We start from the raw sequence: 144,179 nt of genomic DNA, 5'->3' as shown, positions 1-144,179 counted from the left end.
TGTCACATTTTCACTGTTAAGCTATTACTACCAAAATTAAATCTCATGTAGCCACTAATTGGAGTTCAGAGGAACATGTGTGTTACTGCTCTAAGTGCTGGTGATATTATTTGTCATCTCAGTTCTCATTTCCATGGAAGAGGCCTGTTCTATTCCAGTGAAGGCCGGCACTGTTGCACTCCATGGCATTGCTATCAGACCAAATAGTGGTTTTGGATATCTATGTTTACTGTTCTGGTATTTTAGGACTGATGTATGGGAGAAAACAATCCAGGTACCATCTCACTAACTTGGAAGTTCCACAGAAAACTTCAGAGGGAGGTTACCTTAGGTTTTCTGAGAGAATTATTCGGAAATGGTGAAATGGAATGTGTTCTCATGTAGATAGGAATATCTTCTTAAGAAAGTAGAAATGTGTCGAGGCTTAAAGTGTCCATAAGCTTCCAGCCAAAACATTTCAGAAGAGTTTGTGCATATATTATGACTACATTTTGTGCTGTTTCGGACTTCTGTGAGGGTTTTATCGGCTGTTTGGGCGCACATTTTTTCTGAAGACAAGCCGAAGTTCGGACCCGAAGTCTACGCCCCTTTGTCAGTAATTGGTCAACAGTAGGGATTCTTCAATATTCAATCAAGTCTTTGTGGTCATTCCACAAGAGACGACACATTTTAATGCATGTTTTTTCATTGAGAAACACTGCACCAAACATCTTGGATGTAAAGTTGCGCGACTAAGATCTCGGCAAAAACGTTAAAATTAATGACAGATTTCTTGAGTTAGATTCATTCTGTCTATGGCTTCTCAAAATTGACAAACCGTACCCTATGCTGCATTTTAATCGTTTTTCAAGCAAAGGTATTTAAGGGAGTATGCGAGTGTAATCTTTGGCTCAGCTAGCCGACAGCCGTGACTGAAGCATGCTGACACTTTTTTAGTGATGCGATATTCCCCCCAGAGTATTTCTCCATTGTTCTCTATGCCCTGTCGGATTATCCCGTTTGAATATCTATTATGTCTATTACTAACCACTTTTCTATCCACAGTTATGTGAGTGAAGTCGTACCGTATATACAAAACAAACAAAAAACACCTGTAAGGGAAACAGGACGTTTCGGTACATTTTATAAATGCAAACAGATCATTTGTTTGTTAGACATGGTGGGATCTTTTTATGTCGGTAAAATGAATTAAGCGAGAAAGGGCGGTGGAAACATCTTTATACTGAAATATTGATATAATAACCATCATATTGAAGTAAACTTGGAGTAAAGCGATAATATGGTGTGTGGTCCGCCCACAACAGCTTGGGAAACCAATCACTGGGCACACACTGACTGAATCAACGTTGTTTCCGTGTCATCTAGGTCGGCAGGTAGCATAGAAGTTAAGAGCGTTGGGACAATAACCGAAATCTATCAATGTGCCCTTGAGCAATTGCTCATGCAAGTCGCTCTAGACAAGAGCATCTGCAAAATGACTCAAATATTTATTTTTTTTACATGAAATTACATTAAAGAACCAATGTTGAATTGACACCTGTGCTCAGTAGGATGCAGTTTTAGGCTACAGATTAAATAAATTATTAACTTTACAGGGTGGTAAAAGTGCCGTGTGATGAGCTCGATGCTGCCTTTTCTGATAAACATCGAAGGTCTTATTCTGCTGACATGATGATTGATGCTTGACTGCCATTTGACAAACAAATATTCTTTGTGGTGTGAATTCCGATTTGGGCTCAAGCAAGATTAAATTTAATTGTGAGAAGAAACACTTGAGTCAAGAGAGAAGAACTGTGGTCGAGCAAGCAGAGGATGGGAGCCGTGAGCACAAATGTATCTTTCTCCCTCTCACACCAATTTTCCAGTTTGCTATCCAAAATCCATTTAGCTCTTGCAACTGCTTACTATAATTTTATAATGGGGAAATTCTAGCCATTGAACATAGCCTGTAGCAGTCTACTGAAACACAATTGGTCAGGTTTTTGGACCAATCACGGCTCGACTGCTCTCTAACCAGATTTTTGACCATAGAGATGAAAGGGGACTGTGAAAGGTGGCTGACAAAAATAGAGGTAAGTTGGATATCTTATCGGGAGAAGTTGCGATGGCGGAAGCAGAAGTGTTGTTTGAAGATGAAAGCGAGTCGAGTAGTTTGTGAGAAAGATGAAGTCCAAGAACAGTGAAGTCCAAGAATGGAAAAAAAAGGGCTAACATTTCTTGTTTGGATAAGGATGTTCATTTGGGAGACCCTTTTGAAGTCACAGGGATAGTGAGGAAGGTGTTGGGAAAAGTGGACACAGTCAACGTAACCAGGAGTGGTATGGTGTTGATATTGTGTGTATCCCAAGAGCAAAAGGAGCATGCATTGTGGCTCGCAAAATTATAAATGCAGGAAGTGGACAGCTTTGATTTTTGGAGCAGGGCAGCGGTAAAAGGTGTTCTCTGGCATCCTGTTTGACATTGAAAAAACAATATTTTAGGCAAGAAATCCAGGAGTAGGTAATGCTCGTCACTTGACCAGTATGGGGAAAAGGGATAAAAGTTTGTATTATTGATGTTTGAGGAAGAGTATATACACCACCTAATGTAAAGCTGGGATGTATGGGATACACACTGTAAGAGCGTTTGTGCAAAACCCAATGCAAGAAGTGTAAAAAGTTTGGCCACATGTCAAGTTTTTGCAGACAGAAGGAGTATGTTATTGAAGAGTCTGAATGTAAAATGTTGCAACTGCGGTGGGGATTATATTTCTGAATTCCCAGAGTACCCGGTTAGGGTGAAAGAGACCACAGGCTGTCATTTCAAATGGCAACAAATGAGTTATAGTGGGCAGAACAAGCAAGGAGGGGGACCGAGCCAAGCACAAGTGTTACGTACGCTTCTTGGAGAGGGAACGCAACACCCTGCTACAACAGCTCCCCACGGAGTGAAAGAGGTATGGGAAGTGCATGTAAGGATGACAAAAGGCAGAGAATTTACCATTTACTGGGAATTTATTCCTTCACACGGTAAATTTGGGAAAAGGGCTGAACGGAACCAAAGCAAAGAAAGTAAATGTCCAAGCCCCCTCTCCTACCTTACCTACCCACTACTTACCACCACCTGGTGCGCTAACCAAAATACAGGGGGTGGTTCACCCAGGTCTTACCTAGTGTGTACTACATGTTATGCAATACCGCAGGTCTCCTGCCTACACACTCCCTAGGTCTCTTCCCCCTGGGAATAAATGACAGAATAATCTAAACGTAAGTAAACAATTTCAAGAATCAAAAACACTGTCTTTTTGACCCACACAGGACATACCAATCAGCTCTCTCTCAGCAACAAACACAGAACATAACCATCAGCAACAACCAACACAGGAGAGAACTGATTGATATGTCCTAACAAAGGAACACTTGCTTTTCTAGCTTCAGAAGGAGACTGTAATAGGATACAGCTGTATCCTCTGACGAGAGGATGGGGTCAGCTCCAATCATCGATGGGGCCGACCAATCAGCTGCTTGGGGGAATTTCAGGAAGCCATCCTGAAACACACACATACAAACAAAACCACAACACTGAAACTGGGGAACGTAACAACGAGCTAGTGAGATCCTATTGGTGCGTTTAATCATACATTTGCATATTCCATTAGGGAACGACTACTCTGTGAAGTGCGCATGTGCAATAACTCAATTCGCCTTTACACTCCTAATCAACGGGGTAAAGTCTAGAAAACTTAGTCCACACTGTTTGTAACAGATTATAGTTTTGAGAACAGAAAACTGAATTGAGATCAACGGTTTCATCAATGACAAAATTATCAGAATGTTGGGCCAAAATCCATCTTGTTCCATCTTCTCCCACTGCTGGCCACTGGGTTTCCTCTCACTACCATATTAGTGACTTGTATGTCATGAGTCACTACTTCACAGAAAAGGCATTTGAACGTGAAATTTAAAAAAATAATCTAAATTATTTTTGGGGTGCAGAAATTACTTCTGGAACATGTGAACATTCATGTGCCAAAATAACAAACTTGTATGCCATCTGTAAACATTAATAAATATGTTCACTTACAAGCCTAGTTGGTTTAGCCACTGAATTCAGGAACCTTCCCGCTTACCATGATTGGCTGAGATAATAGATGGGCTGGACATGAGTTTGGATTGGTCTGCCATGTAGCACGCTTCTGTCTATAACATAAACTGGGTCAGTATGTGTCGGTAATTCTTTCTTTTAATGCAGCTTTTTTTAAAGATATCACGTAGTAGAACTGCAAAAGTGATGCTCTCCATTTTCTAGAGGACTGAGTTTTGAAATCAGTGGAATGCCCAGTGGAATTAGAGTATGATAGTTAATTAAGGAGATGGAGAAAATTCTGCCATTTGATTGGAAATATGCACAGGGAGTCGAAAAGAGAACACACAGAAGGTTGTTATATAATACACCTGTCTCCGGATGACATCTTCAAATTAAGGGCAACCATGGAATCCGTGACAGAGAGGAAGAAGCATCCATCTGTCACGCCCTCATCTGTTTCACCTGTCCTTGGTATTGTCTCCACGCCCCTCCAGGTGTCACCCATCTTCCCCTGTGTATTTTTACCTGAGTTTCTGTCTTTCTGTTGCCAGTTCGTATTGTTTGTCAAGTTTACCAGCGTTTGTCCTTTCACCTCCTGCCTTTTCCCAAGCTCTTTCTTTATTGTCCTCCTGGTTTTTGACCCTCGCCTCTGACCCTGTACCCGCCCAACCACTCTGCCCGCCCCTGAGCCTGCCTCCTATCCGGTACCTTTGCTCCACTTCTGGATTACTGAACTCTGCCTGAGCCTGCCTGCCGTCCTGTACCTTTACTCCTACTCTGGATTATCGACCCATGCCTGCCTTGACCTGTCGTTTGCCTGCCCCTGTGGTTACATCAAACATTGTTACTTCACACAGTCTGCACTTGGGTCTTACCTTGATAATTTTTCAGCATATGTGGGTTTGATTACAGGCTGAAAATGACCAGAAACAAAATGAGCCTGTAAACAAACCCACAAATGCAGATGCTCCAGATACTCAACTAGTCTAAAGAAGGACAGTTTTATTGCTTCTTTAACCAGAACAACAATTTTCAGCTGTGCTGACATAATTGCAAACGGGTTTTCTAATGATCAGTTAGCTAATCCAAGTTCATCATTTTAAAAGGCTAACACCACGTGCAATTGGAACACAGGAGTGATGGTTGCTGATAATCGGCCTCTGTACGCCTATGTAGATATTCCATTAAATATCAGCCATTTCCAGCTACAATAGTCATTTACAACATTAACAATATCCACACTGTATTTCTGTTCAAATTGATGTCATTGTAATGGACAAAAAATGTGCTTTTCTAAGTGACCCCAAACTTTTGAACAGTAGTGTATATTTTATATTTGAGATTCTTCAAATAGCCACCCTTTTCCCGGATGACAGCTTTGCACACTCTTGGCATTCTCTCAACCAGCTTCATGAGGAAGTCACCTGGAATGCATTTCAATTGTGGAATTTCTTTCCTTCTTAATACGTTTGAGCTAATCAGTTGTGTTGTGACAAGGTAGTGGTGGTATACAGAAGATAGCCCTATTTGGTAAAGATATGCATTTCTATAGGGTACTATCCAAAGAACCGTTCTACTCGGTATGAGAATGGCAAGTCGAACACTATAAGCAGCATGATTCAGTCAGCCAGTTGTGTATAGCAGTAGCAGAAATGTCAGTGACCTTATTTGACCGTTTCTGCTGCTTTTGAGACACGGTTTGATCCCTCCTTGGGTCACTACTTTTTGAGTAAATAAAAAACGAAATAATCATAATAGAGTAACTATTGGTCACTCAATTATGTATTATTATTATAATATGTATTCATTATATAATTGTGTCAGTTATTAATGATAAACCTTTTAAGTGCACTCCTCGCTCCCTCCCTAGCCCTCCCCATCTCTATTTCTCAGCTCCAGGTGACAAAACACACACTCCAAGGGTTGCAGGTCTGCCGACTTCCTTTTGGCTATACATTGTATTCGGAGAGAGATACAATAAACTAAAGACATTGCATTAACTGTGAATGTACTTTCTTGCATATATTTCCAAAAATAAAATGGAGCATCCATAAAACAAACAAGTTATTACAATTGTATTCCCAAGATGGCATAGCAGTCTGACGTCCTTTGTCCTCGTATTGTCGTGTCCCGTGTATATAATATTTACATCTTTTCTTTGCATATCTTTTTATATTTTTTCTTTCTAAGAAACTTAAACACTCTCCTGCAACCCGCCTCACCAATTTAAAAAAAAAAGTATTATTCACCTCAAATCTGAAATCCACAATAGAAGCTAGAAAGAGGCAAGCCAGAAGCTAGCCAGTTTACTGGCTAACATTAGTATTCAGCTAACCACGGTTGGTGGTCATCAGCTATCCTTTAGCTCGAAAAGCTATCGCCAGTTTTGTACAACGAGACTCAAACCAGAGCATACAGGACCTATTTTATCTCCATATCCCCGGATTTCTACCGCAAGCTCTGGACATTTACACCTTCCGGCGCCGACAGAGATGGCCGCCTCGCTTCGCGTTCCGAGGAAACTATGCAGTTTTTAGTTTTTTTTACGTGTTATTTCTTACATTGGTACCCCAGGTCATCTTAGGTTACATTACATACAGTCGAGAAGAACTACTGAACATAAGAGCAGCCTCAACTCACCATCAGTACGACCAAGAATATGACTTTCGCGAAGCGGATCCTGTGTTCTGCCTTTCACCCAGGACAACGGAATGGATCCCAGCCGGCGACCCCAAAAAACGACTTCGTAAAAGGGGAAAACGAAGCGGTCTTCTGGTCAGACTCCGGAGACGGGCACATCGTGCACCACTCACTAGCATTCTCCTCGCCAATGTCCAGTCTCTTGACAACAAGGTTGATGAAATCCGAGCAATTCCAGAGGGACATCAGAGACTGTAACGTTCTTTGCTTCACGGAAACATGGCTCACTGGAGAGACGATATCGGAGTCGGTGCAGCCAGCTGGTTTCTCCACGCACCGCGCCGACAGAAACAAACATCTTTCTGGTAAGAAGAGGGGCGGGGGCGTATGCTTCATGGTTAACGTGACGTGGTGTTGCCACAACAACATACAGGAACTCAAGTCCTTCTGTTCACCTGATTTAGAATTCCTCACAATCAAATGTCGACCGCATTATCTACCAAGGGAATTCTCTTCGATTATAATCACAGCCGTATATATTCCCCCCCAAGCAGACACATCGATGGCTCTGAACAAACTTTATTTGACTCTTTGCAAACTGGAAACCATATATCCGGAGGCTGGATTCATTGTAGCTGGGGATTTTAACAAGGCTAATCTGAAAACAAGACTCCCTACATTTCATCAGCATATCGATTGCGCAACCAGGGCTGGAAAAACCTTGGATCATTGCGATTCCAACTTCCGCGACGCATATAAGGCACTGCCCGCTCTCCTTTCGGAAAAGCTGACCATGACTCCATTTTGTTGATCCCTGCCTACAGACAGAAACTAAAACAAGAAGCTCCCGCGCTGATGTCTGTTCAACGCTGGTCCGACCAATCTGATTCCACACTTCAAGACTGCTTCCATCACGTGGACTGGGATATGTTCCGTATTGCGTCAGACAACAACATTGACGAATACGCTGATTCGGTGAGCGAGTTCATTAGAACATGCGTTGAAGATGTCGTTCCCATAGCAACGATTAAAACATTCCCAAACCAGAAACCGTGGATTGTTGGCAGCATTCGCGTGAAACTGAAAGCGCGAACCACTGCTTTTAATCAGGCTGGAAACATGACCGAATACAAACAGTGTAACTATTCCCTCCGCAAGGCAATCAAACAAGCTAAGCGTCAGTATAGAGACAAAGTAGAATCTCAATTCAACGGCTCAGACACGAGGTATGTGGCAGGGTCTACAGTCAATCACGGATTACAAAAAGAAAACCAGCCCCGTCACGGACCAGGATGTCTTGCTCCAAGGCAGACTGAACAACTTTTTTGCCCGCTTTGAGGACAATACAGTGCCACTGACACGGCCTGCAACTAAAACATGCGGACTCTCCTTCACTGTAGCCGACGTGAGGAAAACATTTAAACGTGTCAACCCTCGCAAGGCTGCAGGCCCAGACGGCATCCCCAGCCGCGCCCTCATAGCATGCGCAGACCAGCTGGCTGGTGTGTTTACGGACATATTCAATCAATCCCTATCCCAGTCTGTTGTTCCCACATGCTTTAAGAGGGCCACCATTGTTCCTGTTCCCAAGAAAGTTAAGGTAACTGAGCTAAACGACTACCGCCCCGTAGCACTCACTTCCGTCATCATGAAGTGCTTTGAGAGACTAGTCAAGGACCATATCACCTCCACCCTACCTGACACCCTAGACCCACTCCAATTTGCTTACCGCCCAAATAGGTCCACAGACGATGCAATCTCAACCACACTGCACACTGCCCTAACCCATCTGGACAAGAGGAATACCTATGTGAGAATGCTGTTCATCGACTACAGCTCGGCATTTAACACCATAGTACCCTCCAAGCTCGTCATCAAGCTCGAGACCCTGGGTCTCGACCCCGCCCTGTGCAACTGGGTACTGGACTTCCTGACGGGCCGCCCCCAGGTGGTGAGGGTAGGCGACAACATCTCCACCCCGCCGATCCTCAACACTGGGGCCCCACAAGGGTGCGTTCTGAGCCCTCTCCTGTACTCCCTGTTCACCCACGACTGCGTGGCCACGCACGCCTCCAACTCAATCATCAAGTTTGCGGACGACACAACAGTGGTAGGCTTGATTACCAACAACGACGAGACGGCCTACAGGGAGGAGGTGAGGGCCCTCGGAGTGTGGTGTCAGGAAAATAACCTCACACTCAACGTCAACAAAACTAAGGAGATGATTGTGGACTTCAGGAAACAGCAGAGGGAACACCCCCCTATCTACATCGATGGAACAGTAGTGGAGAGGGTAGTAAGTTTTAAGTTCCTCGGCGTACACATCACAGACAAACTGAATTGGTCCACCCACACAGACAGCATCGTGAAGTAGGCGCAGCAGCGCCTCTTCAACCTCAGGAGGCTGAAGAAATTTGGCTTGTCACCAAAAGCACTCACAAACTTCTACAGATGCACAATCGAGAGCATCCTGTATCACCGCCTGGTACGGCAACTGCTCCGTCCACAACCGTAAGGCTCTCCAGCGGGTAGTGAGGTCTGCACAACGCATCACCGGGGGCAAACTACCTGCCCTCCAGGACACCTACACCACCCAATGTCACAGGAAGGCCATAAAGATCATCAAGGACAACAACCACCCGAGCCACTGCCTGTTCACCCCGCTATCATCCAGAAGGCGAGGTCAGTACAGGTGCATCAAAGCTGGGACCGAGAGACTGAAAAACAGCTTCTATCTCAAGGCCATCAGACTGTTAAACAGCCACCACTAACATTGAGTGGCTGCTGCCAACACACTGACTCAACTCCAGCCACTTTAATAATGGGAATTGATGGGAAATGATGTAAAATATATCCCTAGCCACTTTAAACAATGCTACCTAATATAATGTTTACATACGTATACATATGAGATGAATAATGTAGGGTATATACTGTACTCTATATCATCTACTGCATCCTTATGTAATACATGTATCACTAGCACTTTAACTATGCCACTTTGTTTACATACTCATCTCATATGTATATACTGCACTCGATACCATCTACTGTATCTTGCCTATGCCGCTCTGTACCATCACTCATTCATATATCTTTATGTACATATTCTTTATCCCCTTACACTTGTGTCTATAAGGTAGTAGTTTTGGAATTGTTAGCTAGATTACTTGTTGGTTATTACTGCATTGTCGGAACTAGAAGCACAAGCATTTCGCTACACTCGCATTAACATCTGCTATCCATGTGTATGTGACAAATAAAATTTGATTTGATTTGATTTGGATCTTGCAGCTAGCTAACTGCTATCCGAGTGACTACTGGCTTACATTGGTCCTGGATCAAACATAAGTTATTCCGGAGCTAACCAGCTGAAGAGTTCCATCAGCCACTCCTGGGCTACAATCACCTATCCGGACCCGTTTTACTGCCGACGCGGAGCCGCACCGGGCCTTCACGACTGGACTACCGACGTTGTCTGCCCGAGGGAGTTATTCAACTGGCCCCTGAACGCCAATCTGCAGCCCGCTAATCGTTAGCTGTCTTATCGACTGCTATCTGAATAGGTCTATCTGACAATTTTCTTGGGTCACCATAACTGTTTTGCCAATTGCATTGGTCCCCTCTACCACACGGAACCCCACTAATCTACTGACGAAAACCCATGAGGTGGCTAAAAATAGACCTCCATCCTCTGCCAGCTTGCTACTGATGGCCTGGCTAGATGTCTGAATCGCCGTGACCCCAACCAACCTCACTACTCACTGGACCCTTATGATCACTCAACTAAGCATGCCTCTCCTTAATGTCAATATGCCTCGTCCATTGCTGTTCTGGTTGGTGTTTATTGGCTTATTTCACTGTAGAGCCTCTAGCCCTGCTCCTTATACCTTATCCAACCTTTCAGTTCCGCCACCCACACATGTGATGGCATTACCTGGTTTCAATTATGATTCTAGAGACAATATCTCTCTCATCATCACTCAATACCTAGGTTTACCTCCACGGTATTCACATCCTACAATACCTTTGTCTGTACATTATACCTTGAAGCTATTTTATATCCCCCAGAAACCTTTTACTCTCTGTTCCGGACGTCCTGGATGACCAATTCTCATAGCTTTAAGCCGTACCCTTATCCTACTCCTCCTCTGTTCCTCTGGTGATGTAGAGGTGAATCCAGGCCCTGCAGTGCCTAGCTCCACTCCTATTCCCCAGGCACTCTCTTTTGATGACTTCTGTAACCGTAATAGCCTTGGTTTCATGCATGTTAACATTAGAAGGCTCCTCTCTAAGTTTGTTTTATTCACTGCTTTAGCACACTCTGCCAACCCGGATGTCTTAGCCGTGTCTGAATCCTGGCTTAGGAACACCACCAAAAACTCGGAAATCTCCATCCCTAACTACAACATTTTCAGACAAGATAGAACGGCCAAAGGGGGCGGTGTTGCAATCTACTGCAGAGATAGCCTGCAGAGTTCTGTCCTACTATCCAGGACTGTACCCAAACTATTTGAACTTCCACTTTTAAAAATCCAACTCTCGCAAGATTTTCTGCGGGAGACACCATGTGACCACTTGCTATATATGGTCCCTTACGGCTATTCTTCAATGGAAATGCGTAAAAAGACGTCACAATGCTGTAGACACTTTGGGGAATACGTGGAAAACGTAAGCTCATTCGTAGCTCATTCACAGCCATATAAGGAATCATTGGCATGAGGCGGTTTCAAAAAATGCGGCACTTCCTGGTTGGATTTTTATCTGGGTTTCGCCTGTAACATCAGTTCTGTTGCACTCACAGACAATATCTTTGCAGTTTTGGAAACATCAGCGTGTTTTCTATCCAGAGCTGTCAATTATATGCATAGTCGAGCATCTTTTCATGACAAAATATCTTGTTTTAAAATGGGAACGTTTTTCATCCCAAAATTTTAATAGCGCCCCCTAATGCATAACTGGTTTTAAGAATAAACAGGGGTCCAAATCTTTCCATAATTTACCTAAGGATGAAAAACAAGCTTTGCTTGATTTACAATCCGATACGTCAGTCCTTATTCATCCTGCTGATAAGGGTGGGTCGGTTGTACTCATGGATAGGACAGTTTATGTACATGAGTGTTTATGTACATAGACAGCTGCTTTACAACACATTAAAGTCTCTCAGAAGTGACCCTACTTCCCAATTTCAGAATACTATCTTTACTGTCCTAGATGGGTATTTAAGTTCTGGTCAGATAACCAAAAAAGAACATAATTTGTTTTGGCTATTCAACACCCTAAAATTGCCACTATCTATACTTTGCCGAAATTACACAATAATGTTACACAACCTCCAGGGCACCCTATTGTAGCGGGCATTGATGCAGTGACTATCTACTTTTGTTGATTTTTTTAGCTCAACTCCTTTGTAAAGGACACCAGCAGTATGATCTCTATCATTGAATCTCTTGATCCTCTACCTGAGAATACGTTGTTAGTTACTTTTGATGTTGAGTCGTTACACACAAATATTCCACACGAGGCCGGTATTGAAGCTATGGAACATTTTCTTCTGCAACGTGACCCTAATGAACTACCTTCCAGTGCATGCATGATGACATTGGCTGAAATAGTACTCACACATAACTATTTCATGTTTCTAAATTATTTCTTTATTCAGACGAAGGGTACTGCTATGGGATCCCCCATGGCTCCTAACTATGCTAATTTGTATGTGGGTTACATGGAGAAACAGTCTATTTTCATTCCTCTCAAAAATGTTTTCTCGCCTCACATCATTATTTGGATGATATTTTTGTTCTATGGAGGGGTGATGGAAAACAGCTCCGGGCATTCTATGCTTTTCTTAACTCCTGTTCTGAGCATCTGAGATTTACTATGCAATCTGATACACGTCGAATCAGTTTTCTTGATCTTCTGATCTTGTGTGAAGATAATGTTCTATACACTGATCTTTACAGGAAGCCTATCGATCGTAACAGTTTGTTGAGGGCTGATAGTCGTCACCCACTTCCCTTGAAAAATAGTTTGCCCTACAGCCAATTCTGTCGAATCAAAAGAATTCGACAGAAATATGGCTGAGACGCAAAGAAAGTTCAAGGAGAGGGCCTACAAGAATGATCAGACTAATATTGCCATTGAGGAAATTCAAAACAAAACGAGACATGACCTTTTTTAAGGTCAGTCCCGCAAAAAGACGCATTCTTGTGTTCTAACTACCCGCTATTCAAAGTGCTCTGAACAAATTAAGGGAATTGTTCACAAACATTGGCACATCCTAAAATCCGATGATAGTCTCGGTAATGTGTTTTCGGATATTCCCTTGGTCATATTCTCGCGGGGCAGAAATCTCAGAGACCAATTGGTACACTCTGATTTACCACCCCAATATATTCATGAACAACGTCTATTTGCGCCCCTACTGGATGGAAATTACAAATGTAATGGCTGTGCTCAATGCAATGGCACTTATAAATGTAGATCCTTCAAACACCCACAAACAGGGAAATCGATCCCAATCAAAGGTGTTATTACATGCTCCACTAAGACAGTTATTTATCGTATAACTTGTCCTTGTGGTAAAATGTATGTAGGTAAAACAAAGCGCGGATTAAAAGTACGTATCCCAGAGCATTGTTGCACCATTAGGTGTAGAAACTTTACTTACCCAGTTGCGGCCCACTTCTTGGAGGCAGGCCACTCGATTTCGTCTCTGCGTTATATTGGCATGGAACATGTCACTCTCCCTAGGAGAGGGGGTGACCTTGATAATTTATTGTTAAAACGAGAGGCTGCCTGGATCTTTAACTTAAAGACCCTTGCGCCCTTCGGTCTCAACGTAGACTTTGATCTGAAGCCTTGTGTAGTCAAATTAATTTATTAATTTGCTATCCATTTGTTGTTTGTATGCTGTTCTTTGTATGACATTTTAATATTTGATAATTAACCAATGATATTAGGCCACTCTTGGCCATGATTACAGACACCTGTGTCTTTTGACACTATATAAACGAGTCATCCCGCAGTGTTTGTGATTATACCCTGATGAATACAGCTTGGCTGTCGAAACGTTGGTAATTACATTTTTGGATCTGAGCTCCTAGAGTGTGCTGCTCTTTTATTTTCAGGTTTTCTACTCCGCTAGCCAGCACCTCGCCTAAATAGGTGTGCGTTTCTTTTTCTTCTAGATCATTGTGTTGTAGTGAACACCTTATTTTAGTGAACACCTACCTGCTTTATGCCCTTGTCATCATGTGTGGTTGCATCCACCCCATACACCATAATTTTACTATAGCCTCGTTTATACCTTATGTGAGTTTCTTTTGATCTGATCTACGATCTATCTATCCAGTCACTATCTGATCAAGGTTTGATGCATCTACACATTGTATTAAAATGTCTCTTATCTGTCCACTATGTATGCATTATGACAAGATTTGAAGGTGCCTCACTGTATGCAAATCATTTGACAGATGTTCTTTTATTTATTGTAAGACAGTTAATGATGCCATGAGTCACGGGTGCCATCTGTCAATGATTTTAGAGGCCAAGGTATAATCATGTTTAAAATGGTTTGACCATCTAAAACTGTTTACACTTGATTGATATCCGGAAACAATGTGTGCCTGACTATCCCTGGAGGCCAGCTGAGACTCTGGCTTAATCCTATTCTTTAAGTTTTATTTTTGGTTTCGTTGGAACGTGAATCCAACTTATAATTTGTTAACTTGTCGACAAGTTAATAAGCTATTTACTGTATTGCGAAAGATGTATATTTTGTGTCAGTGACTTAGTCGGGTGTTAAATCCAGTTTTTATACAAATTAACAATTGATATGTTGGAATCACATCTCCATCTCAATTAAACGTAAGTTTGATTTGGTTTAGTTCTATTCTTTAACTTACATTTTTGGTTGAGATGGAGATGTGAATCCAGCATATCCATTAATAATTTGTAGACGAACTGGAATTAAAGCCAGACTAAGTCGTTGGCACAAAAGATAAATGGTGGCACAGTTGGAACTATCCAAGCAGAAGTTACATCTCTGTCAAATGTTGATATTTGATTGTGAAGACAACCAAACACAATTCAATATCCAGTTTGTCTACAAATTAGTAATTGATTTGTTGGATTCACTTATCAATCAAAAATGTAAGTTAAAAAATAGGACTACATCTAATCAAAGTTTAAATGCACTTTAAATAGCATTTGATTGTATTTAAGTCCTATTTTTTTTACTTTGAATTTTGGTTGAGATATATTGTATCCCTTGTCTATGAATTATTATTATTACATTTAAAATCAACCAAAGCTTGAAACCCTAAGCCTACCCATAACACATCAATTAATAGCTTGGGTGTGTATTTGCTTCAATCACTAAACATAACCGTAGTTATTAGAGACAGGCTTCTATTTAAGCCAGGCATCTATTTCCTTAATGCACACAGCTTTTTCTCAATAAAATGTTGAGATGACTACCACAGAGTTAATTGTGATCAGAATAAACCAGTATAACAATTATAAAAAACAATTAATTGCAGATCAGACTTACAAAGACTAGGCTGCCTATCATAAACCCCCAATTTTGTGTTTCAGCACCATTCTCTCACTCCTTGCAGCTTGTTGCACCGTAGTTGGAGCAAGATCACACCAGATAGACTTCAGTATTCAACGTTTGTCCAGGTCCCCAGCATGTCGGGAGATGCCTTCAAACCATAATCCTTACCTTAACCAGTCGGAATTAATGCTAAACTTGTTGTAGTGATGAATTTCATAAAATCCTTAACTCTTTACATAGATATCTTTTTCTCAAATGACATAGCGTTCACACTTGTATTCCTAGGCATTACTAATCAAAAAGACATCAATGGAGCATAAAGATGTTCGTATTATCAGATTACATTTACATTACATTTAAGTCATTTAGCAGACGCTCTTATCCAGAGCGACTTACAAATTGGTGCTTTCACCTTATGACATCCAGTGGAACAGCCACTTTACAATAGTGCATCTAGGTCTTTTAAGGGGGGGGGGGGGTGAGAAGGATTACTTTATCCTATCCTAGGTATTCCTTAAAGAGGTGGGGTTTCAGGTGTCTCCGGAAGGTGGTGATTGACTCCGCTGTCCTGGCGTCGTGAGGGAGTTTGTTCCACCATTGGGGGGCCAGAGCAGCGAACAGTTTTGACTGGGCTGAGCGGGAACTGTACTTCCTCAGTGGTAGGGAGGCGAGCAGGCCAGAGGTGGATGAACGCAGTGCCCTTGTTTGGGTGTAGGGCCTGATCAGAATATTACTTACGAGTCCATATTAATATCAATGATGTAGTGGGAAATAAAAGGTGGGAAATGGGTAAACTATAAACTCCAGTGTGCGATCAAGATAAAACGAACAACCACCGATATAAACTAAACTGTATAACATTTTTTGAACTGTATTGTTTGCATTTTAATGCAGGCCTATAGGGAAGATAGGAGATGTTGAAGATTCATATTGAAACATATTTTTATTTAGTTCCTAACTGACAGTTTCTCAAACTTGGTCCTCAGGACCCCAAGGGGTGCACATTTTGGTTTTTGCCCTAGCATTACACTGCTGATTCAAATAATCAACTAATCATCCAGCTTTGATCATTTGAATCAGCTGCGTTAAATTAAATTATACACCAACTCCCTGCATAATTATTTTAGCAGTAAGACTGAAGCTAGTTTATACAAATACACTAAACAAAATATAAACGCAACAAGTAAAGTATTGGTCCCATGTTTCATGAGCTGAAATAAAAGGTCACAGAAAATGACCATACAAAGCTTATTTCTCTCAAATGTTGTGCACAAATTAGTTTACATCTTTGTTAGTGAGCATTTCTCATTTGCCAAGATAATCCATCCATGGCATATCAAGAAGCTGATTAAACAGCATGATCATTACATAGGTGCACCTTGTGCTGGGGCAATAAAAAGCCACTCTAAAATGTGCAGTGTCACGTAACACAATGCTACAGATGTCTCAAGTTTTGAGGGAGCATGCAATTGGCATGTTTAATGTTAATTTCTCTACCATACATAGTTTTAGAGATTTTGGCAGTACATTTAACTGGCCTCACAACTGCAGACCACGCGTAAACACGCTAGCCCAGGACCTCCATATCCAGTTTCTACACCTGCGGGATCATCTGAGACCAGCCCCCAGGACAGTTGATGAAACTGTGGGTTTGCACAACCGAATACTTTTTGCACAAACTGTCAGTAACTGTCTCCAAGAAAATTAATCTGCCAGCTCGTCGTCAGGGTCTTGCCCTGACAGCAGTTCTGCATCGTAACCGACTTCAGTGGGTTTATGCTCACATTCAATGGCCACTGGCACGCTGGAGAAGTGTACTCTTCGTGGATGAATCCCGGATTCAACTGTACAGGGCAGATGGCAGACAGTGTTTATGTCATTGTGTGGGCGAGCGGTATGCTGAGTGCCCCATGTTGGCGGTGGGGTTATGGTATAGGCAGGCATAAACTACGAACAATGAACACAATTGCATTTCATCGATGGCAAACTGAATGCATAGAGATACCATGATGAGATCCTGTCGTGCCATTCATCCGCAGCCATTACATCACGTTTCAGCATGATAATCTATGGCAAAATGTCCCAGTTCTTCCATGGCCTGCATACTCACCAGACATGTGACCCATTGAGTATGTTTGGGATGCCCTCTGAATCGACATGTACAACAGCGTGTTTCAGTTTCAGCCAATATCCAGCAACTTCGCAAAGCCATTGTAGAGGAGTGGGACAACATTCCACAGGCCACAATCAACAGCCTGATCAACTCTATGTGAAGAAGAAGTGTCGAGCTGCATGAGGCAAATGGTAGTCACACCAAATACTGACTGGTTTTCTGATCCACGCCCATATCTTTTTTTTTTAAGGTATCTGTGACCAACAGATGCATATCTGTATTCCCAGTCATGTGAAATCCATAGATTAGGGCCTAATGAATTTATTTCAATTGACTGATTTCCTTATATGAACTGTAAATCAGTAAAATCTTTCAAATTGTTTCTTGTTGCGTTTATATTATTGTTCAGTGTACATTTCATGAATATCATTAAAAAATATATATTTTAGCAAAGACTTATAGATGACCTGGAGCCAGTGGGTTTGGCGACAAATATGTAGCAGGGACCAGCCAACGAGAGCATACAGGTCGCAGTGGTGGGTAGTATATGGGGCTTTGGTGACAAAACAGATGGCACTGTGATAGACTGAATCCAATTTTCCGAGTAGAGTGTTGGAGGCTATTTTGTAAATGACATCGTCGAAGTCAAGGATCGGTAAGATAGTCAGTTTTACGAGAGTATGTTTGGCAGCAAGAGTGAAGGAGGCGTTGTTGCGAAATAGGAAGCCGATTCTAGATTTAATTTTGGATTGGAGATGTTTAATGTGAGTCTGGAAGGAGAGTTTACAGTCTAGCCAGACACCTAAGTATTTATAGTTGTCCACATATTCTAAGTCAGAACCGAGTAGTGATGCTAGTCGGGCGGGCGGGTGCGGGCAGTGATCGGTTGAAGAGCATGCATATCATTTTACTAGTATTTAAGAGCAGTTGGAGGCCACGGAAGGAGTGTTGTATGGCATTGAGGCTCGTTTGGAGGTTTGTTAACACAGTGTCCAAAGAAGGGCCAGTTGTATACAGAATGGTGTCATCTGCGTAGAGGTGAATCTAAGAATCTAAGCAAGAGCGACATCATTGATATATACAGAGAAAAGAGTCGGCACGAGAATTGAACCCTGCGGCACCCCCATAGAGACTGCCAGAGGTCCGGACAACAGGCCCTGCAATTTGACACACTGAACTCTATCTGAGAAGTAGTTAGTGAACCAGGTGAGGCAGTCATTTGAGAAACCAAGGCTGTTGAGTCTGCCGATAAGAATACGGTGATTGACAGAGTCGAAAGCCTTGGCCAAGTCGATGAAGACGGCTGCACAGTACTGTCTTTTCTCGATGCCGGTTATGGTATCGTTTAGGACCTTGAGCGTGGCTGAGGTGCACCCGTGACCAGCTCGGAAACCGGATTATGTAGTGGAGAAGGTACGGTGGGATTCGAAATGGTCAGTGATCTGTTTGTTCACTTGGCTTTTGAAGACTTTAGAAAGGCAGGGCAGGAAGGATATAGGTCTGTAACAGTTTGGGTCTAGAGTGTCTCCCCCTTTGAAGAGGGGAATGACCGCGGCCGCTTTCCAATCTTTAGGAATCTCAGACGATACGAAAGAGAGGTTGAACAGACTAGTAATAGGGGTTGCAACAATGGCGGCAGATAATTTTAGGAAGAGAGGGTCCAGATTGTCTAGCCCAGCTGATTTGTAGGGATCCAGATTTTACAGCTCTATTTAGAACGTCAGCTGTTTGGATTTGGGTGAAGGAGAAGTGGGGTTGGGGTGCTTGGGCCAGTTGCTGCGGGGAAGGCAGAGCTGTTGGTCGGGGTAGCCAGGTAGAAAGCATGGCCAGCCGTAGAGAAATGCTTAATGAAATTCTTGATTATCGTGGATTTATCGGTGGTGACAGTGTTTCCTAGCCTCAGTGCAGTGGGCAGTTTAGGAGGTGCTCTTATTCTCCATGGACTTTACAGTGTCCCAGAACCTTTTGGAATAAGTGCTGTAGGATGCACATTTCTGTTTGAAAAAGCTAGCCTTGGCTTTTCTAACTGACTGTGTATTTTCCTAACTTCCCTGAAAAGTTGTATATCGCGGGGATTATTCGATGCTAGTGCAGTAGGCCACAGGATGTTTTTGTGCTGGTCAAGGGCAGTCAAGTCTGGAGTGAACCTTTGGCTATATCTTAGTTCTACATTTTTTAAAATTGGCATGCTTATTAAGGTGGCGAGGAAGGCACTTTTAAACAACAACCAGGCATCCTCTACTGACGGGTTGAGGTCAATATCCTTTGAAGATACCCGGGCCAGGTCGATTAGAAAGGCCTGCTCTCAGAAGTGTTTTATGGCGAGTTTGACAGTGATGGGGGGGTGGTCGTTTGACCGCGGACCCATGACGGACGCAGGCAATGAGGCAGTGATTGCTGAGATCTTGGTTGAAAACAGCAGAGGTGTATTTAGAGGGAAAGTTGGTCAAGATGATATCTTGGGTGCCCATGTTTACGGATTTGGGGTTGTACCTGGTAGGTTCCTTGATAATTTGCGTAAGATTGAGGGCATCTAACTTAGATTGTAGGACGGCCGGGATGTTAAGCATATCCCAGTTTAGGTCACCTAACAGTACGAACTCTGACGATAGATGGAGGGCAATCAATTCACATATAGTGTCCAGGGCGCAGCTGGGAGCTGAGGGGGGTCTACAACAAGCGGCAACAGTGAGGGACTTATTTCTGGCGTGATGGATTTTTAAAAGTAGAAGCTCAAACTGTTTGGGCATAGACCTGGATAGTATAACAGAACTCTTCAGGCTATCTCTACAGTAGATTGCCCCCTTAATAAATTATATCAATTCATCAATCATAATGAATTGATCAAAAAGTTGAAGTCAACACTGTTGGTTTCTGATGCAGACGGAATAATTTTTTCACTTGTCAGTACACTTGTAAAATATATTATATAAAACACCATTGTATACACCAGCTAACAATATCTATACCACAATGCAGTTGTAAGCATGCTCGGTATTCTATGTCATACTACAACATCAGTCTAACTGAATATGGATGTTGCGTTGGTTGAATGTTCCAAAATGTTCTTCAGCTGGTGAACCTCTTCTTGTAATAACAGCTGGTTTAGGTTAACGGCAGCTTGTGTTGGATTTGGGGACAGTGACTCTGGCTCCTTGTAGACAATCGTCTTGTCCTTTCTGCACTCCACAGCCAGGTAGACAAGCTTCTCGCACACTTTCTTCACCACCCACTGCTTCGACCTCTTGCAGAAGATTTGTCTCCTGGAAAGACATGCAGACTGATCATGAGGATGTCTAACCATACAATAAACCCATGTTCATCTATCTGTAACAAAAAAGCATACAGTAGACTGGTATGTGTTTTGTTACACTTTGAGTCAATAATGGGGCATTGAGACAGGCTGTTAGCAAAGATGTGAAACAGAGGGCTTGACTTGTAGACAGTCATGTATTGTGTATGAGCACCTACAGTTGTGCTATTGAGTAGACAAGCAATGCCAACAATAGAGTGAATAGGCTAGAAGAGTATATTAACAGCCTCTCTCCTTCATGTCAAAGAACTGACTGCAAGTGTGGGAAAAGTTTGAGGCGCACTTGGCTTGTAGACAGTTTAGTCACAAGAGGGTATTGTGCTTTTATAAATAATGTACCTTTGGCTGTCCTGGCTTGTTTCAAAGTCAGATGATGTTGAGCTTGAGTTTATTCCAGGCTGAAAGCTTTCATGGAATAGGTCACAGACTATGTACTAATAAAGCTGGTGTCAAAGTAATCATCATCAGCAGCATGACTAGTCTTAACCAACATTTTACTACTTTGTCCCCACCAATACACACTCAAACAATGTACTATATCCACCCACCTCCCTCATGTCAATAAATCATGCATACTAACGTTCACATACAATACCCACCCCCCAACAGACACACATCAGTCACCCCCACCATCCCCTCCTTACTTATAACTCCATTCCTCCAATTTTCTCCAAGCCTTGCATGAACAATCAACGAAGCCTCCATAATACAGAGAAAACTACAGTAGAAGCTGTAGCCTACTTGTAAACACCAACTATAGCAACAAGACATGGACCATGCTTATTCCTAGCTCCAGTATATTTATTTGCTCATCATGGAGTCATGGAAAGATTGAGTAGATTTTAGAAGGTGACTTACGCTAGTTCCTGGTGCTGAGCTTAATGTTGATGCCTCTGCAGATGTTGATGGGATCAGACTCTAAATAGAATATAGTCATGTTAGCCTCCGGGGTAGTTAGATAGCTAGCTAGCTGTTAGCTAACGTAGCCTGACGAAGCTAACGTTAGCATGCAAAGTTACATAGCAAATCGGCAGATATCAGCTGCCAAATTATATTGATATGCTTTGGAATGTCTAGCCAGCATATTATGAAAGCCAGCTAGCTAGATTTTGGTTTAGATAAACAAATGTAGTTCGCTAGCTAGCTATCCAGGTAGCTACATTACTTCAGGTTGACTTATTTTCTGCTGCGCGGATGTTGGCTGATCAGATAGCTCCCTCTTTGAAGTGAAGGGGAAAATCGATAGAATAGCATCACTTTTCAACATTCGACTACATGGGAACCACATTTGAGACTTCAGTTCCATTTCGAAATCCTCTCGCTGAAAGTGCTGGCTACAAAGGCTACATTTTTATATTTCTCACACCTCCACGGCGCGGTCCTCCACATCCTAAAATCGTTATGAATTCTGGATATTGTGGTGTGCTTATAACCAGGCCATGTAGCTGGTGAGATGCGGAAGCACTCATATTTGCATTTAATGAGGAAATTCTCAATTGTTATGACACATATGATATGTTAATTACATATATATATATATATATATTTAAAAAATATATATAATTTCACCTTTATTTAACCAGGTAGGCTAGTTGAGAACAAGTTCTCATTTGCAACGGCCACCTGGCCAAGATAAAGCATAGCAGTGTGAACAGACAACACAGAGTTACACATGGAGTAAACAATTAACAAGTCAATAACACAGTAGAAAAAAAGGGGAGCCTATATACAATGTGTGCAAAAGGCATGAGGTAGGCGAATAATTACAATATTGCAGATTAACACTGGAGTGATAAATGATCAGATGATCATGTACAGGTAGAGAGATATTGGTGTGCAAAAGAGCAGAAAAGTAAATAAATAAAAACTGTGGGGATGAGGTAGGTGAGAATGGGTGGGCTATTTACCAATAGACTATGTACAGCTGCAGCGATCGGTTAGCTGCTCAGATAGCTGATGTTTGAAGTTGGTGAGGGAGATAAAAGTCTCCAACTTCAGCGATTTTTGCAATTCGTTCCAGTCACAGGCAGCAGAGTACTGGAACGAAAGGCGGCCGAATGAGGTGTTGGCTTTAGGGATGATCAGTGAGATACACCTGCTGGAGCGCGTGCTACGGATGGGTGTTGCCATCGTGACCAGTGAACTGAGATAATGCGGAGCTTTACCTAGCATGGCCTTGTACTATTGTAAAGTGGCTGTTCCACTGGATGTCATAAGGTGAATGCACCAATTTGTAAGTCGCTCTGGATAAGAGCGTCTGCTAAATGACTTAAATGTAAATGTAATGACCTGGAGCCAGTGGGTCTGGCGACGAATATGTAGCGAGGGCCAGCCGATTAGAGCATACAAGTCGCAGTGGTGGGTAGTATAAGGTGCTTTAGTGACAAAACGGATGGCACTGTGATAAACTGCATCCAGTTTGCTGAGTAGAGTGTTGGAAGCAATTTTGTAGATGACATCGCCGAAGTCGAGGATCGGTAGGATAGTCAGTTTTACTAGGGTAAGCTTGGCAGCGTGAGTGAAGGAGGCTTTGTTGCGGAATAGAAAGCCGACTCTTGATTTGATTTTCGATTGGAGTTGTTTGATATGAGTCTGGAAGGAGAGTTTGCAGTCTAGCCAGACACCTAGGTACTTATAGGTGTCCACATATTCAAGGTCGGAGCCATCCAGGGTGGTGATTCTAGTCGGGCATGCGGGTGCAGGCAGCGATCGGTTGAAAAGCATGCATTTGGTTTTACTAGCGTTTAAGAGCAGTTGGAGGCCACGGAAGGAGTGTATTTAAGGACATATACACTCACAGGCCAGTTTATAAGGTAAACACATCTAGTACTGTCTTGGGCACCCCCTTTGCCTCCAGAACAGACTGAACACTTCAGGCCATGGATTCTACAAGGTGTTGGTAACAAGTGTTGCTCATTTGGTATCAATGGACCTAACGTGTGCCAGGAAAACATTCCCCACACCAGTACATCACCACCAACAGCTTGTACCAGGCAGGATGGGTCCATGGACTCAGGCTACTTACGCCAAATCCTGAGTCTGCCATCAGCATGATGCAACAGGAACCGGGATTCGTCGGACCAGGCAAGGTGGCCGTTACTGGATAGATACTGGACCTGGAGCGCCGGGAATCAACGATCATACTATGCTTAAAGTTGCTTAGGTCACTTGTTTTGCCCATTCTAATGTTCAACCAAACAGTAACTGAATGGCTTGATGCCTGTCTGTCTGCTTTATATAGCAAGCCACTGCCACCTGACTCACTGTCTGTAGGAGTGATACATTTTCGTGAACCGGTGGTGTAGCTAATAAACTGTCCGGTGAGTGTATAGTGAAATAGAGCAGCTGTGATATTCTCCTTTAAGTATAGAGATGGGCACAAATTTTGCATGTGTATATAAGTAGATAATGTCCCCTTTATTATGTATTATTAGGATGTTTAGTAGGCCTATAGGGTTTTCTTATAATTTTGGGGGCGGTTTCCTGGTCACTGATTAAGCCTAGTCTAGGACTAAATTGAATGTCAATGAAGAATTTCCATTGAAAGGGCTTTTTGGTCTAGGACTATTCTGTGTCTGGGAAATCGACCCAAAAGCACTGAACCTCTATGGACAGTACAATCAAGGTCTTGTAAGAAAAAGATCAACTCTACATTTGACTAATACTACAGTATTGTGAGAGGAGTGGCGCACACATCAGCAGGACAGCAGCTGATCCACTTGACACAAACAGTGTGTCAGTTTTGTAGGCAAATACTGAATGATGGGGTTCTTAATGAGAGAGTATGACAGTGTTTACAGTTTGGAATGCTTCTTGTTTCCAGAATCCATTATAATAATTGTGTTAAGGCAAGCTCTAAGGCACAAAAGAATAGCATATTTTTGGTTATAGCCTATACAATCCAATGAGGATTACAGTTTGGAGAACTTCTACAAATGGATAATGTGTAAGTCGACAACATCTAACATGAGAGTACTTAACATGATTCTGAAGGAGTTCTTTGTAAAAGGTAACATTGCATGAAATTCCACAAAACTTTCCCAAAAAGCCACAAAAGCAAAACAAGGCTCTCAGTCTCCTATGTCACAATTGAAGAACCTCGGTTGACATTTGATAGATCGACACAGGGAGTACTTGCTATTCCATAATCCAGCTATTGTTTGAGTTTATAAGCCTTTGTCTCAGTGTGGTGAAGAGTAGAATAACAACACGTGCTGGTAGATTATGTTTATGTCAACTATCTTGCTATTCTGTTGCATTGAAAACTTTTGTTTTTGAATCTGTATTTAGAGTTGGGGTATGCTTGTCTATATTCACAAGTTCTTAAGCTTGAACTGGGGTTTCATGATATGTGTGAGAGAAATCAAATAGTTTTAATATAATAGTTTACCCCGACTCTAATACACTTTTCACATTCCCATACCACCCAAACCGTACTGTTCTGGCGCAGATCTTTTCACACAGTTCCAGCAACTATGGTGGAAGCGTAACCTGGCCAGCACGGGTTTCTCACATCAATTCTGAAAAGGGTCGTCTGACCTCTACTGTACTTCTAACCCCTTGCCTTTGAACTATGTTTTGGGGGAAGTTTCCCCTAGTTACAGATCTAAGATCAGCTTCCCCTTCCCTAATCCTAAACTGAACCATTTGTGGGGGAAATGCTAAACTGACCCAAGTGTAGGGACTCTGACCCAACGGGGGCAACTTCACCCTACACTACAGATCCTAGCTCACCTTGTTGGTATTGCAGTCATTGCTTACAGTCCCACCAATGACGTAGAGCTTGCCAGAGCAGCCCACCAGAGCTGCTGAGCTCACAGCCAGCAGTAGAGTGACAACAGTCCGCAATTGGTTGTTGTAGATGCTGTAGCACTACACACTGGGGAGGCGCTCAATCCCGTTGAAGCCTCTCACTGCATACAGCTACAACCACAAACATAGGCACACAGACAAACTTAGTACAATTCTTATTCTACACAGTCTAACATGGTCAAATTGCAAACCAGCCTGCTACAAAGATTTAGCCTGATATGCATTATGGTAGCCTGGTACCAGATCTATTTTTGCCGTATAGACAATAGTACAACCAGATATGGGAACAGGTCAGCATTATGGGAGAAATCCTAAGCGCTCGCAACTCTTGGACTTGGACTCAATCACACGTGGATGTCAATGATTATGGGGCTTTGTATCCTCAATGGTAGGCAACTGGAACAAAGGAAGGCTTACCTTTCCAAGCAGAGCAGCTATCTTGTTTCTTCACCTGGCCTTGGCCAAGGAGGCGACGTGGACCGTGGTCCACCAGGGGCATTTACCTCCACACGTCCGAGCTGTTCAACTGACCTCCTGCAAGACAATACAATCAGGTCAGGGACAACATGTAGGCTATCAAGCGTTTCAGAGTAGGAGTGCTAATCTAACATCAGTTTTGCCATTTAGATCACAAGGAATAAGATTGCATGGACAGCTGATACTAGATCAGCACTCCTACTCTGAGACTCTTGATTCACACCACCCCAGATTTCAGAACTGAGGCATGTGGACATGTTCAATAGCTTTGAAAAATGCCACTGCATTCCTGAGGGGAGAATTTCCTTGCCACTATATCACCTTGGGCTTTCTTATAGGCTTTGGAAATGTCTGTCTGGGTAAATAAATCTAGGGCAGAAATACAGTGAAAAGCAATTAAAAACAAACTGCATTGAACTACATTGAGGAAGAAAATGCAATTGACCTGTGCGTCCATCTAAGTAACATAATAAAAAATCCCCATCAAAATCTGTCAATTTAAGCATCCACCTACTGTACAGTACGTCAGCTTTACACGTCTGCGGTGGAGGTGGCTGAGTTACAGTGGTGTTTGTCAGACCATGAGACATCCCGAAAATCCGTCTATTCACGAAAACGTCTGTAGCGTCCGAACGATCTGAATGGCCTACAAACTAATATGACCACTCATGGAAAGATGACTCTCACGATGCTATTCTCCGTTTTGGTCTACGACCCCCAAAAGCCCCACGGGATTCGTCTGAAGTCGGCAATGCTGATGTACCAACTCGGGGTCTTCCTTTCCTGTGGCGGTCCTCATGAGAGCCAGTTTCATCATAGCACTTGATGGATTTTATGACTGCACTGGAAGAAACTTTAAAAGTTATTGACATTTTTCGGATTGACTGACCTTCATGTCTTAAAGTAATGATGGACTGTCATTTCTCTTTGCTTATTTGAGCTGTTCTTGACATAATATGGACTTGGTCTTTTATCAAATATGGCTTTCTTCTGTATACCACCCCTACCTTGTCACAACACAACTGATTGGCTCAAACGCATTAAGAAGGAAAGAAATTCCACAAATTAACTTTTAACAAGGCACACCTGTTAATTGAAATGCATTCCTCATGAAGCCGGTTGAGAGAATGCCAAGACTGTGCAAAGCTGTCATCCAGTCAAAGGGTGGCTACTTTGAATAATCTCAAATATACAATATATTTGGATTTGTTTAACACTTTTTTGGTTACTACATGATTCCATATGTGTTATTTAATAGTTTTGATGTCTTCACTATTATTCTACAATGTAGAAGATGTAAAAAATAAGAACAACCCTTGAATGAGTAGATGTGTCCAAACTTTTGACTGGTACTGTATATATATATATATTTCTTGAGCTTTCTTATCTCATATCTTATCTCATATCTCCTAGACATGGGACAAACAAAAATAATCTGATACATTCATCACAAAATGGTTCAATGCAGTACTGTAATGAAGCTCTGTAACATAAGCTCCGGGGTGAAGTTTCCCCTATAGGTACAGATTTAACCTTAACCATTAGTGGGGAAAGTGCAAAACTGACCCAAGATCAGCATCTAGGGACAACTTCACCATACTTTGTAATGTAAGAGGAAAAGGAAAAGAGGAGAGACCTCGCCACCAGGGGGGCCCACTGAGATATGGTATAATATAGGGGAGCTCCTAACTGTCGAGGGAGAGCAAATGATGGAGGGTATTGTGTAGTGTGGTTGAATCTATGTGGCTGACTGGCTGTGTTTATTTACCTATTTCTTTCCTAGCCTGTTGTTTGGCTGTTTATTAAAGCCATAATCTGGCATTCATTTTTCTGCTCCACCATTTAAACTTTTTTTTTTAAAGCTAACAGGTACTTTAGAAATGTATGGAGCTATGGATGCAATAACTGATAGCCCATGACATCAGCACGATTTTTAAACATATTTTGAACATATTTTGAAACTAACATTGTTGTGTAGGCCGACCTCATATGACAGGGTCAGAGTTGTAGTAAATTCATGAGGGATTTACAAGTTAAAAACGTCACAAATAAAATTTAAATGACCACTGAGGAGCTTTAACCTTTTCAGATTACACAGGACTAATTTTCAAAGTGAAGAATGGTTTTCAACATTCTATAGTATTTATGTGGAGCGGTCACACATGTGCAATACATTTTCTTTGCCACTAGGGGGACACATATACCTTGATACTTAAAAAACAAAAACCTGAAAAGTTCTGTTTTCCACACAAACAGGTGTGTCTAGAGATGTTCACCCTTTCAACTTTTAGTGGAGTTCAGAGCCAGAGTTAAGTAAATGACAGATAGTGAAGAAACTTCATAACCTGTCAACACTGGGTAAAAATGGATAGACCATTATTATTGATAATGCACTGAAGACATTTCCCAGTGAGCACTGTCCAACGCCAATGTCCATACACATCTAAAAGACGTAATTTTGCTCACTTGGTGAGTACTGTCCCATGGATGTCTGAAATACGTCATTTTGCTTACAAGGTTGGATAAATGAAACCAAAACCGAAAGTGTGTCTATCCTACACTCTCAGAAAAAAGGTGCTATATAGAACCTAAAAGGGTTCTTTGGCTGTCCCCAAAGGAGAACCCTTTGAAGAACCCTTTTTGGTTCTATGTAGAACTCTTTCCACAGAGGGTTCTACATGGAACCCAAAAGGGTTCTACCTGGAACCAAAAATTATTTTTTACCTGGAACCAAAAAGGGCTCTCCTATGGGGACAGCCGAAGAACCCTTTTTGAACCCTCTAAGAGTGTAAACTTGATAATCTAGTTTTATCCCTTAGGGTAGGTAGGCACACCATGTCATGGGATTCCCCATCGGGCTCAATATAACTGGACTGAGGATGCTGCCAAACGCACTGCCACTGACAGACCCTCACTTCAATGACTCATGCATACCTCCGGATGAACTAGGGGAGAGAAGAACATATTTCTGCCATTCAATTCTGGAACGGTACAACATCTCAGAAGACATTGTCTCCTTGGATGGAAATGGTGAGCCAGTGTATGTGTGTGTGTGTGTGTGTATGTGTGTGTGTGCGCACTCACTTGTATGTGCCTGTCTTTTACATCTTCAGTTGAGGCTTAAACAGTATTTGAAAGTTAGCCATATGTCCATGACATGTGACCTAATTGTACGTCTTGTAAATATGTTTGTTTATCATTCTCCGAAGAATAGAATAACAATCTGGTTAGCGTATGATAACTAGGCTGGCCACAGAGACCACATAATAAATAACCTCTCAACCGAGCGCTTTCAGAAGTTTATGTGTTTGCATGCCTAATTGTTTACAGAAAGGTGCAAGGAATTTATAACCTCACTATGTCTACAGCTGTTCCAAAATGAGCAACTGCCAACATGTGGGAATGACAAGCCACAAAGAAGTAGGACCCAGTTGTTCTGATTGATTAACAATAGATGAAGAGAGGGAGGAGAAGAAAGAGAGAAGAGAAAGACAGCGTGAGAGAGAAAGGAAGAGAGAAGTGACTAAATGGAGATAGCGAGAAGGTGTGTGAGAGAGAGAGAGAAAGGAAGAAATAGAGAGAGAAATTAGTATGATATTGGAGGAATTACGCCTGGAATGGACTTCCCAATCCCATATAAGGTATTTCCCTAAAAAAGGGAAGGGGGAAAGCAACAATGATGCCGGATATTCTCACAGGATGTGTTAGCCCTGGACCAGCACTGAAAGGCGCAGGGTAGAGCCGGCTGTGTGTGTGAGAGTGTTTGTGTGGGAGTGTGTGTCAGTGAGGATGTAAGATTACCACAGGAGCAGCAGCATGAGCAGAAGACTGCAGGGGAAAGTAACCATTTCGAAGAGAGGTAAACACCTATGGACAACGATAATATGCTGACGTGTGTGGTTTCTATTACTTGCTGGTTAAGGTGAATGGTAGGAATGCCTTGGAGAAGGGTAGAAGGGTCCTCAGCTGTACAACAGAGGGCAGAGGAGAGGAGACTGAGATACTTAGCAGTGGCGGTTGTGGAGTAGGTAAAGACATGTCCTATGTAAAAGAGTAAGGGAGAGAATTAGAAAATGTGTGGATTTGTGTACAGATGAATATATGAGAGAGAATGTGTGAGTTATGTTCTAATGGGCTATTGTGAAGTCTCTGAGGCGAGCGTTGTTCAATGAGGATTCAAAGGGTATTTCCCTGTTACCTGAGTGATGTGGATAGCATCGTGCTCATGTCAAAGAAAAGTAATGCAATGACAGTCTTGCTTTATGCGGTAGATGTATGACCCGACAATTCTATTAATTTCTGCAACTTTTTCATTCTACCTAAAAACAGTCTGAGACCTTTGAGGCTTTGTACAAAAGACAAATAGGGCACGGAGGGAGAATCACACTTTCATCTCTGGAATTAGTTTTAGCAGTCACATTATACTATTTCTGGTGAGGCAGTACATATTTACGATTTTAAAAAGGTCAGCACTTCAGCTGTAAGAACCAAAACAAGTCATTGTTGTTGGTTAAAGACTACCTTTGTTCCAATAATAATTAATAACCTTTTAGATCTCGGCTTGAGTGGGAGATTCCTTTTGCGTCACTTAAGACTAAAAACAAGCCTGAGAGGAACAAGAACTAAATATAGTGGCATGCTAAAATGTTTTACGTATCCACTACACTTACTCTTATTTAGCAAACCAATCTCTCTTTTACTCTCATTCCTTGAAATATTGTAAAGTATTCCATATTTTCATGTAGGGTCATATTGTGACTGATTAGGTTTAAGTGCTTTAATGTTGGTGGACCCCAGGACCCCAGGAAGAGTAGCTGCCTTGGCAGCAGCTAATGGGGATCCTTAATAAATACAAAAAAAGTTTGCAAATGAAATTGGTGGTCAGCAGACACCAGAGACATTGAGGTAACAAGCGTAATCATTTTCATGATTTAAGAAATAATCACAATTTAACTCTCACAGGATTTAATAGTCCTGCAAAGTATTCAAAGCAAAGCCTTGTATGTGCGGGCTTCCCAAAACGAACCAAGACGTTCTCAGTTAAGATCAGTCATGCATTTTTAGTACCAGCGATTTGACGTCACAAGTGGAATAAATGAACAATGACAAGTCAAACAAAGGCAACCGTGTCCAGAGAAACAACTTCCCTGTTAGGAATTCCTCCTGTGGATGGTCTCAGTTCATGTCATAACCCCATCATTGTGTTTCCTGCACTCATGTCTGCTCTGTCTCTTCTCTCCTCCCCTCTCTCTGTGTGTCACAGCACCATGGCAGCCTACCTCTGGCTGGTCCTGGCTATTGTCAGTGATGTGGCAGAATCCTTGTTACATCCCTCACGCCAGCTCTCCCACTGCCAAGTGGTAAGTGACCCTGAACTGAGTTGCCGCAGTAGCTGACTTGTTGAACGTTTTCATAGCTGTCAACCACAAAGAAGTATGTCAGCTGAAACTACGTAATGTGTAAACTATGTAACTGCCATGTAAAATATGAATACATTTAATTTGTAATGCACTTTTCACAAACTGTTACTGTGTGCAATACAATAAATAGTTATTTGGGTACATATTTTAATGTGGGACCCCTGATTATAGTTACATAGAGGGGAGGAATAGTATTGATAATTGCTGATAACTGATGTTTCTGTTATCGGTTTTGATAGAGTATCCTATGTTTTATTGATAAATCTGGCAATACTGCTTGTGTGTACCTTGATGTTATTATCTGAGAGTTTTGGCAGTTTTCTCTCAAATCTCTCATGTACTGTATATCCAAAATATATTGGTTACTTTCTAATTCTCTGGTGGCAGAGAACGTTTCTATTGAAGTCTTGTGATATGAAACCGATCCTTGTTGTTATTCTAGCCATGCTGTTTCCTCATGCTCTGAACAGCAGATAACAGAACACACAGTTTGACCACATAACCCAAATGTAGTCGCACCTACACTGTTTCATTTTGAGATGGAGAAGAATAGGCATGTGTGTGTGAGAGTGCAAGATACAAGTAAACTATAGCCATAGAGGAGGCACATGTTCCATTACCTCACAGCTCTGCACTGTGCTTGTGATGTCTCAAATCACTTTCAGACAGTGTGTTCAACTCTCATCCTCCAAGCACCTACATTAATGTACGTTTTTAGACATAGCTGGACATAAAGTCGGACTCTTCTTGGCATCTTCCTTGGGTAGACTGGCTGACTAACTTCCTCTGTCTAAATGGTTGCCGTGACAAATGTGTAATCTCGGTCTAGCTCCGTATTTGGATGAAGCGGCTCTACGTCCACAGCTCCTTATATTAAGGAGCTGAAAGCCCCAGGGCTGCTTTCCATAAGGGAATTTTCCCTCTCTCAGGAACTATCAATCTGGACCTGATGTTACACAATTTTCTTTGATAGTCTTTAACTAAAGGAGGCTCTGGCATACACTAGCTTTCTGCCCTGAGTCCATAGAACATTAGAGTCTATTGGTGTTTTCCTTCTCTAATTTTTCCACCCTCTGCGAAGACACAAGAAAACAATATCTGATACGAAATTCATATTGCTGTAGTTCTGGGAATGTATTGCATTCCTGACTACTAACGACTAAACTGTATAAACAGGCAGGATGAATTGGAGCTGGGCAGGAAATTGGCTCTTTAGACTGCAAGAACTGATATCATAGCGTGCCAGTTTGAATGGAACGGACTAGAAGGAGATGTTTTCATTTTTAGAGGCAGTGTTCATTGTTTATGCATTCTCTAAGTTTTATTTCATAGCTTTGGTACTATTTTCACAAGTATGTGATGCATTTTCTAAACTCTTAGAACAAAACTACAAACTGGTGACACTTTTAACACAAAAGCTTTCATTGTACATACATTTTGTTTGTAGACATCTTTCACCGTACAATCAATGTTTACTGTGAATATAATGAGTACATTAGTTTAGTCACCAAAGCACATCATAATGATATCTTCTCAATTTTGTTATTTTAAAAACCAGTTAATCCAATAACAAAACATGTAAGATACATATAGTGCCCTTCATAATTATTGGGACTGATAAGCATTTTTTCTTATTTTGGCTGTATACGTAAAACATTTGGATTTGAAATCAAACAATGACTATGAGGTTAAAGTGCAGAATGTGGGCTTTAATTTGAGGGTATTGTCATCCATGTCGGGTGAAGTCACTTTGCAGTCACTTTTAAGAATAGAATAAGAATAGGTATCGATATAAGAATCAATATGTTTCTATGAATGTGGATGCTACCATGATTACGGATAATCCTGAATGAATAGTGAATACCCACCTTCCCCAAAAGAACGCTAAAAAAAATGCTGTTATTGTCATGGTGAGAGGTTAGCATGTCTTGGGGGTATGATATCTGTAACTTTCTCACTCATCATTATTCACGATTCACTCAGGATTGTCCATAATCATGGTAGCATTCACTTTCATGTAGAAGTGTTTAGAAACCTATTCTATTCTTATTTTCAATAAAAGTGCCTCCAAAATGACAGGTCATTATTTACCATACATTTCTATTGGGTAAAAATATAATCTGAAATGCAACCAAATCAAAGAGGAAACGCGTACAACAAATGTGTAGAGTCACAAGCTTGATGTAGTCATTGCGTGCTATGAATATGGGAACAAATACTTAACTATTGACTACTTTACCACACATACAGTTGAAGTCGGACGTTTACATAAACTGAGGTTGGAGTCATTAAAACTTGTTTTTCAACCACTCCACAAATGTATTGTTAACAAACTATAGGTTTGACAAGTCGCTTAGGACATCTACTTTGTGCACGAGACAAGTCATTTTTCCAACAATTGTGTACAGTCAGATTATTTCACTTATAATTCACTGTGTCACAATTCCAGAAGGTCAGAAGTTTACATACACTAAGTTGACTGTGCCTTTAAACAGCTTGGAAAATCCCAGAAAATGATGTCATGGCTTTAGAAGCTTCTGATAGGGTAGTTGGCATAATTTGAGTCAATTGGAGGTTCACCTGTGGATGTATTTCAAGGCCTACCTTCAAACTCATTGCCTCTTTACTTGACATCATGGGAAAATGAAAACAAATCAGCCAAGACCTCAGAAAGAAAATTGTAGACCTCCACAAGTCTGGTTCATCCTTAGGAGCAATTTCCAAATGCCTGAAGGTACGACGTTCATCTGTACAAACAATAGTACGCAAGTATAAACACCATGGGAACATGCAGCCGTCATACCGCTGAGGAAGGAGACGTGTTCTGACTCCTAGAGATGAATGTACTTTGGTGCAAAAAGTGCAAATCAATCCCAGAACAACAGCAAAGGACCTTGTGGAAATGCTGGAGGAGACAGGTACAGTATCTATATCCACAGTAAAACGAGTCCTATGTTGACATAACCTGAAAGGCCGCTCAGCAAGGAAGAAGCCATTGCTCCAAAACCGCCATTAAAAAGCAAGACTGCGGTTTGCAACTGCACATGGGGACAAAGATCGTACTTTTTGGAGAAATATCCTCTGGTCTGATGAAACAAAAATAGAACTGGTTGACCATAATGACCATCGTTATGTTTGGAGGAAAAAGGGGGAGACTTGCAAGCCGAAGAATACCATCCCAACTGTGAAGCACGGGGGTGGCAATATCATGTTGTGGGGGTGCTTTGCTGCAGGAGGGACTGCAGCAAAGTAGATGGCATCATGAGACAGGAAAATTATGTGGATATATTGAAGCAACATCTCAAGACATCAGTCAGGAAGTTAAAGCTTGGTCACAAATGGACAATGACCCCAAGCATACTTCCAAAGGTGTGGCAAAATGGCTTAAGGACAACAAAGTCAAGGCATTGGAGTGGCCATCACAAAGCCCTGACCTCAATCCTATAGAAAATGTGTGGGCAGAACTGGAAAAGCGTGTGCGAGCAAGGAGGACTACAAACCTGACTCAGTTACACCAACTCTGTCAGGAGGAATGGGCCAAAATTCACCCAATTTATTGTGTGAAGCTTGTGGAAGGCTACTCGGAACATTTGACACAAGTTAAAGAATTTAAAGGCAATGCTACTAAATACTAATTGAGTGAATGTAAACTTCTGACCCACTGAAATTGTGATACAGTGAATTATAAGTGAAATAATCTGTCTGTAAACAATTGTTGGAAAAATTACTTGTGTCATGCACAAAGTAGATGTCCTAACCGACTTGCCAAAACTGTAGTTTGTTAACAAGAAATTTGTGGAGTGGTTGAAAAACAAGTTTTAAAGACTCCAACCTAAGTGTATGTAAACTTCCGACTTCAAATGTATATGACCGTGTATTGCAATGTGAAACATGTACAGTATTTCTAGATGAAACGCTGATTAAGTTTGGTGAATAAGTGACTGTATGATTTTGTGTGTTATACTTAGTCAATTAAGTTTTGAAACAACTGTCTTTTTGATTATCTGTTTGGAGTTTTGTGAAAATGTACCACATACTTGTGAAAATTGCACCAAAGAGATTAAATTAGAATAATAAGTAGATGGAAACATCAAGTTGGGGTTTTACGGATGTGCTGTACCTCACTTTCTTTCTCTTTCTGTTATAACATCTTTAGATCTTATAATGATATATGACCCATGATAGCTTTATTGTATATAAACAATATAATCATATATTGTTATGATTTGCAGGCTATTTCAATTGCATATGAGTTAAGTTATTAATCAGAAATGTATAAGGTAACATTTGTTCATAAAAGCCAGAAGAAGGCATTCAAAAAGCTTAACATTTAACAAAACAAATGAAGGCCTGCTACTGACTTCAAATGTATGACATGAACCTAAATCCACTTTGTTTTATGTGAGTTGTGTGTGTGTGTGTGTGCGCGTGTGCACGTATGTGTGTTTTATGGGCTGTATTTAGAGAGAGGGCTTATGCCATATGGTTTAAATTACCAGCCACACTGATAAGTTAATCGTTGAATGTTTGAAATAATAATGGAAAGAGACTCTTTGTCCACTAGGCGTTCTGAAAATCCCTGGGTGGAAGAGGGGGTGTAACAAGAGCTTGTTTTATGAGGTGAAAACCCCACAACAAGCCTAACAGTCTCCCTTGACTGCCAAAAAACACAGATACAATGGCCCATAAAACAACTCTCTACATGTGCACAAACCATTTGGTTTGTGAGAGTGAAAAGTGTCAAGGTGACTTGCAGTCATTTGGGAGTGTGCAGTGGTGCCGTGAAGTTCAAAGCTCATGTAGTTATCTCTCCTTGTTTTGTCCACAGGTACAGAATGATGTGTACTGCAACGATCTGAACCTGAGGACTGTTCCGGCCAAGCTTCCTCATGGCATCCAAAAGCTGGATCTATCTCGGAACCTTCTACAAAACCTTACCCAAGAGGTTCTATCAATCTACACCACCGTTCATCATCTGAACCTCCACTCCAACAAGATTCAGTTCATCCAGCCGGGTCTGTTCAAAGACATGACCAATCTGCAAGTGCTGGACCTCTCCAGTAATTACTTGGATGTTTTCGCTGTTTTGAAAACCAGCATTGGGCCTCTTGCGGCCGTGAAGAGGCTTGACCTCTCAGGCAATGGCCTGTACACAGGGATGACCGACTTCTTTCTCAGTGAAGCCCCAGAACTCATTAACCTTTCTCTGAATGGCAATAGTATCACCAAAGTGGGCAAGGATACCTTTTGTGGATCTTTGGCCTTGAGAAACATTGACCTTCACAACAATGTCATCTTAGAGATCGATGATGGAGCATTTGATTCGCTGATCCATCTCTCCGAGCTTGATTTGTCCATTAACTCCATCACTTGTATCACTGACTTTAACCTTTCCCAACTGAAGGTGCTGAACCTCAGTAGGAACAGCATGGAGTGCTTCCAAACCACAGACTCAGACCTAGAGTACGAGCTCCTCTACCTCGACCTGAGGGAAAACAAGATCTACTACTTCCCCGTTCTCCCAAGAAAAAACAAGCTCATGTACCTGGATTTGTCCAGTAACCGCCTGATGAGCATCAACACCACGGGGACAGCGGATGAGATGGAGCACTTCAGAGACACGTTTGTGCCTCACACACAGTCAGGTGGAACCAGCCTACACCAGGACCTCTCAAGGCTTATGTACCTCAACATGAGCTACAACCAGATCAATAGCATACCGCAGTCTTTCTTCTGCAGCATGGTGTCCCTTGAGCACCTCAACATCAGTAATAATTGTATCAGGACCTTTTCTGTAGATCAGGAGAGCCCTCTGAACTCTCTGAAGACCCTGGACCTGAGTTACAATGCCCTACAGAAACTCTCGTTTGGGGAGAACACCCTAAGGTCACTGCAGGAACTCTTCTTACAAGGGAATGTTCTCAGAAACATGGACTCTGGACCGTTCCAAAGACTGCCCAGCATCAGAGGCCTTCACCTCCAGCAGAACTACTTGAAAGTCTGCCCCTCACAGCGAAAACCACCACAGACAGACCACAACTCCCAGGATCCATCAGGCTGTGTCTCCTTTGCATCCATACCAAGCTTGCACTTCTTGAACCTCTCTGAAAACAGTCTTGAAGTTCTGCCACCGTATGCCTTCAATGGCACCATGCTCAGGTTGCTGGACCTGTCCCTAAACCCAGGCTTGGATATTCACCAGAATTCTTTCTCTGGTCTGGAGAACTTCCTAACTCACCTGTCATTGAGAGAGAACCACATCACAGAACTGAACACAGACCTTTCCCTGCTAAGCAGTCTCAAATTTGTGGACCTGTCCACCAACAAGCTGAGCGCTCTCCCCTTGTGGAACAAGGAGCCCTCCATAGAGTCCCTGAACCTGCAGAACAACAACCTAGTCACCCTGGAGTACGACACAGTCGTGGTCCTGGAGCGGACGCTCAAAACCCTTTACATGGGCTCGAACCCCCTCAGTTGCTGTAGCAACCCCCGCTTCCTCAACATGCTCCAACGCTCCAATGTGGTCGTCCCGGACATCGCCACAGTAACCTGCCATTACATGGAGAATTCAGAGCTAGTGGAGTTGAACATTAGGAGCGTGACGCAGGAACAGTGTCAGAAGCTGGACAGTAAGAGCGCTAGCATCATCGTCATTGTGGTGATGGCTTTGGTGCTGATCGTGGTGCTGGTGGTGCTCTCCAAGGTGTGCCACCTCAGGAGGCGTAACCTCAACAGTAGCTTCAGGGCCTGAAGAATGTGTCCTGTGATTGGAGAGAAAGAGATGCTGGAAATGTGTCTCCTCAGAGGGACTACTAAGCAGAGAATTTTCAATGTGAAGTGTGCACTATTTCCTAATTTAACTCCGGAACATGGCAGCCAAGTCTTCAAGTTAAAAGAAAAATAAATACACAAAAACCATGACCACAACAACATGACTTCATTACATTTGATCATCCAGGAAGTACTGTGACTCATTTTGGGTCAGATTTGTGGTTTATAGAAGTATCATAAATTGAAGATGTTGTTCTCTTCTTCTAGGGAATAACAGACAGTCATGTGAAAACCCAAGAGTGTGATTGTGGTCACTTTTCATATAATTAGCATCATCATGTGCACATACAGTTTATAGACATTTAGCCATTTCCACTTGGGCAAAATATTTTATGACTGCACGGGGTCAGCTGATATGCATTAGATTTGCTGATCCAGATTTATGGCCAAACACCAAGGCCTCTCTTTATCAATGCTGTAGTTTGCACATTCATTTGATTGTATTTGTCATTTTTTTACATTATTAACCTGCTTTTGAATGTGTGTTTGATGCCACTAAATTACACTAAGTAGGGAGCACATAATGCAAACATCCCCGCCAATGCCATGTAATGGCAGAGTGGAGAGCCAACTAATATCAACATCAGCACATCATTATGAAACCACAGGGTTTGAAGGTTATGGCTGCAGTTCTTTAGATGACTGTGACACTACAATAGTATACACTTTGTGTTTTATAGAATTTACAGTTCCTGTTTATGGGACATAAATAGAAGTGAATTGTTTCACCCTCTGTAGGATAGTTACAGTGAATATTATTTTCATAACAGAATGTTTGTATTTTTCACTGGTAGATGTACAGTAGGTATGGTGCGGTAAGTGGAGACCAAAAACAGGATTGAAGCAATAACTCCAGAGGAAGCAGTACTGTCGGAACACCTGCAGTAAAAAAAAAAATGTAGCTTGTTTTAACAGCTTGTAGGGCACTGCAGATACCTTTCCTGTTTTTGATGAACTCACTCTCGAAAAAGCCTGTACTAAATAATTATGCACAATTTTACAACGCTGGGTTCCAGCAATGTGGTTTTCCCTTGATATAAAATATATTTCCCCCCCGAAATCCTCTCCGGTTGCTACCATACATGGAGAGGCTGTGAAGGCAAATGAGCGGTTTGATAAGTTAAGTGATACAGTGGATCAGTGAGGCTTTAACAGAAACAAGGACCTGTTTTGTTTCACTGGAGAGAAGAAGCCTATTGAATGCATTCTAATCTGGCCCTTAGTTCTTTAGGTTGTCTCCCTACAATATGTCAGTTGAATGACAGAGCGGAGTGAGAGAAGATAACACCAACCCAACACTTTCTTCACAGAGAATTTGGCAAAGCTTAATCAATGCTGTAGCGAACCCCTGCCAGACTGAAATCCTTAATTGCGTAGCATTCAGCTTTTTCCACCACCATCTCCATGATCAACTTCATATCAATGAAAATCATGTAATTGCAAGGATGAGACAATCAATGTTGTTTTTGAAGATAGATTGCTTTGCTATTCATGTGGAAGCTATCCATGTTGCATTTGTTCTCGTAAAGAGATCTTGCCCTTATTATCTGCATAGGCCTAGCCCACAAGACCAATCATGAACACTAGAAATTCCCCAGTCGTGGATTGTCCTTACCCAACACTTGCCCCAGCAGGTCAGTGAGAATGATGAGGAGGAGAGCTTGTGACAAGAACAATGCAGTTACAAAGTGACAACAAGGACTGACCAACCTGTAGAGAGTTCATTGAATTACATTTGTTTTAGCTTTCTGCCTTTTATATGGGACATTGTTACATACATACTGAATTCACACAGTTGTCATTCCTATTAAGTCTGTATTACAGTGCATTTATAAGTTGAATGTCATAGAATGTAGGATATGATTCCTTACTTTATTTTGTAATGTTAGGGACTATTTTAAACAAGAATAACAAGCCACGGGAAATCCCTGGTGAGGAAAGTATGTCCTAAACCATATGAATAGATATTTATTTCAGAGATAACACTAGAAGAAGAGCAGTTCCATCCTGTTTCTCACTGTGACATGCTGAGTCACAGTCACTGCATTTGGGGTAACCCTCTTGTTCTGCTTTTTTCCCGCTCGTATGACTGAACTTCAAGTGAAACCGCCAAAGGTCAAACTAATGTATAGAGATGACAAGATAAGTCACCTGCTGCTTGAAGTGACATCCACCATTGACTACAGTCAATGACCAACATTTGACATAAATTGACACTACAATGATAATAAAATATAAGTCACACGTGTATCAAAATGTTAGGTTGGCTGTTTGGATGCCATGCAGGCAAGTCAAAGCTACGGCTGTGCATGTTACAGCTAATAAAGAAAGAATATTAGCATAAATGGAGAATGGTTTTGATGGTGTTATGTCAATTTCGTGACAGTGTTACGTACAGTCTTATGCAATGTTAAATTGAAGTTGCACTCTTGCTTCTGTGTTTATCTGTTCACTGTGTTTTACATGTACAGCATTTGAAGGATATTACAATGAATATATTATGAACTACTGTAAAATATATATATTTATATTGTTTGTATTTTCTTAAGTAAATGATCTATGTAACAGAATATATTGTCTTAGTTTTTTATATGAGCTTTAAGAGCTATGCAACTAAACAGAATCATTTTCATTGGGCACAAAACAACCGAAAAAAAGAGAGGAGGGACTACCTGGATTTTGTCCAATAAGAAACACTCATTTGTATTTTCTATTTAATGTTGTAAATCATTTCCCACAGAATGCCCTAAATGAACATGAACCAGGTCATTCATTTTCCTGAGCAGATGAGACAGGGGCTTCTAATGCAATTTGACCAAGTCTCTCTTGCAAAAGAGATATTATCTCAATGAGAAAAAACCTGTATAAATACATTTTTAAAAACACTGTCATGGTTATGGGAAGACGCTTAATAATAGAACTGACACCGTTGCCAGTAAAAGGTTCTCTGATTTGTTTCCCTGGGCACAGATAGCACAGTGTACTATATTCTCCACTGAGAACAGTGGCCTATCATCTCTATTTGTATAACCTAAGGGGCTGAGATCTGCTGATCTGGCAGCCATACAGCAGCACAAGTCCCCTCGAACCCCTCAAAACAGGATGCAGGCTCATGGGAAAGACCTCAGGACACATAAATATAAACTGACGTCTTATTGGCTGATTCATTTCCAAATGGACCAACCCCTATCGGTTTGTTGTGTTGTTTTGGGTTGCTTCCTTCTTTTGTTGTGTTCTTATTAACCTCTCACTGTGGTTTAACGCCGCACGGTGAAAAGGTGTGCTGCGAGATTCCATTTCTAATAGTGTGTTTGGATCCTGTCATGGTCAAAAGTGTCCCTGCTTACCCACAGAAAACCAGGGGTGTGTGTGTGTGTGTTAAAATAAACCATTGTTTCTGAGGTATTTGTGAAATAAGGCCTGTGTTATTGGATGTGACACCCACAGGGATCATCTTAGTAAGATTATACTCTTTCGTCCTGAAACCCCAAAGGAGCACACACTTATTTTGTGCATCCTCTCAAAGCCTGAGTTGAATGTTGCACTTTAGGCCCTGCACTTTTTAATTAAAATAAATTCACCCAACTCCTGTGTTAGATTGCTGAGGTAAATTCCAAACTGAGGGCCAGCGAAAGTTACAAAGAACCAAACTTGGTTCTTATTTATTTGGTTACATGTACTGTACCATTACCTCGCCGATAACCGTTTGACGATTTCTTTAATAAACTAGACCTTTCTTTCAACATGAGCACAAGGGCTTGACAGCTCTATGTCTGGTAGTGTGTTTAGGTGATCACAAACTCTGGAAGTCCCGGAGTACCAAAAGAAGTTCTTGGAGCGACCATTACTACTAGAGTAGTAAGCAGGGTGAGTGATCTATGTCATTATTCACGCTGGCCCCAATCCAAAGGGCCCCTATTGATTGCGCAGTAAGGGCCACTTTTATAGACTAGTGACATAGAAACGTATGTGTGTTTGTGTGCATGTGTGTGTTCGTATGTTCATGTGTGCAAACGTGAGTGTGTGCGAGCATATTTGTTTGTTTGTTTGTTTGTGTGGGTGTGAGGCCTGGGGAGGCTCACCATCACAGACTGAGTGCTTCTTTCCCTTGGCCCCTGGGACCTGTGACTCAAAGATCCCCCATAAGCAGGACAGGCAGTTAGGTAATTTACTGTCTGAGCAAGCATTTGGTACATGTACCATGAACCTATCAGAGGGAGCAGTATTTGATGTTGGGTGGGAAATGCCTGTGCATCTGTGTCATGAATGGCGATAGGAGGGACCCCACAGTCGATGAGCAAAACGATTCACATATTAGTAAGGGCGTGTCATCAAAATATTTAAGCCACAGTAAAGCTTTCACTTTCTGCCAAGTCACCCCAAATGTATAAGTAATGGTGAGTGTGTATATAACAGATAAATAGCGCCTTGATTCAGATGTTACTCATAAGTCAGATGTAATGTCTCAAAATAGTTCCAACTCTTTGGCCTTCCTTACAGTAGTGTACTGTGTCAATAACAGAGGTAGGTGGATAATGTTATTCTGCAACGCAGACAACTAATTTCTTAAACACAATAGAACATGTTATGTCTTTGCTGCTATACTAACTGTCATGTCATTATCCGCCCTGCAAATACCAGGATTTTGTGGTTTTCCCCATCTAACCTAAACAATGTGAGGGATGACATTGAAACCTCAACACATGGAGATTTGGTTACATAAAAGGTGGGCTTTAGTGCCACAGGAGCCCCAAACTAAGACTGTTTACATGAGCTAACAGACGTAATCTACATCCTCATCCTCAGAATCCAAAATCTGATTGGCAGGAAGATCCAAACAACTGCTCCAGACTCAATTTGTTTGAAAATTGTGTCTCCCATCCACCCAGTGTCTAGCAGTCCCACGCTGGGGAGTTAACTCCATGTTAAGTAACCGACAATCAACACTCTGTACGTGCATCTCACAATCCAGGCACACAGTATTACACAGAGCCATGACTACATGGAACTCTATTCCACATCAAGTAACTGACGCAAGCAGTGAAATTAGATTAAAAAACAGATTAAAAAAGACCTTATGGAACAGTGGGCACTGTGAAGCAACACAAACATTGGCACACACACACACACGATAACATACACATGGATTTAGTACTGTAGATATGTGGTAGTGGTGGAGTAGGGGCCTGAGGGAACACAGTGTGTTGTGAAATCTGTGAATGTATTGTAATGTTTTTAAAATGGTATAAACTGCCTTAATTTTGCTGGATCCATAATAAATACAAATACAACACTTCATCAGAAAGACCTCGGGTGAATCTTAAAAGTCCTTCCTCAATTCCTTGGATCTATGATTCCTTGATCTCCTTCTCATAACCTCATATCTTCTCCTTCATTGCATTTTGAGGAGGTCGAAGAATCAAGGAATCCAGGACAGACTTTTGAGATGTACCCCTCAAGTGTCTTTGCTTGATGGCAATTTGAGGTTTGTCCTAGGGTTTTTACTGCTCTCTGGAATTGGTGGTGGCACTGGATTGCTATCCTCTGACGTTATCCATGTTCCTGGAGCCAATACAAAGTGCTGTCAATCAGCCACACCACAGGCAGCTGGTTACACCTTATTGGGGAGGATGGGTTCACAGTAATGACTGGAACATAATTAATGGAATGGTATCAAACACATTAAATACATGGTTTCAATGTGTTTGATGCCATTCCATCTACTCCATTCCAGCCATTATTATGAGCAATCCTCCTCTCACCAGCCTCCTGTGAGCCACACACTTCATGCCTTTTTAATCTTTTAATAATATTCCAAACCCTGAAAGGATAACGATTTCTTGTAGAGCACTCAAAAAGCGAGAGACATTTGAAAAGTGCCCTGTGTTACATAAAAAGTCCAGAGCAGGTCAGGGTGTAAGCCGCCTCATTGTTTTCCTAAACTCAAAACTCATAAATTGATATTAGTTGAGATTTAATAAAGCAGAGAGAATGTCTTACGTTTTGCAATTCCATGACTTCAACATTTCTCTCATTTTGTTTTCTGGATTTAAAGGGGGTCCAGTCTGGCCCTCTCTGTGTTTGCCAGTTCAAATACACAGTGAGGCAGAGGCTCAGGAGCAGTGTGAGCACCACCTCCAATGCCTATCTCACAGATAGCAACTCTTTCTCATGCCCCAGACGAGTTGACCCCATTTCACGTTCTGAAATCCTCTCCAGAAAAAAATCACGTGGCCCAAGGATATTGTTTGGGAAACCCTGTTCTAGAGCTTACAGACCATCTCCAATTAATGTTTTGAGTTTTGTGGAAATGCACAATATCCTGACAAATTCTGAATCCATATGTGTCTTTTAGAATTCACCTCCCTTGGCATTTTTCCTATTTTGTTGCCTTTACAACCTGGAATTTTTGGTGGGTTTGTATCATTTGATTTACACAACATGCCTACCACTTTGAATATGCAAAGTATTTTTTGTGAAACTAACAAGAAATAAGACAAAAAAAATAACTTGAGCATGCATAACTATTCAAATACAAAGTCAATACTTAGGAGAGCCACCTTTTGCAGCAATTACAGCTGCAAGTCTCTTGGGGTATGTCTCTATAAGCTTGGCACATCTTGCCATTGGGATTTTTGCTCATTCTTCAAGTCAAAACTGCTCCAGTTCCTTCAAGCTGGATGGGTTCTACTGGTGTACAGCAATCTTTAAGTCATACCACAGATTCTCAATTGGATTGAGGTCTGGGATTTTACTAGGCCATTCCAAGACATTTGAATGTTTCCTATTAAACCACCCGAGTGTTGCTTTACCAGTATGCTTAGGGTCATTGTCCTGCTGCAAGGTGAAACACTGTCCCAGTGTCAAATCTCTTGAAGACGGAAACAGGTTTCCCTCAAGAATTTCCCTGTATTTAACGCCATCCATCATTCCTTCAACTCAGTTTCCCAGTTTCTGCCGATGAAAAACATCCCCACAGCATGATGCTGCCATGGTGTTCTCGGGGTGATGAGAGATGTTGGGTTTGCGTCAGACAGCATTTTCCATGATGATCAAAAAGCTCAATTTAAGTCTCATCTCACCAGAGTACCTTCTTCCATATGTTTGGGGAGTCTCCCACATGCCTTTTGGCGAACACCAAAAGCAATGGCTTTTTTTCTGGCCACTCTTCATAAAGCCCAGCTCTGTGGAGTGTACGGCTTAAAGTGGTCCTATGGACAGATACTCCAATCTCCCCTGTGGAGCTTTGTAGCTCCTTCAGGGTTATCTTTGGTCTCTTTGTTGCCTCCCTGACTAATGCCCTCCTTGCCTGGCTTTTGAGTTTTGGTGGGCGGCCCTCTCTTGGCAGGATTGTTGTGGTGCCATATTCTTTCCATTTTGTAATAATGGATTTAATATGCTCCAAGGGATGTTCAAAGTTGCAGATATTTTGTTATAATCCAATCCTGATCTGTACTTCTCCACAACTTTGTTCCTGACTTGTTTGGAGAGCTCCTTGGTCATAGAGCCGCTTGCTTGGTGGTGCCCCTTGCTTAGTGCTGTTGCAGACTCTGGGGCCTTTCAGAACATGTGTATACGCTGAGATCATGTGAGAGATCATGTGACACTTAGATGGCACACAGGTGGACTTTATTTAATCTTTCTAGGGCAGGCATTCCGCTAGCGTTCCACTGAAAAGGCAAGCGCGCCAAATTATAAAATATATTTTTTAAATATCTAACCTTCATACATTAACCTTTTGGGATAGGGGGCAGCATTTTCACTTTTGGATGAATAGCGTGCCCAGAGTGAATTGCCTCCTACTCTGTCCCAGATGTTAATATATGCATATTATTATTAGTATTGGATAGAAAACACTCTGAAGTTTCTACAACTTATCAACCATCTTTAGATATCATATAAAGGAGGGGCTCATAAGACCTGTTTGAGTCAGTGGTCTGGCAGAGTGTCTCAGGCCCGTGATGCGCGCTCATGACAGAGTTAGCTCTCGTTCCAGTGCTTTTCTTCAGACATAGCAATTCTCCGGTTGGAACCTTATTGATGTTTTATGTTAAAAACGTCCTAAAGATTGATTCCATACATCGTTTGACTTGTGTCTACGACCTGTAACTGAACTCTTCGAGTTTTTGTCTGGACAAAGTGCTCGCGCCTCATGAAGATGGATTACTGGGCTGAACACGCTAACAACAAGTGGCTATTTGGACATAAACTATGGACTTTATGGAACAAATCAGTCATTTATTGTCGAACTGTGATTCCTGGGAGTGCCTTCTGATGAAGATCATCAAAGGTAAGTGAATATTTATAGTGTTATTTCTAACTTCTGTTGACTCCAAAATGCAGGATATTTCTCTGGCTGGATTGGGCTCTGAGCGCCGTACTCAGATTATGCTTTTTCCGTAAAGTTGTTTTGAAATCTGACAATCTGACATCTTACATTTGGTATGGTTACATGAGATAGAAGGTTACTTAACCCTTTAACCTAACTCCTAACCCTTAACATATCATATGAATCGTAATTCGTAACATATCATACTAAATTGAGTGTCTCGAATTTACATACAGAATAATCAATCAATCAAATGAATTTATAAAGCCCTTTTTACATCAGCCGATGTACATCAGCTGTACAGAAACCCAGCCTAAAACCCAAAACAGCAAGCAATGCAGATGTAGAAGCACGGTGGCTAGGAAAAACTCCCTAGAAAGGCCAATACTTAGGAAGCAAGCTAGAGAGGAACCAGGCTCTGAGGGGTGACCAGTCCTTTTCTGGCTGTGCCAGGTGGAGATTATAACAGAACATGGCCAAGATTTTCAAAGGTTCATAGATGACCCGCAGGGTCAAATATTAATAATCACAGTGGTTCTAGAGGGTGCAACAGGTCAGCACCTCAGGATTAAATGTCAGTTGGCTTTTTATATCCGATCATTCAGAGTTAGAGACAGCAGTTGCGGTAGAGAGAGGGTCCAAAACAGCAGGTCCGGGACAAGGTAGCACGTCCAGTGAACAGGTCAGGGTTCCACAGCCGCACACAGAACAGTTGAAACGGAAGCAGCAGCATGACCAGGTGGACTGGGGATAGCAAGGAGTCATCAGGCCAGGTAGTCCTGAGGCATGGTCCTAGGGCTCAGGTCCTCCGAGAGGAGAGAGAAAGAGAGAGAGAAAGAAAGAGAGCGAGAGAGAGAGAGAGAGAGAAAAAGAGAGATAATTAGAGAGAGTATACTTAAATTCACACAGGACACCGGATGAGACAGGAGAAATACTCCAGATTTAACAGACTGACCCTAGCCCCCCGACACATAAACTATTGCAGCAGAAATACCGGAGGCTGAGACAGGAGGGGTCGGGAGACACTATGGCCCTGTCTGACGATACCCCCAGACAGGGCCAAACAGGCAGGGTATAACCCCACCCACTTTGCCAAAGCACAGCCCCCACACCACTAGAGGGATATCTTCAACCACCAACCTACTACCCGGAGACAATGCCGAGTAGAGCCCACAAAAATCTATCCCACGGCACAAACCCGGCCAGGAAGATCACGTCAGTCACTCAACCCACTCCAGTGACGCACCCCTCCTCGGGACAGCATGGAAGAGCACCAGTAAGCCAGTGAATCAACCACCGTAATAGGGTTATAGGCAGAGAATCCAAGTGGAGAGAGGGGAGTCGGCCAGGCAGAGACAGCAAGGGCGGTTTGTCACTCTAGTGCCTTTCCGTTCACCTTCACACCCCTGGGCCAGACTACACTCAATCATAGGACCTACTGAAGAGATGAGTCTTCAATAAAGACCTAAAGGTTGAGACCGAGTCCGCATCTCTCACATGGATAGGCAGACCATTCCATAAAATTGAGCTCTGTAGGAGAAAGCCCTGCCTCCAGCTGTTTGCTTAGAAATTCTAGGGACAGTATGGAGGCTTGCATCTTGTGACTGTAGCGTACGTGTAGGTATGTGCGGTAGGACCAAATTGGAGAGATAGGTAGGAGCAAGCCCATGTAATGCTTTGTAGGTTAGCAGTAAAACCTTGGAATCAGCCTTAGCCTTTAACATGAAGCCAGTGCAGAGAGGCTAGCAGTGGAGTAACATGATCACATTTGTTGGTTCTAGTCAAGATTCTAGCAGCCGTGAAAAGCACTAATTGAAGTTTATTTAGTGCTTTATCCGAGTAGCCAGAAAGTAGAGCATTGCAGTACTGTAATCTGGAAGTGACAAAAGTATGGATACATTTTTCTGCATCATTATTGGACAGAAAGTTTCTGATTTTTGCAATGCTACGAAGATGGAAAAAAACTGTCCTTTAAATATTATTGATATGTTCGTCAAAAGAGAGATCAGGGTCCATAGTAACGATGAGATCCTTCACAGTTTTATTTCAGATGACTGTACAACCATCAAGATTAATTGTCAGATCCAACAGAATATCTCTTTGTTTCTTGGGACCTAGTACTAGCATCTCTGTTTTGTCTGAGTTTAAAAGTAAACAATTGTGGTCCTAAACGGAACCTTGAGGAACACCGAAATTTACAGTTGATTTGTCAGAGGACAAACCATCCACAGAGATAAGGTCATTTACAACCTTCATGAGTGCAGTCTCAGTGCTATGATGGGGTCTAAAACCAGACTGAGGCGTTTCATATACATTGTATGTCATCAGAAAGGCAGTGAAAAAGCTGCGTAACAGTAAGGAACGCTGTATACGGCCCAGGACCCCTGTAAACAGTAGCTATAAAAAGGGACTGTGTAGGCTGCATAGATTTCATGACTAGAAGCTCAAAAGATGAAAACGCAGTCATTTAGTTTTTTGTAAATCGAAATTTGCTAACGTAAATGTTAACAACACCTCCGCCTTTGCGGGATGCGCAGGGATATGGTCACTAGTGTAACCAGGAGGAGAGGCCTCATTTACCACAGTAAATTCATCAGGCTTAAACCATGTTTCAGGAAGGGCCAATCACATCACGATTATGATCAGTGATTAGTTCATTGACTATAATTGCCTTGGAAGTGAGGGATCTAACATTAAGTAGCCCTATTTTGAGATGTGAGATATCACAATCTCTTTCAATAATGACAGGAATTGATGAGGTCTTTATTCCAGTGAGATTGCTAAGGCGAACACTGCCATGTTTAGTTTTTCCCAACCTAGATCGAGGCACAGACACAGTCTCAATGGGGATAGCTGAGCGGACTACACTGACTATGCTAGTAGCAGACTCCACTAAGCTGGCATGGTGGCTAATAGCCTGCTGCCTGGTCTGCACCCGATCTCATTGTGGAGCTGTAGGAGTTAGAGCCCTGTCTATGTTCACAGATAAGATGAGAGCACCCCTCCAGCTAGGATGGAGTACGTCACTCCTCAGCAGGCCAGGCGTGGTCCTGCTTGTGGGTGAGTCCCAAAAAGAGGGCCAATTATCTACAAATTCTATATTTTGGGAGGGGCAGAAAACAGTTTTCAACCAGCAATTGAGTTGTGAGTGCTGTAGAGCTCATCAGTCCCCCTAACTGGAAATGCACTGAGACCATGGTTGCGGATAACTTTCAAAGCACAGCTTAAAAATTCACCTTCAACATAATTACATGTATTATTTTGTATTTTACCTCCAATTTCAATCTTGTCTCATCGCTTCAACTCCCCAACAGGCTAAGGAGGTGAAGGTTGAGTCATGCGTCCTCTGAAACATGACCCGCCAAACCACGTTTCTTAACACCCGACCACTTTAGGCAGAAGCCAGCTGCACCAATGTGTCAGAGGAAACACTGTTCAACTGAAGACCAAGGTCAGCCTGCAGGCGCCCAGTCCTCCACAAGGAGTCGCTGGAGAGCACGATGTGCCAAGTAAAGTCCCCCTGGCCAAGCCCTCCCCATAACCCAAACGATGCTGGGCCAATTGTGTGGCGCCCTATGGGACTCCCGATCATGTCCAGTTGTGATACAGCCTCGGATTGAACCCGGGTCTGTAGTGACGCCTCAAGCACAGCAACGCAGTGCTTAGACCGCTGTACCACTCGGAAGGCCCCCTTCAAATACATTTGAATTTTACCTTTTGAACATTTCCACTACAAAATAATGTAACAGCTTGAAAGATAAAATTGGCTACGTTTGATATGCTTTTACAGAGATCTATTGTTGAATTACTGTCATAAACTAAATGTATCACTTCACAAGAAACCATTGCGTAAATTCTATCAGTAAATAGGCACTGAAACTACCTAGAGGACTTCACCTATTTTTAACAGTTGTATGTGTGTGTGTGTGTGTAAGCAAGTTCAATCTACTTAGTAGATACAGTCAGTCATCACGCAATGAAGATCTATAACCATCAAAATGACACTGATCAAGTCTTTGGCCAGAGACAATAACCCCCCCCCTTTTTATTTAACTAGGCAAGTCAGTTAAGATGGCCTAGGAACAGTGGGTTAACTGCCTTGTTCAGGGGCAGAATGACAGATTTGTACCTTGTCAGCTGGGGGATTTGATCTAGCAACCTTTACGGTTACTGGCCCAACGCTCTAACCACTAGGCTACCTGCTGCCCCACTTCACAAAAACTGGTTGTTTCCACATCATTTCAACCAAAAAAATCAATGCGATGACATTGAATCAATGTGGAAAACTGATTGGATTTGCAAAAAGTCATCAACTTAAAGGAATTTAGTATTTTCTTCACCCAAATTTGAACCTAAATCCAATGACATGGATGTAAACCAGAACTACACGTTGAACTGACATCTGTGCCCAGTGGGGACTTCATTGAACCAAGTTTTCAGTGGACACTTTCTGAAGCTCTGGTATAGTTATGTGTCCTATGTCCTGTAAAAATGGAAAAGATGAACCAGTACTTCTGTGCTCCCATCTCCACTACATTACAGTAAGGCCACATACAACAGAGTGGCGTTAGCCAGTTTACAAATGGCATCAACTGGAGACTACTTGCCAAGGCAGCCGGATTTATCTTTTTTCCATGATATGACGTCCCCAGGGCTGAGCCCAGACAGACAATAGAGGACCCTTTCTCATAGCCTCCTTCAGATTAACACATTCCTCAGGACCTTCTGTTTTGACAGGTGTCCAGTGCTAAAGCCCGTACTAAAACTCCAGAACGAAAAAACAGAATTTTATCTTGTTCTTCTGTTCATAGCTAATATCAACGCGGATGTCACAAACACTTGCAGACTTCCCAGACACTCACCGCTGCCATTCTCAAACCGAGTAGAACGGTTCTTTGGAAAGTACCCTATACGAATGCATATCTAGAAGGCATTTAGGTACACTATACAGTTGAAGTCAGAAGCTTACATACACTTAGGTTGGAGTCATTAAAACTCGTTTTTCAACCACTCCAAAAATGTATTGTTAACAAACTATAGTTTAGGCAAGTCGGTTAGGACATCTACTTTGTGCATGACACAAGTAATATTCCCAACAATTGCTTACAGACAGATTATTTCACTGTATCACAATTCCAGTGGGTCAGAAGTTTACAAACACTAAGTTGACTGTGCCTTTAAACAGCTTGGAAAATTCCAGAAAATGATGTCATGGCTTTAGAAGCTTCTGATAGGCTAATTGACATCATTTGAGTCAATTGGAGGTATACCTGTAGATGTATTTCAAGGCCTACCTTCAAACTCAGTGCCTCTTTGCTTGACATCATGGGAAAATCAAAAGAAATCAGCCAAGACCTCAGAAAAAAAGATTGTTCATCTTTGGGAGCAATTTCCAAATGCCTGAAATGTACCACGTTCATCTGTACAAACAATAGTACGCAAGTATAAACACCATGGGAACCACGCAGCCGTCATACCGCTGAGGAAGGAGGTGTTCTGTCTCCTAGTGATGAATGTACTTTGGTGCAAAAAGTGCAAATCAATCTCAGAACAACATCAAAGGACCTTGTGAAGATGCTGGAGGAAACAGGTACAAAGTATCTATATTCACAGTAAAATGAGTCCTAATATCAACATAACCCGAAAGGCCGCTCAGCAAGGAAGAAGCCACTGCTCCAATTGGAGTGGCCATCACAAAGCCTTGACCTCAATCCTATAGAAATTTTGTGGGCAGAACTGAAAAAGCGTGTGCGAGCAAGGAGGCCTACAAACCTAACTCGTGTTACACCAGCTCTGTCAGGAGTAATGGGTCAAAATTCACCCAACTTATTCTGGGAAGCTTGTGGAAGGCTACCCAAAACATTTGACTCAAGTTAAAGAATTTAAAGGCAATGATACCAAATACTAATTGAGTGTATGTAAACTTCTGACCCACTGGGAATGTGATGAAAGAAATAATAGCTGAAATTGATAATTCTCGCTACTATTATTCTGGACATTTCACATTCTTAAAATAAAGTGTTCATCCTAACTGACCTAAGACAGGATTTTTTTTACTAGGATTAAATGTCAGGAATTGTAAAAAACCAGAGTTTAAATGTGTTTGGCTAAGGTGTATGTAAACTTCCGACTTCAACTGTATATACTTTACTCACCATGAACGGCGATAAGCGTTTACCCATCTATTTTTGTACCACTACATCACTGTCAATATCAATTTGTAAATGACAGGGCATGGCAAATGGTGTTATTTCTATCTGAAAAAATTAAGTAGATGTTGTTCCACTTGGAACCCTGACAGATTACTTAATCTTATTCATTGTTTCATCGCGCACAGAGGTGGTGGAATTATGAGGGAATTAAGTCAAGGTCAGAATATGGCTTATCTGTAAACACACCTCTGCCACACCTTAATTTCTTTGATCTCCACCCCCAATGAGTGAATAGCATGCTATTATCAGGTTTAAGTTCATGGGCAGAATACACGTATAAAAAGGAATTATGCTCCTTTTAAACGCACTTAACTCGGATTCGGAATTCCCCGAGTGCTTACACAAACATACAAATCTAAAGCTGCACAATACTGTATGTCATCTATTTAACTGAAATCTATTTTTGTTAAAGTGAGTTAAATAACCTATGTCTCGCAATTATCCACATAAAAGTAAGTAAGCTCTAAAAGTAAGTACCAAAAACTCTTTAAACGCTCCAAAATGAAACTCACGCATTCTCTCTCACATGTAAGCACACAACCCTCACGCACCTTGTTTTCTTCTGTTCCTTTACCAGACAGATGTATTTGGCAACTCCATGCCACCCCGCCCTAAAGGCATCATTTCCTTTGACGCAGATTTCCTGTCTTGATTTTTTTTTCTCCTACAGTATTTGGACTTGTTTATGACATGGCCCGAGATAAGAGCGGAGTACAGGAGATGCTTGCAGTTTCTTAATTGGAAGCAGACCTCAATCACATTCGTCTTTGGCTGTGACTCAAGTAGTGTTGAGTCACTGAACATCAGTCACCACTGAGTCAGGGGAGAGAGTATTGTTCATGTCAAACTGCACCACCCTTCTATTCAGGGATGGACTGGGCAATTCTAACACACCAGCCCTTTATTTAAATTTTTTTGAGGCCCCTTATTATCCAATTAATCATATTTCTGCACTGAAGATCGACAAGCCCATCGGCCATTTGCCAGAATTGCTCTATGGCCAGTCCATCTCTGCCTCTACAGAATACCTATCTCAAAGGTTGAGCAGCTCGCTGAACATACCATGTCTCATGATACAATTGACTTTCAAATGGTGAGCTTCAAAGCATATACCTCCATCTGGACAGTTTGTTAACACATCATTAACAAACTATCCAGAAGGGGCCTGGTCTCCGTGGGACACAAGGACATTTCAAAAGCACGTCAAAGTTGATATTTTTTATTTACAAAAGGGAAGTACAAATACAAAGATCATACGGACGATAGCAAACCACTCATATATACAAATAATGACTTGAGTTATGAATAAAACGCCACCCAATTGTTTTATTTCACTCTTGAAGATCCAAACGATCCCATGTTAAAGAGAGGTAGACACTCCTTTCCTGCTTTTCCCCCTGAAGCTGAAGTTGTCTAGTGAAGTCAGCCTGGGTTTAAAACTGTAATTATGATCAAACTTAGCATCTGTTTAGATTTAGAGGTGCATTATCCCAAAAAGCCTATTTATCTATAAAACCTGTAAAAGGTGAAACGACCCGAGTTAACTCTTTAAAGAGGTTGTAGGGAAGTTCAGTTACAAATTGTTCACGTCAAATGGATTGAATATTTCCTTAATGGTACTTATAGACATATGATATAACAATAATCAATGAATGAAACCTTAGTTTTAGGTTGTGCCCCTTTCTGTCCAATGAGGTCATTTCTAGACAATATTTCTATCCATTTTAGGGGACACCTTTTGGCTTAGGTGCACCCACCCACAGAGGCAAACGTACTGTGTAGCCTCTAAGAAAGACTGGTGGATTATGGCCATTGTTGATTAGTCATGTTTTTCAAATAGTGACTATTAAATTAAATCCTAGCACATGTGATTTGGCAGGATATTTAGATTCTTTAGCAGGCATTACTTTCCAGACTCCGGTAAAAGACCATAAAATGCCATGCAAAACAATAAACAGACAGATCCAACCTGGTTTTCATAAAGCGCAAGTTCTTGGACACACCTCAAAGAGAACAAACCAAATGTTTGGAATTGTGTTTTTTTGTTTTTCATGCAAACAATTGATTCATCAAGGAAAGCTAAGCGGCATATGGTTTGATTCCATTATCCTGAGTCTTCTTATTTGTGTTCCACCCTGTCACGTTCGTCATAACGATGAGGAGACCAAGGCGCAGCGTGGTAAGCGAACTTAACTCTTTCATTAAAGAGAGAACACTGAACAGAACTAAACAAAACAACAAAACGTTTGGGGTTTTAGGCTGGGTTTCTGTACAGCACTTTGAGATATCAGCTGATGTACGAAGGGCTATATAAATAAATTTGATTTTGATTTGAAGCAATATGGCTAGTGCAGAAAAGGCAACGAAACATAGAATAACAACCTACAAACTATCCAAGGAATATGGCTACCTAAATATGGTCCCCAATCAGAGACCACGATAAACAGCTGCCTCTGATTGAGAACCAATCTAGGCAACCATGGACATATAAACACCTGGACTAGAAACCCCCATAAACATACAAAAAACCATAGACAATACAAAAACGACACAAACCACCCTTGTCACACCCTGACCTAACCAAATAATAAAGAAAACAAAGATAACTAAGGTCAGGGCGTGACACACCCTCCCATCCCGATGTTTGAATATGGATCTGAGACGCACAAGAGCTGTCTGCTAGTAACTAGTCTTAAAGATACTAGGGTAAAACATTTTCAGATGAAGTTTAGAATGAAACACTTCATTGTAGAAGCGTGTTTCAGTGAGTGCGGATAGGGGTTAAACCATACATGAGGTCACCCTTGATCTCTCCCATGCTCCTTGGAGATAAAGAAGGGATGGGGTGAGGAGTGGTGAGATAAGGGATGAGTATGGGAGCTCTATGATATAATGCCATGAGTAAAGGAGCGCAATGTTTGCTCTGCATGAATAATATGAATGTGTATATGTCTCCTCTCAGTCTGCTAACCTTATGAGAGGGAGGTAGTCAGAGCCAGGGGGCCCGGAGAGCAAGGAGCCAGGCACAGCCAAGGCTATGCACACATGCACAAGTACACATGCTTTCCTGACGTGAAACAGATGGGCAGTGGACCGAGTCATCATCAGTCACGGACTCAGAACCTTCTCCCGGTCACGCACTTGTAAGTACACTAATATGCCCACAGTGCACACTCACACTTTCTCTCTCATTGCACTATACAGATGTAGGATCTTAATTTGAGCCAGTTTGCTACAGGAGGTAAATAATCCTACAGTAACAGGAAATGTAAATTATTATTATTATTATCATGGACATTTTTTTTGTAGGGGTTGATACATTTTTCACTAGGGCAAATCAAGTCTGAAATTAAGCTTTAGGTGCCTTTTTAAACCTTGAATACACTACAAGTTTGCATTTCCTGTAATGCAGGAAAATTCTCAGCAACAAAAGAGTGATCAAATTAAGAACCTACATCTGTATAGGGAATAGGGCGCCATTAGAGACGCAGCCATCATCTCCCACTACAGAAACCCATTCACTTTTCTACCAGGTCTTGGGCGGATCCTTGAACTTTCTCATTCAGTACATTTTTCCCTTGTTCTTGAAATGTGGATGCGTCAAAAGTGGTCAGAGGCATTGCACTCTGCATTGGCTGCACGTCGCGCACGGATACTGCAGGTCAAACTGACTTAGTTATGTGGTGTGTTAGTCAGAGACAGGAAAGGAAGTGGGACTCTCCAATCACTGGCTGTGACTGTTACTGACAGAGCTTGTCATTCACTGAAGGCCTCGTTAGAGATGTTATGCTGAAAACAGACCTCCGGACAGAACTCGTACTCTACCTCCTTTACTGTATTATGATGACTTGGAGCTGTAAATGGAAACAGATGCTGTCCTGCTCCTTAAAACAATTTCGCAAGGGCAATTAATACCAAATAGGGCGGACAACTAACCGACTGAAGACAAGCAGGTCCATAGAAAAATGTAACCTAACATGGTTACAAAAACAGGGAGTTTTCCAACAAATGTGCAACAGGGATCTTAGTAGGTGACAGCATGTAAGAAGTGCATAATAGCTTTTCTGAAGGTAACCAACTGTCTGCCGTTGGTGTAAAGGAATCTTGTAATCCATAGTACAGCAACACTAACGATTGCTTTGCGTTTACAGGCGAAAACTACACATTTGACTCGAGGTCATGAACCGCTACAGTACATAGTTGCGCTGGCTGATTACATTTACTAGACCATTTCTTAACAAATAGAGCCCAACATCCTTTTTTGCACAGTCATGCCAGCCAGACAAAACATTATTACAGTCTAAACTCCTTTCTGTAGGCCCGTGGACCAATTTCCCCCCCTAAAATGTACAGTGCTCTCCCTATTTATTGGGACAGTGAATCATTTAATTATGTTGGCTCTATACTTCAAAAGTTTGAAATCAAACAATGACTGAGGTTGAAGTACAGACTGTCAATTTTCATTTTAGGGTATTTTAATCCATATCGGGTGAACTGTTTAGAAATTACAGCAGAGTAGTAAAAAGTTCAGTATTTGGTCCCATATTCATAGCACACAATGACTACATCAAACTTGTTAGATGCATTTGCTGTTAGTTTTGGTTGTGTTTCAGATTATTTTGTGCCCAATAGAAATGAATGGTAAATAATGAATAAGTTAGAAGCACAAATATCATAACCCCCCAAAAATGCGAACCTCCCCTGTTATTGTAATGGGGAGAGGTTAGCATGTCTTGGAGGTATGATATTTGTACGTCTGTTACTTTGTCACTCATCATTAATTACGATTAATTCAGGATGATCCGTAATCATGGTAGCATCAACATTAACGTAGAGGTGTTTAGAAACACATTATATTCTTATTTACAATAAGTGACTCCTAAATGACACAATACATTATTTACCATTCATTTCTATAAAAGGAACAAAATAATCTGAAACACAACCAAATAAAAAGAGCAAATCTATCCAATAAATTGGACCAAATACTTTTCTACTTTAATACACATAAGTGAATTTCTCCCAATACTTTTTCTATGTACAAAAAGTGATGTACACCCAGTATGGATGAAAATACCCTCAAATTAAAGCTGACCGTCTGCACTTTAACCTCATAGTCATTGTTTGAATTCAAATCCAACCTTTTGGAGTGTAGAGCCAAAAGAAGAATCAATGATTCACTGTCCAAATAACCACGGGAGGTACTGTATATATATATATATATATATATATATTTTTTTTTAAAACTTTTTTGGGGGGTCTCAACTTACTGTCGAGTTAGATTGATAGAATACAAAAGGTGCAATTTTGAAATTTGGTTGTGCATCAGTCACTTAATTAGCCCATGTCAGCTTAGATTGGTAAATTAGTCTAGCTGTGTCACGTGTGCTCCCTCTCCGGCCTCTAAGTCACCAGGCTGTTCGTTATGGCGCACACCTGTCACCATCGTTACGCGCATCAGCGCATAGTGACACTCATATGGACTCCATCACCTCCTTGATTACCTGCCCAATATATGTCACTCCCTTTGGTTCCTTCCCCAGGCGTCATTGTTTCTGTTCCTGTGTCATGTCTGTGCGTTGTTCGGGTTGTCCTTGTTTTGTATTATGTTACGTTTATTTATTAAAACACTCACTCTCTGAACTTGCTTCCCGACTCTCAGCGCACATCGTTACAAGTGACCATGGATGTAAGGACACAGAACCACGAGCCACTGTGGCCCCTCATGACGAGTTCCTTTTTTTTGTGGCCCCCACCCCTATCAAAGTTGCTCATCCCTGGTCTATAGAGCTCCGCTCCACGGTTCTCTAGGAGGGCCCCTTGACTGAGATGAGAGTCTAAGGAGGGTAGAATTGTTATGTTTGCATCCCAAATGGCAGCTTATTCGCTATGTAGTGCACTACTTTTGACCTGGGCCCATAGCAAATATTAAACCAATGTACTGCATTACTTTTGACAAGGCCTGTAGGGCTCTGATCAAAAGTAGTGCACTATGTTAGGAATAAGGTGCCTTGTTTCCTCTCCAGGATGATCAATACATTTCCTGTTCTGAAAACTTTTCTGAAAGTTTGCCAGTCCCTTTGACTGGTTTCATTTGCGCTAGTTAAAACATATCTTCTGAGTCAGCCATAGCTGGTTAGTGTGCACCTTTAAGCCACACTGATAAGACAGTCAGTGATCCTATGTGTGTAAATAGGGATTGTCTGTCAAATTTAAATCACATGGAGAGACGCTGTCAATGGCGACAAAATTTGCATGCGAGAGTAGAGAGCGTCAATTCACATACACTGTGTAGAGTATGCCAACCTAATTGTCATGATAAACATTTGTATTTGTTATGTTCGCTATGTAACCTTGGTAAATTATTGTGTGTTTTGACTCACCTTATATGTCCTACGAGAGCCAGCGTACCTGCCTGCGCTAAACAGTTATTTTGTTCGCTTACAAACGTGAGAGTTGCAGCTAGTACAGCTGAGCAGTTTATGAAGAATTTAGCTAGTCTCGTTCGTTTACCTGCCAGTATTCTCTCTTGAAATCAGAGTTCCTCTGGTTTTCCAGGCGTAGCCTGCCTAGGTTATACAGGTAGGTTGCAATGGTTTTAGAATATGTAGCCTATTTGACTGATAAACCGTAGCTTACAGCCTAATACATTTTAAACAACATCTTTAGTCTACTTAATTAACATAGGGAAGATCATACCAATTCCTCTAACTCCGTTTATACTGTAGCGACCCGCACAGACAGCTGTGTGTTATGTGCTAGGCTAGGAGGTGGTTGTGTTGTACTGACCAGTACCCGGTGTTCGCGGGGTCCGACATGTCAATCAACCTGCTATCTGCCAATCACGGGAATGCCTGGAATGTTCTGATGCCGGGCATCCTGGTGGTTGGCGGAGTGGCGTGGAGGGGGGTTGGGCATTGGAAGTTAAGACCAGGTTCAGCCTTTGTTCTCTCTCTCTTACGTCTGGGCTTCACAAGAGAAGGTCACGATTGGCTTGTGGGTTATCTGTCATCTATTTGGCGTGTGCTACGGCCCAAACAGTAGCCTGTGTAAAGTTGGTTCAATAAACCGTCAATTCGCAAACTCAAGCCTCTGTCTGGACAATTGTTCATTTATGATCTAGTCAGGTCATTACATTGGTGTCAGAAGTAAAAACGTTGATACAAGTTAGCCAGCTAGCTAGCTGACTTATGTGGCTAGCTACCGTAGGTGAGAACGGGGATTGAAAATGCTTCGAGGAATCCAAAAGTGAAGGTGGAGGTAGGGGACGATTATGGCCAAGGAGGTGCGTGTGAATGGACGTCGGGGTTCTGTCTGAGGAGATCGCCAGGTCGTCGGAGCGCAGAGGCCGCTTGAGGGAGGACGTTAGAGTGATGGCCGCTGAAGCGGGCATGAGTGCTTCGTCGAGTGTATTTCGCGCGGATTCTGGTGGGCGGACCGAAGTGGCGACGTCGACGCGGCGTGACGAGGAATCTGGGGCTCAGGATGTAAACAAACATGGCGGCGCCCAGTTCCCGGCTGCGTCCGTATCTGTTAAGACCCCGAAGTATTCCGGTAAGGCGGATTGGGAAGCTTTTCATGCTCAGTTTGAACTGTTAGCTCATTTTAGGGGTGGTCGGATGAAGAAAGGGCACTGCAGTTGGCTTTATGCCTCACGGATGAAGCTCTGGCCTGTTTGATATTGATTAGCCCCGAGGACAGGCATGATTATGGTGCTCTAGTGGGAGCACTGAGGAGGCGCTATGGACAGTGTGTACAGCCCGGGCTACTGCGCTCCGAACTGAGGAATAGACGCAGGCAGCCTGGAGAGCCTCTACGGGTGCTAGCTAATGACATTGAGAGCCTCTCTCGGCGGGCATATGCTCACATGCCCCCTCCGTGCAGAGCGAGCTAGCACGGGACCAGTTCATACAGGCGCTCCCCCTACGGAGCTGCGCATACAGACCCAGCTGGCTCATCCTGAGTCATTGCAGACAGCCTTGGAGATGGCTTTGGAGAGGGAGCTGGTGTGGGCTGGGGCTTCAGCTGGGGCTTTGGTGGGGGTGCAGGGAGACACACCCTCTGTGCGAGCTGGGGGCAGAGCAGCCCGGAGCCGGAAAAGCCTGCTTGGGTGGCCGAAATGACAGAACTCATTCGGGCTGTGTCGCTACAGGCGGCACGAAACACAAGCCCTGGTCCCAGGGTCTGCTGGGGTTGTGGCCAGCCAGGCCATCTGCGCCGAGATTGCCCCATGTCCCCCAGAGCTCAGGGAAATGGCTCGGGGTCCGCATAGACCGGGTAGTGCGGACCCCTGGCTTTCTATCCCAACCACCATCATCTTCAGGAGGAGCCCACCGGCACAGACGGGGAAGCAAGGCTCCACTTCCCCCAGAAGCAGACGAGGGCAAGCGGATGGAGCCTGTTGTTGTGGTGGGCCGGACCTGTGTTGGGGACTTTTGTCATGTCCCTGTCACTGTGGAGGGGGTGCCCTGCTCCGCCCTGGTGGACACTGGGTCCACAGTAACCCTGGTGAGGCCAGATATTGTGCCAGGTTGGACTCAGTGTGAGCCTACAACTGTGCAGCTCCGCACAGTCACAGGTGAGCTGGCACCCATGAAAGGGAAGGGAATAATGACTCTGACAGTAGGGGGCAGGACTGTGCGTCATCCTGTGTGGGTGGCGGCTGTGCAGGACCCTTGTATCCTGGGGTTGGACTTTCTTAGGAGCACAGGCTGCCAGTTAGACCTAAATAGGGGCACACTGAGCTTCCAGGGAGGGACGGAAGTCACCATGGCCCCCCCTAATGTCACATTCACTCAACCCAACAAACCCTTTACTCCAACAGTTAAAGCAGCAGAGACTCATGGCTGCGCCCTCCCCACAGCTGTGTGTGACTTTTCCCCAGTCCCCCTGTCACCTACGGCGGTGTGTTACATTCCCCCAGCTACCTCCATGACACAGCCCTCTGTGAGCCCGGGCCGCACCCCCAGCCCAGCTACCCCAGATGGGAGAGGAGAGGACACTGTCTGCAGTGAGGGAGATATGGGGAGGAACTGTGTTGGTCTTGACCCCGAGCAGCAGGGACGGTTGTGGCAGTTGCTGTTTGAATTCAGAGACAGCTTTGCGTTGAGTGAGGAAGAGGTGGGTCAGACCATCTGGTGCAGCATGAGATCGACACAGGTGATGCTCGACCCATCAAGATGCGTCCCCGCCGTATCCCGCTGGCACGCCAGGAGGCGGCAGACAAGGCTGTGTTGGAGATGCAGCGGGCAGACTTCATTGAGCCCTCAGACAGCCCCTGGGCGGCGCCAGTCGTCATGGTTCCGAAGAAGGGGGGCAAGCTGAGGTTCTGTGCGGACTACAGGCGGCTGAATGAGGTAACCAGGAAGGACTCATACCCCATACCACGTATCGATGAGTCGCTGGACCTGGTTAGGGGTCCTCCTGGTTCTCCTCACTAGACCTCCGCAGCGGCTACTGGCAGGTGCCCCTCTCCCCAGAGGCCAGAGCCAAAACTGCGTTCTCCACTAACAGAGGACACTGGCAGTTCAAGGTCCTGTGCTTTGGCCTGTGCAACGCTCCAGCTACTTTTGAGCGTTTGATGGACAGGGTGCTGGATGGCATCCCCGACAGCAGTGTCTGGTATACCTCGATGACATCCTGGCCCATGGCAGCTCCTTCCAGTCAGCCCTGGGGGCGCTACGGCGTGTGCTGGAGAGGGTGGCTGCCGCAGGTCTGAAGCTCCACCCCGAGAAGTGCCACTTCATGAGGAGAGAGGTGTCCTTCTTGGGCCACCGAGTGGGGAAGGAGGGGATCAGCACCATGGAGGACAAGGTAGGGGCTGTCAGAGACTGGCCCACCCCACCGACCAGCGTCAGCTGAAGAGCTTCCTGGGCCTGGCCTCGTACTACAGGAGGTTTGTACGGGGCTTCTCAAGCGTTGCTGCTCCACTGAACCGCCTGCTGCCGAAGGACAAGGCTTTCACTTGGACAGTGGAGTGTGAGGAGGCGTTCAACACCCTCAAACGTGCACTGATCGAGGCCCCGTGCTCGCCCCCTGACCTCACCTTGCCCTTTATCCTGGACACAGACGCGAGCAATGTGGGCATGGGTGGGGTGCTGGCCCAGGTGGGGCCAGAGGGGAGAGAGTGGTGGCGTACTTCAGCAAAACATTTGACAAACATGAGCGCCGCTACTGTGTCACCCGGCGGGAGCTCTTGGCTGTTGTGGCTTCCGTCAAACACTTCAAGTACTACCTGGGTGGTCTGCCCTTTACTGTAAGGACTGACCACTCTGCTCTCCAGTGGCTCATGTCTTTCAGAGAGCCAGAGGGGCAGGTGGCACGCTGGTTGGAGGAGCTTCAGCCGTATGACTTCACGGTGGTGCACAGGGCAGGGGCACGCCACTCCAACGCCGACGCTATGTCCCGTCGGCCCTGTACTGCAGACGGCTGCCGCCACTGTGAACGGAGAGAGGGACGGGAGAGAGAGAGCTGCGGGCAGAGGAGGGTGTCTGTGCCACAGTGTGTCGGGCGAGCGGGCCTGTCTGCTGTGAGCTGCAGACTGTCGACGTGGCTGAATGGCGGCAGCAGCAGGGACGGGACACAGACCTACAGCCAGTGCTACAGTGGGTAGAGGCGCAGGTGAGGCCACCATGGGAAGAGGTGACAGCGCTCTCACTCGCGACCAAAGGGTTGTGGTCGAAGTTTGAGAGACTGCGGCTGGCTGATGGCGTGCTACAGCGGGCATGGAAGGAGTCAGCTACGGGAGAGGAGAGGTGGCAGGTGGTGGTCCCAAAAGCATTGCGGGAGGCTGTGCTCCAGAGTACTCATGGGGGTGGGGACTGGACACTTTGGGGTCACAAAAACACTGCGCCGTCTCCGTCAGGGCTTCTACTGGGGGCAGCACAAGAGGGATGTGGAGGACTTTTGTCGCCGCTGTGACAACTGCACAGCGAGAAAGGGCCCCCAGGCCGCTCTCATGCTCAGCTCCAACAGTTCCCAGTGGGGGCTCCCATGGAGAGGGTGGGAGTGGATGTAGTTGGGCCGTTCCCCACCACAGACAGTGGAAACCGCTGGGTGATCACGGCCATGGACTATTTCACAAAATGGCCCGAGGCCTATGCTCTGCCTGACCAGGAGGCAGAGACCATCGTCGACGCCCTGACAGCGGGGATGTTCAGCAGGTTTGGAGCTGCAGAGTCCATCCACAGCGACCAAGGCAGAAACTTTGAGTCCCGTGTGTTCGCCACCATGTGTGAGAGGCTGGGTATGCACAAGACCCGCACTACTCCTCTCCATCCTCAAAGTGATGGCCTTGTGGAGCGCTTCAACAAAACGCTTGGACAGCAGCTGGCCATCGTCTCTTCCAAACACCAGCGTGACTGGGACAAGCACCTGCCTATGGTCCTCATGGCATGCCGCTCCGCTGTCCAAGACTCCACCTCCTGCACGCCTGCCCTCCTCATGCTGGGGAGAGAGATCCGCACCCCTGCGGAGATGGCGTTTGGTCGGCCCCTGGATAGCCCTCATGTTCCTTCGGGGCCGGAGTATGCCCGGAGACTCCAGGACCGCCTGAGACAGCCCACACCTTCGCCAGAGAGCAGCTGGTGAATGCAGGTGTGAGGCAGAAAAGGAACTATGACGTGCACACCCGGGAAGGCACTTTGTGGCTGGGGAGCTGGTCTGGGTCTACAGCCCCTAAGGAAAAAAGGCAGATGCCCCAAGTTGGACAGTCACTGGGTGGGACCCTGCAGTGTCCTGGAGAGGGTAGGGGAGGTTGTGTACTGGTGCAGCTTCCTCCCAGGGGGAGAAAGGTGGCACTGCACCGGGACAGGTTAGCCCCATACAGAGGGGCCTCTTCTCCCCAAACCCCAGGAACCCCCACAATTCCCCTCTCTGGCAATGACATTCTCCAGGCACCCACCCTCAGGTGCCGCAGACAAGGCTCCAGACAGCCCACTCCCCCTGTCTCCCCCTGTGTCACCGCGTGGTTCCCCAGAACCACGGACTGACTGTATTACCCGTTCCCGCTTCCTTGTCCCCCATATCCCTGCCTTCATCCCCTGGTTCCCAGAGGGGCACTCTGCGACCATCACGGCCACGCAGGCAAAGGAGACCTCCGGGTCGCTTCAGAGACTTTGTTTGTTCCCTCGGGACGAGGGACTTTGTGGTGGGGGGCTGTGTAGCGACCCGCACAGACAGCTGTGTGTTATGTGCTAGGCTAGGAGGTGGTTGTGTTGTACTGACCAGTACCCGGTGTTCGCGGGGTCCGACATGTCAATCAACCTGCTATCTGCCAATCACGGGAATGCCTGGAATGTTCTGATGCCGGGCATCCTGGTGGTTGGCGGAGTGGCGTGGAGGGGGGTTGGGCATTGGAAGTTAAGACCAGGTTCAGCCTTTGTTCTCTCTCTCTTACGTCTGGGCTTCACAAGAGAAGGTCACGATTGGCTTGTGGGTTATCTGTCATCTATTTGGCGTGTGCTACGGCCCAAACAGTAGCCTGTGTAAAGTTGGTTCAATAAACCGTCAATTCGCAAACTCAAGCCTCTGTCTGGACAATTGTTCATTTATGATCTAGTCAGGTCATTACAATACAAACGATCCACGCAATGGATCCGTTTATTTTACCACAGCTCCGCTGTGAAAAACAGACTTGCTTTTTCATTGCATACGCTACGATTGCCATAGCAGACACTCCCAGCGGAGTTGTGCATTCTAAATCCAGCATGCACACACTGGATTTGGATTTAAGGCTAAATGGATGTGGATATGTCATCGAGAGCAACAATACCCAGATTTAGCAATTTAGAGATAGTTTGTAGGCAGAATTGTCACATACTTATGAAACAGTGAGGAAGGGTGCTAATTAGATACACTTACACAACTATGTGAAGTGCAGTGTGCTAGAAAGCTGGATTGTTTTTACAAATTGGCAGTTGACATGTACAGGACCCTGCTGGACATGCTGCAGGACGCTGCTAGCAGTTCATAGATTAGTTAGGCAGCTCAGATAGGTTGAGGAGCAGATAAGAGACCAAACAGTTGGCCCATACTGTATCCTCCCTCTAGCAGGTGTCCATAAGACCTTGGACATAAGGGAGAGGCATGCAATATCAAAACCAAGGACACGTGGTTAACCCCTTATTGTATACATTCAGGGTTTCCACAGGCTTTTTTTGTTGCCTGTTTTGCATGATATTTTGGCAATAATACGTGTCACATATCAGTTTGCAAACAAAATGTAAAACAATGTTCTCTTCTCTTTCTTAGTAAGGCAGCTCCAAAATGCAGGTGTTTCAGCTAACCTCAGTGCTTTCTGTGGTGGTGGTGGGGCTGCCAACTGAAAATACGGAGTTTAGGGGTTGGTAATGTTCTCTAGTTGCGCCGTGATTGGCTCAGTGTTCTGTCACTCTTGGGGACACTAGGTCACCGCAAAATGTACAGGGAGAGCTCAGAAATCCAAGCGCCTTGGGTGCTGTCATGAAGCCACAGATAAAAGGACATAAAATCACGTTAGATCTACCGTAGCTTTGATTAGACTGATCATATCAACATCATACTTTCAAAATCTTAGCTACATTTACATTTACATTTAAGTAATTTAGCAGACGCTCTTATCCAGAGCGACTTACAAATTGGTGCGTTCACCTTAAGACATCCAGTGGAACAGCCACTTTACAATAGTGCATCTAAATCTTTTAAGGGGGTGAGAAGGATTACTTTATCCTATCCTAGGTATTCCTGAAAGAGGTGGGGTTTCAGGTGTCTCCGGAAGGTGGTGATTGACTCCGCTGTCCTGGCGTCGTGAGGGAGTTTGTTCCACCATTGGGGGGCCAGAGCAGCGAACAGTTTTGACTGGGCTGCGCGGGAACTGTACTTCCTCAGTGGTAGGGAGGCGAGCAGGCCAGAGGTGGATGAACGTAGTGCCCTTGTTTGGGTGTAGGGCCTGATCAGAGCCTGGAGGTACTGAGGTGCCGTTCCCCTCACAGCTCCGTAGGCAAGCACCATGGTCTTGTAGCGGATGCGAGCTTCAACTGGAAGCCAGTGGAGAGAGCGGAGGAGCGGGGTGACGTGAGAGAACTTGGGAAGGTTGAACACCAGACGGGCTGCGGCGTTCTGGATGAGTTGTAGGGGTTTAATGGCACAGGCAGGGAGCCCAGCCAACAGCGAGTTGCAGTAATCCAGACGGGAGATGACAAGTGCCTGGATTAGGACCTGCGCTGCTTCCTGTGTGAGGCAGGGTCGTACTCTGCGGATGTTGTAGAGCATGAACCTACAAGAACGGGCCACCGCCTTGATGTTAGTTGAGAACGACAGGGTGTTGTCCAGGATCACGCCAAGGTTCTTAGCGCTCTGGGAGGAGGACACAATGGAGTTGTCAACCGTGATAGCTAGCAAGCTAACAGTCATCATCATGAATCAAGTCGACAATCTACTGGCAAATCCTTTTCAATCCTTGTCATATGAAGAGAAATTATGAAGAGAAATTATAGATAAATCGTATCGGTGCTCATTGGCCATTGGACATAAACATTACACAACAAACGGGAAATTGCAAATTCAACAATGAGTGATTTGGAAGGAATCAGTGGCTAACTGCAAGCGTTGCAACGCAATCTAACGCATGCGATTCAGTGGAGTGGGTGTGTGGTCCAAGTCTGAGTTTAAGGGTCTCTTTTCCAAGCTTAAATGGATAAACATTCAACATTGGCCATGCTGTCAATCCAGCATGATTTATGCCGTGTTTAAACCAACTAGAAACTCAGAGCTGGGAAATCTCAGACTTCAGTGAGTTCAAGACAACTGGGAACTTGGGGAAAAATAAGCTCAGACTGGGAAAATACGCTTTGAACGGTCATCCAACTGGAAAATTAGGCTGAATGAATTGTTTCGCTGCTCGCTGATAGCCAGGTATAGCAGTGGTAAGGATTCGCTCCATGGTGCTGAAAAGAAAGCTCTGCTGTTGAGACAGATTTATGTAGGTGTAACAGGGTTGGTTATGTTTCCACTTGCCTCTAAAGAAATGTGTATTTCATGTTCAAGCATTCTTATTGGTTAGTTCAATTCCGATGGCAATAAGGCGTGTTGTTATTGGCCCCGCTTGCAGATAGGGGGAGATCGCAAACGTCAGGTCTCGCCAGTATGAAAATGTGATGCAAGGGGTAGGTCACAATCTGAATACTGTATTCTATGTGAGGCAAGGGATTTTACCCACGACAGCCATCAACACCATTAAGACCTGCACAACTAATGTGCTGTTTCCTATTCAACTACAGATAATAAATAATGCTCAACTGGGACCTCCGGCTGGGGTGATTTCTTTGAACACAAAGCAAGGAGAGTACAATTAGCATCTGTTACATAGGCCCTGACAGTTTGTGGGCACCGTTCCAGTGCAATTAATGTATTGTTTAATGTTGTGTAGTGGCTTTGCTGGCATGCATCTAAAACATGTTTGGGGAGTTTGCCCCACCAAGATTTACATGCTAAAACGTTGCTAAAACACCAGTCAATTAAGACAAAATTAGCTGACCAATCAGAACACTCAAATAATTACACACGACTGCAATGCTTGAATGGGTGGAAAAGTACTAGGAACTGGATGGTTTGGTAAATGACTGATGAAAGAAACCTACACAAAACAACTTGCTCTTAAAAAAATACTTGAATAAATGTGCAACAAATAAATATTGTACCATGAAGTGGCTCCTTAATGTTTTTGACAGCGGTCTTGAGGCATACAATGACCAACACGGAAATATTTTCAACACTCAATCGATATAGAACACACTTTTTGCTCTGTCATAGTTCACTGAAGCGCTGTGCCATTGACATTTTGCTTTTCTTTCACTCGTACTGTCCCTAACTTTGTTCCACTATGCTATTCACTAGAAGTAAATGTTACACCCACTATCTGTCTATGTAGAATGTACCGACCCTATGTCTGTGGCCTTTATTGAGTGTGTGGGAGAGGGGGAACCTGATGGCATTTCTCACATAGGGAAGGACAGCAAATGCTATGAGGGGACTTCCTTATTGTTAAGTCGATGGCACCCTATTCCCTACATAGTGCACGACTTTTGACCAGGGCCCATAGACAAGGACATACACACAAAACCTTATCAGTGTTTTGTTAATTGTCATGTTTTGTGTTTTTTTTTGTGGACAGTAGAAAGAAAATATGCTGCCTTTGCAAAGGCTAATGGGGATCCAAATAAACAAACCAAATAATAATAATAATAACAATAATGAATACAATAAAACTATATAGGGAATAGGGTGACATTTGGGGTGCAGACAAAGGGTATTCTACCTAAGCTGAATGAACTAACTTGCTAACAATTGCTACCTCTTTGGCAGAGATCTCCCACCTCCTCCTCAAAACAATAATGGGACACTTGAGATAGTTGAGGAAGTTGCTGCAATATAATCCTTGACATAAGAAAGATAGTAAATAGCACAAACACACACTACCAGAGATGTAGGAAATCATTCAAGATCATCTGCAAAATAAAGAAATGACCATACAATGTCGCTGTAAAACAAGAGACAACAGAAATATGATGGCAGAATCTAAACAAAATACATGGAAAATGTCCATTCACATTTATCAAACACTGCTGACTGTCTGACCTCTTACAACCTCAGAATATATGACAGTGAGGAGCCGAGTCTGTCTCTGGGAGGGAACATGAGAAACCTAGAGGTCAAAGGTGACCTTCAGACAGAGTTATTTATGCCCTCTGCTGTTTCCCTTCCCAGGCAGACTCGCTTGGCCCTTTTTTTTGCCGTTCTTCAGCAAATGCTTTCCAGAGGTCATTCCACCCCCCCCCCACTCCATCTTCATTTCCTCCTCCTTCTCCTCCTCATCCTTCCCTTACTTTCCCTCCAACTCCTCCCTGTCCTTGACTTTATCTCCCTTCTTCCTCTCCCCTCCTGCTACTGACCCCTTACCCTCCTCCTCTCCCCATCCTCCTGATTTCCCTGTCCTCCTCCTCTCTCCCTCCCCCTCTCTGTTCACTGTGGGGGTGCAGTATAGCACAGCCTCATTCCGGTAAAACAGCATGCTCTCTCTCTGACCAATCCAGGGCAGTCTGTGTTCAGCGGGGCAAAACTCATTCAGTTAGAAAAATATTATATTGAACAAACATGCTTCTCTGACATGTAGTATAAAGAATCATGTCACCTTATTTATAACATTTCTAACTGTGAAATTCCACAACGTTTGCTTACTGAAAGTAGACCAAAAGAGTTTGCTACAGAGAGCCTCAATGTTGGATCAACGTGGGTTTGAGGCCTTTAAACATTATAGGCATTGACACACTGTCTGATAATGGTTAGCCGTTGATAGATTGTGTTATAAAATGGGCGCTACACTAGCTGTCCACGCTGATGAGGTATAAAACGTTTAACTTTATCTTAAGTGTTGATGGCTTTGGTTGATCTGTCCGGCAACGTGTCTCATTTACTTGGAATCACCATGAATCAGGACGTGTTATAACAATAATATTTCAATTGGAGCAGTAAAGTGATAAAAAAAAAACAGAAAAAGTCTTTTAAAATGCCCTGTGGATATGTTTACCTCACCAGCCCAGTACATGTCGGTCACAGATGTTGGCATACACTTCACATGTTGACAGGAACCTTGGTGGTGTTCCTTTTTTTAATGATATATCGGAGAAGATGGGAGTTGCCACCTAGCAGCATGCTCACAGAAATACACAAATACACACACACACACACACACTAAACCAAATAAATAATATTTACACAACTACTACAAAGCTATGAGTTACAGCTGGAAATTCCTTCAAAGAGGGAACATAAATTAATCTGCTGACCCCAGCGAAATCTTAATCTACATAAAGCAAGGGCCTGCCTGTGTTCTATCACACACACACACCAACACACACAAGGTCTGGGATTCATTTCCATTAAAAATAATTCCTATCCCTGTTATACCATGCAAATAAAGCGAGTGGAGGAGAAAGAAAGAAAGAAAGAGAAAAAGAGAGAGGGCCAGATGAGGGTTTAGTGTGTCTCTTTTGCCCGGGTGAGTCAGCGAAGCGAGGAAAGCCGTGTCACACACTGGGACTTGGCACATTCATCACAGCTTGAGGAGTGACCGCGGGGGGCAAGAGGGGGAACGGTAAGTCAGCTTGCCCCTCAATAGAGCCACACTTCCTAAGGGCCACTTACAACCATGTCTGGGCTGCCAGCTGGATCTCAGCCCCAGGAGGACATGCTCAACCCTCAACCCAGGATATCACTTCCAAAGCAGGGGAGAGGCAGACCAAAAGCGGGCCAGGTCAGTGCAGACAAGGATACCCAAAGAAAGATGCTCCTCTAAGCCTGGACAAACATCGATATGAGGGAACAAAAATGGTGACACTCCCGAATCTACCAGGGAGAGAGCCACAGCAGATGAATACAGGGTGGGATATCATATCCGGGTCTGTATACATCAAGAGTCTCAGAGTAGGAGTGCTGATCTAGGATCAGGTCCACCCTGTCCATGTGGTCTTATTAGTTGTGATTTAAAAAGAAAATCTGACCCTAAATCAGCATTCCAACTCTGAGACACTTGATACATACAGCCCCAGATGCCCAGTCATCTCCCCCCACAGACACCACAGTGAAAGTGTTAAAGCCCTGGGAAAAGGTTAACCAGAAGTCTTACCACAAACCAGATTCTAGATCACCCATATACACTGAAGTTATACAACTGAGGTACAATGCATTTGGCACAATGGTGATGATACAATGGAGTGTTTCTGCACAAAAGCAATGACACAAACATTGTGGAGAGAAAGGTCAATGTTTGTGTAAACTTGTTTGTGCACACAAACTATTGTATCAAATGCATTGTACATCAGATGTACAACCTGAATGTGTATATGATGCCATTGAGGAGCAAACCAGAGCAGGATAAACTGAACTCACTCCCCTAATGAATACCCAGCTGGTGGATTTTGTACTATGTGAATTCTTGTTCTAGAGCTGCCAGTGGATGTCTTAGAGGGACAAGCTTGATGTAATCACTGCATGCTAGGAATATGGGACAAATACTAAACTTTTGACTACTTTAGTACACACAGGTGACATTTCCCAATACTTTTGGTCCCCTAAAATAAAGCGGTTCACCCGATATGGAGTCTGCACTTTAACCTCATAGTCAAGGTATAATTTCAAATCCAAAGTGCTGGAGTACAGAAACAAAAGTAATAATAATAATAATGTGTCACTGTCCAAATACTTTTGGATCTCATTGTATCTTGTAGTGAACCGAAGCTAAATGATCTGAACCTAAAGAAAAATGATCTATGTGCGAGTGAAATAAATGCACACTACTGAGCTAAGCCAAACCGAACAAGCCACACTGTATTGGGCTGGCCTGGTTACGCATCCACCAGAGTTGCTGGAATCATACTGGAAAGGACAAAGTGAAATGAAAATATCTGAGCCAGTACAGTACAGTTTAAGGTCAGCGCGGTTAGGTAAAATATTGAGGGACACCTTTAGGCTGCCAAGAATGCTTGCTCACCCCAATGCTGAGGTAGGGAGCGGAGTTGAGTGGTTGTGTTAAAGTTGTGGTCACACTAGTCGATATGTGGTGGCAAAGTCTTATAATACACAGAGGTTTGGGAGCCTGAACCACAAGAATGGCACTGAAAGTGCTCTCAGTTCCTCTTTTATGAAGTTATATTCAGCAGTTGAGACTGCTGAATATAACTTTGTATTCAATGGAAAAATGGTATTCAACGGAATAAATTGGAGCAGGGTTCAGATAGAGTGGATACTAAATGACATTCATCATGACCAAACAAATAGTTCAATCAGCTTTTGCTATGACATCCCACAAGGGGCTTCCCGTGTGACCTCACTTCCTTATCTCTCTTAAGCCTTGTTCACACTGCAGGCCTTAATGCTCAATTAAGTTTGGTTTTTCATATCCGTTTTGGAATACTGACTGTCCAAACAGCAAGTTACATGTGACCAAATCGGATGTGTGTGTTCAGACAGCAGTCATTTGCTGACATGGCTACGCTAATAGTAATGACAGGTGTGTGCACAGTGGTGTAGGCTGATTGGTGGTGGTGCCTGCCAAGCTAAGGTTCCTGCCATGGATGTTTCTCAGTTGCTTTGAATGTTCAAAATCATAGTGAAATAAACACTTTTAAAGCCTCAAAAAAGGATAAGATGATACAACTTTCACAACAAGTCATTTTTGGCTAGCCACAGCAATCAACTAGCTAGCTAGGTAGCTGTTTAACTTGAAATGCGTGGGGAAAAGATCCCGAATCTCCTGATTATTGTAAGGAAGTGCTATTTCTTATGCAAATGACCAGCTTACTGCTATTACATTGCTATAACTGAGACAACGTATTTTCACAGTAAAACATGTTAGGTCCCATACAGGATAGCTCCCACACCCACACACATACACACACTAACTTCCGAGGACACACAGATAAGACATACACCCACACATTGCGAGGACACACAGCCTTGACTTGCCCGGGTCAACAGCATCAATGTAACCGTATAGCTTCCGTCCCGCTCCTCCCTGGGCTCGAAGGTCACCAATTGAAACGCTATTAGCGCGCATCCCGCTAACTAGCTAGCCATTTCACATCAGTTACATGTACTTACATACTTAGTTTTCCAAAGGCTTTGAGGCATGATTAGCATGCTGCTAGGATTCATGTGAATTTTGGGGTATCATTTAATTTTTTTATTTACAAAACAGGCACTTGTCACATGTTCAGCCAGAACCACCTTTTGACTACTGATGTCATTTGTTAGCACACAATGCTGACCTCTCCTCAACAAAGTCAATGAGGGGAGAGCTAGTTGTAGGCCTACGTCATCCTGCCTTGGGTATACTCCCTGTGGAATACGCTTCAGTGATATCCGGATATGGAAAGTCCCCAGACTTACATGGGAAGATTTGCAGAAGCCCAGTGAGAGAGAGCGCAAAATCACCCTATGAACCAGTTGTACACTGATGCTCTGTAGGCTAGTTAGCACAATGGCAAGCCTCTAACCTAAATTGCTAATTACATAGCACTTCGCCCAACTATGTCGTGTAAACACTCACAAAACCTATATAGCTTGCCATTATACAATCCACACGATTATGGCACTATCATAAGGGTGCTGGTATCCACCGAAACTTCCAAACGTACACATACCTTAGGCTAGAAACTGGATGGCTTACATCTAGCCTCCACCACTTGCCACAAAGTTCTCAATTGATGCTTTATTTTTACCCCTATGATATGACGCAGCATCTACTATGGCAAACAGTGACATTAACATTTTTTAATTCAGCCAAAAGAAAATGTTTCGCTTAAACATGGGTGATTTCCTCATGTTGACAGGTTGTTTCATTAATATGGACTGTTGGTCCCCGGGTTATGTACAAAACTAAATTCATCAAGGGAACGCAAAATTGTGTGCAGTAAAGGTAAATGACAGAACAGAAAAACAGTTCCGTTTTTGTATAAAAGTTTATGCAGTTAAAATTCTAAACGTTACACCAAGAGAGAACACAAAACAGAAACACCATTGAAGGAACATGGGTGAATATTTTTTTTTTCTTCCAACAATGTCCTTACCAACAGTATCAACTACAAAGTGCTAATTCCTCAAGGCTAACTACAAGCACTTTATCATTTACATTTGTGTTATTTAGCATGCACGTGCCCACTATAAACAAACTGTATGTGTACAATTATGTCATGTATTAAAATGTACCTTAGAAAACAAAAAAAGGCTTTGCAAATCAAAAATGGTGTTCAACAAATAACGCTATGCAAGCACGATGAATCAGCATAATTACAGCAAGGTCAGTCCAATCTCCTCTACTTATTTTGTTGAGTTAAGTAGATGAAGTTCTTAAAATGTGGTGATGTTTCAGGCTAGGTCCTATTTCCAGTTTTCAACATTGCCTTGCTATAAAAGTGTTAAATAAAATATAAAATAAAATGACCAGAAGAGCCACATCAACTTTTTAAGCTCCTGAGCACAGCATTGCTTTACTAAAATGCCAATTCAGTGAATACAAAATGTACACTTTGAAATGATCAAAAAACATTGTCCTGTGTTTCCTGGATGCAGTTCCTGGCCAACGTCACCTGTACACAAGGCAGCCGTTCAGCTTAGCTAGGGTTAACTTAGGTCTCCCTTTGACTCTTTCATTTTTTCCCCCTTTCCAGGTCTTTAAGTTCTTCACAAAGCCTTATCTGAAATCATCCAGGCATATTTATGAAGTTGCTGCTCAATTAAATAAAAATTTTTAAAAACAGAACGCAGTTATCACACATTTGTGTCCGCTTGCTGTTAAGTCCTTAGAGTTCCAGCTGCATTAGGAGGTAACCACGATGACACAGCCATGACCATTTCCAAATCTTCCCTGTCACACCAAGATCATCTTCACACAAAAGCCACAACGTCATTCCCGTCACAAGTGTTGGTGTCACTGGGACTGGTCGGGGCAGCCCTCCTCCATGGGGCTGATAGCGGTGGCCTCGTCGTTGCTGCTGTCCACCTCCTGCTCCATGGCGCTCTCCTCGTCCAGCCGCTGGCTGGTGTAGTCTGTGATCTCCAGGAAGCCGCTGGGCTCCACCACCACGTTGGACTGACTGGAGTCTGGCATGATGGAGTACTGAGGGATCACCTGGGGAGTGGAGTAACACATGTTTAGCTTTTATTGTTGATCGATGTTTAAAGCTGAGATGATATGATGAGTGGTGTTCTATAAAAAGGTAAGTTTCAGAAATGTTTATCATATGGCTCACAGCAATTTACCTCAATGACGTCCATGTTTTCTTTGCTCTTGGCTGCTAGGCCCTGGATGCGGCTAAACTGTTCATGCAAGGGCTTGGAGTGGGACGAGTGATGCAGTGAGGCACCTGAGCTGCTTATGATCGGGCCTGAGCCCCCAAGCACCCCTGAGCCTCCCCCTGCCCCCATTCCCAGGGCCTTTATGTAGGGGCTGCAGTCACTGGACGAGTCCACCACCATGGGCTCGGCGCTGGGGTCGATCTCCGCCTCCATCATGGAGATCTTAAGGATGTCCGAGACAGAGGGCTTCTCGCCACCGGACGAGCTTGAGCTGGTGGGCTCGGCAGGGACGAGCTTGGCAGTGGCCTCACCGCTGCTGGATACGGGCGGGGACTGGTGGCTGCTGTTACTGCCGAAGGTGATCTTGGTGACGCTGGCGCCCTGGGTGATGATTGGCACCTGTGTTCAGAGACAGAGGCAAAAACAGATGTGGTTGGAACCATAGAAATATAATTACTCAAACAGATATTGACATTCAAGTCAACATTTTGTAATGAGTGGACATGCAGCCATATTGAATGTACCCATGAGTGTTAGTCAAATTGCCATGGTCTGAAAGGGCTTTTTACCATTCTAGTAATTATATTTCTATGGTTGAAACTAGAGTAGGGCATGGGAAAACTCTAAAACCCAGGTGCTTCTTTTGAAAGAAAAACAATGGGAATTTCTTTTCAGGTGGTTATAAGTGGAGGGCTTTGAAGGTTTTGTCAGGCTCCCTGCCCTGCTGTACAAATAACGATGATGTGATTGGAAGGGAATTGAGCATTGAGGCACGGTGCTCAGAGCTCCATCTTATCTTTTTTATCTTAAAGACATATCAAGGGACAGGTGCTGTGAATAAGCACAGGATTAACACGTCTTATTTCTGTATGGAATGGGAACTATGTACATCTGTGTATTGCAAATGCTTTTAAATGTGCAGGACAGAATCCATCTCGAGGGCAAATAAAGTTTAAATGAAGTTCTATTCTAAAGCATTATGGCACAATGCATCTGACTATTGATGATTCACTGTGTCAACCGGATCTGTCCCGGACAAATAAAATGTCAAAATAAATCAAATGGGCACATGACCCTGGATGTGCATCAAAGAGAGAGGGTACTCACCTGGCTTGTGGCAGGAGTCTTGTCTGCACCCACCGGGTGGTGGGCCTGTAATGGTGGTGGCTGGGACAGCTGTGTGTGGATGGGCCTGTGGTGGGAGGTGGGCGCCTGCTGCAACTTGGGGAGCTGGGGGGTAAGTGAGGGAGGCTTGGTGGGGGTGCCCAGGCTTGCCAGCTGGGGGGATCCTGAGGCAGAGGAGGGCCTCTCCTTCAGGCCCTGCCCTGGAGCCTGAGGCTTGGGCTGGTACTGCTCTTGGAGCTGGGGTGGCTTCTTCGCCACGGTGGCGGTGGAAGGCAGGCTATTCTGGGGCTTGCTGTGTAGCTGTGGGGGTGGGGTTTGGGTGGAGTGGGGTATGTGTCTGCCCTGCTCCAACTGGGGCGCCAGGTGTGACTGGCTTTGGTGGTGGGGGTGTGTGTGGGGCTGGGGGCGGGGGGCTGGGCTACAGCGGGTTGGATGGAGCGGTAGAACAGGCCCGTCTGGGGGTCCAGGGTGTCCCCCTCCAGTTCGCCCTCCTCCATCCCAGTTTCCTCCGCCTGCTTACTGTGGATCAGCTGGCCCGCTGAAGCCTGGAATAACAATGTACTATCATTGAGACTAGTGTCACAAGTCAAAGAAAATAATGCATACCAGAACATGTAATACTGGTAGATGGATAGATTGATACACTGGAACACTTACCCAGTGAACAGTGGGATCATATGACAGTGGGATAATGAGTATTACATCCACTATCTATAAACTATATAATTTGGAGAAAAAAATATTTGATAAAAAAAAAACATAGGTGAAGAAGAATACAAAGACTGACAAGGTCATGCATTCTAGGTAGGCATTTCTCTCACCAGTTGGACAATGCGTGTGACGGTGACTGTAGAGGAGGTAGGGATGGAATTAACCACCACGGGGGAGTGACTGGTGTTTTGCGAGGGCGCCCCCTGCTGCTGGCTAGCGGTCATGACCACGTCCCCCAAGCCTCCAGAGGATGGTCCGGCCCTGCTGGCTTTACCTGCACAAAGTTAAGATAGTCATACACATGGAACAAAACTAATCGACGTGAACTGCATCACTTCGAGCCATTCCTTAGTGAGCATGGGGAAGTACCGAACAGCCTGTTGTTTTTTCACATAGCAAATTTTAGCCGGGTTAGGGCGGAGGCAACAATTGGGTGTATACCCCTGAAGAATAAATTAGCAGAAAAGTGCATTATTTTACATCCATGGTGTAATACCATTATTAAGTGGTGACTAAGTATGATATACTTCAATGTATTTAACAACACATTATGAAAAGGCAGTGAACAACATCCATTTAGGGCCGAAACACTTCTGGTTTTCCTCCTCTCCTAATAAGGGACTAATTCAGACCTGGGACACCTAGTGAGTGCAATTCACTACTAGGTATAAACAAAAAACAGAAGTGTTTCGGCACTCCAGGACCGGAATTGAACAGCCCTGCTCGATATAGTGGACTACTGTATAGGGAATAGGGTGCCATTTGGGAAATACTGAGTGGTCAAGTCACGTACCGGCAGTGATATATTTAATGGGTGGTTCAGTCTCTACAGTGGACATCTCGGGGGAGCCTAGGGCCTGCTGCTTCTTCTCCTGGGCCATCTGAAGGGGAACAGCCATCTGGCTCAGGTCTATGGTTTGCTTCCTGGGCTTGGCCTCACCTTTCTCCTTCACTGTGTGGGCAACAGAGATTGATAGTGACAATCATCTCATAACCGACTCCATTTATATTTGCGGGAAGTGGGGCCACAAAGGACTGTCGCTTATAGGTGAATTAGAGTTCGGAGCAGTCTGAAAACTCATGTGTCGGGAGCTGGGACTTTCGTCCCAAGTTGAAGTTTAATTGTCACATGCACAAGTACAGTGAAATGCTTAAATTGCATACTCTAATCCAACAGTGCAGTAATCAATATCAAAATAGTAATATCAAAACATGTTTTATGTGTTGATATAATATATTTTGATGGAACCTCCTTTGATAGTTTATGTAATAACCAACCAAATTAACAAAATATAAATAATCATCATAAGTGATAAGAGGGAAATGTTGATGTCTGAAGAGATTGAATGAGACAAGATGTACAATTCAAATCATTGTTTCCTGTATACGTTATGATAGGAGATAGGAGACAGCGAGAGTAACATGCATGAACCAAACGTTAATGATGAATATATTATGAATAAGTTAAAATCATGCAAGTATAACTTGTCTGTGTTAGCAGTATATAAGAGAAATAACTGGTCTGCCCCGGCAGAGCTCCTGACAGATGGGTACAACTATGATGCATTAAGTTTGTTGGAACCTCTCCAGCCCTCTGATAATAAAGAATGATACATGTCATATTGGACTTCAGGTGTCCCTGTGTTGAATTTCCACGACAAGACTTACCCAGAAAGACTCCCAGATGAAGTCACCATTGGCAGGATTACATCATGTATTGACTCAGGGGGGTTGAATACTTATCTAACCAAGATAGTGTTTTATTTTGAACCAATGTGTTACAAATGTTAAAAATCTTCTTCCACTTTGATATGAGTATTTTGTGTAGACAGTTGTAAAATTTTTTATTTTTTTTAACCCACTTTGTAACACAACATGTGGAAAAAGTCAAGGGGTGTGACTTTTGTATGTATTGTACATGTAGGAAGGGATTAGGAGAAAGTGACTGTTAGCAGGATACATAATAATAATACATATGGAGAAAGCATAAGTGGTGGGTGTGTACGTGGTGGTGAGTGTGTGTATGTAAGTGTAAGTGTGTGGGTGTTGGTGTGAGTGTGTGCAAGAGTGACAGTGTAGGCGTGATAGGCGGTCCTTCATGGTTGGAAAGTGACTGGTAGCAGTAATATATAAATACTTATGGTAATACACTAATGGTAATATATACATGCAAACAAGAGTAATAGTGATCAGTAGCAGGATAAAGAGAGATACTGGTAATCAATAAACAGCAGCATAGTGGTAGCGGTGTAGGTGTGAGTAGTTGTTAGCCATTTAACAGTCGTTTGTATTACAATTCAGCTTTAGGGCTCAGACACACCTATAGTGTTTTCTGGCTGAGAGTACTTAGCACCTCTGAACGTAATTTGCGAACCGAGCGTGTATCAATTTTACATGAAGTGCTTTAAAAAAAATTGGCAGTCAGACATCTACAGCGGGTAAAAACACATCGCAATGAACGACTGGCAGACGAACGCTAGATCCACATTAGATCACACTTAATTAAACTAATCATGGTGTATAAACTAAAGATCCACATGCATTGATTCAGGTGCTTAATTGAATCAGGTGAGTTATTGCTGGGCAAGCACAAAACATTCTATGGCATTCGAATTCCAACTTGTTTCATAAAAAGAAATGCACCCCCCTCCAATTTAAAAAATATTCATATAATGAATAAAGGTCAATGTTTAAGATCACACATAACAATAGATATAGATATATATATATGACATAACAGCTGTAGCGAACCTGTGTTTATAAACGTGGATCTGAAAACATTTTGATGCCATATTTAAATTTTCATAATTAAAATAAAAAATGATATATGCAACACATTTTCCACCAACAGGTTCCTGTGCCAATGCACCACACAACCACCTAACAAAAACATACAGACTTTGTGCACAAAAATATCCTGGTTTGCATTTAACACCACAATACATTAACTCTGTCAACCTCAACAAACAGAAAACACATCCGTCCCTACCTTAAGCTTACCCAGTATTAAAGGCTTGGCTTCACAAAATCTGAATGTCATTAAAAACGTTTGTGTTTTGCAACAGATGTCTCTTTCCAGTCATCAAATTGCTGCTACAAAATTTATATTGATCGATTGATTTTATTTGTTAGTAAAATATTTATTAAAAAATCTATCAATTAAAAAAAAAAAAACGTATTTATATCAATATTCAGACCCTTCGCTATGATACTCGAAATTGAGCTCAGGTGCATCCTGTTTCCATTGATCATCCTTGAGATGTTTCTATAACTTGATTGGAATCCACCTGTGGTAAATTCAATTGATTGGACATGATTTGGAAAGGCACACACCTGTCTATATAAGGTCCCACAGTTGACAGTGCATGTCATAGCAAAAACCAAGCCATGAGGTAGAAGGAATTGTCCGTAGAGCTCAGAGACAAGATTGTGTCAAGGCACAGATCTGGGGAAGGGTACCAAAATATTTCTGCAGCATTGAAGTTCCCCAAGAACACAGTGGCCTACATCAATGGAAGAAGTTTGGAACCACCAATACTTTTCCTCGAGCCCGGCCAAACTGAGCAATCGGGGGAGAAGGGCCCTGGTCAGGTCAGGGAGGTGACCCCGATGTTCACTCTGACAGAGCTCCAGAGTTCCTCTGTGGAGATGGGAGAACCTTCCAGAAGGACAACCTTCTCAGCAGCACTACACCAATAAGGCTTTTATGGTAGAGTGACCAGATATAAACCACTCTACAGTAAAAGGCACATGCCAGCCTGCTTGGATTTTGCCAAAAGGCACCTAAAGACTAAGACCATGACAAACAAGATTCTCTGATCTGATAAAACCAAGATTGAACACTTTGACCTGAATGCCAAGCGTCACATCTGGAGGAAACCTGGCACCATCCCTACGGTAAAGCATGGTGGTGGCAGCATCATGCTGTGGGGATGTTTTTCAGCGGCAGGGACTGGGACACTAGTCAGGATCAAGGCACAGATGAACATTGCAAAGTACAGAGAGATCCTTGATGAAAACATGCTCCTGAGCGCTCAGGTCCTCAGACTGGGGTGAAGGCTCACATTCCAACAGGACATCGACCCTAAGCACACAGCCAAGACAATGCAGGAGTGGTTTCGGGACAAGTCTCTGAATGTCCTTGAGTGACCCAGCCAGATCCCGGCCTTGAGACCTGAAAATAGCATTGCAGAAACACTCCCCATCCAACCCGACAGAGAGGATCTGCAGAGAAGAATTGGAGAAACTCCCCAAATACAGGTGTGGCAAGCTTGTAGCGTCATACCCAAGAAGACTTGAGGCTGTAAACACTGCCAAAGATGCTTCAACAAAGTACTGAGTAAAGGGTCTGAATAACTATATAAATGTGAATTTGAAAAAATCCAACAGGTCCTAGATGTGCTCAATGGGATTGAGATCTGGGCTCTCGCTGGCCATGGCAGAACACGGACATTCCTGTCTTGCACGAAATCACACACAGAACGAGCAGCATGGCTGGTGGCATTGTCATGCTGGAGGGTCATGTCAGGATGAGCCTGCAGGAAGGGTACCACATGAGGGATGAGGATGTCTTCCCTGTAATGCACAGCGTTGAGATTGTCTGCAATGACAGTCCAATGATGCTGTGACACACTGCCCCAGACCATGACGGACCCTCCACCTCCAAATCGATTCCGCTCCAGAGTACAGGCCTCGGTGTAACACTCAGTCCTTCGACGATAAAGGCGAATCCGACCATCACCCCTGGTGAGACAAAAACGCGACTCGTCAGTGAAGAGCACTTTTTGCCAGTCCCGTCTGGTCCAGCGACAGTGGGTTTGTGCCCATAGTTGACGTTGTTGTCTGGTGAGGACCTGCCTTTACAACAGGCCTACAAGTCCTCCGTCCAGTCTCTCTCAGCCCATTGCGGACAGTCTGAGCACTGATGGAGGGATTGTGCGTTCCTGGTGTAACTCGGGCAGTTGTTGCCATCCTGTACCTGTCCCGCAGGTGTGATGTTTGGATGTACCGATCCTGTGCAGGTGTTGTTACACGTGGCCTGCCACTGTGAGGACGATCAGCTGTCCGTCCTGTCTCCCTGCAGCGCTGTCTTAGGCGTCTAACAGTACGGACATTGCAATTTATCACCCTGGCCACATCTGCGGTCCTCATGCCTCCTTGCAGCATGCCTAAGGCACGTTCACACAGATGAGCAGGGACCCTGAGAATCTTTCTTTTGGTGTTTTTCAGAGTTAGGACACTAAAGAGGCCTTTCTACCAAGTAACTGTGACCATAATTGCCTACCGTCTGTAAGCTGTTAGTGTCTTAACGACCGTTCCACAAGTGCATGTCCATTAATTGTTTATGATTCATTGAACAAGCATGGGAAACAGTGTTAAAACCCTTTACAATGAAGATCTGTGAAGTTATTTGGATGTTTACTAAATATCTTTGAAAAGACAGGGTCCTGAAAAAGGGATGTTTCTTTTTTTGCTATGTGTGTGTGTGTGTGTGTTTGTGTTTATGTATGTATATACACACACACACACACACACACAAATAAAGAAAAGGAAGATAAGGTTAGGCCTATCCCCAGTGAGATAGAGATATGCCAGCGACATGCTATGACACCGGCATGCATTTCTTTATGTTAGACGGCTACTGTGTCTGCGATACATATATAAACTTACAGGAGGTTAATTCGTACATTTTCAATCAGAATATTTTGTATAAAGATAAGTATTATATTGTTCGATTATAGGAGTAACTCTGGTAGGCTTGAAACATTCTTCGTCATCTCAAATTCGACTGTGGTAGTCAATAGGATTGCTGGTGCGCACTGCCTTCATATCACAGGTTTGCAGTAACTAAAGCTTAATAGCCATACCAAACCTTTACAAAATGTTTCTGAACTTTATTAGGGTAATATCAAAAGTAAGTTAATCCATTGTTTATAACGAATATAGGAGCAGGCTATAATATTGCGCAAACACAGCATGACAAATGGAACTTAATTTGGCCAAAGAAAATGTCTCAACAGAACAGAGTTCTGAACAGGATACAGTATATGTCAGCAATGACCAAAATTAGGCAAGTGCCCACCGCAAGTGCCCACAAATGACTGAAATAGACGGATGTTATTTATTTTACAACAAACCCTTATAACCCATCTTAAACTAAATTTGGAGCACACAATTAAAAATACAGATCTAATTTAATTTAGCCAATAAATGTCTCAACAAACAATTCTCAGACTGGATATTTTGCACTGCTTTGGTAAGACTCTTACCTCTGTCTAAATTGTTATTTTGCTTTGTGTTAATTATAACGTATTTATTCAAATAGGCTATAGGCAAATAGGAATATAAGCAATTTACTCAGAATGTCAACCATGCACTCCCCTGCTGTGCGCTACCTGATCCAATTCTGATCGGAGTAATTGTTTGATAGTGATTTTGGGGTGATTCTTTTTTTAATCTATATTCTGGATCTCCTTCAATTATTTGATTTACTTGCCCCGCACAAGTCATAATTTCGTGCCCTGTAGAGTGTATGCTTAATGACTAAAATGTAATGTTCACATGAGAGAGAGAAGAGTTAGTGGCAGGGCCAATTCGAATTCAATAAATTCAGTTTCTGAATTTAAATGGAATTGACCCCAACCCTGGTAAGTGGCGTGATAGTTGTCATGATGACGACGGTCAGTCACCTGTGGTCTGCTGCAGTTCCAGCAGGGCCTTGATGGTCGAGGTGGCCGACTGAGACATGTCACCCGTAGACACGTCCTGGTAGATGATGGTTGGGCTGGACTCCACCGACACCTCGTGCTGCTCAGCCCAATCCTGCCCCCTGGAGATGTGCACTACGGACTGGGAGTCTGATCCAAGATGACAACCATTACAATTCATGTTTTATATCAAATTGGGTTAATTCCCTTTAGATTCCAGACGATTTGGACATGGCATTCAAGTAGAAGGAAAGAACTGAAACAATTATATTATGTGAGTGGACCTTCCACCATTTAAAACTTTAAAGTGAAGGGAAATGTTGAACTTAGCTGAACTTAGCTGAATACTAGTACTACTATTCATACTACGGCTGAAGTAGTAACGGCTGTGTGAGACCACAATGTAAGAGCTATACACAGCAGTTTTAACTTGACCATGACTGATGTTCCCGTAATTAGCCTGCAGACTATATTACGGATTTCTTGCTCTGTGATGTAGAGTGACGCAACGTACCGTGACCGCTTCCGTTTGAGTCCTCGGCAGGCGGGGACCTGCCCTCAGCGATGGCACCCGACTCATCCTTGAGTGCCCTCTCCTGTGCGTAAGCAGGACCCACATCGGCCACTCGGGACGCCTGCTGCAGGTTCTCGCTCACCAGCTGCCTGGTCTGCTCGCTCACAACCGCTGTTTGGAAGATGGGCTTGGGCTTGATCAGCACCTGGAGAGGCATAAAAGGTTCATAAACATCATTCAATATTACACACGTAGAATAGTCTCAGAGAATGGCACCAGGGAAATTGTGTTTTTTTTATTGTACTTTTTCCGTAATTTAAAGCAGAGATGAGCACATCGTCAAGTGTCCTGGCTGGTGTTCCTTTTTTTTTTACATCATACAGTTAATTCATGTGCCTATATAAAGTGGTTGAGACTTAGTATCTTAAAGCTACAGCAATGATTTGTTGAATTATAGCTCCACTGACTTGATGTATTGGTAATTCAAGACAGAGATTTAAATATATCCAAGACAAAGGAGCTTTGAGTGCAAACTCCACACTTGTTGACACTACTTGTTGGGTGGCTGAAACTCTACGGGGTGAAGTTTCCCCTGGGTACAAACAGATATAAGATCAGTTTCCCCTCCACCAGTCCTAACCATTAGTCGGGGGAAAGACAAAACAGACCCAAGACCCAGCGTCAAGGGGCAACTTCCCCCTACACCGGCTGAGACGTCGCTGGTCTGGTACTGACCTGGGTCTTGCCCTGCTGGCCGTACACTATCTTGGTGGGGATGATCTTGGTGGTGGTGGTGGTGGTGGGCTGCACCCCGGAACCCATGCCTTTGGGCTGTGTCACAATCATCTTGGTGATGGGTCTGGAGGCTGTGATGATGGCTGGCTTGGACCCCGGAACACCCTGTAGGGTCTTCTCACCCTAAGGCACAGAATAATTCATATTAGGATTAGGGCTGTCAAACGATTAAAATAATGAATCGCGATTCATTTCTGCTCATATTTGGTGCTAAATAAAGATTTTTCCATTTAAAAAAAAGTTATAGGCATGTAAGGGACGAACACAAAACATTGTGGGTTGGCTCTAAGAAACAAACCTGTCTCTATGGACACAAAGAGCAAAAACCTGTCCAAGAACGTCATGAATTCCACAGAACATAAACCTGTGACTATACATTTCAGACGTCCTCCTATTTATTTTGACTGAGCCAGTTACAAAGTCAAACAAGCCTGTTGACATGATGATAAAGCTGCTCTCTTCTTTTGTACGATATGTCCAGAGAGTGAAAACAACAAGGCACTGATGTGGCAGGCATTGCCAGGTACCTGGGTGCAATGCAGGCCAGCCTGGTGTGTGCACCTGCATACTATGACCACCACTGTAGTGGACATTCCTCCATGTTGATGCTGGGCTCTGCTTTGAAACACCCCATATATTTCTCAATTGACTCCTCTTCATCAGGTTCAGAATAACTCAAGAAAAGGCCAGCTTTATTCTTTGGAGGCTCTGACTCTGTTGCTTTATCAGGTTGCTGTGCAGGCCTGTCTTCCTCCAGCAAGTTGCTGACCAAAGCCCACACCTCACCCCCGTCAGGCTGGAAAGGCACTTCAGGTCCTTAAACCTTGGGTCGAGTGCTGTGGTGTACTTCATCCATGTGAGGTTGGTGTTTTCCTTGCATTTCTCGAGGTCTGCTGTGAATGTCAGCATGAATCTTACCACTTAGGCAGAGTCATCATCAGAGCTCTCCATCACCCGAAGGAGATGGCACAAAGCAGGCACAAAGCAGGCAACACCACTGAGCATGAAATGTAGTTCAGTCAAATGCCTGAAATGGAAGATCATTCAAAATCACTTCAGTCAATTGTGAGACTAATACAGGCACACCACTCTCTTTCTCGCACACACAATTTACACACTAGCTCTCTCACACACAAAATATTATTATAACACTAACAGTGAGATAAAGATAACCGGCAGGGCTCCAGTAGCGGCTCCAGCTTCTGCAGTTTGTCCAGTTCAGCTGTGGTTGGCATGGTGACGTCCGTTTTCTGTTCGGCCAGTGCATTTCTCAGTGGTTGTTGGTTTCTGTGGACACGCTTTACCATTTGCAAAGTGGAATTCCATCTTGTTGTGACATCTTGTGCAAGTGACGACTCCTTTTGCCCATTTGCAACTTGCTGTTGTCCTAGTTCTGCAACGTTTGGTGGGTTGTGTTTGAAATGCCCAAAAATAATTCAGCATTTGGCTAGGGCATTGTCAAACCCGCTGTTCTGTAGGGACACTGATGGCCCTTTGGAGACTGTGCATGGTGCAGGGCAGGTGTTCAAAAGGAAGATGTCTCGCATGTTCCATGCACTGTCTGTGCAAAGTGTGGTAACTTTGTTTTCAATGTTCCCACTGATTCCCACATCCATGAAATACTTGGCGTACGTTTCAGCATTGTGCCTCTTCTGTCTTCATTATGGCCAGAGGGTGTGAATGCAGCGTCCAGTTTTCACTGATGTGATGCGCAGTAACCCCAAGGTAGTTGTGGTTACTCACCAAAGTAGGTGGCAGGTAGCCTAGTGATTAGAGCGTTGGACTTGTAACCGAAAGGTTGCAAGATCGAATCCCTGAGCTGACAAGGTAAAAATCTGTTGTTTTGCCCCTGAACAAGGCATTGTTCCTAGGCTGCCATTGAAAATAAGAATTTATTCTTGACTGACTAGTTAAATAGAGGTAGAATAAAAATAAATAAAAAGTCCATTGGTCTCAAGTGAGAACAGCAGCCGCTGCATGTTTCAACTCCTTTCATAGCCCTCTCGCTTTCATACAGCTTGTGAATTCTTGTGGCTCGAGAGTAACTCATATGTTGAGTCATTCGATGAGATCCGAATGATATCCCTCATGCCTTCATCCTCCACAATGTCGACTGGCCTGCAAGCTGTAGCTATCCACTTGGCTATTGCTTATGTGCTGCTCGTCGACTTGTCCACAGGCCTCCTGCGTGCATACTCTTCTAGCTTAGCCTGCCGAAGATGTCCAACATTGCTCACGTTACTTGTATTTCTGGCGTCTGTTTCGGTTGTAAATTATAACAAAGACTCAATGTACTTCGGTGGTAAACAAATGCAGCCTTGCAGTAGATACAAATTAATTTGGTTTTTATCCAGAGAGCCACCTGGGAGGGTTTTAAAATAGAATTAGCCATTTACTAGCATTATCCATCATTCAGTCAAACAAGTAGCTAGCTAGTAAACTAGTTGTCAAACTAGTGCATCGGCTGCCGGGGCTTGAATTTGAAATAAGGATGGTTTCAGGGGGTCAAACTAAGAAAAATGTGTTAATGGCGTCAACAAAATGAAAGACATTAAAATTGTAACGCATTAAAGCTAGCATTAACTTTGACAGCCATAATTAGCATACGTACCAAATGGCACCCTTTTCCCTATATAGTGGACTACTTTTGACCAGAGCCCTATGGGCCTTGGTCAAAAGTAGTGCACTATATCAGGAATGGGATGACATTTGACGCTACCATAGTCATTTGCCTTTCTTGCACCAACACTTTCACTGGTCTTTTCTTAACCTTTTGCGTGAAGGGGGCAGTAGTCATTTGCCTTTCTTGCACTAGAATATGCAACAGATTAGGATAGAAAACACTAAAGTTTCAAAACTGGTCTTTTCTGATAAAAAAATCCAATCAGGAAGTGCCTCTTATTTTGAAACCTCTCTGTTCCTATGCATGCCTATCCTCCATTTAAAGGGATATCAACCAGATTCCTTTTTCTCTGGCTTCCCTAAGGTGTCAACATTCTTTTGACATAGTTTCAGGCTTTTTTTTTTTTAAATGAGCATGAAGGATCACATTGCGTAAGTGGATAGGTGAGGGCTCTCAGAGTGAGTTTTGCGCAACTGAGTAAAGCGGTCATTGCTTCTCCCGCTGTTATTGAAAAAGCTACACACTCGGTTGATATATTATCGAATATATATTTTTAAAACAACTTGAGGACTGATTATAAAAAACATTTGACATGTTTCTGTGGACATTATGGATATTATTTGGAATATACGTCTGCGTTGTTGTGACCGCTCTTTCCTGTGGATTTCTGAACATAATGCGACAAACAAACGTCGGTATTTTGGGTATAAAAATAATCTTTATGGAACAAAAGGAACATTTGTTGTGTAACTGGGAGTCTCGTGAGTGAAAACATCCGAAGATCATCAAAGGTAAACTATTTTTTTATTATTGCTTTTCTGATTTTCGTGACCTAGCTACTTAATGATTAGTGTACATAATGTTATGTTATGCTATCGATAAACTTACAAACGCTCGGATTGCTTTCGCTGTAAAGTATAATTTCAGAATCTGAGACGACAGGTGGATTAACAAAAGGCTAAGCTGTGTTTTGCAATATTGCACTTGTGATTTCATGAATATGAATATTTTTTTGAAATATTATTTGACTGTGGCGCTATGCTATTCAGCGGTTACTGATGACAATTATTCCGGTACCGGGATGGGTAGCGTCAAGAAGATAATAGCACTGATTTACTATGACGTGGTTGTCTTAATCTAAGTCGCTATTAATAATAGTGTCTGCTAAATGACTAAAATGAAAAACCTTCACGTATAATATGAAGCTTAAAGCAATAGACTGATCAGACGGAAAGGCTAAACTAGAACTACCTGTAAACCTAAAATAAGTTGTCGGGTCAATACATTTGAAAGATTCTGAAATAAATCATTACAAATCTAGATAAAAATGTAACATCACAAAATAGCTTAATTAATAATAAGAAATATGTTTAACTGACCCCTGCGTTCAATAATGTGGTGACCACATTCTTGCCAGGCAGACCCTGGATGGTCGTTCCTTTGCCAGTAGTCTTCTGCACCACGATAACATTGGGCTTGGATGTCATGGGAATGGTGGTGATCTTAGTTGTTGTACCTGCAATGGAGGGGCAAAGAAGATCTAAAAGGTTTGCCAAAACACAACCGTTTAAGGTCACTATAATTTGAACATTCAGTTGCAGAATTGTCTGTCAGAATTGGTAACACTGAGGGTTGCAAAACACCTGGTAATTTATCAATATTATCAGAATTTAAATTATTTTTTGGTGATTAACAGATAATATTGGTAACCTATGTAAACGTTGGTAAATTACTTAACTTTTTAAAATATGTATTAATATATTTTATATATATATGTGTCCATGAGTTTCTTCACTAGTTAGGGCCCAAAGCATTTACAACAAAGATATTATGTACTAAAATAACACACACAGAAATATTTGTATTAAACAGCAATGGTAATAAGTTATACATTAGATACTGTTTCACAGCTTTGTGATTCTATTTTTCATATTAAAAAAAATATTTGACATTTTATGACAATTACCCCAAATCCTTGAAAGCTTCCAAAATCATGTAAACGTTACTGGTTATATTACTTCTCTTTGCAACTCTAGTAACACTAAGGTAAATTCCAATATTTTTTTAAACGTTATGTTCCTTTAACCTCTTGAAGCTAGGGGGCACTATTTTTATGTTTGAAAAAACAACGTTCCCAAAGTAAACGGCCTATTTCTCAGGACCAGATGCTAGAATATGCATATAATTGACAGATTAGGATAGAAAGTACTCTAAAGTTTCCAAAACTGTCAATATATTGTCTGTGAGTATAACATAACTGATATTGCAGGCAAAACCCTGAGGAAAATCCAATCAGGAAGTGCCCTTTTATTTTGAAACCCTTCTGTTCCTTTGCATGCCTATCCTCCATTTAAAGGGATATCAACCAGATTCCCTTTTCTCTGGCTTCCCTAAGGTGTCAACAGTCTTTAGACATAGTTTCAGGCTTTTATTTTGAAAAAATGAGCGTGAAAGATCACATTGCGTAAGTGGATAGGTGGGGGCTCTCAGAGTGAGTTTTTGCGCTACAGAGTGAAGCCGCCATTGTTCCTCCCGCTGCTATTGAAAAACCTACACACTCTGTTGATATATTATCGAATATATATTTTATAAACTACCTGAGGAATGATTGTGTAACTGGTTGTGTAACTGGGAGTCTCGTGAGTGAAAACATCCGAATATCATCAAAGGTAAACGGTTAATTTGATTGCTTTTCTGATTTTCGTGACCAAGCTTCCTGATGCTAAGTGTACATAATGCTATGCTAGGCTATCTATAAACTTACAAACGCTTGTATTGCTTTCGCTGTAAAGCATCATTTCAAAATCTGAGACGACAGGGTGATTAACCTCTTCAGTCGACCCTCTACTTTTTTAAACATTTTGTTAAAAATCGCGCAACATTTCAGCGCCCTGCTACTCATGCCAGGAATATAGTACGTTCATATGGTTAGAATGTGTGGATAGGAAACCCTCGGACGTTTTTAAAACTGGTTAAATCACGACTGTGGCTATTACATAACGTGCGTTACATCGGAAAGCGCAGGAAAACCTGATCACAGAAAATGGAAATAAATATCCTTGCGCCACTTCCAGCAATTGTTAACAGTGAGCCGAATTAGATAAGACCGAGCATTCAACTCCCACAGCATCCCCATGTTGTCTAGAGTCTTGTGAATTTAATCATCTTTGATTCTTGGTTGAACCGAAAGAGGGGCACCGCTTACCTCCGGTCTCCGCCCAGATCATTCCGGAAGAGCTCTCTCCTGAAATTTTTTCCAAGACGACAGCTAATGATATTTACATCGCCACGGATGATTTTTATCGCTTATTAACGTTTACTAATACCTAAAGTAGCATTACAAACGTATTTCAAGTGTTTTGTGAAAGTTTATCGTCTACTTTTGAATTTTAAAAAATGACGTTACGTTGTGAAATCGCTGTTTTTTTCGTTTATCACACAGTCTACATATAACGATATCTTGGCTTTATATGGCCCGATTTAATCGAAATAAAGACCCAATAGTGTTTATGGGACATCTAGGAGTGCCAACAAAGAAGATGGTGAAAGGTAATGACTGTTTTCTATTTTATTGTGTGGTTTGTGTAACGCCGAAATGCTAATTATTTTGTTTACGTCCCCTGCTGTGCTTTTCTGTTGTAGTGTATTGGTGCATGCTATCAGATAATAGCTTCTCATGCTGTCGCCGAAAAGCATTTTAAAAATCGGACTTGTTGCCTGGATTCACAACGAGTGTAGCTTTAATTTGATACCCTGCATGTGTATTTTAATGAACTTTTGAGTTTTAACTAATACTATTAGCATTTAGCGTAGCGCATTTGCATTTCCAGAGCTCTAGTTGGGACGCAAGCGTCCCAAGTAGAGGCAACAGGTTAACAAAAGGCTAAGCTGTGTTTCGCTATATTTCACTTGTGATTTCATGAATATGAATATTTTCTAGTAATATTTTTTGACTGTTGCGCTATGCTATTCAGCGGTTGCTAATACCGGATCCGGGATGGGTAGTTCTAAGATAAGGAAAGAAATTCCACAAATTAACTTTTAACAGGCACACCTGTTAACTTCTTGGATATAGGGGGCGCTATTTTAATTTTTGGATGAAAAACGTTCCCGTTTTAAACAAGATATTTTGTCACGAAAAGATGCTCGACTATGCATATAATTGACAGCTTTGGAAAGAAAACACTGACGTTTCCAAAACTGCAAAGATATTGTCTGTGAGTGCCACAGAACTGATGTTACAGGCCAGACAAAGATCCAATCAGGAAGTGCCGCATTTTTTAAAACAGCCTCATGCCAATGACTCCTTATATGGCCGTGAAGGAGCTAGGAGTCAGCTTACGTTTTCCCCAAGGTGTCTGCAGCATTGTGACGTCTTTTTAGGCATTTCCATTGGAGAATGGCTGTAAGAGACCATATCGGGCGAGTGGACGCATGGTGTCTCCCAGAGAAAACGTTGCGTAAAATACAGAGGTAGCCATTTTTCCAATAGTTTCTTATGAGAAACCAACTGCCTCCAAGGATATATTATTGAAAACATATGTTAAAAACACTGAGGATGGATCCTAAACAACGTTTGCCGTGTTTCTGTCGATATTATGGAGCAAATTTTGAAAAAAGTTTGCCGTTATAGTTGAAGTATTTTCGGTCGATTTCTCAGCCAAGCAGGATGAAAAAAAGTGACGTTTTTCGCCTCCAAAAATATTATTTTTGGAAAGAAGGAACATTTGCTATCTAACTGGGAGTCTCCTGAGTGAAAGCATCTGAAGTTCTTCAAAGGTAAATTATTTAATTTGGTTGCTTTTCTTATTTTTGTGAAAATGTTGCCTGCTGCCAGCACAGTCTAGCATAGCATTATGCCATGCTAAACTTACACAAATGCTTGTCTAGCATTGGCTGTAACGCATATTTTGAAAATCTGTCACTTACAAGCGTTTGTAAGTGACAGTGTTGACAGTGTTGTTAACAAAAGGCTAAGCTTGTGTTTCAATATATTTATTTCATTTCATTTGCGATTTTCATGAATAGGAAACGTTGCGTTATGGTAATACGCTTGAGGCTATGATTACGCTCCCGGATACGGGATTGCTCGTCGCTAGAGGTTAACTTCTTTGGGATAGGGGGCAGCATTTTCACTTTTGGATGAATAGCGTGTCCAGAGTGAACTGCCTCCTACTCAGTCCCAGATGCTAATATATGCATATTATTATATTATTATTGGATAGAAAACAATGAATTTTCTAAAACTGTTTGAATGATGTCTGAGTATAACAGAACTCATGTGGCAGGCAAATACCTGGGAAAAAATCCAAACAGGAAGTGGGAAATCTGAGGTTTGTAGTTTTTGAACTCACCCCTATCGAATTCACAGTGGGATATTGGTTATGTTGCACTTCCTAAGGCTTCCACTAGATGTCAACAGTCTTTAGAACGTTGTTTCAGGCTGCTCCTGTGAAGGGGGGCCGGATGAGAGCTGTTTGACTAAGGGGTCTGCCTGCAGCCTCATTCTCAGTCACGCGCTTTCACATGAGGTATCTCTCGTTCCATTGCTTTTCTACAGACAATGGAATTCTCCGGTTGGAACATTATTGAACATTTATGATAAAAACATCCTAAAGATTGATTCTATACTTTGACAAGTTTGTTCGACCTGTAATATAACGTTTTGAACTTTTTGTCCGGCTGGACCAGAACGCGCTTTTGGATTTGTTTACCAAACGCCCTAACAAAATAAGCTATTTGGACATAAATGGACATTAGCGAACAAAACAAGCATTTATTGTAGAACTGCGATTCCTGGGAGTGCATTCTGATGAAGATCAAAGGTAAGTGAATATTTATAATGCTATTTATGACTAATGTTGACTACCCAACATGGCGGATATTTCTCTGGCTGGTTTGGGCTCTGAGCCTCGTTCTCAGATTATGCTTTTTCCGTAATTTTTTTTTGAAATCTGACACAGCGGTTGCATTAAGGAGAAGTGTATATAAAATTCCATGTATAAATAGTTGTATTTTCATAAACATTTATTATGAGTATTTCTGTGAATTCATGTGGCTCTCTGCAATATCACTGCATGTTTTGGAACTACTGAACGTAACACGCCAATGTAAATTAAGATTTTGGGATATAAATATGAACTTTACCAAACAAAACATACATGTATTGTGTAACATGAAGTCCAATGAGTGTCATCTGATGAAGATCATCAAAGGTTAGTGATTAATTTTCTCTCTATTTGTGCTTTTTGTGACTCCTCTCTTTGGCTGGAAAAAATGGCTGGGTTTTTCTGTGAGCTGCTGGTGACCTAACATAATCGTTTGTGGAGTTTTCGCTGTAAAGCATTTTTTAAATCAGACTAATTAACGAGAATTGTATCTTTGAAATGGTGCCTAATACTTGTATGTTTGAGAAATTTGATTTATGAGATTTATGTTGATTTATATTTGGTGCCCTGCAATTTCATTGGCTGTTGGCGAGGGGTTCCGCTAGCGAAACGGGGTTGAGTCATAGACAGGTTAATTGAAATGCATTACAGGTGACTCCCTCATGAAGCTGGTTGAGACAATGCCAAGAGTGTGCAAAGCTGTCATCAAGCAAAGGGTGGCTACTTTGAATAATCTCAAATATAAAATATATTTTGATTGAACAATTTTTTGGTTACTACATGATTCCATAAAAACCCTGGAATGAGTCAGTGTGTCCAAACTTTTGACTGGTACTGTCTAAATACGCCTAGCTAGTGCAAGCTAGCTAACTTCTCTCGGTTTGATGCAGTCAAGACAGACACTATGTAATCAGATGAGATGATAACTAACTAGCAATAAGTTAGTCTGCCAGCACGAGTCGGCTTAGTTGCCCCTCCCGGCACCCCTTGTTACTCACCACATGGTGTGAGTAACTCTGCTGCTTCTCTCCCTCGTGCATTAATAAAGTAGAAAAAACTATATATTCTCCTCTTAAAGTTACAGCTCTGTTGGGTTAATTTAACCTCTTGGGGCTAGGGGGCAGAATTGTCACTTTTGGATAAATAGCGTGCCCAATTTCAACTTCCTGTTACTCATGCCAATAATATAAGATTTGGATAGAAAACACTCTGAAGTTTCTAAAACTGTTTGAATCATGTCTGTGAGTATAACAGAACTTATGTAGCAGGCAAAACCCTGAGGACTAACTGTTCATATTTTTTTTGCCTCTCTCTCTGTTCCTTGACTTGTTATTGCCAAGGGATATTTCTTAGGAACCTGTTTTCAGTTCCTACCACTTCAACTGGATGTCCCCAGTCTTTGGAATTTGGTTGAGGTTATTCCTTTGTGCAATGAAGTAGGCCAACTAGGAACTGGGTACACTTTTGTGAGTTGTGCAAGACGTGAAGTGGCGCTGGTTTGTTTTCATTCCTGTATTGAACACAGATTGCCCCGTATACAATTTGATCGATTATTAGCGTTTAAAAATACCTAAAGTTGTATTACAAAAGTAGTTTGAAATATTTTGGCAAAGTTTATAGGCAACTTTTGAAATATTTTGTAGTGACGTTGCGTTTTTTTGTAAGCCGTTTTTTTCTGGATCAAACACACTTTATAAATGGATATTTTGGACCAATTGCGATGTTTATGGGACATATTGGAGTGCCAACAAAAGAAACTCGTCAAAGGTAATGCATGTTTTATATTTTATTTCATGCATGTTTTATATTTTATTTCAGCGTTTTGTGTAGCGCCTGCAGGGTTGAAATATGCTAACTCCTTTGTTTACTGCTGGTGCAGATGGTGCAGGCTATCAGATAATAGCTTCTTATGCTTTCGCCGAAAAGCATTTTTAAAATCTGACATGTTGGCTGGATTCACAACGAGTGTAGCTTTAATTGAGTATCTTACATGTGTGATTTAATGAAAGTTTGAATTTCATAGTACTTTATTTGAATCTGGCGCTCTGCATTTTCCCTGGCAATTGGCCAGTTGAGACATTTGCGTCCCGGCCTATCCCTAACTAGTTTTAAGTATTTGTTTATTTAACTTTTTTTCCTATGATGTTAATCGGGACCTGTTTTATGATAGTTTTGTGATAACTGCACTGTGAATAGAATTTGATATGTTTTTCAGTTGGGATTTTGTCTTCAAATTAAAGATGACAATTATGTTTAAATGTTTAAACTTTCACACCCCTAAACTGTATAAAAATAATAATACCAGTCTCACCAGACACAATGCTGCTGCTGATGATCTTGCCGCCCAGTGTGGCTAGAGTCTTCGGGACCACCGTGATGATACTGCCACTGGTGGTCTTGACATAGGTGGCACCACTGGCCGACGTTGCCATCCTGGCTCCAATCGTGGAGCTCATGGCGGGCCTCGAGTAAGAGGCCTGGGTGCCTGAACAAAAACAATGTTTTTCCTCAATTTAAGTAGGGCCTTGCTTGGCACAGTCTTCTTTCACCACATCAATATCTATAGATAGTATATAAAAGCACACAGAACAACACCTAACCAATTAACTTAATTGAGTATTATATACATGCTTGGACGAGAGTTCTGTCTGTTTAGTGAGTTTTCTATGAGAAATTACACCTGTGGGCTGGGACACCAGCTTGGTGGTCATGATGGCCCCGTTGCTACTGACGACCATGATGGGGGAGGAGCTGCTGCTGGGCATGCCTGCAGAGGAGGGCTTGGGCAGGATCTTACTGGGCTGCATTTGCTGGGTGATGATTTTTACACCTATAGGAACAATTAGACAAGTAAGTAATTACATAGGTCACATATTTGTCCTCACTGCAGATTTTCTGCACACTTAGTTCAGGCGAGAAGGTCCAGAAAATGAAACATTGCACACTCATTAGAAAGACGATGGGAAACTCAGTGTAGAGTACTAACGCCAGTGGGTTTGGGGTTTACGCCCTGTACTCACCTGACTCCTGCTTGATCTGGATGATGGGCTTGGAGCTGGGGGGAGTGTTGGAGACCTGGCCCATGGCGCCAGCCCCCATGGGGGAGCCCTGCTGCAGCTGCTTGGGGGACTGCGGGTGCTGCTTGGGGAACTGGGACAGAATCTGGGTGGGAGAGCTCACCATGGTCTTAGGAGAGGGGAGCCTGGCAGAGGCCACCTTCACGCCTGCCGATGAGCCACCTGGTACAGGGAGAGGAAAGGAAATAGTGTCCCAATCAAAGTTGCACAATTCCAGTTTAAAATGTGTATTTAATAGATAGATGGATACAAAAGTATGTGGACATCTCCTCAAATTTGTGGAATCAGCTATATCAGCCACACACCGTTGCTGACAGGTGTATAAAATCGAGCACAATCATGCAATCTCCAAAGACAAACATTGGCAGTAGAATACCTTTACTGAAGAGCTCAGCAACTGTCAAAGTGGCAAAGTCATAGGATGCCACCTTTTCAACAATTCATTTTGTTACATTTCTGCAGTGCTAGAACTGCCCCGGTCAACTGTAAGTGTAGTATGTGGAAATGTCTAGGAGTAACAACGGCTCAGATGCAAAGTGGTAGGACACACAAGCTCACAGAACTGGACCGCTGAGTGCTGAAGCACGTCAAAATCGTCTGTCCTTGGTTGCAACACTCACTACTGAGTTCCAAACTGCCTCTGGAAGCAAAGTCAGCACAAGAACTGTTCGTCAGGAGCTTCAGGAAATGGGTTTCCGTGGCCGAGCAGCCGCACACAAGCATAAGATAACCATGCGCAATGCAAAGCATCGGATGGAGTGGCGTAAAGCTCACTGCCATTGGACTCTGGAGCAGTGGATACGTGATCTCTGAAGTGATGAATTACGCTTCACCGTCTGGCAGTCAGACAGACAAATCAGGGTTTGGATGATGCCAGGAGAACACCACCTACCCCAATGCTTAGTGCCAACTGTAAAGTTTGTTGGGAGAGGAATAATGGTCTGGGGCTGTTTTTCATGGTTCAGGCCAGGCCCCTTAGTTCCAGTAGAAGGAAATCTTAACGCTACAGCATACAATGACATTCTAGACAATTCTGTGCTTCAAATTTGTGGCAAGTTTCGGGAAGGCCCTCTCTTGTTTCAGCATGACAATGCCCCCGAGCACAAAGCGAGGTCCATACAGAAATGGTTTGTTGAGATCAGTGTGGAAGAACTTGATTGGCCTGCACAGAGCCCTGACCTCAACCCCATCAAAAACATTTCGGATGAATTGGAACACTGACCGCGAGCCAAGCCTAATTGCCCAACCTCATTAATGCTTGTGGCTGAATGGAAGCAAGACCCTGCAGCAACGTTCCAACATCTAGTGGAAAGCCTTCCCAGAAGAGTGGGGAGGCTGTTACGGCAGCAAAGGGGGGCCCAATTCCATATTAATGCCTATGATTTTGGAATTAGATGTTCAACGAGCACCAGTCCAAAGTTTGGACACCAACTCATTCCAGAGTTTTTCCATTATTTTTTAAAATAATTTTCTACATTGTAGAATAATAGTAAAGACATCCAAGCTATGAAATAACACACATGGAATCATGTAGTAACCAAAAGTGTAAAATCAAAATATATTTTATATACTTGAGATTCTTCAAAGTAGCCACCCTTTGCCTTGAGAGCAGCTTTGCACGCACTTGGCAATCTGTCAATCAGCTTCATGAGGTAGTCACCTTGAAAGCATTTCAATTAACCGGTGTGCCTTGATAAAAGTTAATTTGTGGAATTTCTTTCCTTCTTAATGTGTTTGAGCATAATCAGATGTTTTGTGACAAGGTTGGGGTGGCATACAGAAGATTACCACAAGGTTAAAGACCAAGAACATATTATTGCAAGGACAGCTCAAATATGCAAAAGGAAATGACAATCCATCATTACTTTAAGACATGGTCAGTCAATTCAGAACTTTGAACGTTTCTTCAAGTGCAGTCGCAAAAACCATTAATCGCTATGATGAAACTGGCTCTCATGAGGACCGCCAAAGGAAAGCAGGACCCAGAGTTACGTCTGATGCAGAGGCTAAGTTCATCAGATTTACCAGCCTCAGAAATTGCAGCCAAAATAAATGATTGAAAGATCAAGTAAAAACATCAACTGTTCAGAGGAGACTGCGTGAATCAGGCCTTCATGGTCAAATTGCTGCAAATAAACCACTACTAAAAGGACACCAACAAAAAGAAGAGAGTGGCTTAGTCCAGGAAACGAAACATGAGCAATGGACATTATACCGGTAGACATCTGTCCTTTGCTCTGATGCCAAATGTGAGATTTTTGGTTCCAAACGTGTCTTTGTGAGATACAGAGTAGGTGAACGGATGATCTCCGCATGTGTGGTTCCCACCATGAAGCATGGAGGGGAGGTGTGATGGTGCTTTGCTGGTGACACTGTCAGTGATTTATTTAAAATACAAGGCACACCTATCCAGCATGGCTACCACAGCATTCTGCAGCGATATGCCATCCCATCTGGTTTGGGCTTAGTGGGACTACAATTTGTACTTCATCAGGACAATGACCCAACACACCTCGAGACTGTGTAAGGGCTATTTGACCAACGCTTGAATGGTACTGTATATAAAACGGTCTTGGTAGCTACAACAAACGCTTTCCCTAATTTGGCGAAGGCTGTTAATATATCCTGAGTAAAACTCTTCAATTCAACTGACATCTGTTGTACACTGCTGGAAGGAACACATTTAACATCTATTGTACTATCACTTCTGTAGCACTCACTTCTGTCATCACGAAGTGCTTTGTGAGGCTAGTTAAGGATCATATCACCTCTACCTTACCTGACACTAGAACCACTTCAATTTGCTTCCCGCCCCAATAAAGCCACAGACGATGCAATTACCATCGCACTGCCCTATCCCATCTGGACAAGAGGAATACCTATGTAAGAATGCTGTTCATTGACTACAAGCTCAGCATTCAACACCATAGTACCCTCCAAGCTCATCAGCCAGGGGCCCTGGGTCTGAACCCTGCCCTGTGTAATTGGATCCTGGACTTCCTGACATGCCCCCGCCAGGTGGTGAAGGTAGGAAACAACACCTTCACTTCGCTGATCCTCAATACTGGCACCCCACGAGGGTGGGTGCTCAGCCTCCTCCTGTACTTCCTGTTCACCCATGACTGCATGGCCACGCAGGCCTCCAACTCAATCATGAAGCAAGTTTGCAGACGACACAAACGTAGTAGGGCTGATTACCAACAATGACGAGACAGCCTACAGGGAGGAGGTGAGGGCCCTGGGAGAGTGGTGCCAGGAATATAACCTCACTCAACGTCAACAAAAGAGCTGATCGTGGACTTCAGGAAACAGCAGAAGGAGCACACCCATATCCACGTCGAAAGAACCACAGTGGAGAAGGTGGAAACCTTAAGTTCCTCGGCATACACATCACTGACGATCTGAAATGGTCCAGCCATATTTGGACAGTCTTTGACCATTTAACTTGCCATTTACAAAAACAAAATGTGTTACTTGTGTCATGCACAAAGTAGATGTCCTAACTGACATGCCAAAACTATAGTTTGTTCACAAGACATTTGTAGAGTGGTTGAAAAACGAGTTTTAATGACTCCAACCTAAGTGTATGTAAACTTTCGACTTCAACTGTATATATTCCATTCTTTTACTTTTAGATTTATTGTTGTGAATCGTTTTTAGATACTAAGGCACTCAGATACTACTGCACTGTTGGAAAACAAGCATTTCTCTGCACACGCAATAACATCTGCTAAATGTGTATGTGACTAGTAAAATGTGAAATTGCGGGACACTCAAACCTACTCTGCGCTATGGTCGACATGAGCACAGACGGGCTGGAGGAGACCACGGTGGTCACAGCGATCGTGTTGGGGGCCAAGGAGGGACTTGAGCTGGCCGGGATGAACACCGTCTGTTTCTGGCTGGCCGAGGTCAGCATGGAGGTGGAAACCAGCTTTGACATGGCCGCCGCGTAGTTGTGCGAATGAGACTTGGACAGGATGTTGGGAACGAAGTTGGAGCTTGGAGAGGTCGTCACAATGATTACCTGACAAATCATATATTATACAGTAAGTTATACAGCCACGTACAATCAAGTTCATATACTGAACAAAAATAGTAACGCATCATGTAAAGTGTAGGCTGAAATAAAAAATGGGATTGTCTGGGGGGGTGCGCTGAGGGGTATTTCTATCTATAATAAAGCCCTTTTGTGGGGCCCCAGGTCAGTCAATTAAAATACATAGGGCCTAATGAATGAATTTCAATTGACCGATTTCCTTATATGAACAGTAACGTAGTAAAATCTTTTAAAATTGTTGCTTTATATTTTTGTTCAGTGTATGTACAAAATCACTTGCACATCAAGTTCGCAGTCATTATGCAATAATTACGATCATACAAAACATATTCAAACATTCCTATAGTATTTGTCTCACAACTCACTATATTGACTCTGATTATAGAACAAGAGGCTTTCTTACGAATTACGGACAGTTCTCTCCTGCTCACCTTCTGCGTGGTGGTGTTGGTAGTCTGGGTGGTGGGCTTGGTGAAGGTGATCTTGACGGGGGACATGTGCGGTGGCAGCGAGTTGGCGATGCTCTGCATGATGTTGCTCATCTTGGGGCTGCCGCTTACTGGCACGGTGATGGTCTTGGACAAGGGAGGGGCAACTATGGCCAGCTCCTTCAGCACCACAGGGGAGGAGCTCGAGGAGTTGGTCCGCCTCCGCTTGCGTGGCTTCTCATCCTCGTCAGAGCAGCTAACGCCTGGGAGTGAGAGTTTAACAGAGGGATACAGACAGAGACAAATGAAATTTGAGACAAAAAAATGTATTGATACATTAAGAGGTTCTGCATCTGTTTAAGGAGTGTTACACCGGAGAACCCTTAACCAATGCAATGCTCTTAAACAGTTATTTTTCTTTCCAAAGTAAAGGAATAAACAAACATGGAACCTCTGTTCTGACACTCACTTTTCACATAGACAGTGCTCCCGCTGGGCAGCACCACCACGTTGGAGGCAGGGCTGGCCGGACGGGGCGATTTCACCGTGGCTGTTGCACTGCCGCTGGGCGCCGTGGCACTGGTGGGGGTGGACGTGGTGGTTGTGTAGGAGTAGCAAACAACCACTGCAAACAAAAAACAACCATACTTCATATAAAAATACACTATAAGGAGAGATAAGTCATTGATCATTTATAGTCTTCCTCCCCCTTCCGTTGATCCTGCAGGTATATTTTTTTATCTCCAATATCCCTCCAGTTATGATTAGGAGTAAAGTAATCTGATCCTAAACCTGTGGATAAGGGCAATTTCCACCTTGAGCTGTCGGTGATCTTACCTTCTTTATTTCCAGTTTCCGCAGGCAGCAAGAGAGAAGCATTCTGATTGGCTGTGGCGTTGGCCACTGAGTTGGCAGTCACGGTGAACGCCGTCTGGGGGACCAGTCTGGGCATCAAGGGGACCAGCCGACGTCCCTCGATGGACCACTCTGAGGAGCTGTTGGGACCCGACATGCTGTGAAAAAGAGAATTGTCATGGTAAATTGATGGACTGATGAGTGTACTAGTATTTGGTAGTAAGTCATAATGTGTATGTAGTTTTAGTATTGATCATCTTGGGGGGGGGGGGGGGGGGTTAACATGACTTACTGATAGGCAATGGTAGTAAGGCGCTCATCATTGACGGCCCTACGGACCTCGGCACGATGACGCTCTGTTGAAATGCTGTGGGAGACAACCATACAATTAGCTAAGTAAGAATGAGCAATTAAGTCACATGCAAAGTTTGTTTTTACAAAGGGACCCATATTTCCTAGGTTCCTCTAGCAATGGGAAAAAAATAGTGACTGCGGGTTTACCTGAGGACTTTAGTGAGTTCTCCGAGGAGGTCCTTCTTGTCCTTGGTGAGGTCGCCTTGGGCTCGCAAAGCACTGATTACGCCGGCGTACGCCTCCAGCTCTGTTGAAGCAATACAGGCTATCATTAAAAACAACTTTGCTTTCACTCTGAAACATCAGTAACATTTTGGGTCCTTTGAAAGTGACATGTCACTTAATGCATGAGGCAAGCCAGAGAGGCCGGAGAAGTTGAAAGGGTCTTACCAAGTTTACGGAGAATTCTCTTACACTCATCCCTGCCCAGGTCAAGGAGGGTGGGCCACACCACAGGCATGGTGCCGGTCAGATGCGGTTTCACCTGCTGAATCATCAACTACATTTAGAGTGAGCAGAAGAGGAGACGACATGGCACATATGTCATCTTCTAGATCAGTGTTTCCCAACCCTCGTCCTTAAGTATCCCAAAGGGTACACATTTTTGTTGTAGCCCTGGAAAAACCCAGCTCATTCAGGGCTTGACGATTAGTTGACAAGTTGAATCAGGTGTGCTTGTCCAGGGTTACAATAAAAATGTGTTCCAGATTATCCATACAATACAAATCCTTAATTTGAAATATGAGTTTCTTCAATTCTGGATGTTCCTATAAACAAGCACGGCCAGCAGCTTCCAAATCAGGATTTTTTTTTTTTTCCCACCTTTGTTTAACCAGGTAGGCAAGTTGAGAACAAGTTCTCATTTACAATTGCGACCTGGCCAAGATAAAGCAAAGCAGTTCGACACATACAACGACACAGAGTTACACATGGAGTAAAACAAACATACAGTCAATAATACAGTATAAACAAGTCTATATACGATGTGAGCAAATGAGGTGAGATAAGGGAGGTAAAGGCAAAAAAAGGCCATGGTGGCAGAGTAAATACAATATAGCAAGTAAAACACTGGAATGGTAGATTTGCAATGGAAGAATGTGCAAAGTAGAAATAAAAAATAATGGGGTGCAAAGGAGCAAAATAAATAAATAAAATACAGTAGGGAAAGAGGTAGTTGTTTGGGCTAAATTATAGGTGGGCTATGTACAGGTGCAGTAATCTGTGAGCTGCTCTGACAGTTGGTGCTTAAAGCTAGTGACGGAGATAAGTGTTTCCAGTTTCAGAGATTTTTGTAGTTCGTTCCAGTCATTGGCAGCAGAGAACTGGAAGGAGAGGCGACCAAAGAAATAATTGGTTTTGGGGGTGACTAGAGAGATATACCTGCTGGAGCGTGTGCTACAGGTGGGAGATGCTATGGTGACCAGAGAGCTGAGATAAGGGAGGACTTTACCTAGCAGGGTCTTGTAGATCACATGGAGCCAGTGGGTTTGGCGACGAGTATGAAGCGAGGGCCAGCCAACGAGAGCGTACAGGTCGCATTGATACTAGCTTCGGACTGCAACTAGCATAATGTCCCGTCAAGATCCTAGTTGCTGTCCGAAGCTAGATTGAAACAAGCCAAATAACCTAAAGGTATTTTATGAGTACGCTTATTTCCTGAGTTGGAACCTGCTGACCATGCTTTCAGTAAGAGGCTTAAATAAGCCAAAAATTAGGGTTAGCTATAATGCTACCATTTAGACATCAATTACATAGCTAGTTGGCTAGCTCTTTCAGTAGCCTAGGGGCAATTACACAGTAACAGAATGATGGTGAGCTTCTGATTTCCCCCTTTGAAATGTATGCCAAACAAAATCCAAGGATTGGAAAGTTAACACAAACCATACAACTCTATGCACATTGACTACTTTTAACAATTTCCACAGAACATTTTACAAACACACATTAACTTGAATAACAGATGCAAAGTTTGACGGTATGTGCCGTCATTCTGTTACATTTAAGTCATTTAGCAGACGCTCTTATCCAGAGCGACTTCAAACTTTGCATCTGCACTGTTATTCAAGTAAATGTGTTTTGTAAAATGTTCAATGGAAATTGTTAAATGTCGTCCTTGTGCATAGATTTATGGTTTAACTTTGCCTATGGGTCTAGCTTACGGGTGCCTAGCTTCGGACCACAAATAGGATCGACAGATCATTGGGTTCAGGATCTCTTAGCTTAGTTAATTCAACTCCTTCCAACAGAGTTTAGTTGCGATGAGTGTCAGTGGAGTGTACCACTGACTACATCGAGTCTACCAGTCGATGTCCATTATTTCATGCTTTCCTTGTACCTATGGTTTGTCCTGTGTAACTGCAAGCTTTACTTTGGTTGCTAAAATCTGTAGTTTTTGATAAAAGTATCATTTTAAGAGTGACCTCTGTCAAGGGAGCCATTGTTTGTTAATGAAGAAGCCCGTGAGAAATATAAGGTTGTACATAGGCTACTGTTTGGCTGCAATAAGGAGAAACACTTTTTTTCTAGTAATGCATTGTTATTGATTATTGAATTGATGGGTTTTGAGTTTGCAAGATAGGCATTTCACTGTACTTGTGCATGTGACATTAACTTGAAACTTACATGGCAACGCTTTTGTCGTATCTCGAGTCTGAAGAAAATGTTACCATAAATGTGGGTGTCCAGTTGCAGGTGGCTCTAAAAAAAATGAAACAATAATAATATAGAAAGATATTAAATCCACCTTTTGCACTGACAGGAGTTCCCTCGTCATTTTGGCTGCCAGACATCTCACATTTCTCAACATCTTTGCCGAAATGATTCGTTTCTATGAGACACCGCCACACGTAGAAGTGACAGCGTGTCACAGTGCAACCAAAACAAAGACCGACACACATGCATGAGGCATTCCTCACTTGAATTTTTTTTTTTTTTGAACCACATGCAACTGGACTGACATTTATAAAATACACTTTTCTTCCAAATCAAGAACGAAAGAAATATCGCCAAGAATAGATTAGTTGAAACATTCCTTGTTAAACTTTACACTAGCGAAGCTGTAATTGCAATATGGAGACTCACACATCCCGATACGACTGTAGCTATCTACCTAGTCTAGATCCAAGTTGCGGTCCGAAGCCAAAGGGTGCCATATATAACTTACCAACTTTAAACATTACAGCAAATATACACGGTGTACAAAATATTAGGAACACCTGCTCTTTCCATTACAGTTTTCACCTGGTCAGTCTATGATCCCTTACTGATGTCACTTATTAAATCCACTTCAATCAGTGCAGAAGAACGAAAAGTTACAGGTTAAAGGATTTTTAAAGGGTGTAACTCAGTATATATTCGTATAATATCTTGTTAAACTGTGTTTGCATATCTGCTGTTATGAACGATTTAAAATTGTCCAAGCATCACTCAGAAAAATCTAGCAAGTAAGCTAGCTAGATTCGTTACCGAAGTTATTCAGCTAGCTCGGAGTGAACTTCCCGTCTTCCAATTTACCATGCAGTGTTGAGACGAGTACAACGTCGTTATGACAGTCCTGAATTACAGGATCAAGCGATTCGCTACATATTAATCCAAAATCAGTTGCACCCGCCAAAACATGGCAGATACATGTTTTTCTTTACTGAGGATCCACCTCAGTTCAATAGACCTTCCATTCCGCCATGATTGAACGACGCCAAAACACTTGGGCCTGAAATAATGCTGTCTAAACATAAGCCTGGATTTGATTGACACATAACTTGGAAATTATCACCATTGTTTCGAACAAATATGGATCCAGTTAGGAATCGCCATCACCAATATTTTTTATTAGACACATAATAATTTAAAGACCTCTAAAAATAAACTCATAAAGATATGCACAGACATCAATCCAAATAGGCGATTTTTCTACCCCTAGTTTTAGGACCATTTACGTCACTGTTGACGTTCTTCGTACCACCATCTTCGGGTATAATTGCCGCGTTCAAAACAACTGGAATTGAGAAATCGCTGACTTCAAATGCGTTCAAACAACTGGAAACAAACAAAAAAACGAGCTCCGACTGGGAAAACGGTCATCCAACTCGGAATTCCAATTGATGCTCGGTCAAAAATTGACGTCAATGATCTTATGATCGGAAAAACCGATTCCCGGCTTGGAATTCCGAGCTCGTTTTGGTTCGAGTTCCCAGTTGTCCTGAACAACTCAAGTCGGAAACAAGAGTTCCAAAGCTCGAAGTTGCTTTGAACTCTGCATAGAGCTCTGACTTTCCTATGAAACGCCGTTTGGTCTTTGCTTGTCAAAAAATATGCGTCAAGTAAAATTAAAACCTTATATGTAACATATCAAATAGTGTTATTTGACGTATTTTTTTATTGAATGCCGTTTTGGGTCTTTGCGTGTCAAAAAGATACACGTGAAATAACACAGTTTAATAGAATGTTGCGTTGGGTAGGTAGATTTAACTTGGTACCTAAAAGCTAGCACAAATACAACCAGCCTGAAAACAATGACCAGTAGAAACTGCAGTCATTTTCATTATTCTTAACAATGATTTAGGAATCCTTGTGAGTAAGTATTATCCAGGTAACCACTTGTTCGCCTATTGAAATTCAACTTCAGTTCTTGAAAATAAATAGCTGTAAAACCCTGTTGCCCAAAGCTAACGTTATAAGCAGCGTTACCTCGACCGGACCGGGTTATGTGTTGTGACGCTAGCCACAATAAGGATTAGGCACAATAATGGAATTTGCGGGTTGCTTTCAAAATAAAAGTACTGTAAATGAAACGGAAGGGAGCAGGTCTCCAACCCTCGCCCGAAGTCCAGCGCGCTATCCACTGTGCCGCAAAAAGCATGCTCGAGCGGCAGAGTTGATATCCGCGCTTATAAACCCAGGGTCGTTACACTACTCGCTCCTTTCAAAGAGTGTGTCCTCGCGCTAGTTTGAGACTCTACGTCTTATAGGAACGTGATCACTGGCCAAGCACACACACTGAGCAGCTTTTATTGTGGGACACTGAAACAACAATTAATTGAGCCACATTTGTCAACCAATGTGTATTGAACACTATTCCAGAGGGAAAACAATACTGCGTGGATGTTTTTGAGTCTGATAACTTTGAGGAGGACGTTGGGAAAAAATATATATTGGGTATTGAGTAGACTGATACCCCATTTCATTGATCCCCAATCCTTAGGTAAAGCTGTACAGTGCAATATGGATGTCAGGGGGGATTTCACTCAGTCCCATGATAAGAGCTATAACTCTAATATTTGTGTAAACTCTTCACCGTTGTGTTCTGTGGGTGTCACCAAGTAGATTGATACCCCATTTCATTGCTTCAAATTCCACCCTTGTTTGACATGATCTAGTCTAAATATGGCATTATTCCACAAATTGTAAACTTCTGCATCACTTTTAAATAGGTACTGTAACGACCCTGGGTTTATAAGCCCGGATATCGACTGCTGCTTGAGCATGCTTTTGCAGCACAGCCGATAGCGCGCTGGACTTCAGGCTAGAAGGTAGAGGGTTCGAGACCTCCTCCCTGCTGTTTCATTGGTGTCAGAAGTGATCGGACCTTGCATTCACGACAGTGTACGATGCTAATGTTCTCTGGGTGTCACTGAGTAGACTGATACCCCACGTCATTAATCCACACTCCATAGGTAAGGCTGTACAGTGAAATAAGTATGCCCCCAAGATGATCTTTAAGTTAGTTATAGGCTTCAAACAGCAATATGATTGACATAAAATTGCATGCATCTATATGTCTACCTTATTAGGCCTGTGTTGCTTTTGAGAGTGCAAAAAAACAAAACTAGCAGTTATTGAGAACCCCGTCCAAATTATTACTGTACAGATGTGCTAACCTCACACTACACTAAATGTGTGTATTTTTGTTTAAGCAGACGCAATATCTCATATGCCAGTGTGAATGAACAGCCTCGGAGTAGAAAAGTCTCAAGAGAGTGCATCTTCCATAGCCCGGAAAGAGATTACATCATGCAACCCTCTCTGCTAGCAAATTATACTGAATGAAAATATAAAAGCAACATGCAACAATTTCAACGATTTTTCTGAGTTACATCAATTGAAATAAATGCATTAGGCCCTAATCTATGGATTTCACGTGACTGGGAATACAGATATGCATCACAGATACCGCCTCATGCAACACGACACATATCCTTCGTGTAAAGTTGATCAGGCTTTTGATTGTGGCCTGCGGAATGTTGTCTCACTGCTCTTTAATGGCTGTGAGAAGTTGCTGGATATTGGTGGGAACTGGAACAGGCTGTCGTACATGTCGATCCAGGGCATCCCAAACATGCTCAATGGGTGACATGTCTGCTGTGTATGCAGGCCATGGAAGAACTGGGACATTTTCAGCTTCTAGGAATTGTGTACAGACCCTTGCGACATGGGGCTGTGCATTATCATGCTCAAACATGAGTCGAAGGTTGCGGATGAATGGCACAACAATACCTTCACGGTATCTCTCTGCATTCAAATTGCCGTCGATAAAATGCAATTGTGTTCATTATTCGTAGCTCATGCTGGTCCATACTATAACGCCACCTTCACCACGGGGCACTGAAACCGCTCGTCCACACAACGCCAAACAAGTGGTCTATGGCCATTCCTGTGAGGCCGGTTTGACATACTGCCAAATTCTCTAAAACAACGGAGGTGGCTTATGGTAGAGAAATGAACATTCACTTCTCTGGCAACAGATTTACATTTACATTTACATTAAAGTCATTTAGCAGACGCTCTTATCCAGAGCGACTTACAAATTGGTGCGTTCACCTTAAGACATCCAGTGGAACAGCCACTTTACAATAGTGCATCTAAATCTTTTAAGGGGGGTGAGAAGGATTACTTTATCCTATCCTAGGTATTCCTGAAAGAGGTGGGGTTTCAGGTGTCTCCGGAAGGTGGTGATTGACTCCGCTGTCCTGGCGTCGTGAGGGAGTTTGTTCCACCATTGGGGGGCCAGAGCAGCGAACAGTTTTGACTGGGCTGCGCGGGAACTGTACTTCCTCAGTGGTAGGGAGGCGAGCAGGCCAGAGGTGGATGAACGCAGTGCCCTTGTTTGGGTGTAGGGCCTGATCAGAGCCTGGAGGTACTGAGGTGCCGTTCCCCTCACAGCTCCGTAGGCAAGCACCATGGTCTTGTAGCGGATGCGAGCTTCAACTGGAAGCCAGTGGAGAGAGCGGAGGAGCGGGGTGACGTGAGAGAACTTGGGAAGGTTGAACACCAGACGGGCTGCGGCGTTCTGGATGAGTTGTAGGGGTTTAATGGCACAGGCAGGGAGCCCAGCCAACAGCGAGTTGCAGTAATCCAGACGGGAGATGACAAGTGCCTGGATTAGGACCTGCGCTGCTTCCTGTGTGAGGCAGGGTCGTACTCTGCGGATGTTGTAGAGCATGAACCTACAAGAACGGGCCACCGCCTTGATGTTGATCTGATCTGATCAGATCTGGTGGCCATTCCTGCAGTCAGCATACCAATTGCACACTCCCTCAAAACTTGAGACATCTGTGGTATTGTGTAGTGCTCACTAATATAAACAGATTTGTGCACAACATTTGAGTGTGGCGTGGCTTGTTGAGTTGGCTACTTGTGTGAGAAGGCAGAGCGGCTAACCATGCCCTCTTGAAAGTGCCAATAATCTAAGTCACCTGCACATTAGTGTAAAGATAATCATTTGTACCGTAGTGGACTTGCTTACTTGACTCGTGATACTTACTTCACGAGTTCGAGTCTTGCATGCAGCAAGTTTTTTAATACATTTTTTAAGCCTTTTACATGAGATTTCAGGCAATGGCATACCATTTCAAGGTTATTGATATCTCGTGAAATATGTAAATTATATAGATTAGCACTCTATTGTCAGTAGCAAGAGTCTGAAATCTGCTTTCCACAAGATAGCACATTCACAAAGTAAATCTCAAGGAAACATCAGAAACTCATTTGTGGTCAACCACCTTATGGTTTAATTGAGAATTACAGTACCTATTTTGATTAATTTGATAGTTATCTACTGCCACACTATGGGGGATGTAGAACTGTCCAAGGCCCTAGCCCTTCTCTCCGTGCATCCATTGCACCTCCAGGTCTATAGAGAAACCATATAGAGGTTATATAATATGGATCACACCATGGCTATAGCCAGTGGCGATTTTAGCACGTAAAGGACGGACGTAGTCAATATAACTATTTCTTTAGCACTTTTGAAAATGTACAGCGACAGAATTCAGAACATCGGCGGTTCTTAGTGTTCTCACTGTACACCAAGTCAGAACCGTAGGATAAATAAAGGGGGTATATAAGCAGACAATGAAAGTTCTTACATTATTCAATGATTATATTTCTCTAATAACAGGTTATAGGCTACATGTACACCACCAAGTCCGAACAGTAGACTCAATTAAGAGGGGTAAATAGACCACATTATTAGGGTGAGGCACATGGGCTACTAACATCTTACTACACAACATACAGTACACTTAGTATTACTTTCTTAGCTACAGTATACATATCTCCCTGGCATATTACATCATTTATGCAGCAGCATACAATACATTTTTGGACTCACCTTGTTGTGCTGTACTCACTTCACCAGAAAGGTTGCACGGCGGTCCTTTGTGGGCAAATTTATTCATCAAAGTCTGACATTCAGCATTTATGGTGCTTTCAAAAGAACTGGGAACTCTGAAAAAAGTTGGTATATGTTTTTATTTATCTCACTTTTCTTTAACCATTTATGTTCTTTAATACATGGCCGACATACAAGTTCCTTACTTTTTCCCCCTTCTACCTTGCCTCTTCCATTTTTGTGGTAATGCTGCAATTAATTGGTTGTCATTTTGGGTAGAGCAGACATTTCCATATGTCTGTGTTAGCTGCATGTGTGACATCCATTCTAGTTTGTTGGTGATGTGGACACCAGGTTCCTTGGTGCTCCACTACAGCCCCGTCAATGACAACGGGGGAGTGCTCGGTCCTCCTGTTCCTGTAGTCCACCATAATTTGCAAATAAATTCATAAAAAATCCTACAATGTGATTTTCTGGATTTTTTTCCCTCATTTTGTCTGTCATAGTTGCAGTGTACCTATGATGAAAATTACAGGCCTCTCTCATCTTTTTAAGTGGGAGAACTTGCACAATTGGTGGCTGACTAAATACATTTTTGCCCCACTGTATATAAAATGTGATGTGACATTTTATCTGTGGCAAATGACCTTGAGCCTTCTTGGATGGGCACTTCTAATGTAACCCTATGGCAGCACCCAAGGGGCTAGAATTTTCTAGCTCTACCCTTAGACTTGGTGGTGACGTAGTGTCCCCATGAGTGACAGAACACTGAGCCAATCACTGTTCAACGCTCCATATTGCCTGCTGGCTTGCCCCACCACCACAGAAAGCACTGAGCTAGGATGAAACACCTGCATTATGGAGACGCCTTACTCAAGAAAACAAAAAGAGTGTTGCGATATTGTATTTAGAGGTAGCTGAAGGAGTCAAGCGCAGGAGAGCAGAGATGTCCAAGTAGCGTTTTTTAATAGGCAAGTCCACAGCAATAGGGTCAAGTACAATACCAAATAAACGCCCATGACAAAAGAGAACACAGTTACTCACGGAAGGAGGAAAAACAACGCTCCTTAAACTTATACACAATTGGTATATACGTGAAAATAACTGAGGCACAACCTCAACGAGCAACATGACACAAACAATCCCGCACAAACCTGAGCAGGCAACAGGGGTAATTATACACACAGAAATTAAAGCAAATGAAACCAGGTGTGAAAGAACCCAAGACAAAACAAATGGAAAAATGGATCGGTGATGGCTAGTAGGCCGGCGACACCGACCGCCGAGCACCGCCCGAACAGGGAGAGGAACCACCTTCGGTGGAAGTCATGACAGTACCCCACCCTCTGACGCGCGGCTTCCGCAGCGCGCCGACGCTGGCCTCGAGGACGACCCGGAGGACGAGGCGCAGGGCGATCCGGATATAGGCGGTGAAACTCCCTCAGCATTGATGGGTCTAATACGTCCTCCACCGGCACCCAGCATCTCTCCTCCAGGCCGTACCCCTCCCAATCCACGAGGTACTGAAGGCCGCTCATCCGACGCCTCGAGTCCAGTATCCAGTGTCCAGGGGGTGCGGAGGGACCTCCCACACCTCAGCATCTTGAAGCGGACCAGCCACCACCGGCCTGATGAGAGACACATGAAACGAGGGGTTAATATGGTAATAAGGGGGATCTGTAACCTATAACACACCTTGTTTATTCTCCTCAGGACTTTAAATGGCCCCACAAACCGCGGACCCAGCTTCCGGCAGGGCAGGCGGAGGGGCAGGTTTCGGGTCGAGAGCCAGACCTGGTCCCCCGGTGCCTCACTGCGGTGGCGGTAAGTGCTTGCCTTCTGCCGCACTTCGGCACGTTTAAGGTACCAGTGGGCGGCCTCCCAGGCCTTCTGCCGCACTTCGGCACGTTTAAGGTACCAGTGGGCGGCCTCCCAGGTCTCCCTCGAGCGCCTCACCTATTCGTCCACTACAGGAGCCTTGGTCTGGCTCTGATGCCACGGTACCAGGACCGGCTGATACCCCAACACACACTGGACTGGTGATAGGTTTGTAGAGGAGTGGCGGAGTGAGTTCTGGGCCATCTCTGCCCATGGGAGGAACTTCGCCCACTCCCCTGGCCGGTCCTGGCAATACGACCGCAGAAATCTACCCACATCCTGGTTTACTCTCTCCACCTGCCCATTACTCTCAGGGTGAAAACCTGAGGTAAGGCTGATGAGAGCCGCAGACATTCCATGAACGCCTTCCAAACCCTGGACGTGAACTGGGGACCCCGAACAGAAACTATGTCCTCAGGCACCCCGTAGTACCGGAAGACGTGTGTAAACAGGGCTTCCACAGTCTGTATGGCCGTATGGAGACCGGGCAAAGGGAGGAGACGACAGGACTTAGAAAACAGATCCACAACGACAAGGATTGTGGTGTTGCCCTGTGATGGAGGCAGATTGGTCAGGAAGTCCACCAACAGGTGTGACCAAGGCCCCTGTGGAACGGGAAGGAGTTGTAACTTCCCTCTGGGCAGGTGCCTAGGAGCCTTGCACTGAGCACACACCGAGCAGGAGGACACATAAACCCTCACGTCCTTGGCTAAAGTGGACCACCAGTACTTCCCACCTAGACATCGCACCGTCCTACCGATGCTCGGATTACCAGAGGAGGGTGATGTGTGAGCCCACCAGATCAACCTGTCGCGAACTTCAAGCGGAACGTACACCCGTCCAGCTGGACACTGTGGTGGAGTAGGCTCTAAACACGACGCCCACTCGATGTCTGCGTCCAACTCCCACACCACCGGTCCCACCAGACAAGAGGCCGGAAGTATGGGAGTGGGATCGATGGACCGCTCCTCCGTATCATACAATCTGGACAGTGCGTATGCCTTGGTTTTATGGGAACCTGGTCTATATGATATAGTAAACCTAAATCGGGTGAAAAACATAGCCCACCTAGCCTGGCGAGTGTTCAGTCTCCTCACCACCCGGATGTACTCCAGATTACGGTGGTCAGTCCAGATGAGAAAAGGGTGTTGAGCCCCCTCAAGCCAATTTCTCCACACCTTCAGAGCTTTGACGACAGCCAACAACTTCCGATCCCCCACGTCATAGTTTCGCTCCGCCGGGCTGAGCTTCCTCGAAAAGAAAGCACAGGGGCGGAGCTCCGGTGGCGTACCCGAGAGCTGTGAGAGCACGGCTCCAATCCCAGCCTCGGCCGCGTCCACCTCCACCATGAATGCCAAAGAGGGATCCGGGTAAACGGCTGCAATGCGGTCACACTCCATCACCAACCCTGATGTGGAAATGCGATATCCTAGGAAGGAGACGGCCTGTTTGAAGAACAAGCATTTCTCAGCCTTTACGTACAGGTCATGCTCCAACAGTCGCCCAAGTACCTTGCGCACCACAGTACTGATAATACTGATAATTATGATGAAGTTTAAAGTTCATAGCCATATTTGTGATTCGGACCAATGGGAAGAAGGAGAGGGCGTTGCTTTTGACTATTTTCCTATGACCGTATGTATGTGTACAATTTTTTTCTTTATGGAGTAATTATGGGTAGTGATTGTAATTCCATTTAGTTATTTGAAATGATTTTGCTTTATTTTTTAACCAGTAGTTTTTTTTTTTTTTTACACATTACTCACATTGTGAGTCGTGTCAAAATGGGGGAATTACCAGTCCTCTGAGGTTTTGGATTGAAGTTTACACACCTCAAGTGATATGTAAGGGAAAGAGAAAGGGGGATACCTTGTCAGTTGTACAACTGAATGCCTTTAACTGAAATGTGTCTTCGGCATTTAACCTAACCCCTCTGAATCAGAGAGGTGCGGGGGGCTGCCTTATTCGACATCCAAGTCTTCGGTGCCCGGGGAACAGTGGGAACAGCCTTGCTCAGGGACATATCGGCAGATTTTTACCTTGTCAGTTCGGGATTCGATCCAGCAACCTTTCTGTTACCGGCCCAACACTAATGTAGGAGTGTATTGAGTGATATGTAGAAGTGTATCGAGTGATATATGAAGGAGTTTATTGTCGTGTTGTTTGTTCTGTTTTGAAACAAATCTCCCAAATTGTTTCTACTGGATTGTTGGGATTTCTCCCGATGGTTAGAGGTCTAATTTCCTGATCCTGTGGCTCTGCGATGAAGTTGACAGTGTCATGGGGAGTATAAGCCAATTCGATTTTTTTTAACAGAATGTGTTGTTATTCTCTTTGACATATGTTTAGAAATTGGTATTAAGAATAATTGGTAAAAGTAATCATTTGTCATATGGTCAATGCGTGTCTGGATTTCCTGAATCAGAAATGAACTGAACTAAACTGTTGTTCTGATTTGTCCTCTCTCGAGGTTATCATGAAAGGTGACGTCAGATGGCGTCTTGATGCATGGCAATGATAATTCGGCTGAGAATGGTGTGAACCTCAAAAGCCCTCTAAGCGGCTGAAGAAGGACAAAGGCGTCCACGTGGAGTGAGCATGGAGAGAGATCTGTTCCAAACTTCTCTCATGTTGCTGGTATGCTAGTTGGCAAATGGTCAAGATATAATGGGTGGTAAAGGTGGTGGCGGCCCAGGTGAGACATTGAAATTGGGACATTATCATGGGCCATCCACTTTGAACTATGAAGCTATCTGAAGAAGAACCAATGAAGAGACGCCAGAAGATTGAGTGCCTGAAGGGGGACTTGGTCAACTGTGCCCATAATTGATTTACACTTGCCTGAAATTGTTTACTTTAGGGTATGATTGTTGATTGTAGAGGTCTATAATCTAAATCTAATCTAAATTTATAGTAATTTAGATTAAGAATGCATTAAGATAATGATTTTTTTTATTTTTTAACTAGGCAAGTCAGTTAAGAACAAATTTTACTTTTAATGACGGCCTACTGGGGAACAGTGGGTTAACTGCCTTCGGGGATTCGATCCAGCAACCTTTTGGTTACTGGCCCAACACTCTAACCACTAAGCTACCTGCCGCCCCTGATCTTTAATTAAAATCGTGATAAGAAAGTTAATACTAGAATTATAGGATAATTATACTGCATGTTAATATAATTGTATATTCTACCATTGTCGATGTGTTAAATTGTGGTTTTTAACATTGAGTGATAGAACCAATGTCAATCACTGAAGAATGTAATTCTCAATTTTGGTTGGATAATTGGGTTTTTAATTATGATTTGGAAACTGAATGATTTTTAGTGTGTTAATAACTATGAGTGAAGCAATTCATGTATTAGGGATTGATTGTTTTTTATTGTTGATGTACTAATTGTGACATGGGTAAAGAAGTTGTGTGAACTAAAGACATTGACACTATTCTCAGCATGTCCTGGTGAATGGAGAGGGTGAACTCTGATCCTAAGAACGAAACTGATCGTAATTTATTTGACTTATTTCCATTATCAAAGTATATTTTCGATGATAATGATAAAACTCTGGAATTGTAGCAGGTATGGTGCTAATGGCACACAGAGTCCATAGGCGTTGCCTTATAAATAGTGGAATCATGATACTTGTTCTGGGTCATGTTCATTAGGCACCAACGCAATACATTTTACTTAAAGCGGGAGTTACCACCTGGACTTGTCCAATAAGATATGCTAATTTTAGTTTCTGGGATGGAAATAGTTATTTCCACTATGCTGACCAAGGGGAGAATACTCAGTATCAACATAATAATTGGTTTCGTACTGATGAAAATTGTACTCTGATTTAGATTGCTGAGGATTTCTTAAGCCTGTCCGCATGCTCTGTGGTGTCCACCAGGTTCTAAACCCAGCTGGCTGAACCACTAAACACCCTACCCGACCGTTCTGAGGCGTCCGCATGGACCTAAAGCACACCTCTGCTGCTTTGGTATCACAATTGGGGGGGGGGAGTTGTGCCCCTGAATCAGGCACTTTTCTGCTCAACACTTGCATTTGGTTAGCCTGTTGCCTAAATACTGCCATTCTACTGAAGATGTGCCCTTCTTTATTATTTCGATCTGATTTCAAATGATTCGTGCAGCCCTACCCGGCAGGATGCTCTCAATAGTGCATCTGTAGAAGTTCATGAGGGTCTTAGGGGCAGTGGAGTAGCGCTATTGAAAAAAAAATAAGAGGTAATCAATTCTCAATCAAAGTTTGTACCAATAGATGTAGCCTATTGAGTATTATTATAGAATATGAATAAAATGCATGCTCCAATTGCAACTTCTGCCTATGCCCAGACATATAGTCTCAATAAAATGTTTTTATTTTTAATTCCAAGTTAAGCATAACTCATTTCAAAATAGGCCATCATCACAGTCAGTCGTGAATGATAATTCTGCATGTTTACCGTTAAAATGTCCAAACTGCGTCTACATGCCAATAATTTGATCGAATTTAGTTTCATGGGAATATGCATTTAGATCTTCTTGAACTTGAAGCTTTTCACCCTCTCCACTGTGGCCACATGAATGTGGATGGGGGCGTGCTCCCTCTGCTGTCTCCTGAAGTCCATGATCAGCTCCTTTGTTTTGTTGACGTTGAAGGAGAGGTTATTTTCCTGGCACCACTCCTCCATGGCCCTCACTGCTTCCCTGTAGGCGGTCTCGTCATTGTTGGTAATCAGGCTCACTACTGTTGTGTCATCTGCAAACTTGATGATTGAGTTGGAGACGTGTGGCCACGCAGTCATGGGTGAACAGGGAGTACAGGAGGGGGCTGAGCAACCACCCTTGTGGGGCCCCGTGTTGACATCTTGAAGCGAGTGGGTCAACAGACTGGGATATGGAGAGATTGAATATGTCTCTAAACACTCCAGCAAGCTGGTTTACACCGAGGACACGGTTAGGGGTGCCTTCTGGGCCGGCAGCTTTGCATGGGTTAAAGCACTTAGATGTGAATGTAAATGCATGAAAGATAACGAAAGGAGATACATACTGAATTGATGGTACCATATAATACCACCATAAGCAGAAAAAGTGTCCCCATTGTTGTCACTATCAAACACAAATTATTTTGTCTTTTCATTGGGAACCTTGAAGGTTAATAATCAAATATCTCAGGCCCTTCCACTCAACCTGGCTTTCTGGAATTTATCTTCATAAAATCATATTTTAAACCTAACCCTAACCATACTGTTTACCTTATGTCCAGCCTTAAATTAAGACCAAATATATATAAATATTTTTTTCATTCATGTTTACATAGCCAATTTTTACATTGTGGCTGTGGTAACTAGTGACAACCACACCTCCTATTTTGATCACATGACGATGTTTGCGGCACATTTTGAGGTCACGTGGATACATTTGGGTTCCATCCAGCACATATCTTGCTGAGTAACGTTAGCTAGTCTTTTCGGGCTGTCCGACTTTTACTTTACCTCCTGCAAAATGTCCAAACTACAGTTGTTGAATGTGTTTCTTACCAAGCGACTAACCGCGGCTGCTGTGGAGATATATGAGGAAGTGGAAAAAACCATAACAGAATACGAGAACGAAATGTCCAGTTCAAAGGAGGAGATCAAGCGTTTACGGCGGCTACTGGATTTGGTTTTCAATCCCGAGATAAAATTACATCGAGCAGGTTTGTAGCAACTACTGTGCAGAGTCACGATTTTTAAACGTGTAACATTGAATTAGAATACTAACGGTCATTTAATAGGATCTATGTTTTAGGCCACGGCCCACAGCTTCTTCTATGGGGGGCAAGGCGTCACTGAGTTTCCCAAGCAAAATATTAATTTATAAACATTTGAGCTATCCACAGATTTGCAGAGCACTGATTACCTACTTTATGTAAGAGAGGGATTTGGTGAGCACAAGACGTTGCGAATACGTCTTTTCAACAAAAAATACGTATTTAACGTCTTTTGCTCATATGAAAGGAAAAGTATTCGCACTAGGTCATCGCCTACCTGGGGTTTGTGAATACTCTCAAAGTCGTAACGAACATGTGTCAACAACGCATGTGCATCGAATGGTTTATGCTGGATGATTGACATGGAGGCGATGTGGCTTCAAAACATCACCCCATCTTGGAACTCCCCATATTGTAAAAAATAATATTTTGGAAGCAATATAAATGCATTTATTTATATCTGCATTTGTTTTTGCGACGTTTATTCTATTACCAACACCTTAAAGGAGAATTTCACTATTTAGGACCCTAATCTGTACATATTATGTAAATTAAATGTTGTAGAACAAGGGTCTCCAACCCTGTAACTTGAGAGCTTACCCTCCAGTTGTAATTAGCCTGGTTCAGTTTATCAACCAGCTAATTATTAGAATCAGGTGTACTATATTAGGTTTGTAGTGAACCTACAAGATGCTAGCACTCCAGGAACAGGTTTGGAAAACCTGGTTATAGAAGGTCCCAAACTGAAGAAATGTACTTATTAGTCTCATTCTGCAGGTCTTTAATGTTGTACACATGAAAGTGTGTCATACCTTACTTGATCTTCAAGGTTTATAATCCATTTAGTTAAACTCTAACAATATTTTCCAGCGTGTAAGTTTGATCAGAAGCGTACTAGCCAGGTTCACAATGTAAACTAGGGCTGGGCAATAAGGACTAAAACTCATCTTGATTTCTTTAAGATTTATGGCCGATTCATGATATCAAAAAGCTTTGTTGTTCAAATAAAGTTCAATACACTGCATTTCAAACAGTCAGGAATAATCAAATGAATTCAGGGAATGGAGAATTATACGTAGGCTAAATATAAGCCTTTGACAACCATAAGACCCACTAATAATTTAATTATTTTATCAAAGTAGTTTAACCTGCTTTTTTGCAATAATCACTAATCTGGCTTTCAAGTCTGTCTATGAAAATGCCCTTTTTTTGTTACAAATGTTACCAGAACCATGCACATTCACTGCTAATAACCGACTTCTTGTAGCAGGCATTATAGAAACTGGGTCTCATACACAATCTCTCAAGTACAAGGCCACGTGCTAGTGAATATAGCCAGCTAATCTTTACATATCAAGTCTAGCCATCTTGGATCTATTTGCTTGCTAACAAGGTAGAACAGTTGAACTGTTATGAATAGACCCTCCTGTCCCATCTCCAACTCTTTGAAAAGCAGCCTGTTCACTTTGTTTAGATGTGGATAAGAACATGCTTATTTCTCAGAATGGGATCGAGTTTGCCAATTCCTTATATAAATGTATATTTTTATGATCATTGCACATTTATAAAACAGACAGCTCGCACATAAGTCTGTGGCTAAAATCGTTCTTGCGGTATCACAATTCAGAGCACGAGAAACTGAGCATACATTTTCTACATGTTCATTGATATTCCCGTTTTAGTCGGGGCTGCTTTGTTCTACATTTTCTGAGTTGGGACATAAAAAGGGTAAGTTTTCATCTATTACAGTAAAAGAATGCTTCTTAAGCGTTTCAGTGTCCATTTGACTGATTCTGTTGAATCAAACCTCGAATGCCAATAGTGAGTTAAACTGCTTTGTGTCAGCAGTGAATCTTTCATCTTTGTTGTGAGTGGCAGGGGGAGGGTCTAGATAGCTAGCTTGTTTACATCAGACAAAAAGTTCCACGTGACTCACCTGGGTATGATATTGCGTTTCACTCATGCTTTGTAGACCTAGCCAATCAAACAAAAGCTACAGGATCTGAATCCTACAGGGGATATGTGAAAACTGCCTAAGTAATCTAACGTTGGCAAATAGTGTTTTGCAGAATGATATAACAATATTAGCGAAGCACAACATGAAAATAGCTAGATGTTTACTTTATATAAAAACACACACTTGTGAGGCTGGCTAACTAAATAACAGATTCAATGTCCCCCCTTTCGTAAGTGATGCTATTTTAGTTGCTAGCTAACTTTAAATTTCTGCTGGTCCTAGTCAGGCGCAGCGACATCCTTCAATGGTTGGTATAGCTGTTTTCTTAGTGTGTTTTACCAATTTTTCTTGTTGGTGGTTTACAGAAGTCGTCATCAGAGAAGGGCTCGCTACAAACAAGTAGGGCCAACGCATACATTCTGTGGATGGGAGTGTTTGTGTGTCTTTGCATAACAACTAGCCTCAGTAATTCTGGGTCTCCCAAAGGAAGTATGTGAAAAGTTGTTGGACTAGCTATGTTTTGTCATTGCAAAATGGTTTTGTTTGTCTCTTGAGTTGATTGATACTAGTCATTAGCAAACATTTTTAAAAATCTGTTTTTGCTTTGTCATAATCAGGTATTGTGTGTAGATTGATTGTGGGGGGCTATTTACTCAATTTTAGAATAATGCTATAATGCTGTAATGGAGCAATGTGGTAAAAGTCAAGGGGTCTGAATTCTTAGCGAATGCACTGTTTATATAGCTACACAAATAAGACAGATCCTGCTTGTGTTGCCTGTTTGTTTAATTTTCTACTGATTCCATGAGCACCAAGCCTCAAGCAACCACAATGTCTGATAAACAAATTTGGCTGTAATCTTTGCTGTGGTGTAATAAAGGTTTAACACTTGTTTTTGTTTGTTAGGACAGCCTCTGGTATTGCAAATCATTTATTTGGTGTTTAGTGTTCCAAATTGTCAGAAAATAATAAATAGGTAGCAACAGTTCAAGTCGGAAGTTTACATACATTTAGGTTGGAGTCATTAAACTCGTTTTTCAACCACTCCACAAATTTCTTGTTAACAAACTATATTTTTGGCAAGTCGGTTAGGACATCTACTTTGTGCATGACACAAGTCATTTTTCCAACAATTGTTTACAGACAGATTATTTCACTTATAATTCACTGTAACACAATTCCAGTGGGTCAGAAGTTTACATACATTAAGTTGACTGTGCCTTTAAACAGCTTGGAAAATTCCAGAAAATGATGTCATGGCTTTCGAAGCTTCTGATATGCTAATTGACATAATTTGAGTCATTTGTGGAGGTGTACCTGGATGTAGGCCTACCTTCAAACTCAGTGCCTCTTTGCTTGACATCATGGGAAAATCAAAATAATTCAGTCAAGACCTCAGAAAAAATTGTAGACCTCCAAGTCTGGTTCATCCTTGAGAGCAATGAAATGTCCTCTGGTCTGATGAAACAAAAATAGAACTGTTTGGCCATAATGACCATTGTTATGTTTGGAGGAAAAGGGGAGGCTTGCAAGCCGAAGAAAACCATCCCATCCGTGAAGCACAGGGGTGGCAGCATCATGTTGTGGGGGTGCTTTGCTGCAGGAGGGACTGGTGCACTTCACAAAATAGATGGCATCATGAGGAAGGAAAATTATGTGGATATATTGAAGCAACATCTCAAGACATCAGTCAGGAAGTTCAAGCTTGGTCGCAAATGGGTCTTCCAAATGGACAGTGACCCCAAGCATACTTCCAAAGTTGTTGCAAAATGGCATAAGGACAAATAAGTCAATGTATTAGTGGCCATCACAAAGCCCTGACCTCAATCCTATAGAAAATGTGTGGGCAGAATTTAAAGGTGTGTGTGAGCAAGGAGGCCTACAATCCTGACTCAGTTACACCAGCTCTGTCATGAGGAATGGACCAAAATTCACCCAACTTATTGTGGGAAGCTTGTGGAAGGCTACCTGAAACATTTGACCCAAGTTAAACAATTTAAAGGCAATGCTACCAAATACTAATTGCGTGTATGTAAACTTCTGACCACTGGGAATGTGATGAAAGAAATATAAGCTTAAATAAATCACTCTACTATTATTCTGACATTACACATTCTTCAAATAAAGTGGTGATCATAACTGACCTAATACAGGGAATTTTTACTAGGATTAAATGTCAGGAATTGTGAAAAACTGAATTTTTAAATGTTTTTGGGTATGTAAACTTCCGACTTCAACTGTATCTGTGTAATTTAGACGGGTTGATCGAGGGACATGGCTGGTTTAGCTGTCTGGTTAACTCTAGGCAATCTAGCTAGCTAATTATAAAATAGAACTTGTGGGTGCCTGCATCCGGGAACATAAAAAAATGACATTACTTTTTTAGTTTGTTTAAAATTTGGATGCTGACAGTAATGTTAGCTAGCCATCTTTCAGCCGCCATCTAGGCTGGTGACAGCTGGCCTGTGGCCCTGCCCAGAAATACCATTTATGCCTATTTTGTGGGTTTTGAGGTAGACTTGATCCCCAACAGATATTCTAAGCTATTTTCACGTTCCTTCCTAGCGATGAAATGAAACATTAGTTCACAATGTTCATTCACATATTAGTGTTATTTAACATCGTAAATCATAGGAATTTGACGTTTTTAGTGTAGCATGATGGCAGGTCAGGTGTCTGAGGCTTTAAGATTCTTTGGGAGAATCTGATGAATAGGCACCCGGTTAGACTGCTCCAAACTCAAATGCACATAAGCGACAGTACTACACTGCCAAGCGTTTATCCAATATACACTGAGTTTACAGAATGTTAAGACCACCTGCTCTTTCCATGACATACAGTGCATTCGGAAAGTATTCAGACCCCTTGACTCTTTCCACATTTTGTTACATTACAGCCTTATTTGAAATTGGATTAAATACTTAAGTATTCAGACCCTTTACTCAGTACTTTGTTGAAGCACCTTTGGCAGCAATTACAGCCTCAATTATTTTTGGGTATGATGCTACAAGCTTGGCACACCTATATTTGGTGAGTTATTCCCATTCTTCTCTGCAGATGCTCTCAAGCTCTGTCAGGTTAGATGGACAGTGTCGCTGCACAGCTATTTTCAGGTCTCTCCAGAGATGCTAGATCGGGTTCAAGTCCGGGTTCTGGCTGGGACACTCAAGGACATAGAGAATTGTCCTGAAGCCACTCCTGCGTTGTCTTGGCTTGGCTGTGCGCTTAGGTTCGTTGTCCTGTTGGAAGGTGAACCTTCACCCCAGTTTGAAGATCTCTGTACTTTGCTCCGTTCATCTTTCCCTCGATCCCAACGAGTCTCCCAGTCCCTGCTGCTGAAAAACAACCCCACAGCATGATGCTGCCACCACCATGCTTTACCGTCGGGATGTTGCCAGGTTTCCTCCAGATAGAATGCTTTGGGCTGAATGACAAGCATCATATCTTGGTTTTATCAGACCAGAGAATCTTGTTTCTCATGGTCTGAGTACTTTAGGTGCCTTTTTGTCTACTCCAGCGGGTCTTTGGTTTTTGCTCTAACATGCACTGTCAACTGTGGGACCTATATATAGACAGGTCCAAATTATGTCCAATCAGTTGACTTTACCACAGGTGGACTCCAATCAATTTGTAGAAACAGGATGCACCTGAGCTCAGTTCTGAGTCTCAGAGCAAAGGGTCTGAATTCTTATGTAAATAAGATATTTCAGTTTTTATTTTTAAATTGGCAGAAAAATCAAAACCAGTTTTCGTTTGTCATTATGGGGTATTGTGTGTGGATTGAGGGAAAACATTTTGTTTATCCATTTTAGAGTAAGTCTGTAATGTAACAAAATGTGATGAAAGTCAAGGTGTCTGAATACTTTCAAAATGCACTGTAGACTGACCAGGTGAATCCAGGTGAAAGCTATGATCCCTTATTGAAGTGGATTTAACAAGTGACATCAATCAGTGTATATGAAATGGAGGACACTGGTTAGAGATGCCTTGAGACAATTGAGACATGGATTGTGTATGTGTGCCATTCAGAGGGTGAGTGGGCAAGACAAAATATTTAAGTGCCTTTGAATGGGGTATGGTAGTAGGTGCCAGGCACACCGGTTTGTGTCAAACTGTAACACTGCTGAGTTTTTCACGCTCAACAGTTTCCTGTGTGTACCAAGAATGGTCCACCGCCCAAAGGACATCCAGCCAACTTGACACAACTGGGACACATTGGCGTCAACATGAGCCAACATCCCTGTGGAACGCTTTCGACACCTCGTAGAGTCCATGCCCAAACCAATTGAGTCTGTTCTGAGGGCAAAAAGGGGGGTGCAACTCAATATTAGGTAGGTGTTCTTAATGTTTTGTTCACTCAGTGTAAATTGAACATAAGTGTACCAACTAACCATGTAAGACAATGGTTAAGGAGTTAATCGTTTTTGAAAGATTCTTCTTTCCTTTTCTCCAGACCTACATCAGCTCTATCTCCCAGATGAGGTTTCTCCTGAGCAGCAGCACTGTGAGCAGGGGTGGAGCCCCAGTCTGAAGCAAGAGGACCCAGAGCCCTCACAGATTAAAGAGGAACATGAAGTCTGGACTAGTCAGGGGGGAGAACAGCTTAAAGAGCTAGAGTCTGATACCAAGGAGTTCATATTCACTCCCTCTGTGGAAAATCTGGAACCACCTCAGACCTCACATCTTTTCCAAATGCAAATTGTGCTTTCACCTACCAGTACAACTAAAGAGATCAAGATGAAACCATGTCACATTGGTGAAAACTCTTCTTGTCATGTTTGTGGTAAATGTTTTGACTGTAAATCTGGTCTGGAAAGGCATATGAGGGCTCATACTGGCGAAAAACCTTATTGCTGCAGTGAATGTGGCAAATGCTATAGTCAGATAGGAAATCTGAAAGTGCATATGAGGGGGCACACAGGGGAGAGATCATACAGATGCTTTTTGTGTGGAGAATACTTCATCACAGCATCCCAATTAAAATCACATAAAATCACTCACACGCAGGGGAGTAATATAATCCCGGGGACATCCAAAAGCAAATCTCGTTTGTATGCTGGTAACAGTCGTGAGACTAGGGAGGGACCGTATCAGTGCAAGGAATGTGTTAAATCCTTCAGGCAGAAGAGGAACCTGTTACGGCATATGAGAAATCACACAGGAGCAATTAATGCAGCAAATGCTTCAACTGGAGTGGAACATTTTTTTATTACATGATTTACACAGAGGAGAAAATGTATTTTGTGTCCTAATGCTCCAGCAACGAATTCAAACAAGTGAAATCCACATCAGTGCAAGGACTTCAGGAAATGGTTTAGAAAGTTTGGATTCGGATATCTTGAAAATTAAAGGAGAAGGAAACATGGGAGGAAACATGAACGTGTCATTTGGATCAGTAGGGGTTGACTAATGGACTTGTAGAACATCAAATTATTTCATTACATTTATCACATTTGTTGTTTTTGGCGAAGATATTTAGGATTTGTAAGCACCCTCAAACTTTTATGAATAAAAGTTGTACAGCTGTATTCTAGAATATGGTGTGTTAAAATTCACCATTGAATCTAACATTTTGAACCTGGGGGATTGACTGAGAATGTGATCCTCTCATCTAAATTGATAATGCGTTTCTGCAAACTCTATTATCCTCTGCGGGTTGCGAGGCAGATGTTTTTACAGATGCTCTTAAACATGACTGGCATACGACAGTCTTTTCTGGGACAAACATTACTGTGTTAAAAACAAATGTATATTTTAATAAAGATGTGTTTTAAATGGATCTAATTTTAAAGAACATTTTATTTAGCTTATGTATATGCCTACAGTCTGTTTTCCATTTCCTAGTTTAATCTCACAATACCGTCTTCTACTTACTACAAATACCTTGGCTGTAGTCAATTCACCAAGACAATGTTTGTGTCTTTAGTTTCCCTACTCAAATACTTAATATCTACTCTATATTTAGTTGTCTTAGCATTACCAAAGGGTCGTTCCATATGACTTCAAAAACGTTATGGCTGCACCCCTTTGCAGTAGATTTGAACAAAACCTTTCAAACATGTTTGCCCATGGTAGAAATGGTCAGAGAGTGATTATTTTTTTTGGGGGGGCCTAAATCCCAAAACAATCGGATTATTTACCAGGCAAGTCAGTTTAGAACAAATTCTAATTTTCCAGTGACTGCCTAGGAACAGTGGCTTAACTGCCTTGTTCAGGGGCAGAGCGGCACATTTTTACCTTGTCAGCTCGGGGATTCGATCTGGCAACCTTTCGGTTACTAGCCCAACGCTCTAACCACTAAGCTACCTGCCATTCAAAGTTGGCTTAAGACATCCATGTCTTTAACACTATAAAGATAAACGGTTGAGTTTTATATAATTTGAAAGATTACAAACAGGGTTTTGAAACTATTTAATGATCTATTAAAGTTTTGAATAAAATGTATTTAAAAAATATATATATTACATACATATAGTTGAAGTCAGAAGTTTACATACACCTTAGCCAAATACATTAACTCAGTTTTTCACAATACCTGACATTTAATCCTAGTAAAAATTGTCTTCGGTCAGTTAGGATCACCACTTTATTTGAAGAATGTGAAATTTCAGAATAATAGTAGAGGGATTTGTTTGAGCTTTTATTTATTTTATCACATTCCCAGTGGGCCAGAAGTTTACATACACTCAATTAGTATTTGGTAGCATAGCCTTTAAATTGTTTAACTTGGGTAAAACGTTTCAGGTGGCCTTCCAAAAGCTTCTCGCAATAAGTTGGTTGAATTTTGGCCCATTCCTCCTGACAGAGCTGGTGTAACGGAGTCAGGATTGTAGGCCTTGCTCGCACACACTTTTTCAGTTCTGCTCACAAATCTTATATAGAATTGAGGTCAGGGCCTTGTGATGGCCACTCTAATACCTTGACTTTGTTGTTCTTAAGCCATTTTGCCCCTACTTTGAAAGTGTGCTTGGGGTCATTGTCCATTTGGAAGACCCATTTTCGAACAAGCTTTAACTTCCTGACTGATGTCTTGATGCTGCTTCAATATATCCACTGAAACTTCCGGCGCCGACAGAGATGGCTGCCTCGCTTCGCGTTCCTAGGAAACTATTCAGTTTTTTGTTTTTTTACGTGTTATTTCTTACATTGGTACCCCAGGTCATCTTAGGTTTCATTTCATACAGTCGAGAAGAACTACTGAACATAAGAGCAGCGTCAACTCACCATGAGTACGACCAAGAATATGACTTTCGCAAAGCGGATCCTGTGTTCTGCCTTTCACCCAGGACAACGGAATGGATCCCAGCCGGCCACCCAAAAAAACGACTTCGTAAAAGGGGGAAACGGAGCGGTCTTCTGGTCAGACTCAGGAGACGGGCACATCGTGCACCACTCCCTAGCATTCTTCTCGCCAATGTCCAGTCTCTTGACAACAAGGTTGATGAAATCCGAGCAAGGGTAGCATTCCAGAGGGACATCAGAGACTGTAACATTCTTTGCTTCACGGAAACATGGCTCACTGGAGAGACGCTATCGGAGTCGGTGCAGCCAGCTGGTTTCTCCACGCATCGCGCTGACAGAAACAAACATCTTTCTGGTAAGAAGAGGGGCGGGGGCGTATGCTTCATGGTTAACGTGAAGTGGTGTGGCCACAACATACAGGAACTCAAGTCCTTCTGTTCACCTGATTTAGAATTCCTCACAATCAAATGTTGACTGCATTATCCACCAAGGGAATTCTCTTCGATTATAATCACAGCCGTATATATTCCCCCCCAAGCAGACACATCGATGGCTCTGAACGAACTTTATTTGACTCCTTGCAAACTGGAATCCATATATCCGGAGGCTGCATTCATTGTAGCTGGGGATTTTAACAAGGCTAATCTGAAAACAAGACTCCCTAAATTTTATCAGCATATCGATTGCGCAACCAGGGCTGGAAAAACCTTGGATCATTGCTATTCTAACTTCCGCGACGCATATAAGGCCCTGGCCCGCTCTCCTTTCGGAAAAGCTGACCACGACTCCATTTTGTTGATCCCTGCCTACAGACAGAAACTAAAACAAGAAGCTCCCGAACTGAGGTCTGTTCAACGCTGGTCCGACCAATCTGATTCCACACTCCAAGACTGCTTCCATCACGTGGACTGGGATATGTTTCGTATTGCGTCAGACAACAACATTGACGAATACGCTGATTCGGTGAGCGAGTTCATTAGAACGTGCGTTGAAGATGTCATTCCCATAGCAACGATTAAAACATTCCCAAACCAGAAACCGTGGATTGATGGCAGCATTCGCGTGAAACTGAAGCGTGAACCACTGCTTTTAATCAGGGCAAGTTGACCGGAAACATGACAGAATACAAACAGTGTAACTATTCCCTCCGCAAGGCAATCAAACAAGCTAAGCGTCAGTATAGAGACAAAGTAGAATCTCAATTCAACGGCTCAGACACAAGAGGTATGTGGAAGGGTCTACAGTCAATCACGGATTACAAAAAGAAAACCAGCCCCGTCACGGACCAGGATGTCTTGCTCCCAGGCAGACTAAATCACTTTTTTGCCCGCTTTGAGGACAACAGTGCCACTGACACGGCCCGCAACTAAAACATGCGGACTCTCCTTCACTGCAGCCGACGTGAGGAAAACATTTAAACGTGTCAACCCTTGCAAGGCTGCAGGCCCAGACGGCATCCCCAGCCGCGCCCTCAGAGCATGCGCAGACCAGCTGGCTGGTGTGTTTACGGACATATTCAATCAATCCCTATCCCAGTCTGTTGTTCCCACATGCTTCAAGAGGGCCACCATGGTTCCTGTTCCCAAGAAAGCTAAGGTAACTGAGCTAAACGACTACCGCCCCGTAGCACTCACTTCCGTCATCATGAAGTGCTTTGAGAGACTAGTCAAGGACCATATCACCTCCACCCTACCTGACACCCTAGACCCACTCCAATTTGCTTACCGCCCAAATAGGTCCACAGACGATGCAATCTCAACCACACTGCACACTGCCCTAACCCATCTGGACAAGAGGAATACCTATGTGAGAATGCTGTTCATCGACTACAGCTCGGCATTTAACACCATAGTGCCCTCCAAGCTCGTCATCAAGCTCGAGACCCTGGGTCTCGACCCCACCCTGTGCAACTGGGTACTACACTTCCTGACGGGCCGCCCCCAGGTGGTGAGGGTAGGCAACAACATCTCCACCCCGCGGATCCTCAACACTGGGGCCCCACAAGGGTGCGTTCTGAGCCTTCTCCTGTACTCCCTGTTCACCCACGACTGCGTGGCCACGCACGCCTCCAACTCAATCATCAAGTTTGCGGACAACACAACAGTGGTAGGCTTGATTACCAACAACGACGAGACGGCCTACAGGGAGGAGGTGAGGGCCCTCGGAGTGTGGTGTCAGGAAAATAACCTCACACTCAACGTCAACAAAACTAAGGAGATGATTGTGGACTTCAGGAAACAGCAGGAAACATCTACTGTATCTTGCCCATGCCGCTCTGTACCATCACTCATTCATATCTTTAAGTACATATTCTTTATCCCCTTACACTTTTGTCTATAAGGTAGTCGTTTTGGAATTGTTAGCTAGATTACTTGTTGGTTATTACTGCATTGTCGGAACTAGAAGCACAAGCATTTCGCTACACTCGCATTAACATCTGCTAACCATGTGTATGTGACAAATAAAATTTGATTTGATTGGAATTTTCCTGCCTCATGACGCCATCTATTTTGTGAAGTGCACCAGTCCCTCCTGCAGCAAAGCACCCCCACAACATGATGCTGCCACCCCGTGCTTCACGGTTGGGATGGTTTTCTTCGGCTTGCAAGCCTCCCCCTTTTTCCTCCAAACATAAGGATGGTCATTATGGCCAAACAGTTCTATTTTTGTTTCATCAGACCAGAGGACATTTCTCCAAAAAGTACGATCTTTGTAACCATGTGCAGTTGCAAACTGTTGTCTGGCTTTTTTATGGCGGTTTTGGAGCAGTGGCTTCTTCCTTGCTGAGTGGCCTTTCAGGTTATGTCGATATAGGACTTGTTTTACTGTGGATATAGATACTTTTGCACCTGTTTCCTCCAGCATCTTCACAAGGTCCTTTGCTGTTGTTCTGCGATTGATTTGCACTTTTCGCACCAAAGTACGTTCATCTCTAGGAGACAGAATGCGCCTCCTTCCTGACCGGTATGATAGCTGCGTGGTCCCATGATGTTTATACTTGCGTACTATTGTTTGTACAGATGAACGTGGTACCTTCAGGCATTCGGAAATTGCTCTCAAGGATGAACCAGACTTCTGGAGGTCTACAATTATTTTCTGAGGTCTTGGCTGATTTCTTTTGATTTTCCTATGATGTCAAGCAAGAGGCACTGAGTTTGAAAGTAGGCCTTGAAATACATCCACAGGCACACCTCCAATTGACTCAAATGATGTCAGTTAGCCTATCAGAAGCTTCTAAAGCCATGACATCATTTTCTGGAATTTTCCAAGCTGTTTAAAGGCAGTCAATTTAGTGTATGTAAACAGCTGACCCACTGGAATTGTGATACAGTGAATTATAAGTGAAATAATCTGTAATTGTTTCAAAAATGACTTGTCATGCACAAAGTAGTTGTCCTAACCGACTTGCCAAGACTATAGTTTGTTAGCAAGAAATTTGTGGAGTGGTTGAAAAACAAGTTTTAATGACTCCAACCTAAGTGTATGTAAACTTCTGAATTCAACTGTATATACTACCGTTCAAAAGTTTGAGGTCTCTTCGAAATGTCCGTGTTTTTGAAAGATATTTTTAATGGAATATCTACATCGGCGTACAGATGTCCATTATCAGCAACCATCACTCTTGTGTTCCAATGGCACGTTGTGTTAGCTTATCCAAGTTAATATATATATTTTTTTAAATTTTAATGGACAAAAAATTATTTTATCATTCAAAAACAAGGACCTTTCTACGTGACCCCAAACTTTTCAACGGTAGTGTATATATAAAAAGTATAAATACACTTCAAATGAGTGGATTTGGCTATTTCAACAACACCTGTTGTTGACAGGTGTATAAAATCAAGCACACAGCCATGCAATCTCCATAGACAAACATTGGCAGTAGAATGCCCTTACTAAAGAGCTCAATGACTTTCAATGTGGTACCTTTAATAGGAGGCCACCTTTCCAACAAGTCAGTTTGTCAAATTTCTGCCCTGCTAGAGCTGCCCCGGTCAACTGTAAGTGCTGTTATTGTGAAGTGGAAACGTCTAGGAGCAACAACGGCTCAGATGTGAAGTGGTGGACCACACAAGCTCACAGACCGAATGGGACTTCTGAGTGCTGAAGCACTTAAAAATCATCTGTGCAACACTCACTACCAACTTCCAAACTGCCTCTGGAAGCAGCGTTAGCACAATAACTGTTAGTCAGGAACTTCATGAAATGCGTTTCCGTGGCCGATCAGCCATACACAAGCCATTGGACTCTGGAGTAGTGGAAGTGATAAATCACACTTCACCATCTGGCAGTCCGGCAGACTAATCTGGATTTGGTGGATGCCAGGAGAACGTTACCGGCCCCAATGCATAGTGCCAACTGTAAAGTTTGGTGGAGGAAGAATAATGGTCTGGGGTTTTCATGGTTTGGGCTAGGCCCCTTAGTTTCAGTGAAGGGAAATGCACAAAGCATTTCACAAAGCAAGGTCCATACAGAAATGGTTTGTCAAGATCGGTGTGGAAGAACTCGACCCGATCTAACACCTTTGGGATGAATTGGAACGGTGACTGAGAGCCAGGCCTAATCACCCAGCATCAGTGCAAAACCTCACGGATGCTTGTGGCTGAATGGAAGCAAGACCCTGCAACGATGTTTCAAAATCAAGTGGAAAACCTTTCCAAAAAAGGCGAGACCAACTCCATATTAATGCACAAGATTTTGGAATGAGATGTTCGACAAGCAAAAATAAATGCATACAGTACTCACACTGAACACAAATATAAACGCAACATGTAAAGTGTTGGTCCCATGTTTCATAAGCTGAAATAAAGAGCCAAGAAATGTTCCATGTGTCCCTTGGATTGTGCCGTGGCGGAGATCTTTGTGGGCTATACTCAGCCTTGTCTCAGGATGGTAAGTTGGTGGTTGAAGATATCCCTCTAGTGGTGTGGGGGCTGTGCTTTGGCAAAGTGGGTGGGGTTATATCCTTCCTGTTTGGCCCTGTCCGGGGGTGTCCTCGGATGGGGTCACGGTGTCTCCTGACCCCTCCTGTCTCAGCCTCCAGTATTTATGCTGCAGTAGTTTATGTGTCGGGGGGCTAGGGTCAGTTTGTTATATCTGGAGTACTTCTCCTGTCCTATTCGGTGTCCTGTGTGAATTTAAGTGTGCTCTCTAATTCTCTCTTTCTTTCTCTCTCTCGGAGGACCTGAGCCCTAGGACCATGCCTCAGGACTACCTGACATGATGACTCCTTGCTGTCCCCAGTCCACCTGGCTGTGCTGCTGCTCCAGTTTCAACTGTTCTGCCTTATTATTATTGGACCATGCTGGTCATTTATGAACATCTTGGCCATGTTCTGTTATAATCTCCACCCGGCACAGCCAGAAGAGGACTGGCCACCCCACACAGCCTGGTTCCTCTAGGTTTCTTACTAGGTTTTGGCCTTTCTAGGGAGTTTTTCCTAGCCACCGTGCTTCTACACCTGCATTGCTTGCTGTTTGGGGTTTTAGGCTGGGTTTCTGTACAGCACTTTGAGATATCAGCTGATGTACGAAGGGCTATATAAATACATTTGATTTGATTTTGATTTGATGTTTAGAAAGTTTATTTTTCTAAAATGTTGTGCACAAATTTGTTTAAATCCCTGTCAGAAAGCATTTTTGTTTTGCCAAGATACTCCATCCACCTGACAGGTATGGTATATCAAGAAACTGATTAAACAGCATGATCATTACATAGGTGCACATTGTGCTGGGAACAATAAAAGGCCACTCTAAAACGCAGTTTTGTCATACAACACAGTGCCACAGATGTCTTAAGTTTTGAAGGAGCGTGCAATTGGCATGCTGACTGCAGGAATGTCCACCAGAGCTGTTGACAGACAATTGAAAGTTAATTTCTCTACCATAAGCCGCCTCCAATGTCATTTTAGAGAATTCGGCAGTGCATCCAACCGCGGACCACGTGTATGGTGTTGTGTGGGGGAGTGGTTTGCTGATGTCAAAGTTGTAAACAGAGTTCCCCATTGGTAATGGGGTTATTGTATGGGCAGGCATAAGCTGCAGAAAACGAACACAATTGCATTTTATCGATGGCAATTTGAATGCACAGAGATACCATGAAGAGATCGTGAGGCCTATTGTCATGCCATTCATCCACCGCCATCTCCTCATGTTTCAGCATAGTAATGCATGGCCCCATGTCGCAAGAATCTGTACACAATTCCTGGAAGCTGGAAATGTCCCAGTTCTTGCATGGCCTGCATACTCACCAGACATGTCACCCATTGAGCATTTTTGGTGTACTCTGGGTAATGTGTACAACAGCGCGTTTCAGTTCCTGCCAATATCTCTCAACTTTGCACAAGCATTGAAGAGGAGTGGGACAACATTCCGCAGGCCACAATCAACAGCCTGATCAACTCTATGTGAAGGAGAGGTGTCGTGCTGCATGAGGCTATCTGCATTGTGTCCCACCCACCACCTGCCAACCCCTCTTTTACGCTACTCTCTGTTCATCATAAATGCATAGTCACTTTAACCATATCTACATGTACATAATACCTCAATCAGCCTGACTAACCGGTGTCTGTATGTAGCCTCACTACGTTTATAGCCTCGCTGCTGTATATAGCCTGTCTCTTTACCGTTGTTTTATTTCTTTACCTACATATTGTTCACCTAATACCTTTTTTGCGCTATTGGTTAGAGCCTGTAAGTAAGCATTTCACTGTAAGGTCCACACCTGTTGTATTTGGTGCACGTGACAAATAAACTTTGATTTGAAATGGTACTGATAACAGATACTGACTTGTTTTCTGATCCACGCCCCTAACTTTTCTTTACATAATTTGAGGTTTTTGTGTGTTTTGACTGATAAATATACTAAAATGTGATTACTAATTATTACAGATTATTAATCTGGTTTCCGAGCTGGTCATGGTTGCACCTGAGCCACGCTCAAGGTCCTAAATGATATCATAACCGCCATTGATAAGACAGTACTGTGCAGCCGTCTTCATCGATCGGGCCAAGGCTTTCGACTGTCAATTACTGCATTCTTATTGGCAGACTCAATAGCCTTGGTTTCTCAAATGACTGCCTCGCCTGGTTCACTAACTACTTCTCAGATAGAGTTCAGTGTGTCAAATTGGAAGGCCTGTTGTCCGGACCTCTGACAGTCTCTGTGGGTGTGCCACAGGGTTCAATTCTCGGGCCAACTCTTTTCTCTGTATATATCAATGATGTTGCTCTTGCTGCTGGTGATTCTCTGATCCACCTCTACACAGACGACACCATTCTGTATACATCTGGCCCTTCTTTGGACACTGTGTTAAAAAACCTCCAAATTAGCTTCAATGCCATACAACAGTCCTTCCGTGGCCTCCAACTGCTTTTAAATGCTAGTAAAACCAAATGCATGCTCTTCAACCGATTGTTGCCCGCACCCGCCCACCCGACTAGCATCACTACTCTGGACGCTTCTGACTTAGAATATGTGGACAAATACAAATACCTAGGCGTCTGATTAGACTGTAAACTCTCCTTCCAGACTCACATTAAACATCTCCAATCCAAAATTAAATTTAGAATTAGCTTCCTATTTTGCAACAAAGCCTCCTTCACTCATGCTGCCAAACATACCCTCGTAAAACTGACTATCCTACCGATCCTTGACTTTGGTGATGTCATTTACAAAATAGCCTCCAACACTCAGCAAACTGGATTTAGTCTATCACAGTGCCATCCGTTTTGTCATCAAAGCCCCATATACTACCCAGCACTGCGACCTGTATGCTCTCGTTGGCTGGCCCTCACTACATATTTGTCGCCAAACCCACTGGCTCCAGGTCATCTGTAAGTCTTTGCTAGGTAAAGCCTCGCCTTATCTCACTGGTCACCATAGCAGCACCCACCCGTAGCACGCGCTCCAGCAGGTATATTTCACTGGTCATCCCCAAAGCCAACACTTCCTTTGGCTGCCTTTCATTCCAGTTCTCTGCTGCCAATGACTGGAAAGAATTGCAAAAATCACTGAAGCTGGAGTCTTATATCTCCCTCTCTAACTTTAAGCATCAGCTGTCAGAGCAGCTTACTGATCACTGTACCTGTACACAGCCAATCTGTAAATAGCTCACCCAACTACCGCATCCCCATATTATTTATCCTCTTGCTCGTTTGCACCCCAGTATCTCTACTTGCACATCATCATCTGCACATCTATCACTCCAGTGTTAATGCTAAATTGTAATTATTTCGCCTCCATGGCCTATTTATTGATTTTACATCCCTTCTTCTACATTTGCAAACACTGTACGAAGATCTTTCTATTGTGTTATTGACTATACGTTTGTTTATGTGTAACTGTGTTATTGTTTTTGTCGCACTGCTTTGCTTTATCTTGGCCAGGTCGCAGTTGTAAATGAGAACTTGTTTTCAACTGGCCTACCTGGTTAAATAAAGGTGAAAAAATAATAATAATTACAATTATACATTTTCACTTTGAAATGGTACCACAAAGATGGTTTGAGCTCCGCACATGTGAGGGAATATCCATAGTTATAAATTAAACTGTTAACCTTCAATAGGAAATCATAGAAATATAGATGATAGAATATACATTGCCATTAAAGTTGACATTAGATGTTGGGAGGCTTGGTGAGCATCTTTCTGGTAGTAGAATAATTGGAAGTTAAAGTTTCAATTCAATGTACATTTCAATGGTCTACCAGCTAAATTGCAGTGGTCAAAGGGATAGATCCATTCTATTTATTATATTTCTATGATTGTAATGACGCCCAACCTGTATTTAACGATGACAGGCACAGCAAAAACACCTCTGATGATGTGAAATAGGGTCAAACTACAACATTTATGAAAATGAGTTTACCCATTTTTAGATCATTGCCTTCAAAGGTTAAAGTAATTTTAATAAAATTTAAAAAAAGAATCATTCAAGAAATCATAAAAATATTTGACAACCCTGTTTGTAAGCTTTCAAATGATATCAGACTCAACCGTTTATATTTTTTCAGTGATGATGACATGGATGTCTCATGTTAGGGTGAGGTATGCAAAATTGGGGAACTTTGAGCACCAATATCTCCTGGGCTCAGTTTTTCAAGTTAACAGGATTTCGCCTTTCAGATGCGATTAAATGCATACAAATAGAATGAAAAGAACAAGTTCCCATTTAAGTCAAGGATTTGTCCACTCTATTTCTATGCATTTAATCCTATCCGAAAGACGAAATCCCGATAGATAACTTCAGAAAAACGATGCCCACTTTCTGACCACTTCTACCCTGGGAAAGTATGGAACGTTTCATTAAAATTAAAAGTAAAACAACCCCATAGGCCATAAGGTCCCAATTCTTCTGAAAATATATATAAAATGTATTTTTATTTGCTATCCTTCTCTCCAGACCTCCAGCAGCTTTCTCTCCTGGTCTCTGAAGAGGGTCCCCCTAAGCAGCACTGTAGGCAGGAGTGGAGCCCCAGTCTGGGGCAAGAGGACCCAGAGACCAAACAGATTAAAGAGGAACATGAGGATGTCTGGACAGGTCAGAGGGGAGAGCAGCTTAAAGAGCTGGAGTCTGATACCAAAGAGTTTGTATTTACTCCTACCACTGTGGAAAATCAGGAACCATCTCAGCCCTCACATTTTTTCCAAATCCAAATTGTGGATTCACCCACCAACATAACTGAAGTGATGAAAACAGAACCTGATGGAGACTGCTACAGTGTAAAAGATAAAACACTTACTTGTCATATTTGTGGCAAATGTTTCAAATGTAACTGGGATTATAAAAGACACATAAAGACCCATACATGGGAGAAACCTTTTCGCTGTAATGACTGCGACAAATTCTATCGTCAGATCGGACATCTAAAGCGGCATATGAGGAAGGTGCATATGGTTTCTCCCAACCGGGAGAAACCATACAGGTGTCATGTTTGTGGCAAATGGTTCAATTGGGAATCTTCTTTGAAAAGGCATATGAGGACCCATACAGGGGAGAAACCTTATTTCTGCACTGTATGTGGGAAATGCTACGGTCATATTGGACATCTGCGAGTGCATATGAGGAATCACACAGGGGAAAGACCATATAGATGTTCTTTGTGCAAAAAAGGCTTTACCACATCATTCCAGTTAAAACAACATAAAAACAAAACCAGATCGTGTGGTTTTGCTCATAATGGTCTGATTGAATCTAGGCCTAAGCCATAATGTTTGCACTGTGGCTATGAATGTGGGATATAGTTTGAACTGAATGAATGGATTCATTGTGGGACTAATGTGTATGGCCTAAAATACTTTGGGACAAACACACACATACACACACGGGTTCTTTTACTGCCTCTATGAAGTTGTCTCGGAGTTGCTCTAACCGTTATTGCATGAGATATTGTTAGTTGGGTTACCCCCGTGTTGTGTTCACATAGGTGTGTCTTATCCATCCTCTCTACTGGCTATCTGGCAAACAGGCTACACTCTAGGCAGTCTCTTCTGCTGATGTGTGTGTGTCTGGTAGTGGTACTCTCTCCTACTCTTTTCATATTGGCGGTGTAAATACCTACCTGCCGCCCCAACAACATTTTATTTGTTTGGTATTGACTGGACCTTATGTCTAATGGTTCTTCTTGGTAATTTTTGTTCACATCTGTACTCAGAATGTATATTTGGATGAATTTCCTTTATTACAATTCAAATGTTTGATATGTTGAATTGAGCAAATATGCACATAATAAATAACCCAATATATTGAATGTCTTGAGTTTTATTCATACATTTCTAAACAAATGACAATCTATATCCTAACAAAGATCCAAAACAGTTAGAGTTAGTCCAAAACTAGAGGTATCACCCCTAACTTTCCTGCATGAATCATCATAAAATTCCACGAAGTCATCATATAATATTAGTGTGTCATTTTATTGACACTAATCAATCTAGTTTACTATGCAGGATACTGTTGGCTGTATTGTCATACTTTTTTTCTCCATTGTTATTAAAAAGCATCAATTCTATATACAGTTGAAGTCGGAGGTTTACATACACTTAGGTTGGAGTCATTAAAACTCGTTTTTCAACCACTCCACAAATTTCTTGTTAACAAACTATAGTTTTGGCCAGTCGGTTAGGACGTCTACTTTGTGCATGACAGAACTCAGTTTTCCAACAATTGTTTACAGACAGATTATTTCACTTATAATTCACTGTATCACAATTCCAGTGGGTCAGAAGTTTACATACACTAAGATGACTATGCCTTAAAACAGCTTGGAAAATTCCAGAAAATGATGTCATGGCTTTCGAAGCTTCTGATATGCTAATTGACATCATTTGAGTCATTTGGAGGTGTACCTGGATGTAGGCCTACCTTCAAACTCAGTGCCTCTTTGCTTGACATCACAGGAAAATCATAAGAACTCAGCCAAGACCTCCACAAGTCTGGTCCATCCTTGGGAGCAATTTCCAAATGCCTGAAGGTACCATGTTCATCTGTTCAAACAATAGTAGGCAAGTATAAACAGCATGGGACCACGCAGCTGTCATATCGCCCAGGAAGGAGATGCGTTCTATCTCCTAGAGATTAATGTACTTTGGTTGCTAAAGGTGCAAATCAATCCCAGAACAACAGCAAAGGACCTTGTGAAGATGCTGGAGGAAATGGGTACAGAAGTATCTATATCCACAGTAAAACAAGTCCTATATCGACATAACTGGAAAGGCTGCTCAGCAAGGAAGAAGCCACTGCTCCAAAACCGCCATAAAAAAGCCTGACTACAGTTTGCAACTGCACATGGGGACAAAGATTGTACTTTTTGGAGAAATGTCCTCTGGTCTGATGAAACAAAACTATAACTGTTTGGCCATAATGACCATTGTTATATTTGGAGGAAAAGGTGAAGGCTTGCAAACCTGCAATTGACAGGTTTGTACCTTTGTACCTAAGTTGTAGAAACATCTCAAGGATGATTAATGGAAACAGGATGCATCTGAGCTCAATTTTGTGTCTCATAGCAAGGGTCTGAATACCTATGTAAATAAGGTATTTCGTTTTTTTTTTTTTTAACAATTGCTTAAAAAATAAAATAAATCTATTTTCACTTTGTCATTTTTTATTTAACCTTTATTTAACTAGGCAAGTCAGTTAAGAACCAATTCCTATTTATAATGACGGCCTACCCCGGCCAAACCTGGACGATGCTGGGCCAAATTGTGCGCCGCCCTATGGGACTCCCAATCACGGCCAGTGACGCCTCATGCACTGGGATGCAGTGTCTTAGACCACTGCGTCATTATAGGGTATTGTGTGTAGATTGAGGAGGAAAAATGTGTTTTTAATCCATTTTAGAACAAAGCTGTAACGTAACAAAATGTGGAAAAAGTCAAGGGGTGTGAATACTTTCCGAATGCACTGTATGCATTCATACCTGCATTCATGTTTATTCCAACAGTTTTTAATTCTGACAGATAAGGCAGTGTTGTCTAGTGCAATTCAGTGTACTTTTTCCATCAATATGGAGCAAATGTTCATGAGCCTCAGTAGGTTGACATTGACAATTGGTCTCATCAGCATTTGCAATCTGTATTTGATTTACATTGTGCCCTAATCTTGTGTTAGCTTCTTCCATGACAGCTGTCCTTTTTGAATGGCAAAACAAATGCTAATTTGTCTGGTCTTGAGCAATCGTCTCCTTCTAAGTTTCAACAATTGGGAAAGTGCACATCTGTGATACGAAAAGTAAACGATGACATTTCTGATAAGTGGGTGTAACTATAATGTAGTTAGTACCAGATCCAAACGAGCATATTTCTGGATAGATCTGTAACAATATTCAATCGTGCCATAATGTTCTACCAGCTGAATATACTGACTGCAAATACACTGCTCAAAAAAATAAAGGGAACACTAAAATAACACATCCTAGATCTGAATTAATGAAATAATCTTATTAAATACTTTTTTCTTTACATACTTGAATGTGCTGACAACAAAATCACACAAAAATGATCAATGGAAATCAAATTTTTCAACCCTTGGAGGTCTGGATTTGGAGTCACACTCAAAATTAAAGTGGAAAACCACACTACAGGCTGATCCAACTTTGATGTAATGTCCTTAAAACAAGTCAAAATGAGTCTCAGTAGTGTGTGTGGCCTCCACGTGCCTGTATGACCTCCCTACAACGCCTGGGCATGCTCCTGATGAGGTGGCGGATGGTCTCCTGAGGGATCTCCTCCCAGACCTGGACTAAAGCATCCGCCAACTCCTGGACAGTCTGTGGTGCAACGTGGCATTGGTGGATGGTGCGAGACATGATGTCTCAGATGTGCTCAATTGGATTCAGGTCTTGGGAACGGGCGGGCCAGTCCATAGCATCAATGCCTTCCTCTTGCAGGAACTGCTGACACACTCCAGCCACATGAGGTCTAGTATTGTCTTGCATTAGGAGGAACCCAGGGCCAACCGCACCAGCATATGGTCTCACAAGGGGTCTGAGGATCTCATCTCGGTACCTAATTGGCAGTCAGGCTACCTCTGGCGAGCACATGGAGGGCTGTGCGGCCCCCCAAAGAAATGCCACCCCACACCATGACTGACCCACCGCCAAACCGGTCATGCTGGAGGATGTTGCAGGCAGCAGAACGTTCTCCACGGCGTCTCCAGACTGTCACGTCTGTCACATGTGCTCAGTGTGAACCTGCTTTCATCTGTGAAGAGCACATGGCGCCAGTGGCGAATTTGCCAATCTTGGTGTTGTTTAGTGGTGTTGCAGACTCTGGGGCCTTTCAGAACAGGTGTATTGCTACTGAGATCATGTGACACTTAAATAAAGTCCACCTGTATGCAATCTAACTAATTATATGACTTCTGAAGGTAATTGGTGGCACCAGATCTTATTTAGGGGCTTCATAGCAAAGGGGTTGAATACATATACACTCACCACTTTTCTGTTTTTATTATTATTTATTTTTTTGTATGTCCATTACATGAAATCCAAATAAAAATCGATTTAAATTACAGGTTATAATGCAACAAAATAGGAAAAATTCCAATGGTGGTGAGTACTTTTGCAAAGACACTGTATTGGCAATCATATTCTAGGTGGGTGTATCTGCTGCAGACCGGGAAAATGATTACATTTGCTATATAGGAGGTCTGTCTACTGATGTAGGATCTTAATTTGAGCATTTTCTCACAGCAGGAAAATAACCATGCAGCCACAGGAAATGTGAATTATTATGTGGATTATAATGAATGGACATTTTTGTGGGGGTTGATAATTCAAATCAAGTCTGAATGTTAAAGTGGAAATGACGTACTTTAGAAGCCTTTATTCCTCAAATACACTACAAGTTTGTATTAACTTCTGTGCAGGATATTTCCTGCAACAATCGGGTGATTTCAATTAATCCTACATTGGTATACCCACTGTGTAGATGGAGTTCACAACATTTGGGGTGTTCCAGGATTAGACACACACAAACATGCAGGGACGCACGTACACACACGGTCACATGTACACACTTGTGCATGGCTTTAATTTTTCAACTTACAGGATTGATATACATATGAGGAGAAAGCTGAAGTCATAACCTTTTCACTGACGTAATCAGAGCTCATGCAATTTCCCAGTTCGTCCACTAGATTGCAGTAGAAGATCACATGATGCATCTTGGCCCCTTGAAACCAGATGCGTCTGGTTTGATCTGGTTTGGGTAGTGACTTACTGTGCGAAATTGGCTAAACGGAATTTCAGGCCTGACATCTTAAAATCACCCTTGTTTTTTAAAATAACACACAGACAGGCGAGGCAACTTCAATCTGCTTTTCCTCTGAATTTTTCAATTGGAAACGAGGCAGGGGCATTCTTATGACATCCCAACAGTAAGGTTTGAGCTCAGGTAGCCTAGTGGTTAGAGTGTTGGGCCAGTAACTGAAAAGTTGCTAGATCGAATCCCCAAGCTGACAAGGTAAAAATCTGCAGTTCTGCATCTACAGGCAACTTCACCCTACACCACTTTCTGGGGCCAAGAGCCTATCTGCTGTCTCACACATCCATAGCAGGTGTTAAAACATACAGTTGAAGTCAGAAGTTTACATACACCTTAGCCAAATACATTTAAACTCAGTTTTTCACAATTTTTCACAATTGCTGACATATAATCCTAGTAAAAAATCCCTGTTTTAGGTCAGTTAGGATCACCACTTTATTTTAAGAATGTGAAATGTCAGAATAATATGAGAGAGAATGAATTATTCCAGCTTTTATTTCTTTCATCACATTCCCAGTGGGACAGAAGTTTACATACATTCAATAAGTATTTGATGGCATTGCCTATAAATTGTTTAACTTGGGTCAAACGTTTCGGGTAGCCTTCCACAAGCTTTCCATAATAAGGTGGGAGAATTTTGGCCCATTCCTCCTGACAGAGCTGGTGTAACTGAGTCAGGTTTGTAGGCCTCCTTGCTCGCACACGTTTTTTCAGTTCTGCCCACACATTTTCTATAGGATTGAGGTCACGGCTTTGTGATGGCCACTCCAATACCTTGACTTTGTTGTCTTTAAGCCATTTTGCCACAACTTTGGAAGTATGCTTGGGTCATTGTTCATTTGGAAGACCCATTTGCGACCAAGCTTGAACTTCCTGACTGATGTCTTGAGATGTTGCTTCAATATATCCACATAATTATCCTGTCTCATTTTGCCATCTATTTTGTGAAGTGCTCCAGTCCCTCCTGCAGCGAAGCATCCCCACAACATGATGCTGACACCACATGCTTCACGGTTGGGATGGTTTTCTTCGGCTTGCAAGCCTCCCCCTTTTTCCTCCAAACATAAGGATGGTCATTATGGCCAAACAGTTATATTTTTGTTTCATCAGACCAGAGGACATTTCTCCAAAAAGTACGATATTTTTCCCCATGTGCAGTTGCAAACCGTAGTCTGGCTTCTTTATGGCAGTTTTGGAGCAGTGTCAACTTCCTTGCTGAGCGTCCTTTTCAAGTGGTCTAAGACACTGCAT

General features: G+C 42.8%; 2 protein-coding genes and 2 long non-coding RNA genes across 5 annotated transcripts; 2 read left to right on the top strand and 2 right to left on the bottom strand.

Moving 5' to 3' along the window:
* Window positions 1-28,895: 28,895 nt before the first annotated feature.
* On the top strand, window positions 28,896-40,801 carry LOC115105308 (transforming growth factor beta activator LRRC32-like). 2 transcript variants are annotated; one of them, XM_029627211.2, is made up of 3 exons: window positions 28,896-29,010; window positions 31,244-31,340; window positions 36,229-40,801. In XM_029627211.2, the coding sequence occupies exons 2-3, from the start codon at window positions 31,248-31,250 to the stop codon at window positions 38,149-38,151; spliced, it is 2,016 nt and encodes a 671-aa protein (XP_029483071.1). In that variant the 5' UTR covers window positions 28,896-29,010; window positions 31,244-31,247; the 3' UTR covers window positions 38,152-40,801. The 2 variants fall into 2 exon arrangements, with proteins under 2 accessions (XP_029483071.1, XP_029483070.1); XM_029627210.2 differs by lacking the exon at window positions 28,896-29,010 and adding an exon at window positions 29,447-29,839.
* Window positions 40,802-74,247: 33,446 nt separating this feature from the next.
* Window positions 74,248-106,454, bottom strand: LOC115105306 (BRCA2-interacting transcriptional repressor EMSY-like). The gene is given in 22 exon segments (XM_029627200.2): window positions 74,248-75,435; window positions 75,567-76,001; window positions 76,710-77,125; window positions 77,128-77,272; window positions 77,549-77,712; window positions 78,232-78,390; window positions 84,128-84,295; window positions 84,660-84,864; window positions 85,395-85,577; window positions 89,457-89,593; window positions 96,277-96,450; window positions 96,646-96,795; window positions 96,986-97,204; window positions 100,826-101,069; window positions 101,534-101,793; window positions 102,000-102,155; window positions 102,368-102,543; window positions 102,678-102,752; window positions 102,887-102,986; window positions 103,130-103,238; window positions 105,362-105,436; window positions 106,253-106,454. Coding segments are annotated over 22 exon segments (3,954 nt in total). The 5' UTR covers window positions 106,256-106,454; the 3' UTR covers window positions 74,248-75,234.
* A 5,842-nt stretch (window positions 106,455-112,296) lies between these two features.
* LOC135563778 (uncharacterized) lies at window positions 112,297-119,295 on the bottom strand. The gene is made up of 2 exons (XR_010460493.1): window positions 119,239-119,295; window positions 112,297-112,975 (listed from the first exon to the last, which is right to left on the bottom strand). It is a non-coding gene; the product is annotated as an uncharacterized LOC135563778 (long non-coding RNA).
* LOC115105305 (uncharacterized) lies at window positions 118,570-126,697 on the top strand. The gene is made up of 2 exons (XR_010460492.1): window positions 118,570-118,907; window positions 125,372-126,697. It is a non-coding gene; the product is annotated as an uncharacterized LOC115105305 (long non-coding RNA).
* Window positions 126,698-144,179: the final 17,482 nt, after the last annotated feature.

The sequence above is a fragment of the Oncorhynchus nerka genome, linkage group LG22 (genome assembly GCF_034236695.1).
Source record: "Oncorhynchus nerka isolate Pitt River linkage group LG22, Oner_Uvic_2.0, whole genome shotgun sequence".
In the NCBI taxonomy this organism is placed as follows: domain Eukaryota; kingdom Metazoa; phylum Chordata; class Actinopteri; order Salmoniformes; family Salmonidae; genus Oncorhynchus; species Oncorhynchus nerka.
Note: the sequence above shows the minus strand (reverse complement) of the source record. Positions and strands in the feature narration are given on the sequence as shown.

Bases quoted from the DNA above. Each gene is read 5' to 3' on its own strand.
- LOC115105308 (XM_029627211.2), top strand. From the start codon at position 31,248: ATGGCAGCCTACCTCTGGCTGGTCCTGGCTATTGTCAGTGATGTGGCA. The intron at 31,341-36,228 runs GTAAGTGACCCT...TTTTGTCCACAG, and splicing joins AGCTCTCCCACTGCCAAGTG to GTACAGAATGATGTGTACTG.